Here is a 144,179-nt window from a genome sequence, read left to right as displayed (position 1 = left end):
TTCCCAGATACACATCTTGTCTTTTAGAGAGCCTCTCTCTGTCTGTTATTTAGGTTGACAGTAGTATACATCCCCTTTTGAAACCTCATGGGGATGGTGAATGAACCAAAAACTCCCCAAAAAGGAAATAAAGTGCTATGTGTTTGAACTTCCCTTGGAATTGCTTTTCCCTTAAAAATCAGGGTGTGACCGTCAAATGCAGATAATGCCACAATTGTAAAAGCTTTTTCAGTGCCATATTGAAACTGCTGAGTGTATAACTTTTAAACCCTTCTTCAAAAACTCATGCCTGACTTCTATGTAAAGATTAAAAGAAAGTCTAACTTGTTTATTGATCATTCACTTAATTACCAAGTATAACAGTTTGCATTCTCAATATGATTTATTAATGACATGAACTTAATATTAACTCATGCTCAACTTAATACCATAAGAGCCTTATACAGGAAGCTTCAAACATGTTACACTATTTTTACAGCCTTCTGGGGCTTAATTCAATCCTGTCTCTTGATTGAAAACTTCCTCATCTGATCCAGAGACTTTTCTCCCCAAGTTTTCTTATTGTGAGTCAAGATCTGTCCACGTAAAATTCTTTTTATGTTGGTATTTTAATTGAACACTAAAAAATAATAGTTCATGGAATACAAGATTTAGTGTAGCCCATAAAAAAATAAAATGACAATAATAAAAAAAAACCTAGCTCACTCACATAAATTAAGGCAAAGCCCTAAAAATTCAAACCTCTGAATATCATATATTCTGCAGTTGAGTTTCCATTTTCATCCTCAAAATGCAATAAATTACAAAGTATTATCATGTAGCAGTGCAACATGGATACAGATCAGACACATAATTCTCCCTTAAAACATCGAGGCCATTTCTTTTATTTGTCTTTCCAAATCTTTATTAACTCCACCAAAAGAGCTTATTGAAGCCCTACCTTCACTTTGACCTCAGGGGCTTTCAGCCAGTTAAAAAAAAAAAAAAAAAAAAACAAATTAGAACTCTGATATTCACATACATATGGGGGGAAATCAATAGTTTTAATTTTCACATTGAGGCCCACAATTTTCAACCGACGGCCTCAGCAGGTTTTAATGGACACAAACAATTTACTTTTACTGTTTTAATTGTTTTTAGTCAATCACTTTTTATTGCGCCTCTACATCTGACTAAACAAATTAATCGAGCTATATTCATAAATGATGACTTGGTAAAACGGCTGGTTATGTGTATTTTACTATTTGAGTCTCAATTGCAGGCGGCATTAGGAACGAGCTGGCCCAAAAGGTAGCACTGGTCATTAAAGCAGAAAGCGGAACAAGTCGGGAAGAAAATGACAGAGCAGTGGACCTCTGTGGGTTGGGGCATCCCAGGGCAGCTCCCAGCAGTTCCCTTTCTCTATCTGAATGCAAACGGCCCTCAAGTTGTTCCCTGAGGAGAAGCGCAGGGTCGTGGGTTTAGGGGATGGCAAAGGCCTTGGAAGCCAGAAGGCAGGTGAGAGCTGTTTGTATCTAGTTAATTGAAAGACTCTATTACAGCCCAGGCCAGCCGGTAGTCAGACATGCAGACTGTTGTGTACACAACCCACTTTCTTTGGAATCAAACCCTCTTCACTTTCCAAAAGCCTATAATATCCTGGAGCTGCAAGTTCTCACCTCTAAATAGGTCATTTGCAGACCCTTTACAAACATCAGGAAAACCCACTTCTCACTGAAAAAGCTTAAACACAATTTCTCCTAACTTAAAAAAAATGTTCCTAAGACTTGATCTGTAAGAGCCTCACCAAAGATAAATATCTATGCCACCAACACAATGTTACATTTTAACTCCTAGAATCTGCTTTGATCATATGATCCAGCCCTGGGCCTGATTTGAATTATTAGTGAAAGTTAATCAATTTCAGTTGTCATCATGGTTTATCGGACACAATTTCCAGACCTGCCACCAAAGTGCTTTTTAACTTTGAAAAGTCATGGTGATTTCTTGGTATCTCACTAGACAGCAGCTGTATCACAGTGGGTTTGACTTTTGCAAATTCAGTTACATGCACTGACCAAAAAAATAAATGGGGGAGGGTGAAAAAGGAAATAATTCAAATAGTGCAAATGATTGTGCCATCCATCCACTTGATGAGAACGTGTCCCGGAGAGGGCACGAGATTGGAAATATGATTCAGCTGTCCCCACTGCCGCTGTAAGCTCTGTACCAACTCACACCTACCTGCTGCTCAGCTGAAGAAACTGCAGTGAGTTCTAATTCATGAGAAGTTAACTGTGTTAGACTCACTGAGAAACAGAACCTTAACTTCCAAAAAGCAGTGCCTTCCTAAGGGAATGTCAAAGATAATTTGGGCTCCCCTAATGTGTTCCCAAACACCATCTTTTTTTTTTTTTTTTTTGGAATGGAGTCTCGCTCTGTCGCCCAGACTGGAGTGCAGTGGTGCGACCTCAGGTCACTGCAACCTCCGCCTCCCAGGTTCACGCCATTCTCCTGCCTCAGCCTCCCAAGTAGCTGGGACTACAGGCGCCCGCAACCATGCCTGGCTAATTTTTGTATTTTTAGTAGAGATGGGGTTTCACCATGTTAGACAGGATGGTGTCAATCTCCTGACCTCATGATCCACCCGCCTCAGCCTCCCAAAGTTCTGGGATTACAGGCGCAAGCCATCGCACCCAGGCACAAACACCATCTTTAGCACTAACTCCTCTGGGCACCCCAATCTGAAAGTTCTGCTGCCTCAAACCAAAATCTAGGAAGATTCCTCCCTAGCTTGATTTATTTACACGTTCCAGTCGTCAACCCCTCAAAATCCGACTTGACCCAAAGGGCAAATAATTATTCCTTTTAATTGTGATAAATCACTCTGGAGTAGGCAAATATTTGATTCTCAATTTATTCCCCCCAGCACTCCCAGCAATTATGGTGCAGCTGCTCCACGACTCCCTCCACTTCCCCATTAGGACTGAGTGTGGGTCTGATTGAAAGGACAGGTGGCTGACAGTGACTTATAGGGGACAGGCTGTGCTCTGAGAGTAGATGGCAAAAGCAAAAATTATGAAGAAATTAATATGCAGCTCTGAATTGGCATTCAGATGTAGCGGATGAATCAGAGGCCATAGTCTGATTTGACTAAACTGCTGAAGAAGATAAAATGCTGACTACAGCTAGCATATGTCCCAAGTGCCTAAAGGAGCAGTGATTTCTTTGAGAATTCAGTTACCTATTGCATCCTTCTCTCTAAAGACAGGGGTTCTTATTTATTTATTTATTTTTGAGATGGAGTCTCACTGTATCTCCCAGGCTGGAGTGCAGTGACGCTATCTTGGCTCACTGCAACCTCTGCCTCCCGGGTTCAAGCAATTCTCCTACCTTAGACTCCTGAGTAGCTGGGATTATAGGCATGCGCCACTATGCCCAATTAATTCTTTTTATTTTTAGTGGAGACGCGCTTTCACCATGTTGGTCACGCTGGTCTCCAACTCCTGACCTCATGATCCACCCGCCTCAGCCTCCCAAAGTGCTGGGATTATAGGCGTGAGTCACTGCACCCGGCCAAGACTGGGGTTCTATAGAAGAGCAGGGAGCTAGAGTATTTTTCTAGGTTCCACTCCTTACTAGCTATGAGACTGTATTCAAGTTACATAAATGTTCTGTGCCTGTTTCCTCATCTTTAAAGTGGAAATAGGCATAACACCTCCTACTCCTTAGGCTGGTTGCTGGACTCTAATAAGTTCATATACATATTTGTTGCATGAATGAATAAATAAGTATTAGTTACTATTATTACTACTCATAACAATATCATCCTCATTACTATGAAAGTTTAAAAATACACAGAATAGGCTGGGCATGGTGGCTCACACCTGTAATCCCCGCACTTTGGGAGGCCAAGGCAGGCAGATCACGAGGTCAGAAGATCGAGACCATCCTGGCTAACACGGTGAAACCCTGTCCCTACTAAAAATACAAAAAGTTAGCCAGGCGTGGTGGCAGGAGCCTATAGTCCCAGCTACTCGGGAGGCTGAGACAGGAAAATGGCGTGAACCCGGGAGGCAGAGGTTATAGTGAGCCGAGATCGCACCACCGCACTTCAGCCTGGGCAACGGAGCGAGCCTCTGTCTCGAAAAAAAAAAAAAAATACAGAATAAAACAATAATGTAAGAAACTAACACATGGCAAAATTTCCTCCCACTACATTCCCTTTCCACAGTCACAGCCACTTGGTCATTGTGTATTAGGAGGCTGTGCCTCAATTCTCTCTTCTGCCTTCTTTCTAAGAGACAGGGGTCTCACTATGTTGTCCAGGCTCAAGCAATCCTCCTGCCTCAGCCTCCCAAGTAGCTGAGACTACAGCAGTCCACCACCATCCCTAGCTCTCGTCTTTCTTCCTTCTATGCAGCTGATTGAAGAGTTGTAAAATCCAAGTCTCCAGTACTGGGGAGATTAAATATGATAAAGTCTCATAATCTTCTTTGGTCCAGGTCCAAATGACCAAAGAGAACTAGGCAACTCCACATGTACCAGTCCAGTTTACTAGACTCCTCCACATGGGGGTTCGGGGTCTGTGGTGGTCATCCTAACAAAGTCCAAGGGTTACTTGCATCTCACTCAACCACATTACATAGTAAAAATGAAAACTTAAATCTGGATCACAATCACTGCCAGGTCACGGAAGTAGAGCTAGATGGGATATTTGGCTTCAAGTCTGGGCTTAAGGAACCCCAACAAGAGACCTACTGTGAAGAAAACTGAAGCTACATCAAGTTGACTATGTATCCAAAAAGAGAAGATGGAGGTTGCAACCCAATGCTATTCAATCTAACACATTTTGCTGAATTGCCTCCCCTAAACACTAGGGTTACAGTAACTAACTGGGGAACATGGTCTTAACCCCCATGAGACTTAAATCCCACAAACGAATTATCTTTTTACCTAACCATAGGATACAAAGCTATACTATCCAGGTTCTTTGCTTATAAGCAAGAGAGATGGACTCTAAGAAAGAAAAGAGGACTTTACCAGAAGTATAACACTGTGGTTGTTTACAAAGATGGCCCTAATTTCTCACCCCCATCAACCTCTACACCCTTTGCCATGCAACTGTGCAGTACCCACCCACCCCCCCCACCCCGCTCACCATGGCTGGGCTGAGTTGTTCCTGCTTGGACATGAGGCTTACCTGTGTCACTTGCTTTGGCCACTGGGATATTAGCAGGCATGACATAAGCAGAGGCTAAAAAAAGGACTTGAGGGTAGCAAGCTGTCATAGACTCAGTTTTTCTACTCCTCCCCTCTAAATACAACTAAATACCCTGGAAATAATTCCACAGATGATGATAAAAGGTGAAGAGAGAAACTGGACTGCCTGGGAATCTCAGGATTTGAAGAATGAAACAACAGTAAATTCCCTGGGTTTTCATTTTATCTCCCACGTATCCCAGACTGGGTACCAGAGAGCCTGCAACCCAGAACTCCCAACAGGCATGGACCAAAATAAAAAGAGAAAAATTAATAAAGAAACAGAAAAGGCCCACTCTGGCCAGAGTTACCATCAGGGATTTAGAAAGGAGACCCATTCCCAGTGAGACTGGCAGCCTGATCTACCTTCAGCATCAGCACCAGCTCCAGAAAACAACCATCCTAATCTACCCACGGCATCAGCAACAAAGAAACCCGGAGAGGGGAATCATCTCCCATCCCACACCCCACACCAGGCTGCACCAGCAGACCCAGCATCTCCCAGCCCTCTGCCCAAAAGGCAACCCGGGTCTGGCATTCCCAGTCCTCCACTCAGTAGCAGAAGGTTAACCAGGCCCAGGGCCTCCTGATCCCCCACTCAGTGGCAGGGAACCACCAGACCTTGTAGCTCTTGGCTTTTCACCCAGCTACAGAAGGTGGCCCACGTAGGCACTTTTCTTCCCCAGGAGCACCAACAGAGATAGAGTGAGAAGCACACCTGTACTAGGTGGCAAAAGAAAAGGCCAGGAGAAATATTCTCTGTCCTCCAGGTCCAGCAACCCTAGATTCAACTTAGCAACACCAGATGGCACAGGAAAGCACTTTTATCCACTCCTATTCTCAAATTCTACTCCCCATTCCTGGGCAGCACCAGGAAGGACCCAGCAGAGGTTCAAGGGAGCCAGGAGAACAAAGCAAAGCAGAATAACATTGCAGGAACTTAAAACACTAAGTTGTCATTGGAACACAAGCCTACTAAAGTAGGCCAGAACCTACACACTAAACCTAAAAAGAGAGTTTTCCTGCTAAAATAAAGATGATTTAAACAGAATCAAGAACCAGGAAAATCTCAGCTTGAATAAGAAAAGACAATCAACTGGCACCAACACTGAGATGAATCAGATATTGTAACTGTCTGACAAAGATCTTCAAGCAGCTGTCATAAAATTGCTTCAACAGGTAATTATGAATTCCCTTGAACAAATTAAATTATATAAAACTTTAGCAAATCAATAAAACTTATTTTAAAAATGAAAATTATAGAATTAAAAAATACAGTAACTGAAATAAAAAATTCAACAGATAGGCTCAAGAGTAGAGTGGAGATGACATAATATAGAATCAGAAAATTTGAAGACAGATCAATAGAATTTGCTCAATCTGAACCAAAAAAAAGTGACTAAAAAAAATGAGCAGGGACTCAGGGATCTATAGGAAAATAATAAATACTTGTATCTTTGGGGTTGTTGAGGAAAGGGAGAAAGAATGTGGAGCTGAAAAATATATGTGAAGAAATAATAGGTGAAACTTCCTAAATTTGCTAAAATACCTTCCCAAATTTGATTTAAAACCTCTAGATTTAAGAAGCTGATGGAATCCCAAGTAGGACAGATCCAAAGAAACCCATGCAAAGACACACTGTAAGTAAACTCCTGAAAACCAAAGACAAAGAAAAACCTTAAAAGCAACCAGAGAGAAATGATGCATTATTATAAGAGAACATCAAGTTAAACAACAGATGAAAACACAGAGATCAGAAGGAAGAGGCACAATATTTTTCAAGTGCTGAAAGAAAATAACTGTCAACTATGAGTTCTGGATCTGGTAAATCATTGTTTAAGAATAAAGGAGAAAAAAAAACATTTCCAGGTGAAAAATAAACTATGAGAATTTCTCACTAGCAGACCTATCCTTAAAGAATGGCTAAAGGAATCTCTTCAAGCAGAATGAGAAAAGAAAAGGATTAGAACTTCATAAAGGAAAGAAGATGCTATAAATTGAATATTTATCTCCTCAAAATTCATATATTGAAATCCTAACCCACAATGTGATAGTATTAGGAAGTGGAAGGCTTTGAGAGGTACTTAGGTCATGAGGATAGAGACCTCATGAATGGGATTTATGTATATATATAAAATATATATAATATTTATGCATATATACATATAAAATCCCAGAGAGATCCCTTACCCTTTCTACCATTTGAGGACACAGCAAAAAGACAGCCAACTACGAATCAGGAAGTGGGCCCTCACCAGACGCTGACTCTGCCAGCACCTTGGTCTTAGACTTTCTAGCCTCAGAACTCCAAGGAATAAATTCTGTTGTTTATAAGCCACTTGGTTTATGGCATTTTGTTATAGGAGTCCCAACATACTAAGACAGACTACATGAAATATATAAAAATAAGAATTAAAATTATAGACTATTGGCTGGATTACAGCTCACACCTGTAATCCCAGCACTTTGGGAGGCCAAGGTGGGTGGATCACGAGGTCAGGAGTTCAAGATCAGCCTGGCCAACCTGATGAAACCCCATCTCTACTAAAAACAAAATACAAAAATTACTTGGGCAGGGTGGCGTGTGCCTGTAATCCCAGCTATTCAGGATGCTGAGGCAGGAGAATCACTTAAACCCAGGAGGTGGAGGTTGCAGTGAGCTGAGATTGTGTCACTGCACTCCAGCATGGGTAACAGAGCGAGACTCCATCTCAAAAAAAAAAGACAGAAATTAGAGACTACCCTTATCCTCCTGAGTTTTAAAAATCATATTTTATGGTTGAAGTAAAATGTATAACACCAACTGATGTGGCACTTAATGTATGTAGAGGAAATACTTGAGACAATTGTATTTAAAAAGCATGGAGGGTAAAGAGACCTAAATAGAAGTAAGACTTGAATGCTTCGTACAATGCGATAAAACATTGATATAAGTAGGCTGTGAAAAAGTGTATACATACATTGTAATATCTAGAGCAACCACTAAAAAATCTGTGAATACTATGTAAAAAATAATATGAGCAATATAAATATACTCAAAGCCAGCATAAATAAAATAATCCCTAAAAAATGTTCAAGTAATCCATAGGAAAGCAAGAAAAGAGAAACAGAGGAATGAGAAACAGAGGAACAAACAACAAATAAAGAAATGTAGACTGAAGCCTAACATATTGATAGTAGTGAATGCTAGTGATCTACATGTAACAACTGAAAGACAGGGATTGACACAGTGGATAAAGATACATAGGCCAACAGTACACTGTCTACAAGCAATGTACTTCAAACACAATGACAAAGTTTGAAAGTAAAAAACTGGAAATGAATATATCATGCTAAAATTAATAATAATTAAAAAAACAGGAGTGGCTATAATAACTTTAAATAAAGCAAAGCTGAGCGCAAATAAAACTATAAAGAAAAAATAAGGATATTACATAAAGATAAAACAATTCACCAATAAGTCACAGCAATCCTAAATGTATATGCACCAAGCAACAGAGCTTCAAATCACATTGCTATCATCTGAATATATGCCCCAAAATTGACATGTTGGTAACTCAATCCCCTGTGCAACCGTGTTGAGAGGTGGAACCTTTTTGGAGGTGTTTAAATCATGAGGGCCCCTCTCTCCTGAATGGATTAATGTCACTATAAAAAGGGCTGGCACAAGTGGGTTTGTTCTCTTTCCTTCTGCCTTCCATCATCTGAGGACACAGCAAAAAGGACTTCATCAAATGCTAGTTCCTTGATTTTGGACTTCTCAGCTTCCAGAAATGTGAGAAACAAACCTGTTCTTCATAAATTGGCAACTATCAGGTGTTATATTATAGCAGTTCAAACAGACTAAGACACGCATAAAACAAAAACTGATAGAGCTGAAGGGAGAAATATACAAGTTTACAATTACTGTTGGGGACTTCAGCACCACACTCTTAGCAATTGATAGAGTTATTAGACAAAAACTAGGCAAAAATATAGATGACTGAACAATACCTTCAACCAACTAATTGGCATTTATAGAATACCCAACAACAGCAGAATACACATTATTTTCCTCAATAAAAATTTGGAAAAGAATACCACAATAAACCATATTCTAGATCATAAGGCAACTTCCAATAAATTTTAAAAAATTAAATCATAGAGTTTTCCAGCAAGAATGAAATCAAACTAAAAATCAATAACAGAAAGAGAAAAGGAAAATCTTCAAACATTTGGAAATTAAATAACACCTATTTAAACAATCCAAAGGTCAAAGAGGAAACTTCAATGGAAATTTGAAAAAAAACATAAACAGAATGAAAATTAAAATACAACATTTAAAAATATGTGTAACATAGCTAAAGAAACATTGAGATGAAAATTTATAACACCAAGTGCTTACATTTAAAAGATGAAAGATCTCAAATCAATAATTGAAGTATTAAATCAAAAAACTAGAAAAGAAAGAAAAACTCAAAGGAAGTGTAAAGAAAGAATAATAGTAATCAGAAATCAATGAAATTTAAAATAGGAAGAAAATAGAGAAAACCAATGAAACCCAAACTGATTATTGGAAAAAAGTTAATAAAAGTAATAAACATCTAGCAAGACTAAAAAAATAAAAAGAGAGGAGACACAAATCACCAATATTAGGAATCAAACACAGGAGCTATCACTACAGATCCTGAAACCATGAAAAGGAGGCTAATCAGCGAATACTAAATACAACTTTACACTCACAAATTTAACAATTAGAAGAAATGGAGCTGGGCATGGTGGCTCAGGCCTGTAATCCCAGCACTCTGGGAGTCTGGAAAAAAAAACATACACCATAACCAAGTGGGATTTATTCCAGGCATGAAAGGCTGGTTCAACATCTGGAAGCCAATCAATGTAATCCAACATATCAACAGCCTAAAGAAGAAAAATTATATAATCATTTAAATTGATGCAGCAAAATATTTGACAAAATCCAACACTAATTTATAATCAAAACTCTTAGCAAGCTAGAAATAAAGGAGAACTACCACAACTTCATAAAGCGCATCTACAAAAACCTACAGCTAATACCATCCTTAATGATGAAAAGCTGAATGTATTCCCCCTAATGCTGGAAACAAGACAAGACGTTCTCTCTCATGATTCTGCTTTAACATTGTACTGGAAGGTGTAGCCACTGCAACAAAGCAAGGGGGTAGGGGAAGACATACAGATTGTAAAGGAAGGAATAAAACTGTCACTATTTGTAGATGATAGAACTTTCTACATTAAAAAAAAAAAAAAAAAAAAGCCCCAAGGTATCTACCAAAATAAACAAGCAAACAAAAAAACATTCCTAGGCCAGGCACGGTGGCTCACACCTGTAATCCCAGCACTTTGTGAGGCCAAGGCAGACAGATCACCTGAAGTCAGGAGCTTGAGACCAGCCTGGCCAACATGGCAAACTCTGTCTCTACTAAAAATACAAAAATTAGCTAGGTGTGGTGGCGCACACCTGTAATCCCAGCTACTCAGGAGGCTGAGACATGAGAATCACCTGAACTCAGGAAGCAGAGGTTGCAGCGAGCTAAGACACTGCACTCCAGCCTGGATGACAGAACGAGACTCCATCAAAAAAAAAAAAAAAAGAAAAAAAATTCCTAGAACTAATCAATGAATTCAGCGTGGTTGCAGAAAACAAGATTACACAAAAATAGAAAATCATTTGCTTTTTTTTTTTTTTTTGAGACAGAGTCTCACTCTGTCACCAGGCTGGAGTGCAGTGGTGTGATCTTGGCTCACTGCAACCTCCGCCTCCCAGGTTCAAGCAATTCTCCTGCCTCAGCCTCCCGAATAGCTGGGACTACAGGTGCATGCCATCACACCCAGCTAATTTTTGTTGTTGTTGTTGTATTTTTAGTAGAGACAGGGTTTCACCATGTTCACCAGGCTGGGGTCTTGATCTCTTGACCTCGTGATCTGCCCACCTCAGCCTCCCAAAGTGCTGGGATTACAGGCGTGAGCCACTGTGCCCGGCCCAGTTGCATTTTTATATGCAGTCATATGCTGAATAGCAACGTTTCAGTCAATGGTGGACCACATACATAAACGTGGTCCCATAAGATTATAATACCGTATTTTTGCTGTACCTTTTCTATGTTTAGATACACATATACCTAGCACTGTGTTATAATTGCCTACAGTATTCAGGACAGTCACATGCTGTTTAGGTTTGTAGCTTAGGAGCAATGGGCTACATGATCTAGCCTGGGTGTGTAGGAGGATAGACCATCTAGGTTTGTGTAAGTACACTCTGTGATGTTCCCACAACAATAAAATTGTGTAACACATTTCATAGAACACATCCCTGCCATTAAGTGATGTATGACCATATTAAAACTTAACACATGATAGCCAAAATTAAAAACACGATACCATTTACAATCACACCAAAGAAAATGAAATGCCTAGATACAAGTGTAACAAAATACATACAGGATCTGTGTGCTGAAAATCACAAAACTCTTAGTAAAGAAATCAAATAAGACCTAAATACATGGAGAGATACATGCCATGTCCATGAACTGACAAACTCAACATATTAAAGACATCAATTCTCCCCAAACTGATCTGTAAGTTGAATGCCATTCCTATCAAAGCATCCAAGCAAGGTTTTTGGTAGACATAGACAAGCTTATTCTGAAAGTTATATAGAAAGGCATAAGCCCTAGAACAGCCAAAATAATCTTGAAAAAAAAAGAATGAAGCAGGAGGATTCACTGTACCTGATATTAAGGCTTACTATATAGCTACATAAGACAATGTGGTATTGGTGGACGGAGAGGTACATAGAACAACAGAACAGAATAAAGAAGTCAGAAATACAGCTACACAAATATGGCCAACTGATTTTTCACAAAAGTGCAAAAGAATGGAGGAAGGATGACCTTTCTAACAAATGGTGCTGGAGCACATGGACATCTGTAGGCTAAAAAAAAACTTTGACCTAAACTTTACACATTATATGAAAATCAACTCAAAATGGGTCCTGGACATAAATGTAAAATACAAAACTAGAAAACATTCAGAACACACATAGGAGAAAATATTTGAGATCTGGGGCTAAGCAAAGAGTTCTTAGACTTAAAACCAAAGGTATGATCTGTGAAAGGAAAAGTTGGTAAATTGGACACCATAAAAATTAAAAACATCTCTTCAGAAGGCCCTGTTTAGAGGATGGTTAGACAACTCACAGACTAGGAGATGATACATCTGACAAAAGATAGAGCATTTAAAGAACTGTTGAAACCCAACAGTGAAAAAGCAAACAATCTAATTCAAAAATGGGCAAAACTGTGAACATAAGTTTCGTTGAAGAAAGTACACAGATGGCAAATAATGACATTAAAATTTTTGTTCCACATTTGGATTTTTTAATTTAAAAAGACATTAAAATATTTTCAACTTCACTAGCCATTAAGAAAAATGCAAATTAAAGCTGTAATGAGATAATACTGCACACCTATCATAATGGTTAAAATTTTTAAAAAATAGTGACAACCAAATACTGGCAAGGGTAGAGAAACTAGATTATTCATACATTGCTAGTGGGAATGTGGAATGGCACAGCCATTCTGAGTTTGGCAGGTTTTTTTTAATAAAAACCAAACATGCAACTGCTGTACAACCCAGTAATTGCACTTTTAGGCATTTATCCCAGAGAAATAACATTTATATTCACACAAAAACCTATACACAACAAGAAAACAGCTGTTCATAACAGCTTTATTTGTAACAGCTAAAAACCAGAAAAAACCCAGATATTTTTCAATCAGTGAATGGTTAAACAAACTATAGGACATCCACACCGTGGAATATTACTCAGCAATAAAGAGGAACAAACTACTGATTAGCAACTCGGATGAACATCCAGAGAATGATACTGTGAAAAAAAGGCAATCTCAAAAGGTTACAGACTGTATGATTTTATTCATATAACATTCTTGAAATAAAATTATAAAATTTGTCCAGGCACAGTAAGTTCATGCCTGTAATCCCAGCACTTTGGGAGGTCAAGGTGGGCGGATTACCTGAGGTCAGAAGTTTGAGACCAGCTTGGCAACATGGCGAACTTCATCTCTACTAAAAAATACAAAAATTAGCCGAGTGTGGTGGTGTGTGCCTATAATCTCAGCTACTTGGGAGGCTGGGGCACAAGAATCACTTGAACCCGGGAGGTGGAGGTTGCAGTGAGCCAAGATGGCACCACTGCACTCCAGCCTGTGCAATGGAGTGAGACTCTGTCTCAAAAAAAAAAAAAAAAAATATATATATATATATACACACACACACACACACACACACACACACACAAAATTAAATGCACACTCAAACATTCAAACATTCTTTTTTTTTTTTTTTTTTTTTTGAGATGGAGTCTGGCTCTGTCGCCCAGGCTGGAGTGCAGTGGCCGGATCTCAGCTCACTGCAAGCTCCGCCTCCCGGGTTCACGCCATTCTCCTGCCTCAGCCTCCCGAGTAGCTGGGACTACAGGCGCCCACCACCTCGCCCGGCTAGTTTTTTGTATTTTTTTAGTAGAGACGGGGTTTCACCGTGTTAGCCAGGATGGTCTCGATCTCCTGACCTCGTGATCCGCCCGTCTCGGCCTCCCAAAGTGCTGGGATTACAGGCTTGAGCCACCGCGCCCGGCCATCAAACATTCTTGAAATAAAATTATAAAATTAAATATATACTCATACACACACACACACACACACATAAATGTATACAAGTTAGCTGGGAAGACCGGAATAAGATCAGTGCATCGTACCAATATCAATATACTAGTTGTGATACTGTACTATAGTTTTGCAAGCTATCATCATTGAGGGAAACTGGGTAAAGGATACATGGGATCTTACTATGTTTCCCTTCCTTCCTTCCTTCCTTCCTTCCTTCCTTCCTTCCTTCTGTCCGTCCTTCCTTCCTTCCTTCCGTCCGTCCGTTCCTTCCTTCCTTCCTTCCTTCCTTCCTTCCTTCCTTCCTTCCTTCCCTTCCTTCCTTCCTTCCTTCCCCCCTCCCTCCCTCTTTCCTTCCTTCCTTCCTTTTCTTTTCTTTATTTGTTTTCTTTCTTCCTTTTCTTTCTTTCTTCTTTTGAGACAGAGTCTCACTCTGTTGCCCAGACTGGAGTGCAATGGCACGATCTCGGCTGGCTGCAACGTCCAGCTCCTGGGTTCAAGCGATTTTCCTGCCTCAGCCTCCCGAGTAGCTAGGATTACAGGCATGTGCCACCACGCCTGGCTAATTTTTATATTTTTAGTAGAGACGGGGTTTCACCATGTTGGTCAGGCTGGTCATGAACTTCTGACCTCAAGTAATCCACCCACCTCAGCCTCCCAAAGTGCTGGGATTATAGGCGTGAGCCACCGTGCCCAGTCGATCTCACTATATTTCTTACAATTTCATGTGAATCTATAATCATCTCAAATACATTTTTTTAGAAAAGGGAAAAAACAGAATTTCATTTTGTGTTTAAATGGGTTTGTGTATCAGAACCTTCTCTTTTTTGCCTTTGCCATTGCCACATAAACATGCCTGGATTAGTCAGCTTGGAGAATAAAAGATATGTGCACCAGAGCCCATCACCCTAGGTGCTCCATCTGAGGCCACCTTAGATCTGTCAACAGCAAACCCATCCCCAGTCACGTGGAAGCCCATGCAAAATCAGCAGAGCTGAGCTCCAGCTGACCCCAAACACAAAAGCAACTAATACTTACTGCTGAATGCCACTGAGGGTTTTGTGGCTGTTATACATCATTATCATGGCAATAGATAACTGATACAACAGCCCAGTCTCAGAAAATACACAGCCAAGTTAGCTTCATGGATGCAGGCGTCCATGGGGTTTCCATATAGGGATACAGCTGCTCCCACCATTTTTTTGTACTTGACTCTTGCGGCTCAAGTACAAAAATTTCAAAATCTCAGGGACTGTCTGCTTGGCTTAGCTCAGATTCTGTCCTCAATGAATATGAGACCCCCTAAGGAAAACTGGAATACAATAAAAGAAGGGATAATAGCCCCTAGCCAGGCAAAAATGAAAGATGTCCTCTGCCAAGACCAACACATAGTAATTACTCATGCCAGAGTGAGGAATTCACTTCTAAAATAGATTTTAGAATTCACCATTGCCAATTTTTGAATCATTTGTTAGGGGAGAACAGCTTTCGGAAAGTAGACCACATTGAGAGTCAGTGTAACAAAATAATTAATAATAAATATGTTGACCCTAAATCTAGACTGTGTGGGTTTGAACTCAGCTTCTCTGCAAAATTACAAACTTCTTGAGTTGAGCAATTAATTAATTTGAAAAATGACATATCCTATATCCAGATATTAAGAGATTTTTTTTAATGTCTATTACCACATTTAAAGCTCCAAAAGTCCTGAAGTGCAGAAACCTGTGTATGTGGGATTAACCCAGCACATCACTCAGGTTAGTACAACAGAATGGCTTAGGGGCAGGCTCAACTTGTATCCACGCTCTGTGTAACCTTGGATAAATCATTTAACCTCTCTGTGCCTCACTGAACTTATCCGTAAAATGGGGATAGTAACTGCACCTATCTCACAGGGTGAAGACTTAGTTATTCTGTGTGTAAAGCATTTACAACAATGTCTAAAGCGTAACAATTTCCAGTACATGCTGCCTATTATCAATTCTTTAATCCTTTGCTTGCATAAGAAATTCTTTGCTTTATCATTCCTCCTGGTGGAAGAAGACAGAATTTACAACGTTTGACCTGTGAGTTTTAACAACAGGAAAGGCCATATGTCAAATTTCATCCCTTGGCAATTGACAGGGAATAACTAAAGAGCATCGTAAATTCCTAAATCCTGATTTTAACAGCTACAGCGACTGATCCTTTGATACCTAACATCCCATTTCACGATTGTAAATGTCCAATTCCTTTCAAGGTTTCAAAAGGATGCTTTATGGCCATTCCTCCATTGATCACATGGCTTACTGACACGCCACAGCTGAGCCAACCAAGTCTTTCAGTGTGTACAGAACAGCTCTCTTCTCTGTTTGTGGGCATTGGATTAATAGTCAATGGTTGCCATGGCTGTGTGGTCATCACACATTGGGCCACACAGGATTAGATCAAGGGAAGCCTCCTGATAGAGTGGGCTAAATAAGTAATTTTTCATCTCTGAAGACCTACGTTCAAGCCTCACTGACGCCACAAGATAAACCAGGTTTTGTGGCCTCAGTCCATCCCACAATTTGTCAAAATCCAGCAGAAATGAAATCCTTCTTGAAAGCCATTAATCAAAGAACACGAAGTCATCATAGCCAAGGATTAATGGGATATAGGGAAGCTAAGAGCTACAGTGGGCATCATCAGCCTAGCTAGAAATGGCTTCTTCTTGGTAAGAACTTCTCCAGAACATAGGCTCAGAAGTAGATAAAGCTACTACCAGTCCCCATCCCCTCCTGCCTACCCCTGGCAGATAGTCATCTACTTCTGCCTCTAGAGAGTTGACCATTCTGGGCATTTCACATAAACGGAAGTAGATAATATGTAGTCTTCTGTGCCTGGTTTCTTTCACTTAGCATGTTTTTAAGGTACATTCATGTCATAGCGTGTACCAATACTGCATTTCTTTTTACGGCTACATAATATTCTAATGTAGAGGTACACCACATTTTATTTATCTGCTCACTGGTAGACGGACATTCGTTTTGTTTCTACATTTTGGCTAATATGAATAGTGCTGCATCCTTCATTTTTTTGTTTCTACATTTTAGCTCATACGAATAATGCTGCATGCACATTTTCATACACAAGCATGAAAACACATGCACAAGCTTTTGTGTGCACATATGTTTTCAATTCTCTTGAGTATATATATCTAGAAGTGGAATTGCAGGATCATATGAAATTCTGTGCTTAACTTTTTGAGAAACTGACAGTTCTCCAGTGTGCACCATTTTACATTCCCAACAGCAGAGTATGAAAATTCCAATTTCTCTGCATCCTCACCAACACTTGCAATTGTTTTTCTTTTTTATTATAGCCATTCTTATGAGTATGAAGTGGTAGCTTATTATGGTTTTGATTCATTAAATATATTTTTGTGTGCTTATTGGCCATATATTATGTATATATATGTTATATATATAAATAATCTTTAGAGACATATCTGTTCAAATCTTTTGTACATATTTAAACTGGGTTATTTGTCTTTTATTTTTGAGTTGTAAGATTTCTTTTTTTTTTTTTTTTTTTTTAAGATGGAGTTTCACACTTGTTGCCCAGGCTGGAGTGCAATGGCACCATCTCGGTTCACCGCAACCTCCACCTCCCGGGTTCAAGCAATTCCCCTGTCTCGGCCTCCCGAGTAGCTGGGATTACAGGCATATGCCACCATGCCCAGCTAATTTTGTATTTTTAGTGGAGATGGGGTTTCTACTTGTTGGTCAGGCTGGTCTCGAACTCCCAATGTCAGGTGATCCACCCACTTCGGCCTCCCAAAGTGCTGGGATTACAGGCATGAGCCACCACGCCCAGTGAGTTGTAAGATTTCTTTATATATTCCAGATACTAGTTTCTTATCAGATATATAATTTGAAAACATTTTCTTCCATTTATTTTATTTTTCTTCACTTTGAACCAACTTTTTTTTTTAATGAAGTTCAATTTATCTAATTTTTCTTTTGATACTTGTGCTTTTGGTTGGGGATTCCTTTTAAGGGGCAAAGCCATAAAGAAGATAGGAAACTTTGAATCACTCATAAATTCTATAAAGGCTGCCTACTTGATTTTACGAACAGTCACAAACCCTTCAACCCTCAGTCTGGGGTGTGTATATCTTTTAGTTGGCCCACAAAGTGGCTTTGTTTTAATGGAGCTGAGGTAGGAGGTGAGGCTCGACTCCAGAGGTGGTGCTCAGACACAGGACCAAATTGAAGACTAGCTAAAACAGGGATGAGGGTGGAAGCAGCTTCCCATAAGACACACCCACCAGTGGGCCATGTCAGTTTACCATTGCCATGGCAACACCTAGATACTACCACCCCATTCCATGGCAACAACCCAACAACCTGGAAATTGCTACACTTTTCCTAGAAATTTCTGCGTAATCCACCTCTTAGTGTGCATATAAATAAAATAGGTATAAATATGACTATAAAACTGCCTCTGAGCTGCTACCCTGGGCACACTGCCTGTGGGGTAGCTCTGCTCCACAAGAAGTAGCATCTCTGCTGCTTCGCACTGCCACTTCAATCAAAGTCACTGTTTAACACCACCAGCTCGCCCCTGGATTCTTTCCTGGGCAAAGCCAAGAACCCTCCCAGGCTAAGCCCCAGTTCTGGGGCTTGCCTATCCTGCATCAGAGCCAAGGTTTAAAAATCTGGAATTTCAGCCTCTACAGAAATATTTGAAGAACTAGCCATATAAGGCCATCTATTCCCTCACTCTACAGGAACCAAGAAGTGGCTCCCTCTTTAGCTGGGCCCTAGACAGTATTTACTATTCTCATTATTGTTAGCCTCAGAGGCCCAGTTCCTCTCTCCATATCTTTACAATAAATCTTCTCCTTGTAGTAAATTGAATGTATTGCTTATAACCTACATACTCCCAATAAAATACATAGGAGTATTTTCTTTTAGCAGGCAGACTGTAAAAGACATTAATATGAAAGGAAGAGAGAGAGCCCTCTTCCTCATTACTCTGGTATTTCCCAATAGAGCAGTACTCTCCACCTCCCCTTCCTGTCCTACTCTGGGCTGGTGCACATGAGGTGTTTGAGAGTGGATAGAAGGAGCGGGCAGGGCAGTGGGCTCAGGACCAAATCCTTGGCCCAGTCCTGCCTCAACATTTACATTAAACCCAGGAGTCTTATTTTTAAAATGGAAACACCAGTTGCCTAGGTACTCTATTAGACAGCATTCTCTTGGTTATGGATGGCAAAAAAAAAAAGAAAAAAAAAAAAAAACCTTGCTCAAAGCAGCTCAGGAGAAAGAGGGGATTTACTGGTTCACATTCCCAAATCAGGGGGTCAGCAGTGTGGGCATGGGCCCAGGAATGGCTAAGACCATGAATTGGAGCTCTCTCAACTTCCCACCCATCTCCTGCCTCTGCATTTCTCTGCAGCACTTCTGTAGTCTCTCTTTCCACAGAACTGTCTGTCAAATGCCAGAGATCACAGAGGCCTGACACATGACAACTTCCAGACTCTCATCCCTATATCCTTGGCCAGAGAAAACAGGGCATTTTTCTTCCCGGTCCAATTTGAGAAAGTCCAAGGAAAAACTCTGATTGGACCAGCTTGGGTGACCAATTGCCTTTCCTCATGGACCAATCACAGCAGCCAGGGAATGGGATATTCTGATTGGCCCACCTGGGTAAGAGACCAACCCTTCCAACCATGACTCTGGTTAGAGAGATATGGTTCTGTTATTTAGATCAAATAGCCAGGCCAGGTGCAGTGACTTACGCCTATAATCCCAGGACTTTGGGAGGCCGAGGCAGGCAATCACTTGAGGTCAGGAGTTCCAAACCAGTCTGGTCAACATGGAGAAACCTCATTTCTACTAAAAATACAAAAATTAGCAGAGCGTGGTGGTGTGTGCCTGTAATTCCAGCTACCCAGGAGGCTGAGACATGAGAATCCCTTGAACCCAGGGGGCGGAGGTTGCAGTGGGCCGAGATCGCACCATTGCCCTCCTACAGTCCAGCCTAGGTAACAGCGTGAGACTCCGTCTCAAAAAAAGCAACAAAAACCAAACCAAACCAAACCATACCAAACAAAACAAAACAAAAAGGCTAAAGTGTGGCAGGAGGAGGACAGGAAGAGACTGGCACGAGTTGATCACTGAAGGTGTGTAGACATCCCTGGGATGCATTTCTTAATATATGAGAACTATTAGGAATGAATTTTTTAAATGATGGTCAAAGGAAGAATGTGTCTGGCACTTGCATTGTTTCAAATAGCATGCCATTTACTTTTTAATGTTTCTTGTGGTCTTGTAGGGTATTCTTTCCCCTACTTTGCAAGCAAGCAAATTAAATCCAAGATAAATTAGGTAACTTACCCAAAGTTCCCAAATGGACAAGTGGCTTCACTTCTACTCAGGATAATGCTAAACTCTTCAATTGTGCCACCATTCCATGCTGTTTTGTTTTCCCCCTGGAAAGACAAAGGTTTAGAAACAGCAGGAGAATTCGTCAAGGCCTCTGCTAAGCCCCTCCACCCAGACATCCAGCCCCTCATGTAGAGGAGATCTCCATAGACCTGGATGGCAAACAGTTACCTTGCTAATCAGCTCTGACTAATTTAAATTAGCCTAAAACAATAAAGAAAGAAGACGCGTGAAGCTGCCTCTGGGTTGAAAGATTTAAAAAAAAAAAAAAAAAAAAAAGATGCTGTGATAAATTGACAATGTCTCTGTCACGGGCAAAGGAAAGATAATTTAATTTTACCCCCAAATTACTAGACAAGAGAGTATCACCCTGATTATTTTGACCTCTAGATGATTTTTTTATTTTCTATTGTTATCCAACTTTCCTTTCAACATACTTTGGAATAACATTACTTTCTTTCCTAGCATCCTTCTTCCTGTACCCCCGAGTTCCTGAAATGTTGCCATGGTTAAAACATCATTTATTAACATCCCCTGTTACTACACTTTGCTCTTCAATCTCAGGGCCTTGTGGCCACTCTGTTTCTCTTATGCAAGCGGGGATCTTACATTATTCTGTGCACATCTAGCTCCTGCATAGCTCAAAGCATGGATCTGCAGCCTGCAGCCTCTTTCTTATTTATCAAGGCTTTCCAGGAAGAGCAGGGTCTTCACCACCTTCACCAGCACAGCTTTCTCATAACCCATGCAATATATATAATCATACATAAGTAATGCATATACAAAGAGATTCTTTTGCCATTGAAAAATGCACAACTGTGCAGATCCTAGATGCACGCACACACACGGCAGGATTTCCCTCTTCCTAAACCCTACAAAGAAGTGCTATAAACTCCAACTTTTTTTAGGATGTGTGTGTATGGAGAGAAAGAGAAAGTTTCCAAATTTATAAATTTTACTCCAATCCATTAGTGAGAAATGGGTGAAAAAAACAATTATACAGCCATATAATGGGATAACACAGAGCCACAGTCATTAAACAAAGCAAGCAGTGGATCTACAAGTCCCGGTATGGAAAAGTCTCCACCATAGGTCATTAAGCAAGCAAAGCAAATCCACCTGTGGAAAATTTTCAAAAGGTAACAAGGGTGTTCAAAGATAATGGGCAGTCACAGATACCAATATCCACCAACAGGAAGCAAAGCAAAGATGTATGAACAGTCCCATTTCTGATAAGGCAATAATATATTAGCATGTACCTTACAAATAAAGCTGAAGGCCAGGTGTGGTGGCTCACACCTCTAATCCCAGCACTTTGGGAGGCCAAGGCAAGAGGATGTTTGAACTCAGGAGTTCAAGACCAGCTTGGGTAACATGGTGAAACCCTGTCTCTACAAAAAAAATAATAGTAATAATGACAATAATTTTTTTTTAGACACAGTCTCACTCTGTCACCCAGACTGGAGTACAGTGGCACAATCTCGGCTCACTGCAACCTCTGCCTCCCAGGTTCAAGCAATTCTCCTGCCTCAGCCTCCTGAGCAGCTGGGATTACAGGCGACTGCCACCCTGCCCGGCTAATTTTTGTATTTTTAGGAGAGATGGGGTTTCACCTTGTTGGCCAGGCTGGTCTCGAACTCCTGACCTCGTGATCTGCCTGCCTCAGCCTCCCAAAGTTCTGAGATTACAGGCATGAACCACTGAACCCAGCCATTACAATAATTTTTTTTAAATTAGCTGGGCATGGTGGTGCACACCTGTAGTCCCAGATACTCGGGAGGCTGAGGTTGGAGGATTATTGAACCCAGGAAGCAGAGGTTACAGTGAGCCAAGATTGTGCCACTACAGCCTGGGTGACAGAGTGAGATCCTGTCTCAATCAATCGATCAATCAATATGTGAAAGACTACACGCCACCATAAAAAGTCATAATCCATGGGAAGTGAGATCACGAGAGATGTTTACTTTTAAGGTTACACATTTCTATAATGATTGAATTTTTATTAACAGAAATGGGTTAAAAAATTTTTAATTCCGGAGGCTGAGGCAGGAGAATGGCGTAAACCCGGGAGGCGGAGCTTGCAGTGAGCTGAGATCCGGCCACTGCACTCCAGCCTGGGCGACAGAGCCAGACTCAGTCTCAAAAAAAAAAAAAAAAAAAAAAAAAAAAAAAAAAAAAATTTTTAAATCTACTTCGTAGAAATGTAGGTGTCATTTAGATTTAAAATTCCACCTGAGGCTTCCCTCAGAAAGAAAGGAGGGAAGAAGGGAAAGAAGAGAGGGAAAGAAGGAGGGGAGAGGAAAGGAGACAGGGAGGAAGAGAGAAGGACTAAACTAAGCTCCTTCTTTAATGTAGAATCGTAACCACTTTGAGCCCTAGGATTATTTTCAACTACGTGCATAAACCAAAACTATCAAAGGCTAACTTTTAAAGTTGGAGATGAAATGCAGCAATGTCCTGAAATATAAAAGGCCCTATATCCAGACACAGCCTCTCTCCCTAAGTGCCTGGGGGAATTGGATTCCTCCTACGGCCTCTCCTTCCCACCTCTCTGAGGTTCCTGAGCTCCGCCTGTGTGTCAAGACACATTTTTCAGTGTCCTGGTGCAGCCCTGTGGCCTAGCAGAGCCCACACGGCTTCAGTATTTCCATTCCCCACCTCCCCGCCAGGATGACAGCGAATTCTCTCCCTACACACCTGATATTTCCAACTGTTGTGTCTTGAAAGAGACACTCAGACTATTTGGCCCAACCATCATGGCTCAATGGAAACAGGCTTCTTTGACATCTTTTCTCTCCAGATTACTTCTCCTCTGATCACTCCTCATGCCACTGGACCCCTTCAGCCCTTGGGCAACAATCAGGCCTCACCTTGAGCCCCTCGGGGAGCCATCCTGGCGCAATCTCCTCATGGCCATTTGTCACATCTTCAGACAGGGCAGAAAGTTGTTCTTCCATCAAGCAGACTATTCATTCCCCTCCACAAATTAACTCTCCACTCCTCTCATCCAGGTTCCCGCTGTGTTATTGTTGTGACACGCTCCAGCCTTCCAGCCGAGGTGACTTTTCATGGTTTTCCTAGAAACCTTGGTTTGCTACCATGTATGCCTTGATTAAAAATGTGCTGTCGGGTGAAACATACTATTCAGGGGAGGGTTATTTGTTAATTAGTAAAACAAATCAGGTCAAATGTTTCTCATAAAGATTTTGCACATCTGCAACTCTGAAATGGCTTACATTTAGCTTCTTAAGTGATTTTTTTTATAAACAATAAACACAAAAGGAAATCTACTGTTTTTAGGCAAGTTCTAGAAGTAGTAACAGAGACCTTATTTGTTCCTGTATCAATATTTTTTCACGCAATCATGCATCAAAAAAAATCATTATTTTTAAACTATTGCTTTTGTTTTTGTTAGAATTTAAAAGTAGGGGCGGCAGGGCGTAGTGGCTCACACCTGTAATTCTAGCACTTTCGGAGGTTGAGGCGGGTGGATCACTCGAGGTCAGGAGTTCAAGAGCAGCCTGGACAACATGGTGAAACTCCAACTCTACTAAAAATGCAAAAATTAGTCAGGCATGACTCGGAGGCTAAGAATCGCTTCAACCCAGGAGGCGGAAGTTGCAGTGAGCTGAGATTGCACCACTGTACTCTAGCCTGGGTGACAGAGCAAGACACTGTCTCAAAAAAAAAAAAAAAAAAAAAAAAGGAGGGTCTACCTAGGTGAGAGAGGCCGTTTGGCCCATCCTATGATTTGGGAAGGGTTTTTGCTTTGGACCATCTACCCAACATTTCATAAAATTCACATGCTTTTTGGCTAAGAGGTCTTCAAACACAGGGATTACTCCATTTATACAACACCTCTTTACCTGTTCCTAAAATTATATGGGCAAGTTGCTCACCTCTGTCATGGGCCCTGGCTGAGAGCAGGAGCCTCCCATCTTTATTCACTGTAGCTTTCTTAGCATGGTGCCTGGCAGGCAGGAGTGGCTCAATGTGTGCTGCCTTAGTGAACTGCCATGTGTTATGTGCTATTTTTATTCTTTTTTAATTTCTTATTTTTAGAGACAGAGTCTCACTTTGTCACCCAGACTGGAGTGCAGTGATGCAATCATGGCTCACTGCAAGCTCGACCTCCTGGGATCAAATGATTCTTCTGCCTCAGTCTCCTGAGTAGCTAGGACTACAGGGGTGTGCTACCACACCTAGCTAATTTTTTTAGTTTTTATGGACACGGGGTCCCACTATGTTGCCCAGGCTGGTCTTGAACCCCTGGACTCAAGTGATCTTCCTTCCTTCGCCCCCCAAAGTACTGGGATTACAGGTATGAGCCACTTTACCCAGCCATATCTTTATTCTTGATTGGTCTTCAATCAGGCCGTGGCTCCCCCCAGCCTTGAGGAACTGGAACGGACAGACTGTGTCTCACTTATCTTTTTATTCCTAGAAACTGGCACAGAAGCCCTTAACACTTTAAAATTTTTTCCAGCCTCCAGCTATATGCCAGGCATTGTGGAAGATACAAGGAGAAGAAAGATAGGATTGCTGCTTGTGATAACCTGCCTTTTATTTATAGTAACACCGATAAAAATTACTCAAATGTGAATGTTTAATATGGAACTGTGTTAATGCCACATATACATTACTCATTTCATTCTCCCAACAGCCCCTTGATAGAGGGTTCTTCCCCACCCCCACCCTACCCCGCAATTTTACAATCAAGGAAACTGCAGCTCTGAGCAATTAAGGAATTTGCCTTCGTTCTAACTTGCTCTCAGCTAGAGAGGGCAGAGCAAGGATGCCCACCCAACACAATTAGGAATATTGAGCAAGACCAGGCAGTGTGTGGTTTCACACCCAGGATGATGGGAGGGCCAAAAAGGACACACCATAATCAAACAGCAGTGAGGGCCACTGTTCCAACAAAACTCCTGGGGTTGCAAGTGACAGAAATGGAAATCCAACTCAATGTGGCTTTAAAAAGAGAGAAAGGAAATTCATTGGCTCAGTATATGGAAAAGCCCAGGCATCTGAACGTGGCTGGATCCCAGATGCTCAAACAATGTCAGGAAGGCTCATCTCTAAGCCTGGGTTCCGCTTTCCTCTGGGTTCCTTGCCAGGCAGGCGTCTGTTCTGATGATGGCACAGATGTCACCAGCTCCGGGAGCACATCTTGCAACTTAGCATCCCCAGCCAAAAAAGAGGGCACCATTCCCGGGAACTCCAGCAAAGTCCTGAGTTTGACTCTTATCCCTAAGCAAACTGCTGTGTGTCTGACTGGCCTGGGTCATTTTCCCACCCCAGTAGGTGAGAATGAAGTTGTAGATCAATCTCCCCGAGCGGACATGGGCCTCAAGAGGAAAAGGATGAACCCCAAGGCACTGGCCACCAACAGGCAAAGACAACAGGCTTCGACTCTGGCCACCATATTTGTTTAGCTTCTCTCCCAGCCTGATACAATAAAATAACATTTTTAAATTAAATGTAAAGTTAGTAAAAATAATTGTTATAAATTAAATAGTAAAAAATTATTTACATGTAAAATATGTAAATAAAGAATATAAAGAAAAAGTTTAAATATATGAATGAAATAATTTTTTGAAACTATGAGCAGCTTTATGATAGGCTGGCTGTGTGCTGTAGACTAGAAAGGGAGAAAAAGTTACCTGTAAATTTTTCTTTGTCCACAAAAATAAAGGCAGAGGTCTGAGTGGGCACCAGCAAACGCTACAGAGGTACTTCTTATTCCAATGGCTGGGAAGTGGTGAATTCATCAAGAATCTGTCCAGATGAGATACAAAAACAAAAAATATGTATATACACAATATTTTTGAGAATAAATATTTTATTGTAGAGTGATTTTAGATTTACAGAAAACTTTCAGTGATAGGACAGAGGGTCTCCTTATACCCCTCACTTGGTTTCCCCCTTTTTTTTTTTCAATTTGGTACAGGATCTCCCTCTGTCACCCAGGCTGGAGTACAGTGGTGCAATCATAGCTCACTGCAACCTCAACCTCCTAGGCTCAAGTGATCCTCCCACCTCAGCCTCCTGAGTAACTGGGACTACAGGTGCTCACCACCATCCCGGGCTAATTTTTTTGAATCTTTTTATAGAGATGGGATTTCGCCATGTTGCCCAGGTTGGTCTCCAACTCTTGAGCTTAAGTGATCCACCCACCTTGGCCTCCCAAAATGCCAGGATTGCAAGTGTGAGCCACTGCCCCAGGCCAGTTTCCTCTTTTATTAACATCTTATCATGATTTGTCAAAACTAAACTGACATTGGTACATTTCACCAGTTTTTTCATTCATATCCTTTTGTTCATTCCAGGACCCAGTCTAGGCTACCACATTGCACTAAGTTGTCATGTCCCCACAATCTCCCATGTACTGTGAGATTTTCTCACGGTTTCTTCATTTTTTATGACCCTGACAGTCTTAAGGAGTGCTGGCCAGGTATCCTGTAGAATATCTCCCATTGTGTGTTTGACTGATGCTCTTCTCATCTTATACTGGGGCTACATACATAACATTTTGTTTTAACTTCAAATGTATAGATTATCATCACTAGCCAGTATTTTGAAGAATGATGAATACCTTTGGAGACGGGTTCCCTAATTGGAGTTGCACATCTTCCTTGCATAAACCACAGCCATAATGTACCATCTCTGAATTCTGGATTCAAGTTTGGATTACAGGCACGCACCACCACACCTGGATAATTTTTTATTTTTATTTTTAGTAGAGACGGAGTTTCACCATGTTGGCCAGGATGGTCTTGAACTCCTGATCCCAAGTGATCTGCCCTCCTCAGCCTCCCAAAGTGTTGGGATTACAGGCGTGAGCCACTGCGCCCAGCCCCAAGAAACATTTTGAGGGGAGTTAGGAAGTGAGATGGGGAAGGAAGGAGTCCGTCTAGATGGCATTATCAGGCCAGCTACCACTGTGGGCACCAGGAGCTTAACCCTGCTGGGCAGCTCTGGGAAGCAGTGCAGAGCACACCCCAGAGCCATCCCACCAAGGGCAAGGGGCTGGGGGCTTATACACTGGCTCCTGCCAGATCTGGGAGGCAGATCTGGGGGTGGAAGGGGGTGGTGCTAATTCTCCAGCATTTTGGGTCAGAGTAAGGTGTGTTGGTTTACCTGAGTCAGAAAGCCCTCAGGTAAAAGGATGCCAGTGCTGGCTGTTGCAATCAGGCCTGTGTGCACTGCAATGCAAGGCAGAGAGGATGTGGGCTGGGTATGGGCAGTGTCCACTGTAGTCTTTTCACCTGGACAGTCTGTTCTGTCCAGCACTCAGCACTCCTCTCTCCCCACCTTCTTGAATCATTCAGGCCCATCTAAGCTTACTCCCTCCTTTGTAGAGGACTACGTGCTCACAAACAGGGCGTTCCCGATAAGTCCTGCTCTTGCAAACGAAGCAAGGCGTTGGGGGCTTATGTGTAAACATCTTGAAAATCCAGAAAGTCAGGGAAAGGTCAGAAAAACAACAATGTGTCTTGTGACTTCGCAACATTCCACAAACGACTGTATAAAATAAAGCAGAGCACGCCATTCGAGGCGGCCACCATGTTTGTCTTGTCTTGTGTTGTCTTGTGTGTTCATTCCTTTGTTTAGGAAACACGCGGACCCCAACACTCCTTTACTCATATCCCTGATGAGCAGGTAGTGCTGTTAGGACAGCATAAATCTCACTTCTTATCTGTATTTCTCACAGAGCCTAGCACGGTGCTTTGATGGGTAGAAGCTCTCTCAGTTGACCCCTACCTAGCTTACTTCCTGATTAGCTGCTGATGTGGAGTCCCTCAGCAAAGCCCCTGCCTGAGGCCCCTCGCTCACCCAGTGCACAGGCACCCCCTATACTTCCCTGCTGCTGACTCGATGCTCCCCTTGAGTGTCCTGCGTTTGTGCCTAAACCTGCTTGTGTCAGCTGTGATATAATTTAGAATAAATCAACTAAATTAAGTGCATTGAATAATAAATGAATTAAATTGAACACTATGCCATCTAATTAGACACAAGTGCAAACACGGTCTCTTTTTTTGACACATGGACACGTATGTTTACTGCAGCACTATTTACAGTAACAAAGACTTGGAACCAACTCAAATGTCCATCAGTGATAGGCTGGATAAAGAAAATGTGGAACATATACACCATGGAATTACTATGCAGCCATAAAAAAGAATGAGTTCATGTCATTTGCAGGAACATGGATGAAACTGGAAGCCATCATTCTCAGCAAACCAACCCAGGAACAGAAAACCAAACACTGCATGTTCTCACTCATAAGTGGGAGTTGAATAATGAGAACACATGCACACAGGAAGGGGAACATCACACACCGGGGCCTGACAGGCGTGTGGGGAGCAAGGGTGGAGAGAGCATCAGAACAAATACCTAATGCATGCGAGGCTTAAAACCTAGATGACTGGTTGATAGATGCAGCAAACCACCATGGCACATGCATACCTATGTAACAAACCTGCACGTTCTGCACATGTGTACAGAACTTGGGGAAAAAAAAGAGGAAGAAGTTCAAGTCCAGGCTGGGCAACACTGGTGGACCCCTTTCCTCTAAAAGGTCACCACCACCTGACTGCCAAGCTGAGATCTAAGGACCTCCAAGAAACATTGAACACGGTCTCTCTGCATGGAGATACAGAAACGGGTAGTCTCATTTTGGGTCCTAGTCTTCCCAAAGCGCTGTAGTCACAGCGAAAATGGAAGTGCTGAAAAGCCCACCGTGTGTCTGCAAACCGCACATACCAGGTGTGCAAACTACTCTGCAGTGCTCTTCCCTTTTAAATTTGTAAAGACATTGTATCCCTCAAGGAAGTGCACCATTCTTGTCGATACGTGCAGTGGACAGGACAAGCTCCTATGCCATCTCCCTGCTCCAAAAACCCATCTAACTTATTTTCCTCTGATACAGAACGTATCAGACATCAAACTGATAATGATAAGAACAAATACTACACTTGATCTTAGCTAAAACGCCGAAAAACGATACTGTTGGTTTCGCACACCTCTGTTACCATCCCACTCTCATCCACATTCAAGTCGCGGTGAGAGCCCCAGCCTTGCTCCTTGCCTCATTCCCTTTGTCTCGTCCACACCACTATTGATGCCATTACACAGTCGGGCTGAGTTCTTATTCTCCACGTGTAAAAGGGAAATCTTACCCTCGTGCTTGTTCCGGCGTTCCCGGGCTTTCATTTCAATTTGCATGCCCCGCACTTTCCCAGGGGGCGTGGCCTCCAGGATTGACTCCGCCCCCGGGCCCGCCTCCTGTTGGGGAGCCGGGGCTCCACTGGGGGCGACTTCCTTGTTTGTATGAACTGAGAGAAAAGACGGAACTGAAAGAGACTGAGGGCTAAAGCGAGAGGGGTCTGTGGAAGAGACCTGGCGGTGGAGAGCAGTCCACGCAAACATGATCATTTTTAAGAAAACTAAGATAAGTGCTTTGGAAAGATAATTTGCTAACAAAATTTGCTGTTAAATGGCTTTGAAGTGCTTTTAGGTTCATTCTCCTTTGGCAGACATTGTTGACTGGGTAACTCCACACCTTTTTCCCACCCTTTTCTTCCTGATCTGCTTCTGCTATAGATGCTGGAAAGCTAAGTGCATGAATTCCCAAGCTGTCTTCGTGACTGGATATGTCTATGACCCACTTCTGACTAAAGAGTAGCTAAAAATCTGACGGGGAAGGGGGCAGTCTGATAAAAATTGCTTTCCTGATATAGTGGACAGATGTACTTCAGCTTTTTCCTGCCTTGAATATAGATGTAATACCCAGAGGTGCAGCAACCATTTTGTGATCATGAGGCTGCAAGCCAACATTGAAGAATAATAGAATGGAAAGAGAGACAATGCTTGGGTCTTTTGTGGAATCACAAAGTCACAGAATTGATGTTGGAATGTCTCCCTTTAGACTATTTGATGTCCTCGGCTCGGCGCGGTGGCTCACACCTGTAATGTTCCTAACTCCCCTAAAGATGTTTCTTGGGGCTGGGCGAAATGGCTCACGCCTGTAATCCCAACACTTTGGGAGGCTGAGGAGGGCAGATCACTTGGGATCAGGAGTTCAAGACCATCCTGGCCAACATGGCGAAACCCCATTTCTACTAAAAATACAAAAATCAGTCGGGTGTCATGGAGGGCACCTATAATCCCAGCTACTTGGGAGGCTGAGGCAGGAGAATCACTTGATACCAGAAGGCGGAGGCTGCAGTGAGCTAAGATCGTGCCTCTGCACTCCAGCCTGCATGACAGAGCACAACACTCTGTTTAAAAAAAAAAAAAAAAAAAAGGTTTATTGGGATTACCTCCCAAATAAACTGTTTAGAGGCAAATCTGCATCACAGGATCTATTTATGAGAAATACTAAGTTAAGACAAAGCATATTAACAATAGTCACTTCCATTGATTGAGGCTTTAAATATAGGCCTTGAACTTGAACTTGAGAAATGGTGTGCCAGGCAGCTCACATGCATTATCTCACTCACCTTTACAAAAATTCCACAAAGGAGCAGCTATGTTATTATCGTCAGGTAAAAAGTTTAGGTTGGCTGGGTGCAGTGGCTCATGCCTATAATTCTAGCACTTTGGGAGGATGAGGCAGATGGATCACTTGAGCTGAGGAGTTTGAGACCAGCCTGGGCAACATGGCAAAAAACCGTCTCTACAAAAAAGTATAAAAACTAGCCAGAAGTGGTGGTATATGTCTATGGTCCCAGCTACTTGGGAGGCTGAAGTAGGAAGATCACTTGAATCTGGAAAGCAGAGGTTGTAGTGAGCCATGATCACGTTACTGCGCTTCAGCCTGGGTAACAGAACAAGAACAACAACAACAAAGTTGAAGATCAGAGAGGTTAAGTAATTTGTTCAACTACACACAGCTAAAAAATGGCAGACATCAACGGATGAATGGATAGGACAAACAAATCGTTTATCCACACACACACATTCACACGCACACAGGAATATTATTAAAGTCTTAAAGGAATGAAGTACTGATACATGCTACAAAATGGCTGAACCTCAAGAACATCATGCTAAGTGAAAAACCCAACACAAGAGGCCACATGTTGTACAATTACATTTATATGAAATATCCAGACAGATGAATCGACGGACACAGAACTGAAATAGGCAGTTGCCAGGGGCTAGGGGAGGGAGGGAATGGGGAGAACGTGCTTGATGAATGAGTTCACTTTGGGGTGATGGAAATGTTTTGGAACTGAGTAGAAGTTGTGCTTACAAACCATTGTGAGTACACTCAATGCCACTGAATTGTTCACTTTAAAACGGTTAATTTTATGATATGTGAACTTCCTGCTCAATCATTTTTTTATGGCAGAGCTGGGAGTTTAAGCTAGGTGACTCTAACCAAGAAACTCTGATGTCAGTGATCCCCAAAGTACAATCCCAGACAGCAGTGCAGCATCACTTGGGAAGCTGCTAGAAATTCTCATTATTAGGCCTCACCTCAGATCTACAGAATCAGCAGCTCTGGAGGTGGGGCTTAGCCATCAGTGTTTTCACAGACCCCCCAAGCGACTCAGATGAGCTGAAGTCTGAGGAGAACCGCCCAGAAATCAACATGAGTCTTATTCTCTATCACACTCAGCCAATCTCAACCCATACATTTCATGTGGAAATAAAGTATTTGTGCTTTCCTTGATATTAGGACTTCAAGGGCTCATGTGGGTGTGAGTTTGTGTGTGTTGAACTCATCACACGCACCCAAGTTTAGCAGCCAAGGTGGGATCAGGATGCCCTTTCTTTCAAGGTGTATGGATGCCCCCCAAAGCACAGTGCAGAGAGCTGGGCTGGATCACCTTGGCAGGCGAGAGGCCTTGGCAGGCCTGATGCATCCATCTTCACCTGACTGTCAGGAGGCTTGGGTGGGGCGGGGCGCCTGTTCACTAGACCAGCTGAGCCCAAACCGGCAAATGTTTCCCCATGATAAAACAGGAGGAGATTCAGGGGCCATGCCAAAAATAAATCTCCTAAATATCCCCAGGCTCCACTGCCTTCCAAATCTGTCCCTTTTTCAGTACCCAGTGAATTTACTAACAAAAGCAGTTAGGGAATTGAAATTATGTTCATTTTTATACTGGGTTTAGAGCTTTAGTTCAATTCCAGGGACAAAACTCTTGAAAGTAGTGGCTCATTTTAAAAACAAATTCCAATGAAACAGCCAAAATACCCCAACCTAGCACATGGGATTCCCTTTTCAGTCCCTCTCAGGAACTAATGGAGCATTAGTTCCTGAGGATGTTACTAGGAATGTCTGGAAAAAGGGCGTGGCGGACAATTGAACTTGAGAAATGGTGTTTTCTCAGCCCACCTTTTGGAGAGTCACAGTGCACATTCGCATATTAAAGGCTCTGAGAGATCCTGCAGCACAAAACCCTGCTTCACTGTGTCCAACTCAGGCTGTCACAAACTCCAAACTTACTTAAGAGGCAGCAGAGCCCAGCAGTTAAATGCAAGCTCTGGAACCAGCATCTGGGTTCATAACCTGACTCAGCCACTGGCTGTGTGACTGCAGGGAAGTTAAGTCGCCCTCTCTGTACTTCAGTTTCCTCATTGATAGATGAGATGAAAACTGACCAAGTTCAGAGGGACCTTATGAGGACCAGCTGAGTTAACGCAGATACAGCAAATACAAGGCCTTACACCACTTAGCACATGTTCCATCCATGTTAGATGTGTGTTACATTTTAAAAAATCACTTAATCGGGGTGGGGCGCGGTGGCTTATGCCTGTAATCCCAGCACTTTGGCCTATAATCCCAGCACTCTGGGAGACCGAGGCAGGCGGATCATGAAGTCAGGAGTTCGAGACCAGCCTGGCCAACATAGTGAAACCCCGTCTCTACTAAAAATACAAAAGTTAGCCAGGTGTGGTGGTGGGTGCCTGTAGTCCCAGCAACTCGGGAGGCTGAGGCAGAAGAACTGCTTGAACCCGGGAGGCAGAGGTTGCAGTCAGCCGAGATTGCACCACTGCACTCCAGCTCGGGCGACAGAGTGAGACTTCACCTCAAAAAAAAAAAAAAAATTACTTATTGGTTTAATACAACATCTTGCCGAGCCTAGTCCACTGAGCACATTTTTGGAAATGTAAGAAATACGACCTTACCTTTGTCTGAAACACAAAGAAAAGAACAATGGGCTGTTCCTATTAAAAGGAAAAAGTTTAGAACCAACTGTTCCTTTTAAAGCCTAACTAGATACTGACCGAGCAGCAAGTGTGGATTCATCATTCTGCTGGGAGCCCTCTACCTATATGCCTGCTCTTCCGTTTTTCCCTAGATTTCCCCTGGATATAGATTCCTTTTGGAATGGTCTCCAAATATGTAGACAGAAACAACAGAGAGGGGGCCGGGCACAGTGGCTCACGCCTGTAATCCCAGCACTTTAGGAGGCCGAGGCGGGCACATCACTTGAGGTCAGGAGTTCGAGACTAGCTTGGTCAACATGGCAAAATCCCATCTCTACTAAAAATACAAAAATTAGCTGGGCGTGGTGGTGTGCACCTGTAATCCCAGCTATTGGGGAAGCTGAGGCAGCAGAATTGCTTAAACCTGGGAGGCAGAGGTTGCAGTGAGCCAAGATTGCACTACTGCACTCCAGCCTGGGTGACAGACCAAGACTCTGTCTCCAAAAATAAAATAAAATAGGCCAGGCATGGTGGCTCACACCTGTAATCCCAGCACTTTGAAAGGCCAAGGCAGGTGAGTCACCTGAGGTTGGGAGTTCAAGACCAGCCTGGCCAACATGGTGAAACCCCATCTCTACTAAAAATACAAAAAAATTAGCTGGGCATAGTGGCGAGGGCCTGTAATCCCAGCTACTCGGGAGGCTGAGGCAGGAGCATCACTGGAACCTGGGAGGTGGAGGTTGCAGTGAGCCAAGATCACACCAGTGCACGTCAGCCTGGGTGACAGAGCAAGACTCCATCTCAAATAAACAAATAAATAATAAAATAAAATAAACAGGGGAAAAGACGTCTTAGTGGTTTTTCTCAATTCTGCCATCTAAGAACAATGAGTAATTAGCTGGGCGTGGTGGCAGGTGCCTGTAGTCCCAGCTACTCGGGAGGCTGAGGCAGGAGAATGGCATGAACCCAGAGGCGGAGCTTTCAGTGAGCTGAGATTGCACCACTGCACTCCAGCCTGGGCTACAGAGGAAGACTCCGTCCCAAAAAAAAAGAAAAAAGAAAAAAAAGAAAAATGAGTAATGCTGACTAGGATCTTAAGAGATTCATCAATGTCTTTGAATGAATTCAAAACATACTTATTGAACTTTTATTATGTGCTAGGCACCATCCTAGGACTGGGATCATGGTAGGGAGCAAAACAGATGATGCCGCGGCTTACATGGAACTGTCAAAATGATTGACTCTGGGCTCTGCATTAGCCAGACAGAGATAGGCGGATGGTTGTGTGAATATTCATTATTAAATGCTTATTATGCACTGGTCTTGTGTTAAGCATTTTATGTGTATTATCTTATTGAGTCTTCACAATAACCCTAGGCAGGCATGACTATCTCCACCTGATATGAATTGAGATTCAGCGAGTTAAAGCCTTTTGCCCAAAGTCACACAGCTGGTGGAGAGCAGTGCTGGAACGGGATTGATTGAGATAGTTTGACTCCAGAGCCACATTCCACCACACCACAGCTTTCAAGAAAAAAGAAGATACGGAAATGTCTTGCCTTCACCTCTTTCCTTTTTCTGCTTTAGTGTCTTGATTCCAAAAAAAAAAAAAAAAAAGATATAATAGGGATAATTTAACATCCTCTGGATTATTTTACATTCTTGCAATGATCCCGCATTGCTGGAAAAAAAAAATATTTTTGGTTTTTTCCTCAAAGGAGGAATGAAGCTAGTTGTAAAAATGCAGGCCAGGCCAGGTGCAGTGGCACACGCCTATAATCCCAGCACTTTGGCGGCTGGATCACTTGAGGTCAGGAGTTCAGGACCACCCTGGCCAACATGGTGAAACCCCATCACTCCTACAGTTACAAAAATTAGCTGGGCATGGTGGCAGGCACCTGTAATCCCAGCTACTCGGGAGGCTGAAGTGGGAGGATTTGCTTGAGCTCGGGAGGCTGAGGCTGCAGTGAGCTGAGACTGTGTCATTGCACTCCAGCCTGGGCAACAGAGTGAGAGTCCATATCACACACACACACCAAAAAAAAAAAAAAAATGCAGGCCATCTAGAAAGGCATTCGTGTCATTCACTCAGTAAAGCTCTGGACTGCTGTTTGGTGGCACATAGAGCAGATACAGAGGAGGCACACTGGCATCGTCCCTGCCTTCTTGGAACTGAGAATTGAGCAGGGGAGAAGGACTGGGCATTTCCTCTCAATGGGGTCAGGGACCTCCAGGAGAGACATTTGGGGCTGGAAGAGTCTGGCCTTGGGGAGTCAGGGCAGGTTCTCTAAAGAAGTGAAGACTGAGCTGATAAAAGGAGAGGCAGCCAGGTGCGGTGGCTCACGCCTATAATCCCAGCACTATGGGAGGCTGAGGCAGGCGGATCACGAGGTCAGGAGTTCGAGACCAGCCTGGCCAACGTGGTGAAACCCCGTCTTTACTAAAAACACAAAAATTTAGCCAGGCGTGGTGGCAGATGCCCGCAGTCCCAGCTACTCAGGAGGCTGAAGCAGAAGAATCGCTTGAACCTGGGAGGAGGAGGTTGCAGTGAGCCGAGATTGTGCCACTGTACTCCAGCCTGGATGATAGAGTGAGGCTCTGTCTCAAGAAAAAAAGGAGAGGCAGCACAGGGAAAGTGGGCTGTCAGGAAAGAGGCTTCCCAGTGGAGGCAAGAGCCTGCAAAGGTCCTGAGACTGCCAGGACCGAGGCTGGAGGAAAGGAGAGATGGCTTGTGGGCCGAGAGAGAGGGAGCAGCTCAGGCTGGCAAGGCAGGCATGGGTCAGACAACATGAGGCCTCATGAGCATATCTTGTGTGGTCCATGAGGCTTCATCCTTAGAACAATGGGCCCCACTGAAGAGTTACAAGCAAGAGAATGAATCTCTTAGAATCACCCAAATGCCACCATGCAGAATAACTGTACATGCCTTGCTGTGTGTCCTTTGCAACTTGGGTCCAGGCACTCGCATTCACAAGCATAAAGCTATTGCTTTTTCGAATGCAGACCCGCACGACACCATCTTTTTTCCAAACTGCTTTTTCCTCTTAGCCATACATGGTGGACATCACTTCAGGTCAATGCATGTGGCTCTGTGTCATTACTTTAATGACTGCTTATTGTTCCGTGACATTAAGGGATCAAAATTTGGCTCTCCAGCCTCCGTCAATGGACATCGGGGTTGTCTTGTTCTCCCTCCCTTTGCGGACACCACGACAGTGCCATCCTCACGCATGCACCACTGCAGTTTTTCTTCAACCTCAGCGTGGCTGAATTCCCTTTTCCTCAACAATGTGGTCATCCCAAGGCATGGCCTGCCCTTGATCTGAAGGTTTAGATCTGAGTGCCAGTGGGGCTAAACAAGACGTATGGCTTTATTTGGCAGGGGTGAAGATGGCAGTTTCTACCCTGGTCCAAAGCAGATGGAGGGACCCGGAGAGAGATTAGAATAAAGAGGGAATTGGCAGCTGGGTCTTCCTTTGGGAGTGAGGGAGGCCAGCGAGGATGAATTAAATGTTTAAAAAAAAAAAGGTGAAATGAGCTGGAATCCAGCCATGGGCTCGTCTTGCATCTGACAGCAGCACATATGTCCGAGGAAGCTGGACTCTGTCACATACACTTTTCAGGGGAGCCTGTGTTAGAGTGGAGAGGGGCACAGAGTCTATGAGGCCCAGCCCATCTCACCCATCCTCATCCACCGCACCGCGCCCCAGCCTCAGCAGCCCTCCAATCTCTTATGCTGCCTTGCCCAGCCTGCCCCACCTCGGGACCTTTGCATGAACTGGACCCTCCACCTGGAATGTTCTTTCCACATCTTTCCATGGATGGCGACTTCTCATCCTCAGATCTCATTCATCTGTCCCATCTCCATGACGCCTTCACCAAACATCCTATTTAAAGCGGTCCTTCTGGCCAGGCATGGGGACTCACACCTGTAATCCCAACACTTTGAGAAGTGGAGGCAGATCATTTGAGGTCAGAAGTTTGAGACCAGCCCGGCAACATAGTGAAACCCCGTCTCTACTAAAAAATACAAAAATTCACCAGGTGTGGTGGCGGGTGCCTGTAATCCCAGCTACTTGGGAGGCTGAGACACAAGAATCACTTGAACCCAGGAGGCGGAGGTTGCAGTGAGCCAAGATGGCTCCTTTGCACTCCAGCCTGGGAGACAGAGCGAGACTCCATCCCAAAAAAAAAAAAAAGCCATCCTTCTTCCCAGCAGTACTCCCACACTGTCTGTCAAATCTCCCTCTTTATTCTCCTTAGGGCACCTATCAAGAGCATCTTGGTTTTTACTTTATCTGCTCTGAGTCCACCATCCCTTCCTAGGATAAAGACTCTGTGAGGACTGGGGTCTGTCTTTCTTATTTCTTATTCCCCATTGCCCAGCACACTGCCTGGGACAAGGAGCCCACAATGTATGTCTGATGAATGAAAGAATGAATGAATGGTGTCACACAGACCCGGGTTCACATTCCAGCTCTGCCATTATATGACCTTGGGTAAATATTTAATGACTTTAAGCTAGCTCCTTATTTTTAAAATGAGTGTGATCAAAGCTCCCACCTCACTAGATGGTCATGAAGATTAAGCAAGATGACGCCTGTCATGCACCAATCTCAGTGCCAGCTGCAGGAAGTATTTTGTGCAGAACAGGGAACAGAGGTCTTTCCAGAGGAAACCTGGCCTTTTCATGCACCAGTGCCACATTCAGTTCTTCCCTGGGCTTCCAAATCCATAATTCTACCCAGAACAGGTACAGCACAGGTCTCTGTATGGCTGCTGTAGACAGTTGAAGATAATTATCAAACAGGTTCTGGGGACCAAAATATTGTCACTTCTTTCCAACCCTGCTCAAAGATCAGTTTTTAACAATTAACAGGGCCTCTGAGGCAGGCTCTGACTTACTCATTAAGGTGGGAAGCCAGCCTCTCTCCACTGTCCACTTACAGATTTAAATGCCAATTATTACAGCCAACTAGGGCACACCCATGAGCTGACCAGCAGGATTAATTTGCACAGAATTTAACCATTGTTGGATGTGTCTATCCTCGAATTCTCAAATTCCCAGCGAGAAACCTTTGGACTTCTTTCATTAGCTGCTGCTGCACATGCAGAGAAGACAACTCCTACATGGATGGGGTTGGTAGCAAACAGGCTTTCCTCTTCCAGAATAGCCAGGAGCCAGGTTGTTCTCAAAGCATCGTGCTCCCTCTGCTGGACATTGTATAAACTGCAACTCCAGTATCCACATCAGCTCCCTCCTGAGTGTCTGTTACTAGGAACAATGGGGACACAAGACAGACGACCTTTTACTCCACTGAATGAAAGATAATCCTCTGTCACATATGACTTTTATTAAGTTACACATGGGAGGTGGGAGTGTAGACTCTTAAGATAATGGTAATTAAGGCTTTTGCCAAAATGAGGCCACACCTCGAAATCCTTTGCTGCAGATTTCAAAGCAAACTGGCACCTTGAGGGGACGGGGCGGTGGGGGAGTGTCTGGGCTTGTTTATGCTGAGCAAGAAAGGGCTTCCTGTTGCTAAGAAGGCCGGATCTGAAACTCCCAGAGCCTCCATGGGCTGCCAGCATTTCTTACACAACCCCCTTTGATGGCCTTGGCGCAAATTAATGAAACTGCACAGAGGTGATTTCCCTGGAGATCCACCGGGCTGAGAATTGAGGGAAGTTGAGGCTTGAGGCAGAAAGCTGGGGCTGGGGTGCCGCCAAGCCTGGGGCAGAGGGCGGCAGGGGGACGCTTCCCCAGGCTGCAGAAGTGGGTCCCCGGTCACTCGAATACAGGGGTGGGAGGGTAGGCCAATGAGGCCCAAAATCAGATCACTAGCGACACCCCATCAAGCTCACTCCTTTCAACCATACCTTTAGTTGTAGACATTTCCTACTAGAAACAGTGTCTTCTCATCATTCTTGATAAAAGCGGATTTTCTGCTGCTAAATTGAAAAGTCCCCGACTTTCCTTCTTGTCCTCTTCTGAACAGCTCTTTCCAACTCCCCTCCCTCCTTCCCTATGGAGATCACCCCTTGTTCACCATAAATGGCCACAACCCAGACACAAGGCTGAAGCCCATCCACGGGAGGACAGTTGAGAGGGTGACGGCATTCCACACCACGGAGTGGGCCCAGGATGGGAAAGAAGCTGTGTAAGCCTCGACCCTGGGCCTGGAGGGATGGCCAGGTATACTGAGAAAAAATACACACAGAACAGTTGTACAGTTCCATGCCAGACGCCCTGTAAGTGGCCAGCAAGGTTTCTAACTTGTCTGTATGAACAAGAGGACACACCCCAAATAGTCAGCACGTGCTACTTCAAGGGAGCCAGGTTGTTTGACAGGGAGGGGAGACTGGCATGTCCTTTCTACACCTGGGTGTCATGAGTCTGGTAAGAGGAGGATCCAGCTCTTGCCAGGTGGATCCCAGATGTGCCTCGGTGGAGCCTTTCCCCCGCTCCCACCTTGATTTCCACTTTGAGCTGTGTTGTCAGCTTTCACTGGAACGTGGCTCATGGCTCGCGGCGTATTTTTAGCACTCATACATCAGTCCTATTTGCCCTAGGTTTTGAACTTTGTAAGGCATGGACATGTCTTTGTAGCCCCTATATCTAGGCCAGCCTGGCCTACGATAGGTGCTCAATAAATTATTTCAAACTCTCTGGAATGAGAAGAAACATTTAGTAAATGTTTCCTAACAACTGGGAGAAGTGAATGACTTAGAAGCACACCACAAATAGAACTCCAATTGAATTAAAGAACTAAATAGAGAGAACCAAACACTCAGGGCGTCGCTGTGGTTCTTAAATTTCAGCAGGCAGCAGCATCACCAGGAGGGCTTGTTAATTTCTGAATGCATAGGTCTGTGGTGGGATCTGAGGTTTGCTCGTTCCAGTAGCTTCTCAGGTGATGGTGATGCTCCTGGGCGCCAGGGATCATCTGCTGAGAACTGCTGTCCTGCAGTCTTAGGGTAAATTACTCCATTTCAAGCAAAGGGAGAAATTACAAACAGAAAAGGGAGATTGGACCAACAGTTCTGGGACTTGGTTGCCCATCAGAATTAGGCCCACCCAGTGTGTTGAAATGTAGATTCCAAGGAGGTCACCCTCCAAAGCTGACAGTGGAGCCCAGGAATCTGTGTTTTTAAAACAAATTCCCCCAAGTGAGTCTAAGGCACAGCCAGGTTTGGGAACTACTGATTCACCTACACATATTTCAAACTTCAGAGAACGGAAGATACCACCAGAATGGAAGATAAAGAGAAAAACAAGGGTGGATTTGCATGGAATAGAGTAGAAGGCTGAGCAGCTCACTCCTTCATATCCTTCCAATCTCTGCTCAAATGTCACCCTTGGAGAGGCCTTCCCGGTCACCTCATATCTAATTGCAGCCCAACCCAGCACTTCCTGTCTTCTCTACCCTGCTCTAGTTTTTGTCTCCGTAATAGTAATTGCCACCTAACATTAGGTATTTACCCACTTTACTGCTTGTCTTCTGTCTCCCTCTAGAATGAAGACGACAGGAGGTGGAGAACTTGATCGCTTAGGCTCATTGCTATTCCTTGGGTGCTTGGACCGTACCAAACCTCAAGAACAATTTGTGGAGTGACAGAATGAACTATGATATCAGTAATTTTGGGTTCATTGAGACTTGTTTTATGGCTTGGTAATGGTCCAGTTTTATAACTGTTTCCTGAATATCAATAAGGATGTGTCTTTGCTAACTGTTGAGTACAGAATTCCACAAATGCCCCTTAAGTCAAGCTTATTGCTGATGCTATTGAAACTTCCTACATTCCTATTACATTTTTGTCTACTTGTTTGTGGCAAAATGTCCCACTATAATAGTAGATACTGTGTGACTAACAGTAGACAAATGTGTGACAATTAGGCACATTACATACATTATCTCTCTTATCATAGTAATCATTCCAGTTACTATCACTATGTAGTAAATGACCCCAAATTTCATGGCCAAAAAAAACCCCACCATTTTCTTATGCTCACAGAGTCTATGAGTCTGGAATTCTTGTCCATCAGAGTAGGGACAGCTCATCTCTGTTCCACAGTACCTGGGGCCTCAGCCTGGCAATGCCAAGGCTGGGGCAACGGAAGGCTAGGGATGAGGATTGCCTGCAGGTGTCTTCATTCACAGGTGTGATGTTGATGCTGCCTGTCAGCTGGGAACTGCGGTGGGGATGTCACTCCCTGAGGTCTCTTGACATGTGTTGGCTTGGGCTTCCTCACAACATGGCAGCTGGGGTCCAGAAGTGAGCATCCCAGGAGAAAGCGCATGGCCTTTTTATGATCTAGCCTCAGAAGTCACTTAGCATCCCTCTGCCATACCACAGCCAAGACCACATTCAAGGGGAGGGGACGTGAACCCCACCTCTTGATGGCAGAACTGTCAAGGTCACCTTACATAAAGAACATGTGGGAGGGGAGATAGTACTGCAGCCATCATTGGAAAATACAATCTGCCCCAGCACCCCTCTGAAATCGATTTTATTGTTCTCAATTTTAAATGTATTAGAACTAAGACATAGAAAGGTTAAGTAACTTGCCCAAGAGCACTCAGCGAGTTACTGGCAAAGTGAAGGCTTAATCCTAGGTCTCCCAGACTCTAAATTACATGACTGATTGATAGATAGATAATCTATATGTATATGTTGTGTGTGTGTGTGTGTGTGTGTATAATTCATTTATACTCAAGCTTATTTTTAAAAACAATTCAAAGTGGCTAAATGCAAAAAAAATCATAATGTTTCATATTCAGAAAGTAATTCCCATAACTTATTCATCCACTACTAGTATTTTTGGGTTCTCAGTAAGGGACATTCTTACTTTACGTTTCCCAAGCATAAGGCTGGTTTTTATTTCTGCGTAATGCAGTTATGAGAAACAAGGCGAACTAACAAGCAAGAATCAATCAACTTTCCAGGACCTTGGGAGGACACAAAGCTCCCCTCTGCTGTCTGCCCAGCTGAAAGAGCTTCTCTCAGACTTTCAGCATGGAGACAGCCCAGAGGTCATGGGACTTGGATCCCAGGAGGACCGGATGAGCCTGCCTTCCTCCTTCTCTTCCCCTCCACCTGAAGAGCAGAAATAATTACCTTTACCCTTCCCTACTTCACAGGAACATGCCAACCACGTGAGATCCAAGTCAGTGGAGTCCAAGCACAGAGCATTTTCTTTTTTTTTCTTCTTTTTTTTTTTTTTCGGAGCCTCACTCTGTCGCCCAGGCTGGAGTGCAGTGGTGCGATCTTGGCTCACTGCAACCTCTGCTGCCCAGGTTCAAGCAATTCTCCTGCCTCAGCCTCTTGAGTAGCTAGGATTACAGGTGCCTGTCACTGCACCAGGCTAATTTTTGTAGTTTTTAGTAGAGACAGGGTTTCACTATCTAGGCCAGGCTGGTCTTGAACTCCTGACCTTGTGATCCACCCACCTCGGCCTCCCAAAGTGCTGGGATTACAGGCGTGAGCCACCGCACCCGGCCCTGCACAGAGTATTTTCAAGACTTCCCTGAATTACCGGATAGAAAAGTGAACGGAAACCTAGAGACCTCGGGTTGTTGTGGGCCTCAGAATCCTGGGAACCCTTTTTTGAAATACAAATTCCCAGGATCCCCAACCAGAGCTTCAGAATCCTCAGGCTGGGGCCTGGCACATGTTAAAAGCTCCCCACGTGACTCTGTTCACCACCCTGAATGTAAACCAGTGATCCAGTATGAGGCCCAATATGCAGATGGTAAACAGAGAACCAGGGGTGCAAGTGGTCCCCACATAGTGACCCAGAAGGTCAGTGCCAGGCTGGGACCCCAGCCCCAGCAGCCTCCCTAAGATTTCCTTAAAGTACATTTTCTCTGCTCCAACGTGTGCCATGAGCTTGTTGATCAGGTTGAGCTGCTTATAATAAATAAATGGCAACAACAAATTTCCAGACCAAAGTCACAAAGGCCACCAGACCTTGGTGCAGGACAAGCTGTTCCAATCATATATGTTGCCTATTTTCATCCTCACTACAGGCCAAGAGGCAAAATTACAGTCATGCCCATTTCACAGATTGGGACACAGAGACCTTGAGAAGACATCTGTTTTAGCTGGGCTCAAATAGAACTAAGTCACCACAGCACTGCTGCCTTCACTTCCCTAATAGCTAAGCTCACCTCCCAGGCACCGGTTTAAGCCTTTTACAAAGTCCAGGGTACTTGGGTCAGATCTATGTCACACTAAATATACCCTTATTATTCCTATTTAACTGATGATCCACCGACACAAACATATATTGAGGCCTATTTTGCAGCAGGTGCTTTGTCAGGTGCTATTCATTCTTTGTGGTATTTAATTATTTCAGCAGAAGGCCCATTGCTCTACCCATTTCAGAGATCAGGAAACCAAGGTTTGGAGAAGTGAGTAATTTGACCAAATTTGCACAGCTGCTAAATGGCACAGGCGCCTATGCTTTGATGCTCTCGTTAAAGTATATGGACAGGCTGGGTGCAGGGTGCAGTGGCTCACACCTGTAATCCCAGAACTTTGGGAGGCTGATGTGGGTGGATCACTTGAGGCCAGGAGTTTGAGATCAGCCTGGCCAACATGGTAAAACCCCATCTCTACTAAAAAGTCCAAAAAAAAAAAATAATTAGCTGGGCATGGTGGCTTATGCCTGTAATCCCAGCCACCCGGGAGGCTGAGGCACAAGAATCAATTGAACCCAGGAGGCAGAGGTTGCCATGAGCCAAGATCACGGGCTGTGGCCTGGGTGACAGAGTGAGACTGTGTCCAAAAAAACCCAGTATATGGACAGTGTACAGACTTCATCTGGAGAATGTAAGCTCCCTATGGGCAACTTACATTCTATATGTAACTTATATACTAATAGATAACTTACAAGCTACTTATCATTAGTAACTTATAAATAATATAAGTGTGGTTTTGAACACCATTTTTCCTCAATGCCAGGCACGTGCACAGCAGCGGGCATGCTGTAGGTCTTCCAATAATCCAGTTCAATGCAATTAAATCCTTAACTCAACATGACAAAGAGTGAAACGTTCAGCCTCTCCTGGAAACAAATAGTACCTGCAATCCACACCTCACCTTTGTAGCTCCCGGCACTGGGCCCGGCACCCAACAGGGACTCGGCAGACTGCAGTGAATGGTGAATACCGCTTCCGAGGGGAGCTGTTTCCTCCTGAGCTTCCTTGGAGAGGATCTACAAAGAGGCCTTTTGGTTCGCGGCTGCGCAGCAAGCCGCCAGCAGGCCTTTGGCGAAAGCTGAGCAGAAAGCAGGCAGGTGGTTGTGCAATGGTGGAGGCGGGGGCTGCTCCCCCTGGATCACCCTCCAGCACTACCAGTTCCCTCTCCAGAGCCAGCAACCCCGGGGGCGTCCAGCAGCCCCTCACTCCTGCCAAGCCAGGCAGGAAGCATGGCTTCTGCTTACTCCCAGCCCCGTCCCCTGAAGGGACTTGGTCTAAACCAGTGAGGTGTTTTCCACAGAAACTCTTCAATCAGCTATTGTCATTTGCTGGCCTCTTCCTTGTTTGACAGTGAGGCTTTACCTTTGGAAAGGTTTTGTTCTGCCCCTCGGGGAGACCCAAGCTGGTCCTGAGATAGTGAGTGCAGCGTAGCATTTCCAAGGGTGTGCTCTGCTAAACAGGGTATCTACTAAAAATACAAAAATTAGCCGGGCGTGGTGGCGACCGCCTGTAATCCCAGCTTCCTGGGAGGCTGAGGCAGGAGAATCGCTTGAACCTGGGAGGCAGAGGTTATGCCGCATATCTGAATCGACACCCGGCGCTGCCCTCTATTCCGCTCAGAGCCTGGATGCAGCCTCAGAATCCTTCTCAACACATGTTCCGCTGTTCAGCGCCAGCCACCTGCCATTCCTGCTCGGTGCAGTTACTGAGTCTCATGGATTTAACTCTTTCTTTTCCAGCAGCTTACTCAAAAGCTATGGTAGGGCCGGGCACAGTGGCTCATGCCTGTAATTCCAGCACTTTGGGAGGCCGAGGCTGGGGGAGCACTTGGGGTCAGGAGTTCCAAACCAGTCTGGCCAACATGGCGAAACCACCTTTCTACTAAAAATACAAAAATTAGCTGGGCATGATGGTGGGTGCTGTAATCCCAGCTACTCGGGGGCTGAGGCAGGAGAATCCCCACAGGCAAGCAGAGGTTGCAGTGAGCCAAGATCTGGGTGACAGAGTGAAACACTGTCTCAAAAAAAAAGAAAAGGCAGGCATGGTGGTGGCAGGAAGCACAGGAAATGCCTCATGGGTGTCTGGGAGGAAGCAGTGCACACCTGAGTGGAGAGGAGAGGTGACCAGGAGGGGAAGACAGGGAGTGCGCCCCAGCAGCAGGGACGTTGCAGCAGGGAATGGGATTTCACCGGGAGAGAGAATGATTGCCCTGGGTCCTTGTTAATTGAAATACCGAAATTCCCCAGCAGCTGGAAAACAAAGGCTTCTGAGAGACTCACGTGCACCTCATTGGGTCGTATCTGCAAGCACACCGACAGGTGTGGCCACCATCAGCACACTCTCACCTGATAATTGCACAGCCCATTAATGGTCCACACAAGCACAAACTCAAACTCACATGGTCCATTCAGTCATAGACTAAACATCAAATATGTAAGCCTGGCCGGGCATGGTGGCTCACACCTGTAATCCCAGCACTTTGGGAGTGAGGCAGGCGGATCACTTGAGTCCAGGAGTTCGAGACCAGCTCGGCCAACATGGCAAAACACCATCTCTACTAAAACTACAAAAATTAGCTGAGCGTGGTGGTGCATGCCTTAATCCCAGCTACTTGGGAGGCTGAGGTAGGAGAATTGCTTAAACTTGGGAGACGGAGGCAGAATTGCTTGAACCTGGGAAATGGAGGTTGCAGTGAACCGAGATTATGCCACTACACTGCAGCCTGGGCAACCCAGTAGAGACTCTGTCTCAAAAAAAAAAAAAAAAAAAAAACTTAAGCCTATGCTATGGGTTCTCTCTCATCCAGTCTCAATGTCATAAAATATGGGACAAAAAAATAATATTGTAGCATAGTGAAAATTTATCATAAATGTAAACAACAGGAACTGACTAGAACTCTGTCAGAGGAGACAAACACGTATTTCCTTGACCAACAAAACAGAAAAGGTTAGCAAAGTTTTGATTAAACCAAATTATTTTCCGAATTCCAGGAATTCTTACAGAAATATAAAACTGTGAGTATAAGAGCATTTTTATTTTATTATTCTTTAATTTTAAGCCCATTTCTTTAATATTTTAGAGCAGAATTCGGAAAGCACCCCTCAATAACAAGGAAAACTTGTGCAACTGAGTTAATTCAAGTCCTGCTTTTGTGTTCATCACTGAAGAATTCTGTGGCACACTGAAAATTTTGCTTTTATAAGCTTTTTTTTTGGGGGGGGGGATGGAGTCTCGCTTTGTAGCCCAGGCTGGAGTGCAGTGGCACGATCTCAGCTGACTGCAAGCTCCGCCTCCCGGGTTCATGCCATTCTCCTGCCTCAGCCTCCTGAGTAGCTGGGACTACAGGCGCCTGCCACCATGCCCGGCTAATATTTTTTTGTATTTTTAGTAGAGACGGGGTTTCACCATGTTAGCCAGGATGGTCTCGATCTCCTGACCTCGTGATCCACCTCGTCCTCCCAAAGTGCTGGGATTACAGGTGTGAGCCACTGTGCCCGGCCTATAAGCTTTTTAAAGGAGAGAGAAAGAGAGAGAGACGGATGACTCCAGCTCCGTCACCCAGGGTGAAATGCAGTGTCATGATCATGGCTCACTGCAGCCTCCACCTCCTGGACCCAAATGATCCTCCCACCTCGACCTCCTGAATAGCTAGGACCACACACAGGCTTGCACCACCATATCTACCTAATTAAAAACAAAAATTGTAGAGATGGGGGTCTCTTGCTGTGTTGCTCAGGCTAGCCTTGAACTCCTGGCCTCAAGCAATCCTCCCTCCTTGGCCTCCCAAAGTGCTGGGATTCCATCGTGAGCCACCACGCCTGGTCTCAAAACTATGTTTTCTTCTATGTTTTTCATTTTATGATAATATCCTGGCATGTTTCCAATTCACCTAGAGAATGGCTCCCCCAAAAAATTATTAATTACTTATGTTTTATCTATTTTCTGAAGAAAGTGAGGGGTGAATATTGTTCCTGGTATAAACCTTTGGAAACATAACTTTCAGGATCCTGCAGGCCCTTTAAATTATAATCCTGTGTTCAAGGCTTGTCTTCTCCAAAAGCAGATGGAAGGCAGAGGTTGCAGTGAGCCAAGGTTATGCCATTGTACTCCAGCATATATATATATATGTAAAAATATATATAAAAAATATATAAATATATATAAAAAATATATAAATATATATAATATATATAAATATATATAATATATAAATATATATAAATATATATACAAATATATATAAAATATACAAATATATATAAAATATATACAAATATATATAAAATATACAAATATATATAAAATATATACAAATATATATAAAATATACAAATATATATAAAATATATATAAATATATATAATATATAAATATATATAAAATATATACAAATATATATAAAATATATATTTTTTTTTAAAAAAAAAGCAAGTAACATATACTCATGGAACCAGGATTCCTATTTCTAGGAACTCATCTTACATACACACTTGTCCACTTGTGAAATGATACATATACAAGATTAAAAGACTCTTTGTATTAGCAAAAAATAAAAATAAAAATTGACAAGAACCTAAAATTTCATCTGGAAGGGATAAATTAATTATGGATTAAATCTGTACTGTTAGGAGTTAAACAGGTACGTGATATGCTGAAGCTGTAAGAAAGAATAAAGAGGGTCCGTATTAACTGTTGTGTAATCGTCTTCAAAATACATTGTTAGACGTAAGGGGTAAAAAAAGGGTCCGGGCGCAGGGGCTCACACCTGTAATCCCAGCACTTCGGGAGGCCGAGGCGGGCAGATCACTTGAGGTCAGGAGTTCAAGACCAGTCCAGCCAACCTGGTGAAACCTCGTCTCTACCAAAAATACAAAAATTAGCTGGGCATGGTGGCACAAGCCTGTAATCCCAGCTACTCGAGAGGCTGAGGCAGGAGAGTTGCTTGAACCCGGGAAGTGGAGGTTGCGAGCGGAGATCGCGCCACTGCTCTCCAGCCTGATAGAGCAAGATCCCATCTCACAAAAAAAGAAAAAAAAAAGACACAGCTCAGAATAATGCTATTGGATGCTTCCACTGTGTAAACAAGAATGAGATAAGAGGTAGGTCCAGGTATTTGATTACATTTGCATACAATATATCTAGAAGGACCTGTATGAGCTGGGAACCCTGGACACCCTCACAGAGGAGAACTGGGTGGGCAAGGGATGGGATCTTTTTGGTGTCTTTAACATTTTGAATCATATGATTGCATTCGCCTTTCAATATAAACATTAAGGTCAATTTTTTTTTTTTTTTTTTTTTAGACAGAGTCTCACTCTGTTGCCCAGGCTGGAGTGCAGTGGCGCGATCTCGGCTCACTGCAAGCTCCACCTCCTGGGTTCATGCCATTCTCCTGCCTCAGCCTCCCGACTAACTGGGACTACAGGCACCTGCCACCACACCCGGCTAATTTTTTGTATTTTTAGTAAAGACAGGGTTTCACCATGTTAGCCAGGGCAGTCTCGATCTCCTGACCTTGTGATCCACCCACCTCAGCCTCCTAAAGTGCCGGGATTACAGGCGTGAGCCACCGCGCCCTGCCAAGGTCAATTTTTTTAATTGAATAGGCAAAAGAAATCCAGGATCACTCCGTGTCCGGGATTGGCCAATATTTTCCCAAGGGACTAGAGAGTAAATATTTAGGCTTTTCAGGCTAGTAAGAGCTCAACCACCACCACCCTCAGCAATGTCTTTGAAATTCAAAAGCAGCCATGGACAGTAAATAAAGCAATGGGTGTGACCACGTGCCAACAATACTGAAGATGCTGAAACTTTAATTTCATGTAAATTTCACATGTCATGAAGCATTCTTCACTTGATTTTTCCCCAATGGTTTAAAAATGCATACCCATTCTTAGCTCACAGGGTTGTAATTGGCAAACTCCTGGTCTACGGTGATGGCCTCCACATTTCTGCAATGATCTCACTATAGCTTAGGGGTGTGTCCAGCTTGGGGCACCTGTGCTAAGAGGACTATTAACCAGCGAACTGGGATGCCATCAGTCTGTTGGCAGGATGGGAGGAATGTTGAAAAACTTGGGGCCATAGATCCTGAGGAAAGAAGATTTGGGATTAGAGGGCAAGAGCAAAGTTTAATGAAAGCTGTCATCAAATAGATGATGGGCTGCAGGAGGGGGATCCGCGTCTCAGATGCAGCGTGACCGGGTAGGACAAGGTAGCTTTGGGGCCTCACCCAAAGGAGAAACATTAACCATGCCTAGAGTTTCCTTGGAGAAGGAAGCCCTGGAGCAGCAGCCGAACTGCACTTAGGGCACCAGTGGATCAACGGACGGGATGCCTTCGGTGTCCCCGCTCCATCCCTGTCCTCACCACCTCAGGGTACACGCACCCTCCACAGCCAGAACCTGCATTTGAGACTGTCTCAAAAAATAAAATAAAATAAAATAATAATTTATTTTGTGTGTGTGTGTGTGTGTGTGTGAATACAGAGATGGGGTCTCACTATTTTGCCCACGCTGGTCTGAAACTCCTGGGCTCAAGCAATTCTCCTGTCTTGGCCTCCCAAAGTCCTGGGATTACAGGCATGAGCAACTGCACCTGGCCAATAGTGTATTATATATCTCAAAATAGCTGGAAGAAATTTGGAATGTTCCCAACACAGAGAAATGACAAATGTTCAAGGTGACTGATATGCTAATTACCCTGATTTGATCATTATACATTGTGTACATGTATCAAAATATCACACTTATACCATAAGTATGTGCAAACATTATGTATACATAAAAATTAAAATTACTTGGGTGCATCTGTAGTCCCAGGTACTTGGGAGGCTGAGTCTGTAGTCCCAGGTAGAGACTGAGGCAGGAGGACTACTTGAGCCCAGGAGTTCAAGAGCAGCGGAACAACATAGACTCTGCCTCAATTTCCAAAAAAGAAAAATTGCCAGGCACGGTAACTCATGCCTGTAATCCTAGCACTTTGCAAGGCCAAGGCAGGTGGATCATTTGAGGTCAGGAGTTCGAGACCAGCCTGACCAAGATGGCGAAACCCCATCTCTACTAAAAATACAACAACAACAAAAAAATCAGCCAGAAGTAGTTGCACACACCTGTAGTGCCAGCTACTCTGGAGGGTGAGGCAAGAGAATCACTCAAATCCAGGAGGCAGAGGTTTCAGGTTCTGAGAATGCACCACTGCACTCCAGCCTGAGCAACAGAGAGCAATTCTGTCTCAAAATAAATAAATAAATAAATTTTAGAAATAATTTCTTTTAATGTAGCCATAATTGAACCACTTCTTTCATTGAGACCTTCTCTCTTTTCTCTCCCTCTCCTCTTCCTCCTCATGGCTCTTAATTTCTATCTATCGCCATCTCAGGAAATTGTTTGATTTTCTCCACCGTGCATTTTGCTTTCTGAAAGTATCTTGTTTGTTCAATTCCTTGTGTGTTGATTTTCTATCTCCCCTTCCTCTAAAATGTAAGCTCCCTGAAGACAGGGACATTGTCTGGTTCACACCTGCCTAGATGAATACAAGTGAAGGCATTGCAGAGCTTGCCTTCTTCAAACATGGGCAGCTAACAGCTTCCAGCACCAGAAATTTCCATTTTCTTTCTTTTGCCTTTTCTTTAATGCTCTGCCTCCATGTCTAAGCTGATTTTCTTCTGGGTCTCTGTTCTGATTCTCACACACCTGAGTGTGACTTACCCTGCTTCCCTTGCAGATGTCATTGTTCGTCCCTCAAAATGTTTGTGGCACATTTCACGGTAAGGCTCTGAGACAGCGCTCCAAATTGTGTCTACATATCTTCTGTTGTGGTTACTTTGAAGTTTGTTGAATTATATTGTTTTGACAGAACTGTCACGTCTCAAAACGTGTTGCTGACTAAAAACATATGCAGGACCTTTTTTCCTTCTTTTTCTTTCTCTCCTTTTTTTTTTAAAAAAAAGAAAAACTCTACCATCATCTTGCAACTAAACGTATGGCCACAGGAGGGCACCATGAGGCCGCACTTCTGCTCTACACAAAGTGGGTGGAAAATTGAGAGACCTGATGGGGACAGTACAAAACTCTGGGACTTTTATACTTAATCTCTTTCTTCATTCCAAGATCTACCGCCCAGTGGTAACACACCCTTTGGGGTGCAGGCTGAGAAAATCAAATACTGGTACAACACTAACAAATAATAATAATTAATAATAAGCTGTGAATGTCTTCCAGTTCGTAGAAACTGTAAAAGCACATTTACTCAGATATACTTTGTTCTAAGTTATTTTTATCAGGGTTGAGTAAAAGCATATGGATCAACAGTTGTGAGCAAAAATGTAAGAAATCTGAAACTCCTGTAATGACAGACTTCAGGAAAATGTCCTCTATTGAAGTTAAAAAAAAAAAAAAAAAATTAGCAAAATGACAGGATTGGGATGCAAACCCTGGCTGTGTATACCGTGTCTGTGTTCTGTGTTCTGCTGTTACACTCCATGTTCAGCACAGCCCAATATGGGAGTCACCAGTCACATGTGCACATATTTAAATTTTAAATTAACTTAATTAAAATTAAATAAAATTAGGCCAGGCAGGGTTGCTCACCCCTGTAATCACAGCACTTTGGGATGCCAAGGCAGATGGATCGCCTGAGGTCAGGAGTTCAAGACCAGCCTGATCAACCTGGTGAAACCCTGTCTCTACTAAATACAAAAAATTAGTTGGGCTTGGTGGCGTATGCCTGTAATCCCAGCTACTTGGGAGGCTGAGGCAGGAGGATCACTTGAACCTGGGAGGCGGAGGCTGCAGTGAGCCGAGATTGTGCCATTGCACTCCAGCCTGGGCAACAAGATCGGAACTCCATCTCAAATAAATTAATAAATAAAATTACAAATTCGGTTCTTCAGTTGTACTAGTCACAGGTTCAAGAGGTCAACAGCCAAATGATGCCTGTGGCTTCTATTGTACAATACAGATATAAAACATTTCCATCATCATGGAGAATTCTACTGAACGGCGGTGGCATAGATAAAGCCTTGCAGTTTGTGCTCCTAACCGTGACACTTGACTGCCTCATGGATTCTAGCAGTCTATCTACTTCGCCTATCTATTGTCATAGTTTCCCTTGAATTCAGAACAAAGTTTAAAAATACTTCATTCTTCTACTAAACAAGAAGTGTACTCAGTACCTACATTTTACCCACCTATTCAATATAACATACCAAAGGTAGCAAAGCAAATAGAAAATATTCTCCCTGCTATTAAACATTTAGAATCTAGGCTGGGCACGGTAGCCCATACCTGTAATCCCAGCACTTTAGGAGGCCAAGGTGGGTGGGTCATTTGAGGTCAGGAGTTCGAGACCAACCTGGCCAAAATGGTGAAACCCTATCTCTACTAAAAATACAACATTAGCTGGGCATGGTGGTGCACACCTATAATCCCAGCTACTTGGGAGGCTGAGGCAGGAGAATCCCTTGAACCCAGGAGGCGGAGGTTGCGGTGATCCGAGATAGCGCCACTGTACTCCAGCCTGGGTGACAAAGGAGACACCATCTCAAAAGAAAAAAAAAAATAGAATCTACTTAAATAATGTGAGTGAATTATCTGATGCCTACCACAATTGGGCAATACTGTATTCCAGTGGAACAAATGCACAAGATCATGGAAAGGTATTACATTATAGGCAAATTTAACTTATAAAACATTATTTTCCAAATATTTTCTTGCACTCTTGTGGCTTACAACATTACATTTCTTCCACAGACTCACTGACTCACATAGTGGTTCAATCTACTTCATCTGATCAAAGCCTGTGTAAGTCATCTGCAATTCACCTGAAGCAGTGTATTGTTTGCTATATTACAGGACCTTTTCACTTGATGTGAAATGAAATCAGAGAACCCAAAGAAATCTTGACTCTGACATGCTCTGTAACAGTGGCCCTTCTGGGACAATGATTTTGCATCAGAGTAAGCCCAAAATTAAACTTACGTAGGCGTCATGGTAGAGCAACATGCACAGGTGTGAGGCAGAGGGCAGAGAACTTGAGTGTGGGCGAGTCAGACCTTGAAAAAAAAGTCATTCACCGCTGTCAATTTATTTTTTTATTTTATTTTATTTTATTTTATTTTATTTTATTTTATTTTATTTATTTTTTGAGACAGAGTCTCATTCTGTTGCCCAGGCTGGAGTGCAATGGCACGATCTCGGCTCACTGCAACCTCCACCTCCCAGGTTCAAGTGATTCTCCTGCCTCAGCATCCCAAGTAGCTGGGACTACAGGCATGTGCCACCACATCCAGCTAATTTTTGTCTTTTTATTAGAGATGGGGTTTCGCCAGGTTGCCCAGGATGGTCTGGAACTCCTGGTCTCAAGTGATCTGGTCACCTCGGCCTCCCAAAGTGCTGAGATTACAGGCATGAGCCACCACCCCCAGGCTCTCCATCCATTTTATCAATGACAACCTCAAAGAGAACACTTGACCTTCAGTAATACTGTAAATAAGATGGTTTGATGGATTTGGAAGAAGTGGGGAGAGGAGAACAGAAAAAGGCTTTCAAGACCAGGTACAGTGGCTCACACCTGTAATCCCAGCACTTTGGGAGGCCAAGGCAGATGGATCACCTGAGGTCAGGAGTTCGAGAACAGTCTGGCCAACATGGCGAAAACCATCTCTACTAAAAATACAAAAAATTAGCCAGGTGTGGTGGCACGCACCTATAATCCCAGTTACTTGGGAGGCTAAGGCAGGAGAATCGCTTGAACCCAGGAGACAGAGGTTGCAGTGAACCGATATGGCACCATTGCACTCCAGCCTGGGTGACAGAGACTCTGCTTCAAAAAAAAAGGAAGAAAAAGGCTTTCAATATGCACATATTGACAGTTTTCACATAAAAGGGGATGAAAAACAGAAAGTTAAATAAATAAGTTGCACATAAACTTTGTAAATTGCCCTTACACAGGGTTGAGGCAAAGGGGAAACTGAGACTTTGGCATCAGAGAATTCTACTCAACAGTTAACTGGCTGTGTGTCAGAGAGATTAATTTCCCTCTCTGAGCCACCATCTTGTTTACCTCTACAATGGAGATAATAACAGTCCCTACTTCTGGGAGTGTAAGGATTAGGAAATTAAATCTTTTTTTTTTTTTTTTTTTTTTTGAGACAGGGTCTCACTCTGTCACCCAGGCTGGAGTGCAGTGGTGCCATCTCGGCTCACTGCAGCCTCTGGCTCCTGCCTCAGCCTCCCAAGTAGCTGGGATTACAGGTGCCCGCCATCACACCTGGCTAATTTTTGTATTTTTACTAAAGACGGGATTTCACCATGTTAGCAAGGCTGGTCTTGAACTCCTGGCCTCAAGTGATCTGCCTGCCTTGGCCTCCCAAAGTGCTGGGATTACAGGCATGAGCCACTGTGCCAGGCCAGGAAATTAAATCTAAATCGCCTGGTACATAAAATGCCAAAATCGCTACACTAATGACCATTTATTTCACATCCCCAGCTGTGTGACTTGAGAAGCCCACTCTCTGGTGTCAATTTTAAAAGAAATGTCTCTGTGATTAAGGATTACTAATTGGGTCCCCTTTGAAGTTCCTCAAAAGATACCAGGAAAGCTTTCAATAGCTTTTAACTCAAATACATTTATGAAAATGATTATAACACCTCCATCATTGCCATTTGCCTCAGACATTGCTACCATAGGGACCAAGATGTCATCAAGGACCTGCTTTTAGACTTTGTTGACATCAATGTCAGATCAATGGCTGAAATAAAAGCATCTTCAAAATACTTCACAAAGCAATTGAATGGTATGAGTTGCACAGAACATCCAAGCCTGCTTGGAGTGCCATGTTTGGTCAAGGAGAGGGTGGAAGAGGGAGACTCAAGACCCACCGCCTGCTTTCAAAAAGTCTTTCTCCATAATTAATACAGGAGTTTTAAAAAGATAACAGGCCGGGCGCGGTGGCTCAAGCCTGTAATCCCAGCACTTTGGGAGGCCGAGATGGGCGGATCACGAGGTCAGGAGATCGAGACCATCCTGGCTAACACGGTGAAACCCCGTCTCTACTAAGAAATACAAAAAATAGCCGGGTGAGGTGGCGGGCGCCTGTAGTCCCAGCTACTCGGGAGGCTGAGGCCGGAGAATGGCGTGAACCCGGGAGGCGGAGCTTGCAGTGAGCTGAGATCCGGCCACTGCACTCCAGCCTGGGCTACAGAGCGAGACTCCGTCTCAAAAAAAAAAAAGATAAACAGATACCTCAAGCATTCACTGGAAGAATCACATGCACAAATTCTAATTTTGGGTTTGTATCGACCACAAGAGTCTGTGTCCAACACGTGTAAAAGTCTTTTTGGCAAATTCATCACTTTATATACCAGTTTGATTTGGGATACCTTTTTCATTTTTTCTTTTTTCACATCAAACGGGGAATGTGCCAACATCACAACAAAGTCTGAGGGAGGCACATCTCACACACGAGCGTGAAAACCCAATCATCACGCTTATGAACTACCAAAGGATCCCAGGTTTTATTAACGAGCACATTTCTGGGTTTTGCCCTGCCAAGCTTCATGCTTTCATCCTCAGGCTAGTCTCCTCCGAGATAGAAAGCAGCTGTTCACTTCAAGACCGAAGTCTGAGTTCCGTGTAGGAAGAAGAGGTCAGGGAAGGGAGAAGGTAAAGGGGCCAAGGACACAGAACTTTCTCCCAGGAAGAAAACATCACTCCGGACTTCTGCTTTCATCTCATCAGCCAGGGCTGTATCACAGGGCTATGCCTAGGAAGCTGGGTGGCCAACAGGTCGCCTTTCCACCCTTCATAGAAAAGGTAGGCAGTGGCCGGGCGCATTGTCTCACGCCTGTAATCCCAGCACTTTGGGAGGCTGAGGCAGGCGGATCACTTGAGACCAGCCTGGCCAACATGACCAAATTGCATCTTTACCAAAAATACAAAAATTAGCTGGGCTTGGTGGTGCACGTCTGTAATCCCAGCTACCAGGAGGCTGGGGTGGGAGAATCATTTGAGCCCAGGAGGCGGAGGTTGCAGTGAGTCAAGATGGCACTGCTGCACTCCAGCCTGGGCGACAGAGTGAGACCCTGTTAGAAAAAAAAAAAAAAAACTAGGCAAGCGTAGTGACAGATAATGGCTTTGGGATATCAATCAATGGTCTATCAAGGGACCCAGCCAAGAGTTTTCAGTGTTATCTTTTGCCAATTCAAGACACTAAAACACTACCAGCAACTCTCACCTACTACCCCTATCATTTCCTAAAAGAAAGGGTATTTGAACACTGCCAAGGCCGGGCAGAGATGCCGTAATCACAACACTTCGGGAGGCCGAGGCAGGCAGATCTCTTGAGGCCAGGAGTTCAAGACCAGCCTGGCCAACATAGCAAAACCCTGTCTCTACTAAAAAAAAAAAAAAAAAAATTAGCCAGATGTGGTGGTGGGTGCCTGTGGTCCCAGCTACTCAGGAGGCTGAGGTGGGAGGATCACTCGAACCTGGGAGAAGGAGGTTGCAGTGAGCCGAGATTGCACCACTGCATTCCATCCTGGGCAACAGAGGGACCTTGTTTCAAAAAAAAAAAAAAAAACAACCTGCCAAAAGAGGAAAGACAATCACAGAATAATGATCTGCCCACACACTGCACCATCACTTTGGTTTTGTGCAAAATTCCCCCCATTGCTCCTAGTTTCTGAGACGTTTTCAGTGAAACGTCAGTCCTGGGAGTGGTGCTGAGGGATGGTGGTCCTGGGCGTAAACCACAACACTGAAAGGCCTATGGCTTTCAGAGACAGAAACTGGAAAAATAATGTTTTTCGGATTTCTTCATACAAACGACCGTGGAAGTAAGTCTTATTACAAACTTAGAGGAGTTGTCATAAATGGAATGAGAAGTAGAAGGTGGAGGGGAGGGGAAATGTCTTCAGGAAGGATACATGAGGAGCAGCTGTCAGCCACAGGAAGGCCTTCACAAAGGCAGCAGCAGGTTGGGCAGGTCTTGACAGAAAGTGCAGACAGCTGGCCCTCCCAGGACGGGAACCGCTGACTCCACTCAAGGCATCTGGTTCATGCAAACTCCAAAGCAAACCGTGGTGGGATGGTAGCTTCAAGGGGATGTGATGTCATTTCTCCTCAGTGAGTGTCACGTGGCTAGGGAGTTTGACTCTTTCCCTCCTTTTCCCAAAGAAAATTTTGTACCTCTCACAAACAAATCAGCCCATTTAAAGGAAGAATGCAAATTTTGCCTGGAAGAGCAGACTTGAAATTGGTCATTAATGGTTTAAAGGTTATTTCTCCACTGAGAACATTCTAGGCATTTTGATTATTGGCAGCAGCCCTTCAAGACAGTTTTTCTGCTAATTTTTCCTCAACCTCTTCAGTTGCGTTCTGAATTTTCAAAAGTAGGACCAAGCTAGTTATGAGTGACTGTAAATTTGGAGGACGGAAATACACATGAAAATAACCACTACTGGTCGGGCACACTGGCTCACACACACCTGTAATCCCAGCACTTTGGGAGGCTGAGGTGGGCAGATCAGGAGGTCAGGAGATCGAGACCATCCTGGCCAACATGGTGAAACCCCATCTTTACTAAAAATACAAAAATTATCTGGGCATGTAAGTAGCTGTAATCCCAGCTACTCAGGAGGCTGAGGCAGGAGAATCGCTTGAACCAGGGAGTCAGAGGTTGCAGTGAGCCGAGATCGCGCCACTGCACTCCAGCTTGGTGAAAGAGCAAGACTCTGTCTCAAAAATAATCAAACAAACAAACAAATCCACTACTTAGAACAGAGGTCACCGGGTGCGGTGGCTCACACCTGTAATCCCAGCACTTTGGAAGGCCGAGGTGGGCAGATCCCTTGAGCCCAGGAGTTCAAGACCAGTCTGGGCAACATGGCGAAACCCCATCTCTACTAAAAATATAAAAAATTAGCCAGGAGTGGTGGTGCATGCCTGTAGTCTCAGCTACTCGTGAGGCTGAGGTGGCAGGATTGCTTGAGTCCAGGAGTGGGAGGTTGCAGTGAGCTGAGACCATACCACTGCACTCCAGCCTGGGCGACAGAGATGCCATCTCAAAAAATAAAAAAGAAAAAAGAACAGAGGTCAGTAAACTTTTCCGTCAAGGCACAAATAATAAATATTCCAGGCTCTGTGGGCCACATGGTCGCAGCTCTACTGCAGTCCTAGCAAGAAAGGAGCCACAGACAATACATAAAGAAATGGCAGTGGCTGCGTTCCAGTAAAACTTCATCATGGATACTGACATTTGAATTCCAAGTAATTTTTACACAAGTCACAAAATACTACTTTTCTTTGTGTTTTTTCCAATCATTAAAATATAAAAACTATTCTTACTTCACAGGCCGTAAGAAAACAGGCAGTGGTCCCACAGGCTGTAGTTTGCTGATGATATCTGAACTAGAAAATAAAACAGATAAAGCACTCAGGAACAAATTTAACAAGAAATATGCAAAGCTCCATGAGGAAATTTAAAAGTTTTTGAAGTCACAAAAGTTAACTTGAATAAAAAGATATACCATGTTTTTGGTTAGAGAGATTCAACACCATGAAGATGCAAATTCTTCCACAACTAATTTTAAAATGTTTTACGAGGCCGGAAATGGTGGCTCACGCATGTAATCCCAGCACTTCAGGAGGCTGAGGCAGGTGGATCACCTGAGTTCAGGAGTTTGAGATCAGCCTAGCCAACAGGGCAAAATCCCATCTCTACTAAAAATATAAAAAATTAGCCAGGTATGGTGGCGGGTACCTGTAATCCCAGCTACTCAGGAGGCAGAGGCAGGAGAATTGCTGGAACCTGGGAGGCGGAGGTTGCAGTGAGCCAAGATCGCACCACTGCACTCCAGTATGGGCGACACAGTGAGACTCTGTCATAAATAAATAAATAAATAAATAAATAAATAAATAAATAAATAAAGTATTATGATCCAAATTAAAGTAGCAAGAGATCATCTTTTTCTGGAATCACACAGCTGACTCTGAAGTTGATATGAAAAGATAAATAAACAAGATTAGGTCTGGAAAACTCAGAAAAAGAAGAACAAAAAGGAAACAGTTGTACTAGAATGTAAAACACTATGCACATCAGCAACTAAGCCAGTGTGGTATCGGCGCATGAATGGACAGACAGAACACATCCAGAAATATTAATACATCCAAAATGAACCCAGGACTTACTGTGTGATGAAGGCAGCATATCAAATCAAGGTGCTAAAGATGAGTTTTTAATAAATGGTATTGGCCACGAAGACAAACAGATCCAAACCTCATACTATGCATCAGAATAAAAAGCACTCCAAGTAAACCAGATATTAAATGTAAGAAATGAAACCATATAAGTTAAAATGGGAGGAGCCAGATGGTGCACAGTGGCTCATGCCAGTAATCCCAGCACTTTAGGAGGCTGAGGTGGGAGGATCACTTGAGCACCAGAAGTCAAGGCTACAGTGAGCTGTGATCACACCATTGTCCTCCAGCCTGGGTGACAGAGTGAGACCCTGTCTCAAAATAAAATAAAACGGGGAAAGCCATTCTAAAAATAATTTAAAATCCAGAACCGTTAAAAAGAAAAAACTCACGAATTCAAATATATAAAAATAATTTGCTTAGGATTTTTTTTTGTTATGCAAAGATCAAAGGAAAAAGACAAACTGGAAAAACAACAGGATTGTAACACATCACAAAGATTAATTTCCATAACCTATAAAAGAAATGCTAAAGAAAATTCTGAAATGTTCTAGAAATTCTAGAGAAAGAAGACCAACAACCCAATTTGGAAAATGGGCAAAGGACATGAACTGAGAGGTCACGGAAAAATACCAATCGCCCTTCCACCTGGGGAAACCCACACTGATGGTGAGGCCATGAGAAACAGGCACCCCCATACACAGCTGGTGAGAGAACAGAACAGCATAAACCCCAAGGAAGGGGAACTGATGGGAACTACCCAAATTACTGAAGCCGTTACCTTTGACAGGACTCACTTCTGGGAATCCTGATTAGAAATAAGTGGAGTGTACATCCACTCTAGAGACTACAGGAAAGAAAGAACAAGAGTGATCTCTACAGGGAGTATGGTGTGAGCAGCAGGATGTATTAACTGGAAAAAGGCCGGGTGTGGTGGCTCAGGCCTGTAATCCCAGTGCTTTGGGAGGCTGAGGTGGGTGGATCACCTGAGGTCAGGAGTTCGAGACTAGCCTGGCCAACATGGTACCCTGTCTCTACTAAAAATACAAAAAAATGAGCCAGGCATGGTGGCACGCACCTGTAATCCCAGCTACTCGGGAGGCTGAGGCACAAGGATCGCTTGAACCCAGGAGGCGGAGGTTGCAGTGAGCTGAGATCGCGCCACTGCACTCCAGCCTGGGTGACAGAGTGAGACAATGTCTCACAAAAAAAAAAAAAGTGAAAAAAGCAAGGTGTATGCTACTTTTGTGTAAGGAAAAGAAATAAGACAGACAGACAGACAGACAGACAGACAGATAGATAGATAGATAGACAGACAGACAGTTATAGATGATACACAGAGATGATAGAAATATAGATGACAGAGATATAGATGATGATGATAGATAGATAGATACATAGATAGATACATAGATAGATACATAGATAGATACATAGATACATAGATAGATACATAGATAGATACATAGATAGATACATAGATAGATACATAGATAGACAGACAGACTAGACATTTTCATTTTGCTGTTTTGGGTGTTTTTGAGACCAGGATTTTTGCTGTGTCACCCAGGCGGGAGTGCAGTGGCTAGTCACAGGCAAGATTGTCACACATCACAGCTTCCAACTCCTGGGCTCCAGTGATCCTCCCACCTCAGTTTCCCGAGTAGCTGGGACTACAGGTGCACGCCACCATGCCCAGGTCATTTTTATTTTTTGTAGAGATGCGGTCTTGCTATGTTGCTCAGGCTGGCCCTCAAGTGATCCTCCTGCCCCAGCCTCCCAAAGTGCTAGGATTACAGGTATGAGCCACAAAACTCAGCTCTAAGATAATATGTTTTAATTCTTTTTTTTTTTTTTTCTTTTTTGGAGACAGGATCTTGCCCAGCCACCCAATGGCACGATCATGGCTCACTGCTACCTCAATCTCCTGGGCTCAAGCAATTCTCCTACCTTGGCCTCCCAAAGTGCTGGAATTACAGGCATGAGCCACAGCACCCAGCCACTATATATTTTAATTTGCTTATATTTGCATCAGGAAATACTAAAAGAAAAAGCAAGAAACTAATAAAAATGGTTACCTATAGATTGGGAGTAAGGGGCATAAGGACAAGGGTGGGAAGGAGAATTTTGTGTCATTTTGACATTTTAATCATTTAAAATTGTCTAATTTTCTTTTAATGACTTCACTTATTTAACAAACTTTAATTGAGCTATGCCCCAGGCGTTCATGAATACCTGGTTGTGGATGAGGAGTGGAGGCAGGCAGAGAATGTAGGCCGGGTGCAGTGGCTCACACCTATATTCCCAGCATGTTGGGAGGCCAAGACGGGCGGATTATTTGAGGGCAGGAGCTTGAAACCAGCCTGGCCAACATGGTGAAAGCCCATCTCTACTAATAATACAAAAAAAAAAAAATTAGCCGGGCCTGGTGGTGGGTGCCTGTAATCCCAGCTACTCGGAGGCTGAGGCAGAAGAATTGCTTGAGCCCAGGAGGCAGAGGTTGAAGTGAGCAGAGCTTGCACCATTGCACTCCAGCCTGGGCAACAGCAAGACTCTGTCTCCAAAAAAAAAAAAAAAAAAAGAAAAGAGAATGTGACAGTATGCTCATAAATATGTATACTTCTACATATTAAAAATATATCTCTGAATATCTGCTTTGGTGCAATGGAAAATAATTCAGTTACATGACTAAGAAACCAAATCTAGTTAGTAATTGAAAGTGCATGCGTATGAGAAAGAGAGATGGAAAAATTAGAGACCCTATTCGAGGTGCAAGTGAGTTCTCAGAGATGGCAGTCGCTGCCTTCAAGGGAACCGAGCCCCTCTGTGGGGGACAACCACTGCAGTCAACATAAAGTGTTATTTCAGAGACCCCATGTTTGAAATAGAACTACCTTCTCCCACAACCCTTCCTTCTTTCTTGCTTTATTTAGGATCATTGAACTTATCACCATCTTACATATATTTTTACTTAGCTTGTTTATCTGTCTTCATTAACTACCCCAGGGCCATACTTGTAAGAAGTCCCTTAATAAACATCTGTGGATGAACAAATGAGCAGATCGCTGCCTGGATTGATTGATGGCTCTTTCCGAGATGTTTGACTCCAGAACGCTGGTTTTGTTGTCTCAGAAATCTCGATGCGTGAATCCCTGTGGCTGCTGCTGTTGCAAGAACGTATGCGAAGTTGGTCATCGCCGTTGATCCAATCGAGCTTATGTGCGTTGCTGACATAGCATACATATTGAAATTAACCACCACTGTAAATGTCTTTAGGAGGACTAAACTGACTCCACAGTTAGACAAAAAGTTAGCATGTCCTTCCAAAAGTCAAGGAAACAGAGCTGCAAGGAGTAACTTTGACATTAGGAGAGCATGTATTTGTCATTGTGAGGATGACTGAAATTTCGCATTTTCTTGCCAAGCCAAAACCAAGAGCTTTGCAGAGCTTAAGAGGGGAAAATACCCACAAATTTCCTTGGAAGAAATGAAAATGTCAAGCCAGGAGAGGCCGTTGTCACCAGACCATGCATTGTGCAGGCACGTGTCCTGTTTCAGTGGGCGGCTTATTTCCTTACTTTACATAAAATAATGGTGTATGTTACCATCTTAGATGACTGGGAATATAGCATGTGGTTTGCCTGCCAGATAAGGTTCCATTCTCACCTCCAACCACATCCCTAGGTGCAAGGCTGTCTATTTCACATTACCTAATAATTCGACAAAGAACACTTAAAAGTTTAATGACTTGTTCAATTGTTTTTTTCTTTTGAGAGGGAGCTGATTTCAAATGTCTCCATCTCAAACTGCTTGAACCGAGCCAGTAATAGTCACAAGTCAAAATACTATGAGATCACTTAGAGGGGGACTGTATACTAGTCTGGAGTTGGCAGACTAGTATACAGGGAATTGCTGGCATTTTGGAATACTCATTACTTTTAGTTATGGGAAGAAAAACTGAAAATTTTGGTTTATCTATACACTGAAAGACTATGAAGCTGTTAAGGTGACTAGGGCACTTTCTAGGTAGTGATTTGGAATATCACAAAACTCTAGTAAATGGGGAAGGAAAAAAAGACCAGGTGCATCTACCTCAGTGGGTTCAGTGTGCACTCACTATGAAAAAGGGAGTGGGGTAGGTTGTGCACGTTGGCTCACACCTGTAATCCCAGCACTTTGGGAGGCCAAGGTGGGTGGATTACCTGAGGTCAGGAGTTCGAGACCAGCCTGACCAACATGGTGAAACCTGTCTCTACTAAAAAGACAAAAATTAGCCAGGTGTGGTAGCGGGCGTCTGTAGTCTCAGCTACTTGGGAGGCTGAGCAGGAGAATCGCTTGGACCTGGGAGGTGGAGGTTGTGATGAGCCAAGATCGTGCACTCTGGCCTGGGCAACAAGAACGAAACTCCATCTCAAAAAAAAAAAAAAAGAAAAGAAAAGGGGAGTGGGGGAGAGGGAGTGATGGCAACCTTGTGTTTGCCAGGGTACACAGTTATTTCTGGAAAGATACAGCACATTTTTTTTTTCTTTCTTTTTTTGGTGAGATGAGTCTTGCTGTCACCCAGGTTGGAGGATACAGGACATTTCTGCAAAATGCTTTTTTTTTTCTTTTGAGACAGGGTCTCACTCTGTCAGCCAGACTGAAGTACAGGGGCATGATCTCAGCTCACTGCAACCTCTGCCTCCTGGGTTCAAGCGATTCTTTGTGCCTCAGCCTCCTGATTAGCTGGGATTACAGGCACACACCACCATTCCTGGTTCATTTTTTTTGTATTTTTAGTAGAGACAGGGTTTCACCATGTTGACCAGGCTGGTCTTGAACTCCTGACCTCAAATGATCCACCCACTTTGGTCTCTCAAAGCACTGTGATTACAGGCATTAGCCACCACTCCCAGCCTGCAAAATGCTGTTTTTTGAACTCATTTGTAGGTAGGGCTTACTATCCACCAGTTAGTAATTGAAAGTGCATAAGTATGTTTCTTTCTAGTAGTTAATGGTTAATCCTTTTCTAATGGTTAATCCTCTTAACAGCCCTGTGAGGTAAGGGCCTCATCACCCTTATTCTACAGATGCACAGAGATCACACAGCCAGAAAATGGCAGAGCTGGGATTAAAACCCAAGGAATCTAGCTCCTTGTTCTGGAGCATTCTGCTCCGCTGTTAAGACTGGCCTGGGACATAGGGGAGAGGGGTGTAACCAAGGGATCTGGAAGCAAGGGTAGGAGAATGGAAATAGTATATACTATTTTGTTCTATTTGAATTTTTGTCAGGTGTAAACATTACCTTTTTTAAAAATAATTTTTAAATTAATGGAAAAACATGGGAGATCCATTTAGAAGGATCAGGTGAAAACAGATGGTGAAATACATGGAGCGTGAAACTAAGAGCTTGGGTTTGTTGTGAACGATGAGGAAGCTTTTTGGTGTTCTGAATGTGGGCAACTGGAAGCTGGAACTGGAAGTGGCTCTGAGAATCTTCAGCCACCAGGAATGGCTTCCTCTCTGCTGTCCACCTCCTCAGGGTCACCCTCCCCCTAATTCTACAAGCCCTCCAAGACTAGCCAGCACCTAAGCATAATGGATAACAACCATTGGGCTTTGGAGTCAGAGCCACTGATTCTCATTCTGACCCTCCACTTTTAAAGGGTCCCTGGGCAAGTTGCCTTTCTTCACCTTAAATATCTCATCCATAAAATGGGCCTAAGATTAAGCACCTCACAGGTTGATAGTATGGTTAAATTAGGTAATACATGATATGTGCTAAGGATAAAGTCAGGCATAAAGTAAGTGTTCAGTTAGTGCTTGCTATTATTATCCTAGCATTGACCAGGATTGAAATCTCAACTTTGATTCCAAAAAAACTGTTGTCTTCCCCAGGGACAGCCAGTATCTTCCCTCATCCCTTCATGTTTCTCCTTTCTCCCTTAAAAGAAATATCAGGTGCTGGACCAGATCTAGTTTATACCCATAGTCACTTAATGTTTCCAACAATCCTACCAGGTAGATTTAATTATACCCATTTTCCAGATGAGAAAACTAAGGGTCAAAGAAATATTGTAACTTACACAAGATGCCTCAGCTAGGAATGGTGAAGTTGTGACTTAACCCATATCATGCAACTCCCATGCCGCTCTCCTTTGCCCATTACACCATGCTACCTGATGGTCCTGCTCACCTAAGGCCAAGCAGAACCTGCCTCAGCTGAGAAGCCTTCCCAGATTGCCACAGCTGCACTAATATGACTCTTCTGTGCATCTATGCAAGTCACACACCAATTTTAGTTAAAATCTTGCATTATTTTCTTCAGGGTGACTGAATTCCTCAAATATGAAATTGGACTAAATCTACTCTCTTTAGCCCCCGAATACACAACTCATAGAAGTTGCTACCTAACAAGAGACATGCTTTTCTGCATCTGTATGTTGTGTGTACCTCTTCTTACCTCCCTTTGTTGGGATTAAGTGAAAGCTGATAGTCATCATTTCATGAAATTCCAACTGAATACTCAAACACCTGGAATTCTTTCTGTGCTCTGTTGTTTTTTAGAGGGAACTCATGAAATATACTGGAAAATTTTCCCTACCTCCTATACCTGGATACACTTCTAATATTCAATACAAAACCATTATGATAATGATCCCAAGACACTGCAAATTCTATTGCATTTTGAATCACCCAATATTGAGATACATTTATTTATGCTAAATCCCTGACTTTAAAATAACTGACATATTTGGCAAGCTGCTGGATCTTAACACACTTCCACCTTCAGAGTCTTTACTTGCACTGCCAGAGCTGTGGGACAGGCATTTTTGACAAACCCACAGTGGAAACTAACCCACGTATTTCAATAGAAATGTTACAATTGTTACATTTAACCACAGTAATACACTCACATGAAGGACTAAACAGCTTCTTACATAATAGCCTGAAAGTTAGCCACATTTTAAATAATTTAGATGAGAAATTGTATTCTGAGTTCCAATCAAGTAGCAATGTTTTCAGGTTGAGTAGGAAATTGCATGCATTCCTAAATACACATGGGAATTGTTAGTCACCAACTAAGCTTACCCTTCCATTCTGTAGCATTTCATGCAATGCAAAAAAACAAACAAACAAAAAAACCAGTATGATCCAAAATGAAGACAGAATACTGAATCTATATTTATCTCTCAAATTCTCAGCGACTATAGGCAGCATCAAAAGCCTCACAAGCCTACTCAACTGCAAACATTTCTTGCTGCAAGTATTACTGAATATCAAGTTCCATTATACCATGTCTAAAGCAGGACTTGGGTAATTTAATGATACGTCCCCCTGTGGCAGCACCTATCCCCTATTAATATGTGGGTGTGCTGTGCTTTCTATAGGTAAGGGGTAGCGGTCTCATTCACAGAAATTTGTTAAGATGCTCACTTTCTGGTGATACATCCAACTACCCACTGATTTCCTGGCAAGGGCATTCAACAGAATGTACTGCTCCCAATCCCACAAACCTAGTAGCAAAGTTGCAGGGGTGACCTTAGCACCCTTGAAGTGGGCAAAGTAGACACAGGATCGGTAAAACATAGGAATCTAAAGTAGGCTGTGGACCTACCACTTGCTTTCGATTTTGTTATCACTTGTCAAGCATGGGGCTAGCCTGTGAGGTTACAAAGATGAGTAAAACAGTGGGGTTGGCAGACTACTATACAGGGAATTGGCTGGCATTTTGGAATATTCATTACTTTTAGTTATGGTAAGAAAAACTCTGCAAATGTACATATAAAACCTAGACCACAAACTCTACTGCTAAATTTTAAACTTAAAACGTTCTGAAGAATAAAAGGGAATTGCATACTCTTCATTTTAAACAGGGAAGAGTTCACACAGCTTATTCCTAGCCAGTGGAAAAATCAGTCTTCCCATCATTAGCCCTGAACTATGTACTAGTTATACTATTCAGTAAATAAAATTGAGTTGGGGTAAGAGATCAAATATGAGAAGCTGAAAACTAAAAAATTCTTAAGGTTAGAAACACACTGACAAGTACTCTCCTTAGTTCAGAGCCACAGATCTTACCCTCTACTGAAGCTACTGCGCGATAATATGCCTAAGAGGGCCGGCCGTGGTGGCTCACGCCTGTAATCCCCGCACTGTGGGAGGCTGAGGCGGGCAGATCACCTGAGGTCAGGAGTTCAAGACCACCCTGGCCAACATGGTGACACCCCATCTGTACAAAAAAAAAAAAAAATATATATATATATATATATATATATATATATATATATACACACGAAGATGAGGCAGGCATGGTGGTGCACGCCTGTAGTCCTAGCTACTCAGGAGGCCGAGACAGAATTGTCTGAACCCGGGAGGCGGTGGTTCCAGTGAGCTGAGACCGAGATCGTGCCACTGCACTCTAGCCTGGGCAACAGAGGAAGATTCCATTCCCCCCACCCCACCCCCCTCAAAAAAACCAAAAAACAGAAAAGGAGACCCAGAGTTGAAAACAGAACCCTCCTCTCCACTTCAGGTAATTCTACACTTCTTGCCATGTAGTTGCCTGAAGGTGGGATTTCGAAAATGATTTTTTTTTCGATTTGTTGCCCAGGCTGGAGTGCAGTGGTGCAATTTCAGCTCACTGCAACCTCTGCCTCCCAGGTTCAAGCAATTCTCCTGCCTCAGCCTCCTGAGTAGCTGGGATTACAGGTGCCCACCACCACACGCAGCTAATTTTTGTATTTTTAGTAGAGACGGGGTTTCATCATGTTGGCCTGGCTGGTCTCGAACTTCTGGCCTCAAGAGATCTACCTGCCTTGGCCTAAAATGCTGGGATTACAGGCGTGAGCCACTGCTCCCAGCCTTTAAAATGCTTAGCACAAATATTGTAAATATATACGTGCAAGCTAGTGCCAAATTACGGCAATGGAGAAACTTATTTATAAAGTCTGGATTTTGTTGACAATTAGCATGACTTGCCTGGCAAAGAACAACTGTCACGTCAGATGCACCCTCTGCTGGAACACCTTGTCACCACATAAGAAACCGGGCTGTAACAAAGTCATGCATTGTTTCCTCAGTTGAGGATCTGAGGTGGGTGGTGGCACAGGGTAGGGTAGGGTGGGGTGGGGTGGGGTGCAGTGAGGTGGGTGGGGGCGGCAGCAGGGTAAATAAACCATTACGGCACATAAAATAATTACACACATAAAAATATTCTAATTTATATTTTATTGCATTATGAAAATACATTTGGCAAAGTAATCTAGGCTCCAAGTTGAAATAAAATTCTGAAGAGTGTACTGATTTTTAAAATGTGAAATAGATGTATTCTAACCAATACATACTAGCACTCTTATTAGGCCAAAACCCAGTAAACCTAATTTTTATAATTCCATATGAAATTACAAGGTGTTTTGCATTCATTCATTTTATGATTAGCACAAATCTTGAGAATTGACCCTCATTTTATCAAAACCAATGTTAAATTCCTGTTCAGAAGACAATTTGAAACACCACCGAAAATTTTCAATTCCTTTGGTTTTATAAGTTGCATTTTCATCCTTACCATGTTACATTTTTTCATAATCAAACATTGTAGCAGCTTTAGATTCTGCCCAAGTACCTTTAAGTAAACTAGTATATTACATTATTTGAAAAATCGCTGATTTTACAAATGCAAAAATGCATAAATACATGCCTATCTACACCGGCAAAACAAAATACTCGAATCTCAATGCTTTTAACAGGCCACACTTTCTGGCCGAGGATTTCTGGGATGCCTTTCCAAGCCACAAGGCCTGGCTGGCAATTTCACTGCTCCAAAACACACTTCTGAAAGATGTAGTTACAATAAACTCTAAGCAGGTTAAATTTATCTAATAATCAACATTTAAAATATGACATTTTCACTACTTTTGCTACATTTTTCAGAACTGAAAATATATATTTTTCAAAAATGTACAAGGATATTTTCACTTTTTAAAAGGGAAAAGTGCTAAAAACATAATACATCTCTCTCTCTCTCTTTCCTCATCAGAATCTTCAATTTTTTTTACATGTTGGGTTATAGTCTAGAGAACAGGTAAGTAATCTGCTCAAGGTCAGAAACAAAGTATCTTTAATCACTGAGGTCTCCATTCTTCATTTAGATCTTTTAACAGGACTTTGCTTGATGTACGTTAAGAAACATGCGTAAAATCAGACTTTTAAAAATTCGTAAGTGAATCAGTTATTATTAGAATTGACATTTTCATTAAGCAAAGTCTGTGTTAAGTGCACCTATGAATACTTGTGGAAATTTACTTCCAAATGGCCATCATTATCTAAAACCAGCTGAACAAGCTTTCCCAATTTAACTACAGAAGTATTCCACCTACCCTAAAGATATTCCATGAGCATTCTACAATTATCTGTATAAACAGCAACAAGTTTGATCTATGATCAACATATGAATATCTAATAAATATTAAAACTATAGATTAAACTGCAGATCTCTCATAGAGTTAAGTGATGTCATTTTGGTACATTCACCATTATTGTACTTTATTTAATAAAGAAATACATTTGCCCTTGCAAATACAGCAATTGCAAGTTTACAAATAAAACCACAGACCTCAAAGTCATAATGCTAAATCTTCAACTTGTAACCAACAAAAGTAAATCAATTTGTTTACAAATGGTCCATGGCACTACAATTAAAATAAAAAATATCAAAGGTCACAGGATCTTAGGTAGGTTTACTGACAATTTCATAAATATTCAAAAGAAAATCTCAAAATTTCTAAACTTAAATTTGCTTCATTGTAACATTTTTGAAAAAATTTTTTAAAATTTACATGTTTAATTTTTCTCCCCTCTTGGATATAGTAAATCAATATTCAGATTTTAACTATTAGACATAGTCATAAATATATCATCTAGCTGTTGTGAACTTGACAGTCAAGTCAGTCAGTAGTATACTATCCTACAAACATAAATGGATCCAAATAGTTTTGGTATTTATAGTCATGACGATTTAAGTAGTCAAAACGCAAAACTTGTGGTTGCCCCCCAAATCACCCAAAAGCATATGATACAGTGTCAGAAACTGTTTGCATCAGTTTTAGAAGCCCATCTGTGTATTTCAGGTATCTGAAACTTAAAAAAAGGGGATTCTTCCATATTTTGATAAAAATGTACTCAAATATTTCATAACATTAATATTTATTGCTTTATATGAATACTGTATTGAAAGCCCAAGCATTCAGTTTACACACAGAAATTATACAATTATATACCGCTTCACAAAGGCAGTGAACACATTACATTCTACAAAATCTACTTTACAGAAATTTAAAAACTCTAAATATCAAAAGGTACAGTTGAAGAAACAGGTATAAATTTGGCAGCCAGTAATTTTGACAGGGAAGTTGCAGTTTGCATGACTTTAAATATGTAAATTTGAAAATATTGAATTTAGACTAATCATTGTGCTTTGTGTTGATCTGAAAAATATAACACTGGCTGTCGAAGAAGCATGTTCAAAAATATTTAATTCACTCCAAAATGTCATACAAATTATGGTGGTTTCTATGCACCCCTAAAGCTTCAGTCATTTAGCTCAGGTACATACTAAAGTAATATATTAATTCTTCCAGTACAGTGGTGTTTCATACCATTGACATTTGCATACTCTAGAATAATTTAGAAAGACACGTGTAATATTCACAATGTTCAGAAAAGCAAGCAAAAGGTCAAGGAACCTGCTTGGTTCTTCTGAGATGGTCTCATATCAGCTTCATAAACATTCATTCTACAAAATAGTAAGCTAACATTTGAACACAATTTCCAAGATAAAGCATATTTTCTCATAAATAATGAAGTCTTTTTCTCAGGCACCTCAGAAGTATACAAAAGAATTTGAGTTTGAACAGATCTCTTGGAATGTGTTTAACCTGGTATTTCAACAGACTTAAGATTTCCAGGGTTTCACAAGGGCCAGATTTTATTTCAATTACTCAGAAGAGAAAGAAAATGTCTTCTGAAAGAGGTGAACTCAATCATTACCAATAGAAAAAGTATCCACTGTATTCATCTCTTATAGAAACAGAAAAATATAACATTTCCCCCCTTAGAATAATATATATATATGTATGTATATATGACTTAAAGTTCCATAGTACGTAGCCAAACAATAAAATCTGGAAACCAGCATGAAACCCTATAATTCACATGTTAAGATGTTGAAACTATGACCAAAATATGAACTGCTAGAGCTATCAGAAAGAGACAAGACAAAAAGCTTCTTGCATATGTATAAACTAAAAGTGATAATCTCAAAAAACTTTTCAAAATTATAATTACCTTCCAGTTTAAAAACTTTAATCCTAAATTTAAAAAAAAAAAAAAATCTATACACAAACCACTGATTTGCCCAGACCAAAAAAAAGAAAGAAAGAAAAGTCAGCGGTAAGGTAAGCAGGACCCAGAGGAGCTGATATTCACAGTTCTTACATGTACAACTCTTTCAGGAATTATCCATAAAGTACTTTATTTTACAACCTGCTTCTCTTGTAAAACTAAAGGTCCACTTTATTACATAAAAGTTTTATACAGTGTTAAAACCAGAACTGTATGTAAAATACTGCATCTAAATGTTTCTAAATAGTTAGTCTTGTTCCATTGGTTCATCGGTGACTTCTGTGGCTTCATCATCATTTTCCATGGATGATTCTGAAAGAATCTCTCCAGTTTTACTGGAATTGGATCCTACTAATTCTTCTGTTTCACGGCAGTCAGAAGAACCACTACTTACAGGGCCTTCGTTTTCACCACCTTCAGAATGTAGTAAATCTTTCTCAGCTTGAGACACATCAGATTCCTCCATTTGATTATTTTCCTCAGAAGTCTCTTCATTCACAGTTAAGGCATCATCAGATTCTTTTTCTTGATTTTTTCTTTCTGGGATCATTTCTCTTGATGTCATAAAAGACTCTAAAAATAAGCAAATGTTGTTGTAGTTAAATTTTATTTTCAAAATACCTCCACAGTTAAGTTTCATGAATTCTGATATTCTATAGTTCAAATCACATCCCCTGAAATTCAGCAGCAACTACATACAGGTGGGAGAAAAGCCCAACATCAGCATTATAAGGAGTTCCATTATGTAAAATTCTTTCACGAAAAAAATGAAGTACAAGAATTTGAGGATCTCCTTACTCCACCCTTTTACAGATGGTCTCTAAATACCTTCTTCTTCCTCTTCATCCTCTTCTTCATCCTCTTCTGTACAGTGCTGCCGGGTACAACGGCTTTCTTTGTCTTTATCCTGAGATGAAGATGATGCTTCTGTTTCTTCTACCATAACTGAAGAAATTTCACTGGAAGTTGTCTGACTGGCTGTTTCTCTGACATCACTTTCTTTGTCAAACCTGAGTCTTTTTACCTCATGCCCCTCAGCTTCCACAGCATCTTCATCTGGATGTTTATTTTTCAAAGGGCTCACTGAGGAAACTTGTGATTCAGATGTCGAAGAGTCACTGTAAATGTTTTTTTAAAGTGTCATTAATAAGATTATTTTCCCCATCTTCTACATCCCCATTTTTAAGGTTAAATAATGTTTTAAATTGTATTTTAGTGTCAAAGTTAAATTGTAACACCTGAGCAAAGAAAAACACAAGAGAATAACTTCAAGGTAACCTAAACTGTTTGATGAATAATTCCCAGGTGGACTCAGAAAAGCTGTATGACCTTTCTGTGCAATTCTCCAGTAAGTTAAATATTCTCCTACAATAAACCCACAAGTCTTCCATACACACATACTCTCTAAGTCCTCTCCCTCAATTAGTCTTCCTTCCCTTAAAATGATACAGAAAATTTGAAGATAAAAATAGAAGGTGTCCTTTTATGAACTACAGTGAGAAACGATTCACAAAACCAATTTATTTATAAAGATCTTTTCTCTTTTCAAGTAACTTTCAGAAATAACAAATAAAATGGATCATATCTACTTTACTTTTAGACCCTACATAAACAGTCTCCACAAAGTAGCAATTTTAAAGTCTTGTCTGTGTCCACCTTCAACATTTGCTACACCTGCAAAGAGAAGCCAGTGCTCCTATAAACTGCATGAAAACCTTGTTCTGTCCCTCAGAACTTATAAATAGTGATAAGTCCTGATGAAATGTTAACTTTTAATAAATATAAAACACATACAAACCTGTGATTTTTCTCTTCATTTTGCTGCAAATTTGTGTCTTTGCTGTCTGTGCTCTCAGGCAACCCATTTGTTGTCATGGGGGCTGACAAAGAAACCTTTGGTCGATTAAGTGGCCTAGGTGTCCCAGGCCCATTTATATTAGACCTATAATAAGATAAATGAACATCATTTCTTATTTTTATAAAAAGTCATCCCTCTTAAGGTATGCTGATGTGAATATATCACAGAAGTATTTGCTGCAACTTTGTTTTCAGGTCCATGCCTTACCAAATTAACTAATTCTATGTAGTTCATCCTATAGTATCCATAAAATGCCCAATTTTTAGAAAGTACACTAAGCCTGCTACTCAAAATTAGGACAATGCAAAATCTGTAGGTATCAAAAATCTAGAATCTCACCTCTCAGTATAGCTTGGTGAATTTCCAGGAAACATAACACCATTCATTCGATTTAAACTATTGGAATTGTTTTTCCTATAAGAAAAGAAAATATACTTGTGGATGACTTGTTTTTTATTTTATTTTAGATGGAGTCTGGCTTTGTCACCCAAGCTGGAGTGCAGTGGTGCAATCTCGGCTCACTGCAACCTCCACTTCCCAGATTCAAGCGTTTCTTGTGCCTCAGCCTCCCAAGTAGCTGGGATTATAGGCGTGCGCTGCCACACCCGGCTAATTTTTGTATTTTTAGCAGAGACGGGGTTTTTTGCCATGTTGGCCAGGCTAGCCTCAAACTCATGACCTCAAGTGATCAGCCCAACTCGGTCTTCCAAAGTTTTGGGATTACAGGCGTAAACAACCACACCCCCTTTTTTTAAAAAAATAACGAGAATTAGTTCATGTTAAGAGTGCAAGGATCCATGATTCCACCCAATGCTCCCCGCTCAAGATCTTATGGGGTAGATGCCATCTGAAGCAAAGGGAGTGTGATGGTTGATCCTGGTATAACATCAGGAGCTTTAAATCCCGAAAATGTGGGGTTGCTCCTCTTGGGCCAGCAGTTTGCCGTTGCTGCTAAGTTTGGAAACATTTGTGGTGATAGCTGCCTAATAATGGGGTGGCAAAGTACACCCCCAAACTAAAAATATTTCCCCAATGTCTTTTTAACCATTGTTTTTTTCTCCTCAAAGACTGGGATCTCAGACGCAATGGCAGGTAGAGCAATGGAGCCATCCATGCACTGATCTAGAAACATTCTCACAGCATAATAGGTTGTCATCTGTGCTTTCTTGGCAACTAACTTGACTTGCGTAGCTTGCGCAGAGGGGATTCAAACTCTCCAAAAAGAAATGTGAACATTAATTCTCCGACCCACGGTCTTGAGCTGATCCAGTCTATGGCTGATTCTGCACTGTAGCTCATTAGCAGATCAGCACTCTCACCATGTGAAAGTCTTCCAATAGATGCCATCATTGCCTTGAATCGTCTCTGAACTTGGAGACTGCTGGCGCAAATCTTATCACTTGATCCAGCAGCAACACCTATCAAAAGGTCACAGCAGTGGCGGAGAACTGATGACTTCTCAAGGGCAATAAAGTTAGGCATATCTTTGAATCCGCTAGCACAAGGAGTATCCATTTCCTTGTTCTTGTTCTCAACCACAATATTAGACCTCTTGCTCACACCAACACTCAGTGATGTCTCGTGTAACCCATCAAATATAAAACACAAGAATACTAAACTGGGGGTCACGAGGTGGAAATGAGATTTATGTGCCGGGTCTAGCATAGACTTGGCTGCTTTTTTAATGTCCTTAACATCCCCAATGCTGGGTTGGGGTTCCAATGCATCCAGTGGATACTGTCTGCTTTTCCCAGATAGCTCAAAACTTCCTTGACGGTCAGGGAGCCCACTCCTGTCCATTGCGTCATCTGTTGGGCTGCTGGTCTGTGAGTCCTTTCTTAGATGAGACATTGTGGGTGATTGGTTCCGACTTAATTCTTTCATTTTGGTAAGAATCATGGGTCTAAAAGATCTTTTGTAAGATCTGTCACAGACCCAAACAAAAAGACTGTGAGAATTAACACAGGCATACAATTTAAGAAAAGAATCCATTATTAGTCACTATGACTTGACTCTGCACTTCTTTACCATTTTTCCAAAATACCTCATATTCATTAGGAAAACAAAACATATTCTGTTCATAAAGGAAATTTTTATCATATATATATATTTTTTAATAGTTTTTCTGTCAAGAAATATAGTATGGGATTATTTTAGTATCTTATTTAGCAACGTAAGTATATTCTTGAGAACATTCTAAAAACAAATTGGGCTGGGTGTGGTGGTTCACACCGGTAATCTCAGCACTTTGGGAGGCTAAGGTGGGAGGATCACGTAAGCCCCCAAGAGTTTAAGGCTGCAGAGAGCTACGATCACTCATCACTGCAGTCCAGCCTGGGTAACTCAGTAGTCTATGAAAGCAGAGTCAGATTAACCTTAAACCAATGGTTCTCAGCAGGGGACAACCTCCCCTCTCTGCCTTTCACATCTCCAGGGGACATTTGGCAATGTCTAAAGATATTTGGAGGGGAACACTACTGGCATAAATGGGTAGAGGTCAAGGACACTGCTAAACCTCTTATAATCCCCAGGACACCCACTCACAATAGAATTATCTGGCACAAAATGTCCATAGTTCCAGGGTTGAGAAATTGTGTCCAAATTTAATTCTTACTTTGCCATATATAAATCTTGACAACTGGAAATATTTTCCATCATAAAGAGAAAAGCCATCAAGTAACTATTCCAAACATGGGAATTATGCCCTAGAGATACCCTGGAAAGGCATCTAGAATGGCATCTCAGGGACATGGGTGCCACCACAGTATGGAAATCCAACAATGTTAAAATTACAGTAAATCACCAATCGTTTTAATCCAAATCTCTTTACCAGAAAAAACATACAGATGATGTTATCAGTAATATTCTACTTTGGGGACTGAATGGTAGGTTCACAAGTATGTTATCACACTTAATTACATATAAAATTCAGTCTGTTTTAAGAATAATGTATTAGAAGCAATAAAATGATTAAATATAGTAAATAATATACTAGAAATAGAAAAAATATACTTACTCTGAAGAAGGATAAACACAGCTAACAACCATCACATTCTGCAATAACAAAAATCAGTGATTTAGTATGAAGAAAAGTACTACAACATAAAGTTTAATCATTTGTTTCTAAAATCACTCTGGTGGGTTAAATTTCCATTGATTCTAATTTTGCTAATGAAGGAAAATAAATGGTTAAAAATGAAAACTGGTAAAACAAAAACTAAAACAATTACAAAGGACCAAAAGAGAATATCCTACTCAGCCACTGATTTTTTTTCCTACTTATTTTTTGTCCTAGTTATTCTAGACCCCTAACATCATATACTATATGCAGTAGAGGAACTAAGCTCAGATGGAATCAACAAAGATGTTGAGAGATTGAAGTACTTAGGACACATGTAATTGATTTTCCTTACAAAGCAACACCCAATCCACAGCCTGTTATGTTGCATCATATATCCCACAGAAAGACTCAAACCTTTTTTGTAATATATTTATATGATCTTCCTGGTAAAAATAACTTTACTAATATTCAGTGTTCGCTGAAAGTTTATTATGAGTCACAGTAAGTGTTCTGCATTTAATCCCCTTCATAGCCCTATTATTAACCACATTTTACAGAGGAGAAAACTAACTGGCCCAAGGTCACACAACTATGAAGCACTGCAACCCTGATTTAAAGGCAGGGCACCTGATATGACTACTGTAACATATTGCTTCTTTATCCAAAGATCTCAAAAATGTAATTATTACAACTCCTGGAGCTGAAAAATAAGTACTGATGAGCCATCTCAGTTTCCTGGCCTTTGGGGATATTATTCAATTGAGTGTACAGAGGATCAACAAAATATATTAATCCAGTATGGCCTCAAGAACTATTGTAAATCACTATGTAATGGTTTTTGATTCCTGTTCCCAGGGTAAAATAAAGTGAATTTGAACCAGATCCTTAAACGAACACTGAAGTGTTTTTGGACCAATCATCAACTGAAAATTAGAACCCATTAGTCCAATCTTGGTTCTCACAGGGCTCCTTCATTTTTCACTCAAGACAAGTCAGTATCTTACTTTTCATTCCCTTAAATACCTTGAGTCTTTGTTCTTCACACCATTTCCTTCTTTTTTTTTTTCTCCTGAGACAAGAGTCTCGCTTTGTTGCCCAGGCTGGAGTGCAATGGTGCCATCTCAGCTCACTGCAACCTGCGCCTCCTAGGTTCAAGCAATTCTCCTACCTCAGCCTCCTGAGTAGCTAGGTTTACAAGTGTGCACCACCACGCCCGGTTAGTTTTTGTATTTTTTGCAGAGACAGGGTTTCACCATGTTGGCCAGGCTGGTCTCGAACTCCTGACCTCGTGATTCACCCACCTCAGCCTCCCAAAATGCTGGGATTACAGGCATGAGCCACCGCACCAGGCCCACACCATTTCTTTTATTCAGAATACCCTTCCCTTATTCTAACACTCCCTCAACCCCCTCCACACACAAACATTAATGTTTATCTCTAAATCTGACCTGCATGTTTCTACTCAATACCTCATTTACATGCTTGGCACCAACAAGTTTCCCAAGTTATGTACCTCTGAACTCCAGAATTGGGAAAATGAATTCCATGGGTAAGTTTATAAAACGCTCTATAAAGTTAAAATAGCAATTGTAACTTCTCAGAACCTTTAATAAGTTGATGTACACTATGAATTTCCAAGAAATAATAAGCTGCTTTCCCCCAAACTTCAATGATCAACACACAAACCTTCCTCTACCCGCTCCTATTAAATTTCTCCGTAAAACATAGAATGCAATTTGGAAAACAATTTGGGAAACTCAAGGTAGGCTAGAAAACATATTTCAAGAAGTGGTACCTGAAACGGATCTTACTCAATGTTCTTTTCTGAAATAAAAGCTATTACACCACAGCATAATATAATTCCAATAATAAAATAAATACCTTTTCTACTCCTCTGAGAAATTTGTCTGTTCCTGTATAGTTTCTCCTTGGATCCGTTAACAATTCACATAGTCGCTGAATAGTAAAAGGGATACTGCAAAAAAATATAATTTTACAGTGTGAGATCACTGATAATCAAGAGAACTAGGAACATTATTTCTTTTGCTAGGTAAAGCTGTATCTACTCACCCATGTGTTAAGCTACAAAAGAAAATGCTATAATAGGGAAATAAACGGATGAGTCTTTTAAAAGTAGACAATAAAATAAGCATACCTTTCTATTTAACAAAAAACCAACTCTCCCTTCTTTAAAAAGCAATAAAGGCAGGCGGGGAGAGGTGAATGGCTAATGGGTACAAAAATATAGTTAGGCCGGGCGCGGTGGCTCAAGCCTGTAATCCCAGCACTTTGGGAGGCCGAGACGGGGGGATCACGAGGTCAGGAGATCGAGACCATCCTGGCTAACACGGTGAAACCCTGTCTCTACTAAAAAATACAAAAAACTAGCTGGGCGAGGTGGCGGGCGTCTGTAGTCCCAGCTACTTGGGAGGCTGAGGCAGGAGAATGGCGTGAACCGGGAGGCGGAGCTTGCAGTGAGCTGAGATCCGGCCACTGGGCGACAGAGCGAGACTCCGTCTCCAAAAAATAAATAAATAAATAAATAAATATAGTTAGATAGAATGAATAAGATCTAGTATTTAATAGTACAACAGGTTGACAACAATAATTTATTGTACATTTTAAAATAACTAAGAGTATAAGTGAACTGTTTGTAACACAAAGCACACATAAATGCTTGAGGTGATGGACACCCCATTTACCCTGATGTGATTACGCATTGTATGCCTGTATCCAAATATCTCATGTACCCCATAAACATATAAACCTACTATTTACTCACGGAATTTTTTTTAAAGCAACTTAGAACACCCAAAATCAACAGAAAGCTTCAAAACTGAGGAAAAAATTTTTATGTAATATTCTAAATCCTGATAATTTGATTTGTGTTACAACAGAAGTAACACAAATAATAATCAAGCTGGGGTTTATTTAATATAGAAAATTTTCCTCAAGTATTCTTCTGCACTGAAAGGTTTCTTTAAAATGTTCACACAAAACCACAAATAAAGTATTTTAAATGCGGTTCTGCTCCATTATTACAATTTCATATATAATCTACACGTTTAATCCAACTTAAAATATACACAACAATATTTATTTAACTTTACCGAATACTTTCACTATACTTCAATTTTTGCTTGATCGTAGTAAATACAAAACTGATATAAGTTGGAACTAAAATCATTTTATAAATATTTTTAAGTTTTGAGCTCATGTAGCTATTAGCATTCATAAGTATTACAAACTGAACAGAACAGCAGTTATGAGCACGAGGTACGACAAATGCAGCTAAGAAGTACAAACATAAATCTTCAGACTTCAGTGTCTGCCATACCAATCTATTTATTCTCTTTAATGAAAAGAATTATAAAGCCTCAAATTAATAGTTAACATTCACAAAGGTCTTCACTTTTTATAGGCAGTGTGACACAGAATTTTCTTCCACCACAAGGTATATCAGCTAGTAAGTTATAATGCCAGAACTCAAACCCAGTCTAACTTCAAATCTCATGTCCTTTTCACTGTACCACACATACTTTACAAAATTATAGTTGTTTATTTTCTAACTGGATAAACTACATTTGGTTCTAATATTCTTTGTGTCAATGCTATTCTTATGTTCAAAGTATAACGTGCAAAAAATTCTGAAGATGCTTAAAGTACATGTTATTGATAGGAGAACAAATGTTTTTAGATAAATTTGAGAGTCCAAGAATCAATCTTTTGTCTCAAACCTAAAATCGAATCCAAACCTAAAAGTGAGAAAACCGTTTTACCAAAAGACAAGGCACAGAATAAAAGATTCAATGTTTGCCTGAAAACACAAACATTCAGAAGCAACTAGAAATTGCTCTGGGTTTCTGAGGAAGAATACTTTTTTGCTTTTGAAAATCTACTCAGAGTGAAGTATAATGTCAAAACGAAGAATCCCTTTAAATGGGGAAGTACAAAGCACACCAACAGCATTATTAATTATGAAACAATAAGCTTACACATCTTGTTTCATTCCTATAAAGACAACACATAATTGGAAATCTATAGCTAATACACAAAACTCCACTTTTAAAATGTTTAAGCATTTTCCGCATGTATAACAAACAGTGTCAGTTTCTCAACTGTCTGTCCATGAAACCCAGTATCATCGTGGACTTCGGAATGTTAGTGGTATAACTCACCTTAGCTCCTCTTCTAGTTCACTGCTCTTCAAACCTTACACACACACCACATCTAAGCTATTTTCCTCATTAATCACCCCATAGTGACACTGTAATTAAAAGTTTATTATTCAAAATATACAAAATCGCACCAACAGTTTGGGAATTCAACAAGTGTTTGGGTATTCAAATAGTACTTAACTGAAAAATACTGTCTAGTCGTTATGCTTTTTCTTCCAACTAAAATTCTTTCCCACATTAAAACCTAATGTTTTCTCACTAATTAAAATTACTTTTAACAGATGAGTATTTTAAAACTTCTTGTTTAACAACATTTACACTGAATGTTTTGGCTAATTTTCTTTAGAAATCTAAGTTAAATTGTAGCCAATTGTTAATATTTTATGTGTTGGTTAATATTAATACTGCTTTGGGAGGGGGGGTACGTGTTTACATAGCAATGCTAGCAATAACAGCCTATGATAAAATGAGTTTAAGTTCTTAGACAATTTCAGAAACTTTTTTCAAATGACTGTTATTTCAAAAAGTAAAAGAAGCTTTTAAAAGTCATTTTATCAAGTATCCAATAGATGGCACTGAAATGTCACACAACACTTCCTTTTCTCACATGACAGTCTAAAACCCAACCAAACACTTCCTGCAAATCAATGTATCTACTGGAAATATTAGCATGATAAATGAATGTAACAACAGCATTGAAAGGTCTTTTACATACACACTGTACTTTTAAACTTATTCCATACATATAAGAGCCTATTATAAACTAGAAATACCAACCTTGCTCAACAGCACAGTGGAAAGACATGTAAACAATTACAATTACAGTAATAAATAACAACGTTGTATAGAAAGTGCCATGGAGACAGAATAAACTGTACGCCAAGCTTAGTAGGCATGACATGGGGAAAACAATTTGAGGTAGGCCTCTAAAAGGAGGCACAAGAATAAACCAGATAAGCCAGTACAAAATGAATGCATTTGGTATGAGTATATGAAAGCTCTGCTCTCTGATACTCATCCATTAGACATAGCATACAAAATAGTTTATTCTAACTTCTGAAAATGTTAAGACTTTTTCCACACCTACTAAGAAAAGCAAATATACGGAGAGGAGTGTTAAACACACATGCCACTCATTCTCAATGAAAAGTCTGAACTGAAATCCTTAAATTTGGTGGGGAGTGGTGACCAGATGTTCATTAGCAAAGGTATACTGTAAAACAAAAAGCTTTGGGCCAGGCACAGTGAGGCAGGCGGATCCCCTGAGGTCAGGAGTTCAAAACCAGCCTGGCCTATAGTCCCAGCTACTCGAGAGGCTGAAGCAAAAGAATTGCTTGAACCCGGGCAGTGGAGGTTACAGGTTGCAGTGAGCCGAGATCGAGTCACTACACTCCAGCCTGGGTGATAGAGAGATTGTCTCAAATTAAAAAAAAAAAAAAAAAAAAAAAAAAAAAAAAAAAAAGCAGCATCTGGCTTTACTCTGCAGATATATCATCTGATTTAATCATGGTAAAATGGAAAACTAAGAAGATAGAAGGAACTGAAAAAAGGACATGACTAGATAGCAGCTCAAATTTTTAAAAACTGTGCCTACAACAGCCAGTAACATTTTTTTAAACCCTCACACACACATTAAGGATCCACCTTTGCTAAATATATACATATTTTAACACACACACACCACACACACACACACGTATGTTACCCCACTAGGAGACCTTACTCAAACCAAATTTACCTAAGTCTTCATGGGTCTTATGAGTCTTGTCTGAAAACAAGGGTTCTGAACAAGTACACTTTAAAGATTATCATGACGACTAAATATGACATAATGTATATGGCGTATTAAATCATCTAACAGTGCCTAAAATATTTTAGAAAGCTCAATAAATCTTGGTTCTTATTGTCATCATTCCGTCTACTCTCTGACAGAGATTGTGGGAAGGCACAAATGGTCCAAAGACCAACAAAACCAAAAGTACAGCTCTGTCTTTAAAAATATTCCCCTTAATTCCAAGGAAAACAACTAACCCTAATTAATAGGATCGTACATTTTACCTTATGTATCTTAATTTGAATGCAAGCTGTCCCAATTTATTTATTTATTTATTTTTAAGCAGAAGTCTTGTACACCTAAAAGCTACGGAAATTCAAATACCAAGAAAGTTGCTGAATATCAGGGAAACACATCTCAACATAAAGTAGCAATTCAATGCTATTTTTTTAAAAAATAAAATTTAAGTCGTAAGGCTAAACACTAAAGAAATAATGTCCTAAGTATGTATTTTAACCTAAATTTCTATAAAAGTACTAAGTTGAAAAGAAGGCACTCAAAAAATAAGTGCACACTTCATTCAGACTCTAAGAAAATCAGTTAACTATCTTAATTTTATATTATATAAGCAATTTTTCAACATGAAAAAGACAAAGGAAGGTAACATGTAGCACAGAGGCTATTGGAGTAAAAAGCTAAAGAAATGACCATAAAAATCCAACATCCCACTAAAAAAAAAAGTCAAAACAGTCATTCACTTTCGTTTTACCCATGTATATGTAGATTTTACTGTCTTTTCTGACTAAATGACATTAGTGATGTCTTAGTTAACATAAATACTGATTTAAACTTAACCAACTTCATGGAAACTAATATCTCTATTATCAAAGACTGAATAAGTTCATAATTTTGTTTACACCTACAAAGTCTTACAAAAGTCAGAAATACCATTAGAATAATGTGATATTAGCTTTACTTGAAGCAATATGCTCTTTCTGTACTCAGGCTTTAATATTTACATAAACATACACATTCATAAATATTTATATTTACGAATTTTGGGTTAACGAGTGCTGCAGACACTAGTTTACTTACATCATTGGGGTTGCTTATCATTATTAAAAGAGGCGAAATTAGCTGGGGGCAGTGGCTCACACCTGTAATCCCAGCACTCTGGGGGGCCAAGGCGGGTGCATCACCTGAGGTCAGAAGTTTGAGACCAGCCTGGCCAACATGGCGAAACCCCGTCTCTACTAAAAATACAAAAATTAGCCAGGCGTGGTTGATGCACACCTGTAATCCCAGCTACTCAGGTGCCTGCAGCAGGAGAATTGCTTAAACCCAGGCAACAGAGCAACACTCTGTCCCCACCAAAAAAAATTCATACACATATAATTTTAAGCCTCAAATCAAATGACAGATTTCACTTATTTTTTGAGATGGTGTCTCGCTCTGTCACCCATGCCGGAGTGCAGCGGCACAATCTCGGCTCACTGCAACCTCTGCCTCCTTGGTTTAAGCGATTCTCTTGCCTCAGCCTCCCAGAGTAGCTGGGACTACAGGCACTTGCCAGCACACCTGACTAATTTTTTGTATTTTTAGTAGAGATGGGGTTTCACCATGTTAGCAAGGATGGTCTCGATCTCCTGACCTTGTGATCTGCCTGCCTCAGCCTCCCAAAATGCTGAGATTGCAGGCATGAGCCACCGCGCCTGGCTAATTTGCCTCTTTTAATAATAATAAGGAACCCCAATGATGTAAGTAAACTAAAGTCTGCACCACTCCTTAACCCAAAATTCATCTATAGCAATTGTCAAAACTTTTAACAAAGTTAATCATCTCTTGGAGTTCCTATAGTATGAATTGTTATTTTATTTGCATTAAATATAACTAGCAAGAAAACGTTAATTAACTTCTGTTATTTTCAATTTTTAAGTTTATTAAAGAGAGTATCACATCAAGCCATGTTACCACTAGACAAGACCAGGTGGGGAACAGTAAGGAGGGGTGGTTACATAATAATGCCAATTCTCAAGTAATTATCCTAAGAGAAAGAAAGGGGGTAAAGAAAAAACAAGTAGGGGTGGGTGGGTGTGGGTTTGTGTGAGAGAGACAGAAATCTGCCACAAATAAGTACATTTTAACTAATATACTCAACAAACACTGACACAAATAATTAACAGCACAACCACCTATTTTCCCCAGTCAATTAGGGAGCACAAAAATCAGGAAGCAATAAAGTGGATCAACAGTGTCAGACAAAAAAGTAATAAATGGCTAAAGAACCATTCTCTCAGTCCCCAAATTATCTGGAGCTAACCGTAAAGCAAACCACACACAAACTGAAAATCAAATGGCGGTTATGTTTTATTCTACAATCCAGATTTTGGAGTACAAAAGTCTCATATATAACTTTAAAAGATCACGAGCAATACTTCTCAGCTGTGACTGACTGTACTTGCCTAACAGATGATATAAAGATTATTAGGTATCAAAAAGGTTTCCACTTTCCAGACCTCCTCATAAATATGTAAGAACGCTATTTTAGTCTACTGTTCACAGAGTGACGAGGTGGCCTACTTCAGAGAGGTCTTAGAGATAACAGCATTGACAAGAAAGGGTCAAGACTTGAGAGATTAATTTACTTTTATACTCATTATTCTTTCATTTTGAAAAATTCAGAGAACATAAAATGGTATCTTTTAAAACTTCCAGGAATGTAACTTACACGCTCTCTATTCCTCAAAATGCCTCTTCGTGTATATGCCATTATAGGAATGAACCATTACCTATTAGCAATTCCTAAATTATATTCATGGTCTCTGTAATAGGAAGAGGATTTTCATAAATGACCCTGGTTTGAGTAAACCCGTATACTGTTTTTTATTATAATCCCAATCAGAGGGCATAAAATGGTCTTTTAATTGACCATTTCATTAAAATTTTTAGTTTCGTTCATTTTAATTTTTGGTGTTTCTCAAACTGTAACTTCAGTTTTGGAGAGTAGCTATAATCCATATTTTATGAAATTTTAAAGTTCCAAAGTAATTTTAAAAGACAAGAAAATGACCAAAAAAAAAAAAAAAGAAAAAAAGAAATTAAGCATTCCACTGTGATTCTTCTATGCCTCAATACACAAAATACAGATATAAATACACTTTTATTCTTTTTTTCTAGTGCCCAGTTACTCAATATTTATTCTTTTCTTTACTCATTCATCCATCCATCCATGCATCTAGTCAATCCATACTTGTCTGTTTGAGAACCTACTATATTCAGGCACTCACTCTTCTAGGCCTTGTTTGGAAAAGCCTGTTACCCCAGCTCTCCAGAAGCTTATAGTTCAGGATATCAAGTAAACAAATGCATGGACAATTTCCACTTCAAATAGGGAAAAACTTGTACTCTGGCCGGGCGCAATGGCTCACGCCTGTAATCCCAGCACTTTGGGAGGCCAAGGCAGGCAGATCACAAGGTCAGGAGATCGAGACCATCCTGGCTAACACGGTGAAACCCTGTCTCTACTAAAAATACAAAAAAATCAGCCAGGCGTGGTGGCAGGCGCCTATAGTCCCAGCTACTCTGGAGGCTGAGGCAAGAGAATGGCATGAACCTGGGAGGCAGAAGTTGCAGAGAGCTGAGATTGCGCCACTGCACTCCAGCCTGGGTGACAAGAGTGTCTCAAAAAACAAACAAACAAAAAACCCCACTTGTACTGTGATAATACACTAAAATAATTTAGAAAATGGATAATCTTTCTTATAGCAAAATACTAGGAAGCATTTAATATAAAACTTTCACGAATTAAAAGCAAAAATAACAAAAACTTACCAATAAGAAAATTAGCAAAAGAAAGCCAAAAGAGGATATAAAGGGCAATTCACAGAAAGGCTGTAAGTACATAAAAAGATGTTCCATTTCACTTGCAACCAAAGAAACACAAATATAGACACATATAGAGTACTGAAGAATTACAGTATCTGCACTTACTACAAATGAAAAAAGCATCAACAACCACATTTTGCTAAGTCAATTTTGCAGTATTGATAAACTGAAAATTAAGTGTTCATAAGCTAAACTAGCAATTACATTTCTACAAATTAAAAAAAGCAACAATGTGGCCGGGTGTGGTGGCTCACGCCTGTAATCCCAGAACTTTGGGAGGCCAAGGTGGGAGGATCACCTGAGGTCAGGAATTCGAGATCAGCCTGACCAACATGGAGAAACCCCATCTCTACTAAAAACACAAAAATTAGCTGGGCATGGTGGCACATGCCTGTAATCCCAGCTACTCGGGAGGCTGAGACAGGAGAATCCCTTGAATCCAGGAGGGGGAGGTTGCGGTGAGCCAAGATCGCTCCATTGCAGCCTGGGCAACAAAAGCGAAACTCCACCTCAAAAAAAAGAGGCAACAATCTATACATATATTCAAAACATGACATTCATCAACAAAACATATGTGGAAGGATGCTCACTACAAGCACTGCTCGTTAACAGCCAAAAAAATAAATGCCTACCATCAATCAGGACAGGCAAATAAAAACTTATAATCTACTCATATAATAGAAAGCAATGCAGCCATTTCAAATAAATAAAAAGATAGCTTTAAATGTACTAATATAGACATGTTGAAGCTTCTCTAAAAGGAAATTACAACTAGCATATAGCATGATTCTACTTTCATTCTTTATGTACTTCTGTAACACTGGGGATCTTTTTAAAAGCATGAACATACACCACTTTTGTAATTTAAAGATAATCTATTACAAATTGGGGGGAGGAATGTATAAGAATGGACAAACCCTCAAACTGGTGGAAAACCAACAAAATGTTGCTTCTTAGTAAATATTTTTAAAAACTGTATATATAAAAAGCAAAAATTGAAAATTTTAGACGTTTCAACATACCCATATATTAAAATACAGACAAAAAAAGTAAATTAAAAATAGAAAAATCTTAATGTATCACTGATTAAATAAGACTTAGATTCTGCCTGCTCAGAAAAAGTGATTCATAAACTGCCATTCTGAAAAATCAGATTTAAAAAATAGAAGTTCGGGCCAAGTGCAGTGGCTCATGCTTGTAATCCCAGCACTTTGGGACACTGAGGCAGGTAGATCACTTGAGGTCAGGAGTTCCAGACCAGCCTGGCCAACATGGTAAAACCCTGTCTCTACTAAAAATACAAAAATAAATAAATAAATAAAATAAAATAAATAAAATAAAAATTAAAAAATAGCTGGGTGCTGGCCGGGCGCGGTGGCTCACGCCTGCAATCCCAGCACTTTGGGAGGCCGAGGCGGGCGGATCACAAGGTCAGGAGATCGAGACCACGGTGAAACCCCGTCTCTACTAAAAATACAAAAAATTAGCCGGGCGCGGTGGCGGGCGCCTGTAGTCCCAGCTACTCAGGAGGCTGAGGCAGGAGAATGGCGTAAACCCAGGAGGCGGAGCTTGCAGTGAGCCGAGATCGCGCCACTGCACTCCAGCCTGGGCGACAGAGTGAGACTCCGTCTCAAAAAAAAAAAAAAAAAAAAAAAAATAGCTGGGTGCAGTGGCACACACCTGTCATGCCAGCTACTTGACAGGCTGAGGCTGGAGAATAGCTTGAACTTGGGAGGCGGAAGTTGCGGTGAGCCCAGATGGCACCACTGCATTCCAGCCTGGGTGACAAAGACTCCATCTCTGACTAAAATAAAATAAAATAAAATAAAATAAAATAAAATAAAATAATAAAATAAAATAAAATAAAAACGGTTCAAAAATAAAAAGTTTTAAAAGAAGAATGCTCAAGCATTTAATGACTGTTCAAATCATTTTCTGAAGTAGGTGAATTACCTCTTTTACAGATTAAGAAATTACAAATATTTAGATTTATGTAATAAATACGTAATACACAATTACATTTATATTTTTATTATAATATGTATACATAATTATATAATACATGTATTTGTTTCTAGCCCAACTTAATGTGAAAGAACTGAAAATGGTATTTGCTATTACTAAGTCAGAATCACAAGTAAATCACTTGTAAATCACTAAGCAGCAGCATAATTTGACCTGTTTCACCTTAACTTTTATTTTTAAATGACGGCCATAATTTATTGAAATAAAAGATGAGTCACTATATCTAAGTACTATTTATATATATGTACAATTTACAAATAACCCCGAGAAGTATTCTTATCTTGAATGTATTTAGTTCAACAGTAAATCTTATGCAACATGCTTCTAAAACGTATCATGTGGCTATTTCTTGGATAAGTGCTTCTGAAATGTTTTTTTTCCTTTTTCTGAAAAATTTTAAAATTAAGATTGATATGGAAATATATACATATGGTTAAATACTTTCAACAGTCCAACAGGGTGCAAAGTGAAAACAGGTCTCTCCTTCCCATCCCAGGCCCCCGGGGGTAACTATAACTGATGAACCTCAAAGACAAAAGCTGTGATTTCTTCCCCCAAAGTATTTTTGTAACAGACCCAAAGTCAAGGCATAAGGGTTTGACATTTCAAGCAAAATTCTTAAACCTAAAAACAGTGGAATATGATGTAAAGCAAACCATTAACTGGATTACACTATCTTATTTTGAAATCCCATGCAATTAAATACCTAAAGAATCAAGCCATTTATGCCATCTAAAAATACAATTGAAATCCTTCAAATAATATCTAATTCTAACTATGAATTCATGGTTAGAAAAACTACAATTCATTATATTTAGCATTGTTGTTGTTCCACAGCCCAAATTAATGCCAAACTAAATATTGAATAATTCAACTTCACAAACACTTCTTCCCTTCAAATAAAGGAAACCGTAAAAATACAAAGTCCTGACTGGGCGCGGAGGCTCACACCTGTAATCCCAACACTTTGGAAGGCTGAGGTGGGCGGATCACGAAGTCAGGAGTTCGAGACCAGCCTGGCCAGCATAGTGAAACCCCATCTCTACTAAAAATTAAAAAAAATTAGCCGGGCTTGGTGGTGCGTGCCTGTAGTCCTAGCCTAGCTACTCGGGGGGCTGAGGTAGAATTGCCTGAACCCGGCAGGTGGAGGTTGCAGTGGGCTGAGATCATGCCACTGCACTCCACCCTGGGCGACAGCGAGACTCCGTCTCCAAACAAAACAAAACAAAACAAAAAACAAAACCAAAAAAAAGTCCTAAAAACAAAGAATTTAAAATGACAGAATATGAGACACAGTAACATTTCTTTAAAAATGAGTACTGCTGGGCTCGGTGGCTCACGCCTGTAAACCCAGCACTTTGGGAGGCCGAGGTGGGCGGAACATGAGGTCAGGAAATCGAGACCATCCTGGCTAACATGGTGAAACCCCATCTCTACTAAAAATACAAAAAATTAGCCGGGTGTGGTGGCAGTTACTCAGAAAGCTGAGGCAGGAAAACTGCTTGAACCCGGGAGACAGAGGTTGCAGTGAGCCAAGATCGCGCCACTGCATTCCAGTCTAGGCGACAGCGAGACACTTGTCTCAAAAACAAAACAAAACAAACAAAGGGAGTTTTACTTTTGTACAGAATATCTTTTTGGTGTTTTTAATGTTTTACAAGGGCCCAAAAATGGTTACTTGTAACTAACAAGCAAGAGGTTACTTGGGAGAGAAATGAGGATCCAAAAGTCTAAACAAAAACTCACTAAAATACTTTCATAAATTAGTACTTCATTTTAAAAGAAATGTGATTTCTCAATGATATAAAGGTTCTGTATAAAGTATGAAGACATAACACCAAATATAAAACAGGAAAGAAAAACCATTAAAATGTTTCCTGATAAATGAATGTTTCCATTGATACCTATAAAAAGGTGGTTCAAGTTTTTTAAAAGGCTGTAAATATTTTAAATAGTTGTAAGCTAAAACTCATCAAGTACATGTCACTAGAAACAAATAATTTATTCTAATGGATAATCAATCATCAACCAGACACATCAAAACTAAAAGAAAAATCTATAATCTTCTGCTAAAAGTTAAATCTTTAAAACAGTATTAAGTGCATACCCATTAAATCCAGTGACAATTTTCAGTATTCTTTCCTTCATTTCATCAAAGGGAATATATTCGACATTAGGGTTGGGAGGACCTCTTGGCTCAGGAGCTGAAGTTCTGAAATCATCCATCACTTTCTCCAGTTTGAAAATAAAATAGCCTTTAAATTGGGACCACTGAATCCTATAAGCAAAAAATTAAAAAATACGTAATACCATGAGTTTTACAATTCTTGAACACAAAACACAAATACAGAATATACTATGACACTAACACTAACAGAATATGTGAATAATTAGTAATGAGAATACCGTCATTCAGGAGCATGCATAAAAGATATAAAAATTACTAATTTCATTAAATCCCAACCCCTGAATACATCTTTTAAATATTCTGTGTAACAAAAATGAGAAATATACATTAAAAAATTATGCTGCATATCAAAGAGGTATGGCATTCTCAAAGAACAATACCTTTAGACTGTTACCAGCTGAACTAGCTATTTTTCATAAAACAGCATTTTTACCTGAAAGGTCTGCCACACAAATAAAGCTTATTTACATTAGCAGACTGGGTGTGATGGCTCACACCTGTAATCTCAGCAGGTGGATCACTTGAGGTCAGGAGTTCGAGATCAGCCTGGCCAACAGGGTGAAACCCTGTCTTTACTAAAAATACAAAAATCAGCCAGGTATGGTGGTGCATGCCTGTAATCCCAGCTACACAGGAGGCTGAGGCAAGGAGAATCGCTTGAACTGAGGAGGTGGAGGTTGTAGTGAGCTGAGAATCGCACTACTGCACTCCAGCCTGGGCGATGAGCAAGACTCCATTTCAGAAAAAAAAAAAAAATAGGAGAATGTGGTAGGCATTTTCTCAAAAATAAATAAAGTGAACCTGTCACTGTAAGATAAATAACTGATAATATTTGTTACTAATGATAAAAATTTGAACTTCTAAGCAAAAAACTGAAAGTCTGGAAAATTTTTATTCTTCACTGAGAGCTCGAAAACTTCCTGATATATTCCCAAAATATTCTGAAGGCAACCAGTGTCCACGTAAAAATATTATATGGGGCCAGGTGTGGTGGCTCATGCCTGTAATCCCAGCACTTTAGGAAGCTGAGACAGAAAGATCACTTGGGCCCAGGAACTTCTACAGAAGCCAGCCTGGGCAAACAGCAATATCCCATCTCTACAAAATAATTAATTACTAATTAATTTAAATTAGGCATGGTGATATGCACCTCTAGTCCCAGCTACTCAGGAGGCTGAGGCAACAGGATTGCTTGAGCCCAGGACGTGGAGGCTGCAGTAAGCCAAGATCACACCACTGCACTCCAGCCTGAGCGACAGACCAAGACCCTGTCTCTTAAATAAAGATACTGTGTGATACCAAAAGCACAAGCAACAAAATAGATAAACTGAATTATATCTGTGCATCAGCCAGGCGCAGTGGCTCACGCTTGTAATCCCAGCACTTTGGGAGGCCAAGGCGGGTGAATCACAAGGTCAGGAGATCGAGACCACCCTGGCTAACATGGTGAAACCCCGTCTCTACTAAATATACCAAAAATTAGCCAGGCGTGGTGGCGGGCACCTGTAGTCCCAGCTACTCAGGAGGCTGAGGCAGGAGAATGGCGTGAACCCGGGAGGCGGAGCTCGCAGTGAGCTGAGATCACGCAACTGCACTCCAGACTGGGTGACAGAGCGAGACTCTGTCTCAAAAAAAAAATAATAATAATTGTGCATCAAAGGATACTATCGACAGAGTAAAAAGTCAAATCGTGAAATGGGAGAAAATATTCGCAAATCTTTTATCTGATAAGGAGTTAATATCCAGAATATATAAAGAACTCCTACAACTCAACAAAAAAGAAAACCCAATTTAAAAATGGGCAAAGTACTTAAATACGTACTTCTCCAAAGAAGATATACAAATGGTCAGCAAACACACAAGATGCTGCTTAACACCATTAATCTTGGGGAAATGTAAATCCAAATCACAATGAGATACCACTTTATACCCATTAGGGTTGGCTATTATCCAAAAAACAAGTGAACAAGTATTGGCTGGCCAAGGATGTAGAGAAACTGAAACTTTTTTTTTTTTTTGAGACAAGAGTCTCACTCTGTTGCCAGGGCTGGAGTGTAGTGGTGCAATCTCGGCTCACTGCAACCTCTGCCTCCGGGGTTCAAGTAATTCTCCTGCTTCAGCCTCCCAAATAGGTAGGAATACAAGCGCCTGCCACTACGTCCAGCTAATTTTTTTGTTTGTTTTTTGTTTTTTTTTTTTTTTTGAGACGGAGTCTCGCTCTGTCGCCCAGGCTGGAGTCCAGTGGCCCAGGCTGGAGTCCAGTGGCGGGATCCCAGCTCACTGCAAGCTCCGCCTCCTAAGTTTACGCCATTCTCCTGCCGCAGCCTCCCGAGTAGCTGGGACTACAGGCGCCCGCCACCTCGTCCGGCTAGTTTCTTTGTTTTTTTGTTTTTTTGTGTTTTTTTTGTATTTTTTAGTAGAGACGGGGTTTCACTGTGTTAGCCGGGATGGTCTCAAACTTCTGACCTCGTGATCCGCCCGTCTCGGCCTCCGAAAGTGCTGGGATTACAGGCTTGAGCCACCGCGCCCGGCCATTTTTTTTTATTTTTAGTAGAGACAAGGTTTCACCATGTTGGCCACACTGGTCTCGAACTCCTGACCTCGTGATCAGCCCGCCTCGGCCTCCCGAAGGGCGTGAGTCACTGCGCCTGGCCAAGAAACTGAAACTCTTGTGCATGGCTGGTGGGAACGAGGCAGTCACTGTGGAAAGCAGTTTGGTTCCTCAAAAAAAAAAAAAATTATGAAACCACCCTATGATTCAGGAATCCCATTTCTCAGTAGATCCCCAAAACCCAACAACCCAAATGTGCTATGAGCACATGAATGGATAAGCAAAATGTGAGATACACACACACACACACACACACACACAGTCTTTAATCTGAAATAAATTCCAACGTGGTACGACATGGATGAAGCTTGATGGCATTATGCAAAGTGAAATAAGCCAGACACAAAAAGAACGACTATTGTATGATTCTACTTATACGAGGTATCAAGAATAGTCAAATTTAGAGACAGTCGTCTGACACTGTGGGGAGGAAGGTGCAGGGACTTACTCTCTAATGTGTACAATGTTTCAGTTTGGGTAGATGAAAAGTTCTGCAGATGGATGATCTTGATGGTAATGTAACATTGTGAGTGTACTTAATGCCAATAAACTGTACACTTAAAATTGTTAAAATGGTAAGGTTTACATTACATATATTTCAATAGGTATTTCACCACAAAGAAGATACACAAATGGCCAATAAGCATATGAAAAGATGCTCAACATTATTATCTATTACAGAAATGCAAATCAAAACCACAAAGAGACACCCATTTCACACCCACTAGGGTGGCTATAATCAAAAAGATGAATAATAAACAAGTGCTGGGTTGATGTGGGGAAACTGGTAATGTCATACATTACTGGTGGGAATGTAAAATGGTGTAGCTGCTTTGGAAAGTACTTGGCAGTTCCTCAGGAAGGTAAATGCAGACTTGTAATCCAACAATTCCATTCTATTAAATGAGTCAATAATGTATTTTACCGCTACTACTTTTTAAAATGGTGAGGATGAAAAGCTATTTGCATGATTACTTTTTTCCTTTCCCTATCCTATTTTAGAAAGGGGAATTTGAGGTTTAACAAGCAGATCTGCACATCACAGAATTTTTGATATGCCTAATAAGAATCCTTCTTAATGTACAATTGCTTTTGGTTCCTAAAATTTATCTTTAAACTTTATAAGACTCCCCACATGCACTTCATAAACATACCAGGGAAAGTTACACTAAAACAGGATTATACTTTTCATTTCTTTAATAATTTTTTGTACTTTTAATAATCACCCACTAATTCATAGTATTTTATGAGTTCAGATTTATATATGCATAGGGTCTTGTGGTGTGTTTTAATCTCATCCTTCCATCAACCATCTGACATGACATCTTTGAGGTCCAAAAAAAGCACATTAATGGGAACAGCCAGACAAGAGGTATGGGACCCCAGGTAATGGAAATTCTGAAGAGATTAAAAGACTCTATGGTACTAACTCATGAGACAGAAATTAAGCCCCATAAATTGACATGAATTATGAACACACTGTAGTCTTAACTTTCAAATAAATCAAGCAGTTACTCTAAATTAGATCAATACGATGCAATTCAAGTGATACTATTCCATATATATATATGGGGAGGGCATTCATAAAATGTGAAAGATACAGCTTTTTGATGGAGGACAGCTATTTGATAAAAACAAAAACAGAAAATGCTTCCCTAGGGCCGGGCGCGGTGGCTCAAGCCTGTAATCCCAGCACTTTGGGAGGCCGAGACGGGTGGATCACGAGGTCAGGAGATCGAGACTATCCTGGCTAACACGGTGAAACCCCGTCTCTACTAAAGAATACAAAAAACTAGCCGGGCGAGGTGGCGGGCGCCTGTAGTCCCAGCTACTCGGGAGGCTGAGGCAGGAGAATGGAGTGAACCCGGGAGGCGGAGCTTGCAGTGAGCTGAGATCCGGCCACTGCACTCCAGCCTGGGCGACAGAGCGAGACTCCGTTTCAAAAAAAAAAGAAGAAAATGCTTCCCTAAAAGTTATATAATTCAGGGGCCAGGCGCAGTGGCTCAAGCATGTAATCCCAGCACTTTGGGAGGCTGAGGCGGGCTTACCATGAGGTCAAGAGATCCAGACCATCCTGGCCAACATGGTGAAACCCGTCTCTACTAAAAATACAAAAATTAGCTGGGCATGGTGGCGCACACCTGTAGTCCAAGCTACTCGGGAGGCTGAGGCAGGAGAATTGCTTGAACCCGGGAGGCGGAGGTTGCAGTGAGCCAAGATTGCGCCACTGCACTCCAGCCTGGGCGACAGCGAAACTCCATCTCCAAAAACAAGAAGTTATATTCAGGCACAAAAAATAGGCCATGAGCAAATCAACTAAAAACTTGGCAACAAAAACAATTTCTTAGGAACATACATTCACTGGATGAGTAGAAATGAGAACAACAACAAAAAAAACCCTTAGTTTTCAATACGAAAATCAAATTATTCTAAAAAGATGCTCATGAAACAAACACATTTTCAACTTCAGAACAAATTTCTCCACATAAAATCCCCTCCAATACATACTCAAAATTTAAATATACTTTGCTGAAATTAACTCAATAATTTACTGAAATTAATCACCCATTAACTTTAAGTAGCTTCACCTCCCTTCACTTTCTTTTTCTGCTCCCCTTCCATTTTCCTATTTTTGCACTTTGTCCTGTAGGAAAGTACAATTCATATCTCTAATAAATACATCCTAGTGCTAGATTCTACACTGACCTTTTCTCTCCATAGGAGCTCGTAAGTTCATATTCGAACATGTTTCTCTCACAATTCTCTAAAGGTTAAACGTATTTTCCAGAGGCTTAAGGACAGAAAGTCCACCTTTTCTTTTCCCAAGTGGTGCTACAACAATTTAGTGGCCAGCGGCCAACCACCTTAAGTACTGCTTCCTACCATTCCCAATTCTATTAAGATTACTCTCTACTCAGCCTATCTGCATTGCACACAAAGTGTGAGGAACACTAAGAACACAACAAAGCACAGGAGAGTCCTACTACTATTAGCTACTCCAAAGGATAGCAAATACTGCACCATTTATAAACATCAAACAGGAATTTGAGGACAATGAATAAATAAAATCTAATGGATCTAATCATTCATTAAAGGTGACAGGCTTAAAATACACTTAATGTTTAAAAGGCAGATATTTCAATCAGAAGACTTAAAATGTCAGACAACTCAGTCTTAATTATATAACTGAGGTAAACAAAGTAAGTGTATTTCATCTGAATGCTGAATTAAATAAGTGAAAGATTTTCAAAAGTAAGAAAACACTGTTGCTTACACAAAATTATGACTTTTTAAAGACTAATTTAAAAACACAAATTACTACCTCTATAAATGGGGCACGAAACAAGAGATTCTTTTACATTATCATTCAACATCATATTACATCTTGTTGATTAACTGAACATTAAAACGGATCAGTGGAACAGAAGACAGCGAAGAAGCAGACCCACACATAAATGAAAATCTGATATATGGTAAAGGACAGATTAGTCAGTCAATTGAAAAATATTGAGACTACTCCGAAATGTTAATAGGATTTAAAAACTAAATAATGTGTTTTTTCTGATTACATCAATAGTACAGCCGTTGTAAGAAATTATAATACAGAAAGACATAAAAGTAAAATGTATCCATAATCTGCAGTCAACCATCATCACTAAAGTAACATTTGAATATATTTTTCAAATTTGACATTCTAGTTTAATATTCCTTTTTCCAGACGGGCGCGGTGGCTCAAGCCTGTAATCCCAGCACTTTGGGAGGCCGAGACGGGTGGATCACGAGGTCAGGAGATCGAGACCATCCTGGCTAACACGGTGAAACCCCGTCTCTACTAAAAAACACAAAAAACTAGCCGGGCGAGGTGGCGGGCGCCTGTAGTCCCAGCTACTCGGGAGGCTGAGGCAGGAGAATGGCGTGAACCCGGGAGGCAGAGCTTGCAGTGAGCTGAGATCGGGCCACGGCACTCCAACCTGGGCAACACAGCGAGACTCCGTCTCAAAAAAAAAAAAAAATTCCTTTTTCCCCTCTCCTTACTCACTATGGGTATTTGCATGGGACAAATAGTCTTTGAAAGCAAGATTTTTAACTGCAACACATATTTGTGCCATAATTTATTAATCACTGTTTAAAAAAAGATTTAGGGCTGGGTGCAGTGGCTCACGCCTGTAAACCAAGCACTCTCGGGGGGCTGAGGCAGGCAAATCACCTGAGATCAGGAGTTGGAGACCAGCCTGGCCAACACGGCAAAATCCCATCTCTACTGAAAATACAAAAATTAGCCAGGCGTGGTGGTGAGCGCTTGTAATTCCAGCTACTTGAGAGGCTGAGGCAGAAGAATCGCTTGAACTCATTGCAGAGGTTGCAGTGAGCCAAGGTTATGCCACTGCACTGCACTCCAGCCTGACAGAGCAAGACTGTCTCAAAAAAAAAAAAAAAAAAATTTGGTCACATCTACTTCATTACAATTAATTATGCAGTTATGTGATTAACAGCCTAATAAATTTTGTAGGCATCTATTTATCACCTGAGGATAGATTTCTGTAAGTGAAATTATTGAGTCTAAAGTATGAAGTACAAATATCAAGACTTTTGATTCAACCTTCAAAAACTCCCCAGACACAATGTACCACACTTTATAGTGTCATCAGTAATATAAACCAACATGTTTCATTTGAGTATGATAATCTTTCAAAAACTCTGTCAATATGCTAGTAGAGAAACAGTTTAATTAATATTTCCTTCATTGCTAGTGAAATTGAATATTTTTACCTCATTCTGGCCACAAGATGCTTGTTTTTTGTGTTAATAGGTCCTTTGCAATCCCTCCTCCTAGGGCTTCCTCAATTTTGGGACTACCGACATTTTCTTTTCTTTTTTCTCTTTGGAGACAGAGTTTCACTCTTGTCGCCCAGGCTGGAGTACAATGGCGTGATCTCGGCTCACTGCAACCTCCACCTCCCAGGTTCCAGCAATTCTCCTGCCTCAGCCTCCTGAGTAGCTGGGATTACAGGCACCCACCACCATGCCTGGCTAATTTTTGTATTTTTAGTAGAGACGGTATTTCGCCATGTTGGCCAGGCTGGTCTCAAACTCCTGACGACTTCAGGTGATCCACAGCCTTGGCCTCCTAAAGTGCTGGGATTATAGGTGTGAGCCACCAGGACCGGCCACTGCTGACATTTTCAAGTTGGATGTAATTCTTTGTCATAGAAGGATGTCCTTTGTATTGTAGGATATGGAGCTACATTCCTGGCCTCTACCTACTAGAAACCTATAGCACACCACCCATTCCAACTGTGACAACCGTAAATCTCTCCCAACATTATCAAATGTTCCCTGGGAGACAAAAATTGTCCCCAGTTAAGAACCATGGGCACCTTCCCCACCTCTCTAAAATTATTTGTCTTTTGCTTATTTTTGTGTTATGGAAAAAGTAAATTATGTGATACAAGTATGAACATAATTTTTGGATTCTCATTTTGCACTGACTGCTTCAAAGATAAAAAGTATTGTTTTTGGCCAGGCACAGTGGCTTACACCTGTAATCCCTGCACTTTGGGAGGCCCAGGCGGGTGGATCACCTGAGGTCAGGAGTGAGACCAGCCTGGCAAACACGGTGAAACCCCATCTCTACTAAAAACACAAAAATGAGCTGGTGTGGTGGTGCATGCCTGTAATTCCAGCTACTCAGGAGGCTGAGGCAGGAGAATGAATCACTTGAACCTGGGAGGCGGAGGTTGCAGTGAGCCAAGACGGTGCCACTGCACTCCAGCCTGGGCAACAAAAAAAAAACACCTCAGTCTCATCAAAAAAAAGTATTGTTTTTGATATAAATGAAATGACACTAAAATATTTCTCATGTTTCCTATTTTGAAATTATCTTTGAAGTGTTACATATTTTCTCACTCAGAAACTTCTGAGTGATGGCATGATCTCAAGATGGCATGATACCTGCTTCGAAGCAATAAAGTTTTGATAAAAATTCTGAAGGGAAAGTATTTGCCACTGAAAGTGAATTTTTCAAATTAGACTGCTAAATGGTTGTACACATAAAGGATCCAATCAGATGAAAAAGAAAGCTTCAGAAGGTAACACAAACTTTCAGACAATAGCTCAGTGTAAACTTGGGTTTCTTACTTGGTACCTTACATATTCATGATAAGGATTCTAAAAATGCCTAAAGATTCAAATTACTATCTACTCACTCACCTCTCCCTACCAATTAAAACAAAAAGTCTAACCAACAGTATGTTCTGGTTAGCCTGACTCGTGCTTAATTTTTAGCCTTTTGAGCCCTTATTGAGAATGTCCCTGGCTGGGCGAATCACGACGTCAGGATTTCGAAACCAACCTGGCCAGAATGGTGAAACCCTGTCTCTACTAAAAATACAAAAATTAGCCGGGCAAGGTGGCGCACGCCTGTAGTCCCAGCTACTCGGGAGGCTGAGGCAGGAGAATTGCTTGAACCTGGGAGGTGGAGATTGCTGTAAGCCGAGATCGGGCCACTGCACTCCAGCCTGGGTGACACTGCACTCCACTGGGTGAGAGAGAGAGAGACTCCATCTCAAAACAAAAAAAAGAAAAAAAAAAGAGAGAGAGAAAGAAAAAGAAAAAGAAAAATGTCCCTAGAATCTGTTACTATACCAACACGGACTCCTCCCTTCTACATAAGTGCTGTAGCAAAGATGACTCTTCTAACAGCTGGCTCACAATGACCACAGCCAACAAAGAGATGTTGACTTTTTAAACTTGTACTAGCTTAATGGCTGAAGTGGATCTACCTTCCTCCCTGCAACCAGGGAGTCACTTTTCTCACCACTTTTGCTACCACTTTTTACCACCTCCTCTAAAATCTAGTTGATACCAATCCCAATCTGCCATCAACAGGGACTGATCTATCCCTTCACCCCTACATGTGCCAGACAGGACCAGGTAGGTAGGACCTGGGCCCTTTTATTCATTCTACCAACTCAGCCCTAACATCAAGGTCAACAGCACTTAGCAAGTCCTGAAGAAATATGCGACAATCCTTGACTAACAAAATTACTTTGTTCCTGCCAGCAGGTGTGCTTAAATAGTAAAACAAAATTCATTTGGAAAACCAGACTTACAGATATTAAGCTCACGCCTGTAATTCCAGCATTTTGGGAGGCCGAGGCAGGCGGATCACGAGGTCAGGAGATCGAGACCATCCTGGCTAACACAGTGAAACCCTGTCTCTACCAAAAATACAAAAAAATTAGCCGGGTGTGGCGGCGTGCGCCTGTAGTCCCAGCTGCTGGGGAGGCTGAGGCAGGAGAATGGAGTGAACCCGCCAGGCAGAGCTTGCAGTGAGCCAGGATCGTGTCACTGCACTCCAGCCTGGGTGACAGAGCAAGACTCCGTCTCAACAGAAAAAAATAAAAAATAAAAAAAAATAAGACATCATAAACACTTAATTGCAGAGATTTCAGTGATAGTACAACAGAACCTAGAGATCACAATGTAGGTTTAGGCTCACCAAGGAAGGGCTTCAGGACAAAGTTGGAACTTTAAGCTGAACCTTACAGAAAAAGGAATTGGAAATACATTGACCAAAGTAAAGCAAGGAGCAGGTGTTTAATATAAACAATAAATGAGTTTCTCAAACTCTGCACTATGGACATCTTGAGTCAAAGGGTTTTAGCTTCCGATGAGCTGCTGTCTGTGTGCACTGTAGGATATTTGCATCCCTGACCTCTATCCAGTAGCAATCCTCACTCCAAGTGGTAAAAAAAAATATCTCTAAGCCACTGCCAAATGAACCATGGGAGGGAAGTGGTCCCTGGTGGAGGACACTACAACACACAATCCCTTTTGTTAACATCTTACTGCTTACTGCTTACCTTAAAATAAAAAGACTGGGGAAATCAGAACTGCCAAGATCAAAGTCACAAAATTTGAGGAATAAAATTTGTGGCACGTGTATACACATCTTTTTAAAGAAACAGAGATAAAGAAATCTAAATAATCTAAACCTAATATACAGATGGTTCATTTAAAAAATAAATACTCATTAGCATTAAAATCTATCTCATGAATCACTTTCAGTTGTACAAGATAACGGACTATGAAGATCTAATCTAGAATTTTTTTCTTGGGTATAGTCACCTGTGTATTAAGCGGAGGGGGAAAAAAATCCCCCTTTCATCCAACCCAAAGACCAATTCATGTGATATACAGCAAAGACAATAATCATTCCATTTTTAAATTTAGGGAGACTGAAAGGCATATGTAAGTGATTAAAGTTTAAAATCTGTTACTGAAATACAAAAATGAGTTGGCACAGCCACAAGTGGTGAGAGATTACTGTATATTTTAATACAAAGGTTTTATCCTGAAGAATCTTGAGTTTGAAAGTAAAACAAAAGTATCTTAACAATGTCTGCTATGTTGGCTTTTAATATTTTGGTATTCATTTATTTTGTGTAATTTTATATACAGATTACTTTCACTGCTATTTTAAAGTATACCCCAGAGTTATGTGCTACTTTAAAATTACCAATCAAGTAAGTAATAATTATCTGGAATGCATTTTTTCTGTATCTCATACTTTCAAAAAAAGAAGAAAAAAATCATTAAAAGCAAAGTACCTATCAAAAGAACAATTTGTACTTTGGTTTAAGGACTGAATACATGGAAAATGAACATGTCAACACTATTAAATGAATTAACCCTTCCGGGGAATCTCCATCTACATATGACAAAACTAAAAAGATAAACTGGAAATTTGTACTGATACATAATTATACATATTTATGGGATACACGTGACACTTTTGATACATGTATGCAATGTGTATTGGTCAAATCAGTATTTGGGATATCTATTTCAAACATTTATCATTTGTGTTGGGAACATTTCAGATCTTCTCTAGCTATTTTGAAATATACAATAAATTATTAACTATAGTCATCCTACTGTGCTATCAAATACTAAAACGTACTCTTTTTATCTGACTGTACTTTTGTACCTATTAACCAACTTCTATTCATCCCTGGCCCCCCACCCTTCTCAGCCTCTGATAACCCTCATTCTACTCTCTACCTCCGTTAAGTTCAACTTTTTTAGCTCCAACATAATGCATGAGAGCATGTGATATTTGTCTTTCTGTGCCTGTCTTATTTCACTTAATCTAATGATCTCCAGTTCCATCCACACTGGTGCAAAGGATGAGACTTCATTCATTCTTTTTATATCTGAATTGGATTGTATTCCATGGTGTGTGTGTGTATGTGTATATGTGTATATATATATATGTGTATTATAGATGTATATATGTGTACACATATATATACACACACCCATTTTCTTTATCCATGCATCCATTTACAGATACTTAGGTTGATTCTCTATCTTGACTACTGTAAACAGTGCTGCAATAAATATGCAAGTATCGGCCAGGCGTGGTGGCTCACGCCTGTAATCCCAGCACTTTGGGAGGCCGAGGCAGGCAGATCAGGAGTTCAAGACCAGCCTGGCCAACATGGAGAAACCCCGTCTCTACTAAAAACACAAAAATTAGCCAGGCGTGGTGGTGTGTGCCTGCAGTCCCAGCTATTTGGGGAGGCTGAGGCAGGAGAATCACTTGAACTTGAGAGGCAGAGGTTGCAGTGAGCCGAGATTGCACCACTGCACTCCAGCCTGGGAAACAAGCAAGACTCCATCTCAAAAATGGAAAAAAAAAAAAGAAAGTGCACGTATCTCTTTGACATACTGATTTCTTTTCTTGTGGACATTCATCCAGCAGTGGGGATGGCTAGGTCAGACGGCAGACCTATTTTTAGGTTTCTGAGGAACCTCTACACTGTTTCGCATAGTAGCTGTACCAATCTACATTTCCACCAGCAGTGTACTAGTGTTTCCCTTTTTCTGCACCCTTGCCAGAATCTGCTATTACTCTTTCTTTTTTAGACATGGTCTTACTCTGTCACCCAGAGTGGAGTGCAGTGGTGCAATCTCACCTCACTGCAACCTCTGCCTCCTGGGCTCAAGTGATGCTCCCACCTCAGCTTCCCAAGCAGCTGGAACTACAGGTGTGTGCCACCATGCCTGGCTTGTCTTTTTGTTAATAGTCATTTAACTGGGGTGTATATCATCTCACTGTGGTTGTGATTTACATTTTCCTGATGATTAGCCAGGTTGAAAGTATTTCATATACCTGTATATCTTCTGAAAAATGTTCAGATAATTTGCCCATTTTAACTGGATTATTTGGTGTTTTTTGCTTTTGAGTTGAGTTCCCTATATATTCTAGTTATTAATCCCTTGTCAGAAAGATAGTTTGCAAATATTTTCTCCCATTCCATTTTCTTCACTCTGCTGACTTTTCCCTTGTCGCGCCGAAGCTTTTTAGCTTGATGTAATCCCATTAGTCTATTTTTGCTTTCGTTGTCTTTGCTTTTGAGGTCTCGCCCACCTTTGCCCAGACCAATGATCTGAATTGTTGGAAATGCTTTTTTTTTTTTTTTTTTTTAAGACGGAGTCTCGCTCTGTCGCCCGGGCTGGAGTGCAGTGGCCGGATCTCAGCTCACTGCAAGCTCCGCCTCCCGGGTTTACGCCATTCTCCTGCCTCAGCCTCCCGAATAGCTGGGACTACAGGCGCCCGCCACCTCGCCCAGCTAGTTTTTTGTATTTTTTTTAGTAGAGACGGGGTTTCACCGTGTTAGCCAGGATGGTCTCGATCTCCTGACCTCGTGATCCGCCCGCCTGGGCCTCCCAGAGTGCTGGGATTACAGGCTTGAGCCACCGCGCCCGGCCTGGAAATGCTTTTTTAAGAACAAAACTAGGTCCAGGCACATTGGCCAATGCCTGTAACCCCAACACTTTGGAAGGCTGAGGCAGGAAGACTGCTTGAGCCCAGGAGTTTGAGACCAGCCAGGGCAACATAGCAAGATCCCATCCCTACAAAAAAATTTAAAAATTATCCAGGCATGGTGGCACGTACCTGTAATCCTAGCTACCCGGGAGGCTGAGGTAGGAGGATTGCTTGAACCTAGAAGTTCAAGGCTGCAGTGAGCTATGACTGTGCCACTGCATTGCAGCCTGGGCGAAAGAGGAACAGTCTCTAAAAAACAAAACAAAACTGCAGCTTGCTGTAGTCTCATCCCTCCAAAAGAAGTTATTCAAAAAGCACTACTCATAGTTATCAAATGGAGCTAGGATTCTTGAAGACTAAGAAATTGCAGGAAAATATGGGTCCACTAACTGGCAGGAATCTCCACATCCTGAGTAATAATAGTCAGCAAGTTTTCTGAGTTACCTGGAAAATTCTACACAAGAAAACTATAGATTCAGAGGGAAGAGGAGGAGTTAAAATAAAACAAAACTACTGATTTAATGATGGTACTATTTAACATTCTTTTTAAAAGGTGAATTGTTTAAAGACATTTATAAAAAGGAGAGAAGTAATCAGAAAATTATAAGAGTAGTACAAGAGGTCCAAAGTCTAAATGACCAGTTTAAAAAGAAAAAAATACACACACACAAAGTGGAGAAGAAGCCAGTAATTATTTTAAATCAAAAATATTTTTTAAAAATTGAAAATAACAAGCATTGATGAGGATATGGAGAAACTGGGACCACTGGGCACTGCTGATAGGAACGTAAAATGGCGCGGCCATAGTGGAAAACAGTTCCTCGAAAAGTTCAACACAGAACTAACGTATGATCCAGCAATTCTACTTCTAGGTGTATACCCAAAAGAAGTGAAAGCAGAGACTTAGACACTCGCACACCAACATTCACGGCAGTGTTATTCACAATGGCTAAAAGGTAAAAACAACCCTGAACCCTGAAAGCATTAACGTAAAGTAAAATAAGCCAGACACAAAATATTTTATAATGTCACTTAAGTGAGGTACCTAAAATCCACCAAACTCAAAGACACAAAAGCTAGACAGGGATTGAGAGGAAGGAAGAATGGTCATTATCATTTAATGGGTACAGAATTTATATTTGGGACAATAAAAAGGTTCTGGAAATGAGTAGTGATGATGGCTCTACAACAATGTCAATGTACTTAATGCCACCGAACTGTACATTCAGCAATGGTTAAAAAGTGGTAAATTTCATTTTTTGCATGTTTTGCCTCAACCAACCAATCCATAAATAGTTCCCAGAATTAAAAAATACTAGTTTTCGGCCGGGCGCGGTGGCTCAAGCCTGTAATCCCAGCACTTTGGGAGGCCGAGACGGGCGGATCACGAGGTCAGGAGATCGAGACCATCCTGGCTAACACAATGAAACCCCGTCTCCACTAAAAATACAAAAAAATTAGCCGGGCGTGGTGGCGGGTGCCTGTAGTCCCAGCTACTCGGGAGGCTGAGGCAGGAGAATGGCGGGAACCCGGGAGGCGGAGCTTGCAGTGAGCCGAGATCGCGCCACTGCACTCCAGCCTGGGCGACAGAGCGAGACTCCGCCTCAAAAAAAAAAAAAAAAAATACTAGTTTTCAAATTAAGAGAACTCACAAGAGTTGCTAAAGAGTGACCAACACAAAGGTTGACAAAGAGAATCACAGCAAAGCACACTGTAGTAAAAACTGTGTAATTCTGGAATCAAAGATTCTATAAAACTCCAGGGACACAAACCAGGTCACATACAAAGAGGGCTCCAGTTTTATCAACCGGTGTCAAAGAAAGCAATGAAAAAATTCCTTCAAAATTCAGAGAGACAATAATTTTCAACCTAGAATAACCAGACTATCAAATAAGTAGGTAGAATAAACACATTTTCAGACACTGAAAGTACAAAAAACAAACAAACAAAAAACAAAGTGTTATTGTGCCTTCTCTCATTCCACCAAAACAATGATGTAAACCAAGAAAGAGCATGACATGGTATCTAGAAAACTGAGACTCCAACACAGAAAGTTAATTACAGGATGATAAAAATGGGTCTCCCATCATAAGATGGTAGGATTTCCATCTTCGTCATAACATGGTAGGATTAAGGCAGGTCTAGCAAGCAACCAGTCCAGAATGGAGCAGTTAAGAAGGCTCTACAAGAGATTTTTTTTTAAACATGAAATTGATATGTAAACAACTAAAATCTGAGTTGAATTAGTCATAAGCATACAGAAAACTAAATGAAAAAAATAGCATTAACAGAGACAATGTATATATTGAATGCTAATGTGACTAAAATTTCAATGTAATTATATTGGAAAACATGAGCAGTTCAAGTGGGAAGTATGTGTCTATACTTGGAGAAGGAGCACGTAAAAGAAACTAAATCTTAACTTTCATTAGTAAGAAATCAGATATTTCTTACTGTCTGAAGTAAGTAAGGAAAAAAGGAAAAAGTAACTAGACTGTAAAATCAAGGAAAAAAGTAACTAGTAAAAAGACTGCACCTTAAAAATAGGAAGGTAGGCCAGGCACGGTGGCTCATGCCTGTAATCCTAGCACTTTAGGAGGCCAAGGTGGGCAGATCACAAGGTCAAGAAATCAACACCATCCTGGCCAAAATGGTAAAACCCCGCCTCTACTAAAAATACAAAAATTAGCTGGGCATGGTGGTGTGTGCCTGTAATCCCAGCTACTCAGGAGGCTGAGGCAGGAGAATCGCTTGAACCAGGGAGTTGGGGGTTGCAATGAGTCGAGATCGTGCTACTGCACCCCAGCCTGGCAGTAGAGCAAGACTCTTGTCTCCAGAAAAAAAAAAAAGAAAAGAAACCAAAAGAAAAGAAAAAAGAGAAGAAAAGAGAAGAAAAGAGGAAGGTAAACACCAAAAGCAACTACTAAATGATTTTAAAGCAGTTTTACTTGCAGCTCAAAAAATTAAAAAAAAAAAATTTAAACTGGTTGTCTCTCAGGAGTAAGAGATAAAAGAAAGTACACAGAGACTTTTTTGTGACCTTTGTCATATTAATGAATTCACTAAAGCATGTGCATATAACTTTAATAAAAGTAACTAAATAATAAAAAATATCAATTTAAAAAGAGTCAGGTGGAGGTCTGGAGTCTGGAAGCCTGACCAGGTATTTCAACCACTTTCTCATTTGTAGAGCCTAAGGCAGATAACCCTAGCCTCTCTGTTTCCCCCATCTGTGAAACAGGGATAATAGTATTTACTTTTGTTGCTGTAACGATTAACACTAGTGTAAGCAAAGTGCTTAGTAAAGTGGCTGACACCTCGTAAGCACCCAATGGTTGCTTTTCCTCAAGAAACTCAGGATGGGAAGAACATCTGAGTAATACAGTAGATATATGCAGACGGCTTTGGGGATGAGAGTAGTGTCCTGAGATGGCATTAGTAAGGAAGACTGGAACAGCGAGAAAGACCTGTGTTAGACCATAATAAGATGCTTGGGCTTATATTGGCATTCTCTCTGGCCTAGAAATACTTCTAAAGGCACTTTATCCTCTTTAATCAGAGAGGACAAAATCTCTACCCAACATTGCTTCTCCACCCATTCACAAAACTGCTTGTTTTAAAAAATAAATGAAATAATTCTTTCTTTCATTTTTCCTGTCTTTATTGAGACAAAGTTTCACTCTGTTGCCCAGGATGGAGTGCCATGGCACAATCTCAGCTCACTACAGTCTCCACCTCCTGGTTCAAGTGATTCTCCTGCCTCAGCCTCCCGAGTAGCTGGGATTACAGGTGAGTGCCACCACGTCCAGCTAATTTTGTTGTATTATTAGCAGAGACCATGTTGGCCAGGCTGGTCTCGAACTCCTGGCCTCAGGTGATCCACCCGTCTTGGCCTCCCAAAGTGCTGGGATTACAGGCGTGAATCACTGCACTCAGCCATAAAAATAAAGGAAACATTTCAACTAACAGAAAAGTACAGAGAAGAGTTATATCACTTAGCTTTGTCAAACCTTAGCTAGTTACATTTTTGTAGTTCTTGATGAGCTAAAAGACATTTACATATGTTAGACTTACTCCAAAAATTCTTTGACTCCACCAGGATTTCCTATCCATTGATTCTATTACCTTTTTACTGTCCCTCACCCCTCTGACAACCTCTCTCCCTTCATTACCCAGCTTCAATTGTAATAATTATAATCAGGCCCGGTGCTGTGGCTCACACATGTAACCCCAGCATTTCAGGTAGATCACCTGAGGTCAGGAGTTCGAGACCAGCCTGCTCAACACGGTGAAACCCCATCTCTACTAAAAATACAAAAATTAGCCAGGTATGGTGGCGCGTGCTTGTAATCCCAGCTACTCAGGAGACTGAGGCACGATAACTGCTTGAACCCGGGAGGCAGAGGTTGCAGTGAGCCGAGATCATACCATTGCACTTCAGCCTGGGCAACACAGCGAGACTCCGTCTAAAAACACAAAAACAAAAAAAAAAAGAAAGAAAAAGAAATTATAATCACTCCCTCATATATAGTTCGTTGTCTAGCCCTTCTCTGGATTCACTGTAAAAAAAAAAAAAAAAAAAAAATTCAACGCAATCCCCACCAAATCTTTGCCTACACAAACATAGGAAAGAAACCAAAGACAAAGAAAAATCCACAACCATGCTGGCTGATCTTGAGTACACTATAAATGCTACCAGACATTATCCCCAGTCTATTTCATTCTCTAACTCTCCCAGTAACTATTTCATATCTTCTCACCTCAACCCTACATTGAGTTTTCCCTCCCTCACACTCAATGACCTTGCTTCCTGTTGCACTTATAAAACTGAAATAAGGAATTTCCAGAGTCCCACCAGTTACCTACTGTCATGTACATGTACACACCCTGAATTCCCACCTGTTATCACAGATGGAGCTATCCATGCTCTAGTCTATTTATATACTAGATTTGCCATTTGATCACCTACTCAAGAGCACCACTTGAGCAATTCTCCCCTAGAAGTAAGCTTCTAGTTTACTTTACCTCAAATATATTTTCAGCACAGCCATTCATTGGACAATTCTTTTAACACTTAAGTCTGACAGTGTCACTCCTCTGCTCAAAACTCTGCAATCCTAGCCAGGTGCAGTGGCTCACGCATGTAATCCCAACACTTTGGGAGGACAATGTGGGAGGACTGTTTGTATCTAGGAGTTCAACCAGCCTGGGCAACAAGATCCTGTCTCTACAAAAAAATTAAAAATTTGCCAGGCATGGTGGCGCAAGCTTGTAGTCTCGGCTACTCGGGAGACTGACGGAGGAGTACTGCTTGAGCCCGGGAGTTCGAGGCTGCAGTGAGCCATGATCACATCACTGCACTCAGCCTGCATGACAGAGTGAGACTCTGCCTCAAAAACAACAACAACAACAACAACAAAAAGCTGCAACAGCTCTGGATTTCACTCAAAGCCCAAAGCCTTTACAGTGCTCCACATTGCCCTACATTATATTTCCCCCATTTCCTTTACCTCCTCCTCTCCTTGATCAGTCTACTTTAGCCACAGTAGCCTCCTTGTTAGTCTGTGAAAGGGCTAAACACACTAGTCCTACTTAAGGCTTTTGCAATGAAAGATTCTTCTACCTTGGCCAGGCGCAGTGGCTCACGCCTGTAATCCTAGCACTTTGGGAGGCCGAGGCGGGTGGATCACGAGGTCGGGAGATCGAAACCCTCCTGGCCAACATGGTGAAACTCTGTCTCTACTAAAAATACACAAATTAGCTGGGCATGATAGCGCGCATCTGTAGTCCCAGCTACTCAGGAGGCTGAGGCAGGGGAATTGTTTGAAACCAGGAGGCACAGATTGCAGTGAGCCAAGACTGCACCTCTGCACTCAAGCCTGGTGAGAGAGCGAGACTCCATCTCAAAAAAAAAAAAAGTCTTCTACCTGGATTTATCTTCTATATACTGCATGGCTGACTCCCTTACTTCTTGGGCCTCAGTCAAATGTCACCTTCTAAATGAGACCTCCTCTGACCATATTATTTAAAATTCCAACTACCTAGCCAGGCATGGTGGCTCACACCTGTAATCTCAGCCTTTGGGAGGCTGAGGTGGGAGGATCACTTGAGCCCACAAGTTTGCAATCAGCCTGGGAAACATAGTAAAATCCCGTCTCTCTCTCTTTTTTTTTTTTAGATTGAGTCTTGCTCTGACACCCCGGCTGGAGTGTGGTGGCACGATCTCAGCTCACTGCAACCTCTGCCTCCCGGGTTCAAGCTATTCTGCCTCAGCTTCCCGAGCAGCTAGGATGACAGGCGTGCGCCACCACGCCTGGCTAATTTTTGTATTTTTAATAGAGATGGGGTTTCACCGTGTTGAGCAAGCTGGTCTCGAACTCCTGACCTCAGGTGATCCACCTGCCTCAGCCTCCCAAAGTGCTGGGATTACAGGCATGACCCACTAGTGCCCAGCCCACCCCGTCTCTTTAAAAAAAAAAAAAATCCAACTACCTATTCACACTTAAAAAAAAAAAAAAAAAGTAACATGGGAATTTGAGGGGAGCGGCGGGGAGGCTTTCTGGTAAAGACCTCCCAGAAAGTCTACTAGACAAATTCTAAAACAGCTGTAACATTCTCCACTCTTAACTCTTATTTCCCTTACTCTTTTTCTTATTTTTGCATTGCCATTACTATCCAGTAACATAATATATAACTTATTTAATCATCTGTCTGCCCACATATTTATTCTCACACACACACACACACACACACACACACACACACACACACACACACATATATAAAACAAATGCAAAGTCTGTCAAGTAGTAGGCACTGAATAATTATCTGGTGATTGAATAAATGAATATCCTGAAGCCCACTCTGTGGGAATAATGTTTACAAACCATCTACAGTAGAAAAAAGAAATCAGGCAGAAAAAATGCCACCTTCCAAGCAGATCTGGGAATTATGTGTAGAATTGTTTTGGCAATCAATAAGAGAATAGCTGGGAGGAGTGACTCACGCCTGTAATCCCAGCACTTTGGGAGGCCAAGGCGGGCGGATCATGAGGTCAGGAGATCGAGATCATCCTGGCCAGCATGGTGAAACCCCATCTCTACTAAAATACAAAAAATAAGCCAGGCAACGGTGGCGCGCACCTGTGGTCCCAGCTACTCGGGAGGCTGAGGCAGGGGAATAGCTCGAACCTGGGAGACAGAGGTTCAGTGAGCTGAGATCACACCACTGCACACCAGCCTGGCAACAGAGCAAGAATCCGTCTCAAACACAAACAAAAAAATAGGGGAACAGATTCATATTTGAACTGCAATGCATAATAAAAACAGCAAGCACATATATAACCACAAATGCCAGATACTGTTCTATGCACTTTGGACATACTAACTCAATCTTCAGAAGCATATGTATGAATTAGGTGGTACTACTCTCCCCATTTTATTAACAATAAGCAACTTTGAAACAGGTTAAGTAAGGTTAAATAAGCTGCCTATAATTGCACAGTTAATAAGTAACAGGGTTAGGATTTCAATCCAGGCATTATGGCTTCAGAATCCATACTCTAAAATACATCATGACATCTAGTTATAGGAATATTATAGTAGAGGAGTGTCCAATGTTTTGGCTTCCCTGGGTCACACTGGAAGAGAAATTGTCTCGCACTACACATAAAATACACTAACACTAATGATAGTTGATGTGCTATTTTTTTAAAAATCGCAAAAGTCTCATAATGTTTCAAGAAAGTTAATGAATTTGTGTTGGGTAACATTCAAAGCTGCCCCAGGCTGCACGCAGCCTGCAGGTTGTAAAGCTCGGTATAGGCCAAACAAAAGTTAATGCAAACACGCATCCCTAAGCTATTATGTGGTAAGAAAAGATATATAAAGAATTTAGTTGTCCTAAGGGAGTTCACAATCTAAACAAAAAACATTGGCACAGCAAATTTTATATATGATGACAGAAGTGGGCTGAGTCACATCTAATTCAGGGTCAATGGAGGTTTTCTAGAAGAGATGACCCCTAGCATGTACCTTTTAAAATGAGCACAAAGTTGCCGGGCGCGGTGGCTCACGCCTGTAATCCCAGCACTTTGGGAGGCTAAGGCGGGTGGATCGCGAGGTTGGGAGATCGAAGCCATCCTGGTTAACATGGCCAAATCCTGTCTCTACTAAAAATACAAAAAATTAGCTGGGCGTGGTGGCGGGCACTTGTAGTCCCAGCTACTCGGGAGGCTGAGGCAGAATGGCGTGAACCCGGGAGGCAGAGCTTGCAGTGAGCCGAGATCATGCCACTGCACTCCAGCCTGGGTGACAGAGCGAGACTCTGTCTCAATAAATACATACATACATACATACATAAAGCACAAAGTCAAGAGCAACACAGAAGAAGAGAGAAAAAATGTGCACAAAGAAAAAGTAAGGTCTTTGTTCCAGCAAAGGGAATGAACGTTATGTACAAAGTCACTGGGATGACGCAGTATGAATTTATACCAGAGAACTGAGTAATTTAGGAGAAAAGAAAAACACAGGGAACAAATAGAAAATTACCAAATTAAGTAGAGTCACAATTATTTATGCCTTAAATCTCATAAGAAACTTAAGTTTTAACTCGAGCAAGGGAGAAGGTGCATAAAGACTTCACTTATGGGAATAACACACTTACATTGTAGCATGACTACCATTAATAGCATGTATTAGACAAGACTAGAAAGGGCAAGCAAAATCAAGTTAGAAAACCTATACAAAACCCAGGCAAGGTGAGGATGAACAGATACTATCTACAGATCCATAACCCAATGTTGTCTGTGAACCTTCATGTTCATTCCCACATAATGCTGCACCATTGCAAATTCTCATCTCCTCTAGCTTAAATATCATAATAATCTCCTGAGTGATTTTCCTAATTCCTTTGAATTAGACTCAATTTCTCCAGGGCAAAGCTCTGATTTATCTTTTCTCTGCTCAAAAGTCTTCGTTAATTTCTAATGTCTTTCTAAAGCCAAAATTCTATGCATTAGCAAGACCCTTCCTAATGTATCCTAATTCTTCCTCCACAGCTCTGAACTTTACTACTCCTTTGCTCACTGTTCCCTCTGCCCAGACTAAGTTAAAACGCCTCCTTGCACCATGATGCACTGCTAAATATTCCTTGCCAGAAATAAACTTTTTAAGTTACTGCTCCCAAAGCACTTTAACTTCCTTAAAGCAACTATTATATTCTTCCCCAGACCATAATCCCCAGTTCTATGTCTCTTTTTCCTTATAAGATCATGTTCCATGATACTAGGCTAACAGAAGCTACAGCATCAAGAAATATAAGCATTTCAACAATTCAAAGATCTTAGTAAGAACAATGAACGTCTCACAATAATAGAACAAAGGTCAGTGCTAAGTTTATCTGGACCTTTAAAGGTCAGAAGGTGATTCCCACTGACACAGTAAGTTGCCATTATAACCTTCACAACAGTTTAAAGACAATAATTTTAACACATTTTATCAGTATGATGAATTACAGGTACTGTATACACATATATGCTGATTACAGCACACACTAATGAGTTAGCTCCCCAGCTCTTGGTTCCCATTTTCTTTAAAAGGTACTGAATACACATGGATGGGCCTCCAGTAGCCAGCTCTGTTTCTCTCATCATCCCACCTGACCAGGGCTAGGCCAATCAGTTATTTTCCTCCAAAAATGTAAAATATGGAAGATACCAAGACTGGAACTCAGTCCTTCGCTAGAACCTGAAGAACAAGTCTTAACAACTTCCGCTGCTGAGGTCCCTGGGCTCCATCCTCATACCTTTTCGCTTGGTAGCATAGCTCAACCCTTGTTTCTAAGTGCTACTTCAATATCCTTCTAATAAATCTTTCTTTCCCTTCTTTTCTAGTTTTCTTTTGGGCTTACGTGAACCACAATCAGTTGTGCTGCTTGGAAGTAAACATTTTAAAATGAATTTGATGCATTCAAAAAGGCAAGTATTATTTTGGGACTAAATCTTAAATGCTTTAGCTTACAAGCAGAAATCTGAGCTGTGAAGAAAGGAAAGGAAGAAGAGGGAGAGAGGGAGGGAGGGAAGGAGGGTGGAAGGGAGGAAGGGAGAAAGGGAGGGAGGAAGGAAGAAGAAAGACTCCTTTGGGCTTTCTAATTATAATTTAGAAGTTTATTTCCTATTTAATATTTAAAGTGCTGTGAGACTACTAAATTAATTCAAATCTGGGTGGACATTCCCAAATGAACCATTTAAAACACTCAGTCCAGCAGACAACCCAATGCCTTAAGGTTCACCAAAGTATTCAGAGAATTTAGGTTTAGTGTGATTCTCTGCAGGTAATCCTACAGAATGCAAAAGATCCTCTATGTTGTTACACACATTGGCAATCTTAAGACAGATCACTACCAATAAAGTAACTTTATTGCTATTTTCCTTTCTTCCTAGAAATTTATCCCTTGATTTTAGTTTGATAAATTTTTTCTACCCTTGACTATAAATTGATGAATTTTACATTTTTCCAACGTAAGTATCCTAGATCTTCAAAATATATAAATGCTCCTGCATCAGACCCAAACACTGATTTTCCTACATAGAAATTAGATCTGAATTTACTATGTATATATTTATGAATTTGTTTCTACTCTGAAAAAGGCTGTTCATTTCAGCCAATCATATCTATAAAGACTATTTTATTTTTAATATACGCTTTTTACCTTTTAAAATTATTAAAAAGGTAAATGCTTAGTGAAAATACAAATTAAGAAAAATTAAGCGGCCGGGCGCGGTGGCTCAAGCCTGTAATCCCAGCACTTTGGGAGGCCGAGATGGGCGGATCACGAGGTCAGGAGATCGAGACCATCCTGGCTAACACGGTGAAACCCCGTCTCTACTAAAAAATACAAAAAACTAGCCGGGCGAGGTGGCGGGCGCCTGTAGTCCCAGCTACTCCAGAGGCTGAGGCAGGAGAATGGCGTGAACCCGGGAGGCGGAGCTTGCAGTGAGCTGAGATCCGGCCACTGCACTCCAGCCTGGGCGGCAGAGCGAGACTCCGTCTCAAAAAAAAAAAAAAAGAAAAATTAAGCTACTAATGATGAAACTTTGTAATTCAGAAACAAAAACATTCAAACTGAAAACCAAAAAGCAAAGGTGATCCAAATTATTCTTTTAAGTGGCTTCTGGTGTTTCTCTTCCAAGCATATTATACCTAAAAAATCTAAATCCCTTAACATACAAAGATTTGCTCAAGTGTACTTTCATTTTTCATGGTGACTTTTTAAAAAGCAACTTACTAAATGATCCACTTCCATTTTTTATTTTATTGAGTGCACACAAATATTAAGTATATTCAAATTAATATGCTGTATTACTCGGGATAGAAATGAAGGGACTGTCATGTCTTCCTTTGATGAACTACTGCACTATTTAAATTGTTTTAAACAAAGTTTCCTACTTTTGTAATAAAAAAAGTATTTTAAATATCCAGCCATGTTTTTTTTTAACAGTCTATGCCTCATCTCAATACCAAATTCAGTGATTTTTTTTTTTTTTTTGAGACGGAGTCTCGCTCTGTCACCCAGGCTGGAGTGCGGTGGCCGGATCTCAGCTCACTGCAAGCTCTGCCTCCCGGGTTCACGCCATTCTCCTGCCTCAGCCTCCCGAGTAGCTGGGACTATAGGCGCCCGCCACCTCGCCCGGCTAGTTTTTTGTATTTTTTAGTAGAGACAGGGTTTCACCATGTTAGCCAGGATGGTCTCGATCTCCTAACCTCGTGATCCGCCCGTCTCGGCCTCCCAAAGTGCTGGGATTACAGGCGTGAGCCACCGCGCCCGGCAAATTCAGTGATTTTTTAAAAGGGCACATTAAAGAAACCTTATTCCAGCTGGGCACCGTGGCTCATGCCTGTAATCCCAGCAATTCTATGAGGCCAAGGCGGGTGGATCACGTGAGGTCAGGAGTTCAAGACCAGCCTGAACAACATGGAGAAACCGTATCTCTACTAAAAATATAAAATAAAATTAGCCAGTCGTGATGGCGCATGCCTGTAATCTCAGCTACTCGGGAGGCTGAGGCAGGAGAATTGTTTGACCCCAGGAGGCAGAGGTTGCAGTGAGCCGAGATCGCGCCATTGCACTCCAGCCAGGGCAACAAGAGCGAAAACTCTGTCTCACAAAAAAAAAAGAAACCTCATTCCATAATGATTCCATAATGTAAAGTTTTTGTATTATTCCATTAACAATTTTAAAAAGGCAAAATCTCTTAAACAGTCACAAATTAAGGATGCAATTTTATCCACAAATCCTCATAATGACCTGAACTTCTGAGCAAACAATACCAACTAAATATAAAAGCAACATACTAAGATGTTTCTTAAAACTTTTTCTTACTTGAAACACATCATTATTTAAATCAGCCTACTTACACGGAATACTCATAAGTCTTTCCTTCAAGAGTGAATGTCTCTTCCAAGTTGCTTGTACTGACTATCCACTATCCTAAGCCTTCCAAGAGTTATTAATATTGCATCCTTTAAATCTAAGTCAGCATCAACTCTAAGACTGCATTGTTTTAAAAAAGAAAGAAATGCTGCAAGCTGCAATTCTAGGTCACTGTTGATGTTTCAAAGGCTTTCCAATTTCAGAGATATTAAAATGCGGAGAAAAACATGATGATAATAAATATTTATTGAAGTTCTTAAAATTGGTAGCAAAGATACTATAGGATTTAACTTCATTTTATTAAAGTTTGTAATTATGTCAAAATCTTTGGAGTTTACATATATAGCAGAAAAAATTCTGAAGGCGAAAATTTAAATTTCAATTTTACTCCCATCTAATCTAACCAAGCTCTCTCACATTGTGAACTAAGCACTTCACACATTATAAGGCTCCTATCACTTGACACTGTAACTTTCACCTCACAATCAAAACTTTCCAATGCATAACAAAAGTAATAATTGTTTGTTGACCTTCTATACCTCATCAGTCTTAGGCCCCTAACCTAAGCTTATTTAAAAATCAGCTGAAAGAAACTACTCTCTTAAAAGGCTACCATTTATAAAAGATTTCTTCCAAGGCTAATTTTTAAAATGAAGTTAATGTATTTGGTACAGGCCAATGCCGATAAAAGCAATAAACAAAATACTAAAAGAAACAGGCCGGGCGCAGTGGCTCATGCCTGTTATCCCAGCACTTTGGGAGGCCAAGGCAGGTGGATAGCCTAAGGTCAGGAGTTCAAGACCAGCCTGGCCAACATGGTGAAACTCCATCCCCACCAAAAATACAAAAATTAGCCGGGCATGGTGACAGATGCCTTTAGACCCAGCTACTTGGGAAGCTGAGGCAGGAGAAGAGAATCACTTGAACCTGGGAAGTGGAGGCTGCAGTGAGCCAAGATTGCACCACTGCACTCCAACCTGAAAAACAGAGTGAGACTGTCTCAAAATATATATATACACATATATATACAAACATAATACTTTACTGTTAAAATAACTTTTAAAATTACTACCAGATACTGTGTTTTGCTCACCACAGCATCCTCAGTACCTAGTGCAGTACCTGGAACAGAATATATACTCAATAAATATTTGTTGACTTAAGTGATACCTTAATAAACATGAGAAGGAATGTGCGCAAACAATACAAAATCAGGAATTACACAAATACTGTGATAAACAGCTTTCTCTTTGAGAAAATTCACACCAATATTTTTTTCCTAATTTATGTTGAAAGTATCTAACTTGTCGCTCGGTATACATTTAATAAATTCCAGGCTGGGCGTGATGGCTTATGCTTGCAACCCTAGCACTTTGCAGGCAGAGGCAGGAGGAAGGCTTGAGCCCAGGTATTTGAGACCAGCCTGGGCAAAAGGGCAAAACCCCATCTCCACAAAAAAATATATAAAAATTAGCCAGGCATGGTGGTGCAAATCTGTAGTCCCAGTTACTCAGAAGGCTGACGTGGGAGGATCACCTGAGCCAGAGAAATTGAGGCTACAGTGAGGAGTGATCTTGCCACTGCACCCCAGCCTGGGTGAAACAGTAAGATCCTGTTCCCAAAAAAAAAAAAAAAAAAAAAAAAAAAAAAAAGTGTAATGAAATAAAATGAAACCCAGCCCCTTCTCCTTCCCACTCTTTTCAAGTAAGCTATATGAGTTCACTTAAAACATTTACTACGCACAACTTAGTTAACAAAATTTTCAAAAACCTATCAGAATAAAGCAACCCATACCTGAATTTAACCAGTAAACATGAAGCAAGATAAGACTAATGCACAAATCTTTGACAAGTGTTATATACTGAATGTGTGCCCTTACCCGCCCTCCCTACACCACTAAAATTCATGTGTTGAAACCCTAACCCCTAATATGATAGTATTTGGAGCCCAGGCCTTTTGGAGGAGCCCTCATAATCAGATTAGCACCCTTATAAGAAGAGACCTGAGAACTTACACTCTCTCCACCAAGTGAGGACACATCAATTATGCCAGAAACACCAGGCATGGTAGCTCACACCTGTAATAACTGGCCACTTTAGGAGGCCAAAGTGGGAGGACTGTTTTCAGCACAAGAGCTCAAGACCAGCCTGGGCAACACAGCAACACCCTGTCTCTATAAAAAAGTATTTTCACTTTTCTTTTCTTTCCTTTTTTTTTTTTTTTTTTTTAAAGAGACAGGGTTGGCCAGGCGCGGTGGCTCAAGCCTGTAATCCCAGCACTTTGGGAGGCCGAGACGGGGGGATCACAAGGTCAGGAGATCGAGACCATCCTGGCTAACACGGTGAAACCCTGTCTCTACTAAAAAATACAAAAAACTAGCTAGGCGAGGTGGCAGGCGCCTGTAGTCCCAGCCACTTGGGAGGCTGAGGCAGGAGAATGGCGTGAACCTGGGAGGTGGAGCTTGCAATGAGCTGAGATCCGGCCACTGCACTCCAGCCTGGGTGACAGAGCGAGACTCCGTCTCAAAAAAAAAAAAAAAAAAAAAAAAAAAAAGACAGGGTCTCACTCTGTGGCCCAGGCTGGAGTGTAGTGGTGCCATCTTGGCTCACTGCATCCCTGACCTCCCAGGCTCAAGTGATCCTCCCACCTCAGCCTCCTGAGGAGCTGAGACTTCAGGCACATACCACCACACTCAGCTAATTTTTGCATTTCTGTGTAGTGACAGGGTTTCAGCACATTATGTTGCCCAGGCTGGTCTCAAAACTCTGGGTTCAAGCAATCTGCCTGACTCGGCCTCCCAAAGTGTTGGGATTACAGGCATGAGCCACGCACCATACCCGGCCAAAATAATTTTTTAAAAATATAAGCCAGGTGTGGGGACGTGTGCCTGTAGTCTCAGCTACTCAGGAGGCTGAGGACAGGACTGCTTGAGCCTAGGACATAGAGGCTACAGTGAGCTATGGTCCCACCACTACACTCCAACCTGGGTGATGGAATAAGACCCTGTCTCAAAAACAAACAAAACAAAAAAGCAGGGCCAGGAAGAAAGCTTTACCACATAACCTGACTATGCTGGCACACTTATTTTAGACTGCCAGCCTCCAAAACCATGAGGAAATACATTTCTATTAAGTCACTCAGTCAATGGTATTTTGTTATAGCATCCCAAGCTAAAACAGTAAATCTGTATTTTGAAGGAATAGTGACGTATGATGCAGAAGGAAATAATGATAAAACCACCAAATTATGCCCTGTAGAAGAAGCCTACACCTTGGCAAAATAATATTTATAACCAAATACCCCTAATATCGAGTGGAAAATATGACAAAATTTTAAATGGCAAGGCTATTACATTCTAGGAAAATCTGGGAAGCTCTTAGGCAAGAGCCAAGTGGACCAAGAACAGACAGAATCTGGACATATGGAAATTGGGAGAGAAGAGAGAAAGCAAGTTTACTTCACTCAGAATACCCTTTCACCCACTCACACTCATGACTCCAATCCCAATAATAATTTCTATTATTTTCTAGAGTTAGAAACAATAGCTCCTAGGGGCCGGGCATGGTGGCTCACATCTGTAATCCCAGCACTTTGGGGAAGTCAAGGGGAGCGGATCATCTGAGGTCAGGAGTTTGAGACCAGCCTAGCCAACATGGCAAAACTCCGTCTCTACTAAAAATACAAAAATTAGCCGGGTGTGGTGGCACACGCCTATAATCCCAGCTACTAGGGGGGCTGAGGCAGGAGAATCGTTTGAATCCAGGAGGGGGAGGTTGCAGTGAGCCAAGATCACACCACTGCACTCCAGCCTGGGCAACAGAGTGAGACTCTGTCCCCTCTCCCGCAAAAAAGAAATAATAGTTCCTTTGTAGATGAAGACAGGGTTTTATTTTTCATCTACAGTGATGTATCTTTTAATGACAGGGGTATGTTCTGAGAAATGTGTCATCAGGTGATTCCAATGTATGAACATCACAGAGTGCACTTATACAAATCCACATGGTATAGCCTACGATACACCTAGGCTATATGGTATATAGCTTACTGCTCCTAGGCCATAAACCTGTGATGGTAAGTATTCACACATCTGAACATATGTAAAATAGAAAAAGTACAGTAAAAATCCAGTATTATAGTATTATAGGACCACCATCATATAAGTGGTTCATCGACGACTAAAATGTCATTATATGGTACAAACCTCTATTCATTTATCTAACCCAGCTCCTACTGTGTGACACACTCTGAGTAAGGGAAGTTCGCCCCCTCAAAACTTACAGAACCACAAGTAGAAACAGATTAGTCAGCAAACAGCTGTAACAGAAAATGCAACTGATACATGTCAGAAATATGGCAGTTTCGATTGAGAAAAGGAGATCCAAGAAAACTTTTCAGTAAATAATATATATTTGAATGGAGCCATCTGAACAGTCTTAAAAGACAAGTTGAAGGTATCCATAAGGAAGAACCTATGAGGCAATTAACAACAAGGTGCTATGAGAATTTAACACCAGCACAATAGAGCACTGCATATTCAGTGAACTTCAAGTAATGTGGAAAAGTTACGAATGGTGGCAAGAGAAGACTGGAAAGGTAAAAAGAACCCAGGTGAAAAAAAAATTTTAAAGACCAAGACACTACATGGGAGGCTGGGATGGGAGAACTGCTTGAGCCCAGGAGGTTAAGGCTGCCATGAGCCATGGACACACCACTGCACTCCGGCCTGGGCAACAGAGCAAGACTGTGTTTCAGATAAATAATAAAATAAAATAAACACTACAACAGCACAGTCATCCCTTGGTATACTTCAGGAACTGGTTCCAAGACTCGTTGTGTATACCAAAATCTGCACATACTTAAATCCTGCTGTCAACCCTGTAGAACCCACGAATACAAAAACAGCAGTCCATTGTGTAGGCGGGTTTCACACATCCTACAAATACTGTACTTTCAATCTACGTTTAAGGTGACCCCCACAGTTGAAACCTGTGTTGCTTAAGAGTCAACTGTATCTGCCTGGCTAAAAGTATAAGAAAGATAGGATAAAAATATAAGAAAGATATTAACTAGCAATGATGTACAAAGGAGACATCAAAGGAAACAAAAGAGAGTGACCATACCTCCTAGTTTCCCCAAAACCATCCTAGTCTGTATCTGCACGCCCAGTGTCCCAGCCAGTTTACCACCTCTACCATACATTAACAAAATACTGTTAATAGTTGCATTAAAACATGCTGGTATGAGCCTGGCCAACACAGTGAAACCTTGTCTCTACTAAAAATACAAAAATAGCCAGGTGTGGTGGTGGTCACCTGTAATCCCAGCTACACAAGGATGAGGCAGGGAGAACTGCTAGAACCCAGGAGGCGGAGGTTACAGTAAGCCAAGATTGTGCCACTGCACTCCAGCCTGGGTGACAGAGCAAGACTCCATCTAAAAAAAAAAACAAAAAAAACCAACCAAACAAACAAAAACAACGCTGGTATGGATTTAGGAGACTTCTCCACCTTATACTTCCAGCTTCTTCCAAAGTTCTTCCAACTTTGTCAAGTTTCCAAAATGCATATATATGATGCATATATAAAGAACAGAGTCTTCACTTTAACATACACTTAATTCTGCAAGATGACAGAAATAACCAATCTCACTTTATCTCACTCTTTCTAGACTCAATGTATCTAACTATTCCCTTTCAAGGGCAGCATGCAGGGTAACCACCAGTGCCTAGGGTAGCTAGCTCCTTTGGGTGCTAAATGGGGGTGGGGGAAGTGGTCAGCACTGCTGTCACTGAAGACTGGTTGGTGTATCAGCAGTGGCCTTTGACCTGGTCTGTAAAACACACACAGCTGCCAGGCTAACAATAGGCAGAGTTTATGGGAAACTAAAGGTTAGGTTAGTTTCCTCATAGTTACCTCTATGGTTACCTGTGGTTAATGAAGCCATGAAGTTACTAACCCATCAAGAAAGTCAGGAATTAAAGGCTCTCTCCCCACAGGTATAAAGAATGACCTGGCTGGGCACAGTGGCTGCTATCTGTAATCCCAGCATTTTGTGAGGCTGAGGTGGGTAAACAGCTTGTGCCCAAGAGTTCGGGACCAACCTCAACAACACAGGCCAGACCCCATTCTCTATTAATCCCAGCACTGGGAGGCCAAGGCAAGCAGATCACTTGAGCTCAGGAGTTCAAGACCAGCCAGGGCAACATGACAAAACCCTATCTGTACTAAAAATACAAAAATTAGCTAGGTGTGGTGACACACACCTGTAATCCCAGCTACTCGGGTGGCTGAAGCATGAAAAAATCTCTTGAACCTGGGAGGTGGAGGTTTCAGTGCACCACTGTACTCCAGCCTGGGCAACAGAGTGAAACTCTGTATCTTAAAAAAAAAAAAAAAAAAAAGGAAAACAAAACAATGAACCAATGAAGCCAGTTAACAGACCCTATATTTAATTAAACACAAAAACATCTAGGACATTCATATTATTTATTTATAAAAATTATACTTAGTGTCTCAAATAGAATTCTGATAGGTAAAACTAAAAGACTTGGTTAAAGACCTTAACTGGTGGTCTTAACATTTTTTTTAAATTTCAGACATCCTAGAAGAAAACTGTAAGACATTTTTAAAATCTGAAGGTATGCTTTTTCCTATAAAGCACAGTCTCTCAACCCTGACACTACTGACATTTGGGGCCAATCCTTCATTGCTGGGGAGTATCCTGAGCAACACAGGATGTTCGGCGGCATCCCTGCCCCTGCCCCCTACCCCACTAGAGGCTGGCAGTATGCCCCCAAACTGTAACAACCAAAAAGATCTCTAGACATTGTCAGCCCTGGTTTAGAACCACTGCTATAAGGCATTGAAAAAAAAAAGTGAACAAGAATATGATAGAATTAAAGGAAAATGTGGGGGGGGAAAAATCAGATCTGATTTATTGTCAAGGGTTATTATTAGCTTAATTAGACAGCATAGGTCAAATTAAATATTTATATTTAGATTTAAATATGTCATTTAAAACTATTTTTAAGATAGTAGAGGCCAGGCACGGCAGCTCACGCCTGTATTCCCAGCACTTTGGGAGGCCGAGGCAGGCGGATCACTTGAGGTCAGGTGTTTGAGACCAGCCTGGCTAACATGGTGAAACCCTGTCTCTACTCAAAAAAAAAAAAAAAAAAAAAAAAAGGCCAGGTGCGGTGGTTCACGCCTGTAATCCCAGCACTTTGGGAGGCCAAGGCAGGTGGATCACGAGGTTAGGAGATCGAGACCATCCTGGCTAACACAGTGAAACCCCGTCTCTACTAAAAATATAAAAAAATTAGCCAGGCGTGGTGGCTGGTGCCTGTAGTCCCAGCTACTCGGGAGGCTGAGGCAGGAGAATGGTGTGATCCCAGGAGGCGGCATTTGCAGTGAGTTGAGATTGCACCACTGCACTCCAGCCTGGGCGACAGAGCGAGACTCCACCTCAAAAAAAAAAAAAAAAAAAAAAAAAAAGCTGAGCATGGTGGCACACGCCTGTAGCGCCAGCTACTTGGGAGATTGAGGCACATGAATTGCTTGAACCCGGGAGGCAGAGGTTGCAGTGAGCTGAGATCGTGCCACTGCACTCCAGCCTGGGTGACAGAGCGAGACTCTCAAAAAAAAAAAAAAAAGACAGTAGGCTGAGTGGGGTGGCTCACGCCTGTAATCCCCACTTTGGGAGGCCAACGCAGGCAAATCACTTGAGGCCAGGAGTTTAAGACCACCATGGCCAACATGGCGAAACCCTCTCTCTACTAAAAATACAAAAATTAGCTGGGCATGGTGGCGCACACCTCTAATCCCAGCTACTCAGAAGTCTGAGGCAGGAGAACTGCTTGAATCAGGGAAGCAGAGGTTGCAGTTAGCTGAGATCAAGTCACTGCACTCCAGCCTGGGCAACAGAGAGAGACTCTGTCTCAAAAAAAGATAGCAGAGGGCAATCTTAAATCTTGTGGGTACTATTTTCATTCCTTCTGTTTTATAGAACTTTATGACATTTCTGAGATCTCAGAGTGCTCTCAGTATTTATTTTCTTCCTATATCCTAAATGGCTTGCTTTGGCATGTTTATTAATAAACAGGCCAGGAGTATATTTTGCAGAAAAAAAGTTACAGCTGGGTGGGGCGGCTTACATCTGTAATTCTAGCAGTTTGGGAGGCTGAGGCAGGTGGATCACCTGAGGCCAAGGTTTCGAGGCCAGCCTGGGCAACACGGCAAGACCCCATCTCATTAAAATAAATAAATAAATAAATGAATGAATAAATAAATAAACAAGGGTTCCAACTAATACATAACAAAGTTATGCTAGATTTAGAATATTATCACTTTCAAATCTCCAATGAAAGAAATGATACAGGCAATTTTTTAAATCTAGCCAATTTTTTAATCTAGCCAAAAAATCCGAAAAAGGAAGAACAGTATCAATGAGGAATCAGAAGTTAGCACAAAATAAAACAATGCAAATTAAATAAAGCATTTTTCACGTACTAGATTTTCAGATTTAAAAGCCTAATAATGGGCTCTGCACAATGGCTCACACCTGTAATCCCAGCACTTTGGGAGGCCAAGGTGGGAGAATTGCTTGAGTTCTGCAATTCTCAATTGAGACCAGCCTGGGCAACATAGCAAGACCCCACCTCTACAAAAAATTAATAAGTTAGCTGAGTGTGGTGGTACATACCTGTGGTCCTAGCTACTGGGGAAGCTCAGGTGGGAGAACCACTTGAGCCTGGGAGTTTGAGGTTGCAGTAAGCTATGATCATGCCACTGTACTCCAGGCTGGGCCAGAGTGAGACCCTGTCTCAAAAATATATATAAAAATAAAAATAATTTTAAAAGTTGAGTAACGCTTGGTGCTGACGTGGATATAGAGATAACTTTCATACACTGCTAGTTAGCAGAAGCACATACTGAACAAGTTTTTTGGAAGGCCAGCTAGCACTATCTGTCAAACACAGTAATGTACATAATCATGAACCCATAAATCCCATTCTTACATGTGTGCCAGGATGTTAACTTAAGCACTGTTTGAATTGGTTGGTAACTGTAAACAGCCCAAAAAACCATCAAAGAAGACATTAAATAAAGAACACCCAAAACAATAAAATATTATGCAGCCCATGAAGACAATGAGGTAAATTTTTGTGTTTTGGTAAGGTATCTAAATGCAAGCCTGGGTGCAGTGGTTCACGCCTGTAATCCCAGCATTTTGGGAGGCTAAGGCAGGTAGATCACTTGTGATCAAGAGTTCGAGACCAGCCTGGCCAACATGGCAAAACCCCGTCTCTACTAAAAAAACAAAAAAATTAGCTGGGCATGGTGGCACGTGCCTGTAATCCCAGCTACTCAGGAGGCTGAGGCAAAAAAACTGCCTGAAACCGGGAGGTGGAGGTTGCAGTGAGCTGAGGTTGTGCCACTGCACTCCCGCCTAGGCAACAGAGCAAGACTCTGTCTCAAAAAAACAAAAAGAAAAGAAAAAGAAAAAGAAAAAAGGTATCTAAATAAAGAAAATAACAAAAGGTAAACTGCAGAAGTTTCATGCCATTTTTAACAAGAGGATTAACACACATACACTTATGTGTACAGAAAATTCTATTAAGAATATATAAGAAACAGTATAGTTTCATTTTTCTTTTTTCTTGTATTTTTGTAAAATGAGACAGAAACATCTAAAGCAGTATTAATTTCAATCCTCTTTACACGTGGGTTTTCCACATTTATAGGCACAAGAATTACTTAATTCGTGTGATCCATTACACTCAAAATGCAGTTATTCTCACCGAATTCCTCCTTAACCAAAGTGAAGATGTAAATAGAAAAAGCATGTATCAAGATATTCTCCATATTTTAAATCCAAGTTTTTAAAACTACTTTTAAAATCTTACCTGTTCATCTAACCATCTAATATTTTGTCAGAAATAATTTTTAAGGAACCACATGCTGGCTATGGCACTGATTTTAGCCATATCCTACCAAAAGCAACATAACAAAACCAAAGACCACACACAATATTTACAAGAAAACTGGATGACAACTTAACAAGGTATCATCCCCAAAAACTCTCCAATATGAACAAGCAGGGTAAGACTAGAGAAGTATCAATACCTACACAAGAGGAAAAGAAACACGACTAGACCCTACAAACGTGAAAATCTCAAATTCACTAGCATTCACTGGTAAGGGTGGTTAAAAAACAAACAAACAAAAAACAAGCCTACATTCTACCTACATTTAAGATTGCTCCTTACAGCAAGAAACACCGTAGTATGCAAAAGCCCTAGAAAAGGTGGACCAGTCTCCAGTTAACAAATCACTCTGAGACAAAAATGGCCACCACCTCAAAAGCCACCCTGGAAGTCACCATAGACAACAGTATCCCTAATAAAACAAAATCCCTTTGATATTTGATAAAAATACCAAATTCCCTTTAGTTGCACAATTTTAAATAGAAATATAGTGTGCCCTCTCTATCTACAAGTTCCACATTCACAAATCCAACCAACCTCAGATTGAAAATATTTGAGAAAAATTGTACTGAAATGTGGAGACATTTCTCATCATTACTTCCTAAACAACAAGGTATAAAAACTATTTACATATCATTTACATTGTATTAGGCATTATAATTAATCTAGAGATGCACCAAGGATGTGCAAAGGTTACATGCAAATATTATGCCATTTTACATCAGGCACTGATCATCCACAGATTTTATGTCCAAAGGAGGTCCTGGAACCAATCCCCCACAGATGAGACAACCGTACTTTGCTATTAGTTGACAGAAAGCTATCTCACCCTCCGCCTTCCTCCCAGATATACACAAAATTGCAAAACTTACAAATGTTCTTTAAGACCTTGCACTTTCCTTAAATTTCAAATACTTCTACAGCATATATTTTTCTCCAGTTTCATCACCTACAAATGGGAATATCAGAACTACTTCGCAATATTGATGTGGTAAGATTTTTACTTAAATGAGAATAACAAATCCAAGATGCATATATTAACTAGTAAGCTGAGAGTCACTTCAAGCTAAAATACATCTATCAGTCTCATCACCTGTATATTTCAAACTTATGTCTCTACAAAATTACAATTACTTAAAAGTTTTTTCTTCCTTGAGGTGACTGGAAAACAGTCAAAATTACAAATGTTAAGGGTACATCAGTCATCTATCTTACTGACCCTTCCACACTCAACCTTCTCATAATTGCCCCAAAATCCCCCACAGTACATGAGGTCAAGCTTAGGTAAGCCACTTGAAAATCTCAGAAATTACAGAAATAACGATTATAAGAGTCCTACCAGCCGGGCGCGGTGGCTCACGCCTGTGATCCCAGCACTTTGGGAGGCCAAGGCGGGCGGATCACAAGGTCAGGAGATCGAGACCATCCTGGCTAACTCGGTGAAACACCGTCTCTACTAAAAATATAAAAAAATTAGCCAGGCGTGCTGGCAGGCGCCTGTAGTCTCAGCTACTCGGAAGGCTGAGGCAGGAGAATGGCATGAACCCAGGAGGCGGAGCTTGCAGTGAGCTGAGATCACGCCACTGCACTTTAGCCTGGGCGACAGAGCGAGACTCTGTCTCAAAAAAAAAAAAAAGAGTCCTACCAAAAGCAAAAAGCTCCAAATTCTTTTTTTTTTTTTTTTTTTTTTTTTTTTCTGGGACAGAGTCTCACCCTTTTGCCCAAGCTGGAGTGCAGTGGTGCCATCTCAGCTCACTGCAACCTCTGCCTCCCGGGTTCCAGCAATACTCCTGCCTCAGCCTCCTGAGTAGCTGGGACTACAGGCACCTGCCACCATGCCCAGCTAATTTTTTCTATTTTCAGTAGAGGCAGGATTTCACCACGTTGGCCAGGCTAGTCTTGAACTCCTGACCTCAAATGATCCACCCACCTCGGCCTCCCAAAGTGCTGCGATTACAGACGTGAGCCACTGTGCCTGGCCTAAAAGTTCCGAATTCTAACGGTGGTTTTGAAAAGATGCTGGCACTGTTACAGTAGAGGAGGAGGATGTTAGATAACTGAAAAAGGGGCAAGTAGTATGTATTAATAAAATGCAAATTACAAGAGGATTTAAAGCCAGTTCCATTACTCATCAGCCGTATAACCTTGCACAAATTATTTAAGCCTTCTAAGACTCAACAGCCTCATTCTTAAAAAAGAGAAAAGACCTACTTCAGATAGTAGTTGTAAAGACTAAATCAGGTTATGTATATGAAATATTTGATAATGTCTGACACAAAATAAATGTTCATTAAATATTTGCATTTAGGAATAAAAGAAAGGCTGGGCACGGTAGCTCATGCTTGTAATCCCAGCACTTTGGGAGGCCGAGGCACCTGAGGTCAGGAGTTCAAGACCAGCCTGGCCAACATGGTGAAACCCCGTCTCTACTAAAAATACAAAAATTAGCCAGGTATGGTGGCGGGCACCTGTAATCCCAGCTACTTAGGAGGCTGAGGCAAGAGAATCGCTCGAAACTGGGGGGCAGAGGCTGCAGTGAGCTGAGATTGTGCCACTGCACGCCAGCCTGGGAGACAGAATGAGACTCTGTCTTTAAAAAAAAAAAAAGAGAGACAGAGACACACAAGTAAATTATAATGAAAGTAGAGTTTTAACCATGACTGTCTTCTAAGCAACGGTCAAACAGATTATAAGCATACAGACAAGAGAGATAGTATGACACATACAGCTCCAAATGGCTCTCCACTCTACAGAGCCTCTCAATAAAGCTTTTTATGTTTCTAGAAGGGCATGGTGGCGCATGCCTCTGGTCCCAGCTACTGGGGGCAGGGGCTGAGGCAGGAGGATCATTTAAGCCCAGGAGGTCGAGGCTGCAGTGGGCCATGATTGCATCACTGTACTCCAGTCTGGATGACAGAGCAAGACCTTGTCTCAAAAAAAGAAAAAAAAGCAAAACAAAAAAGTTTTTTATTTTTTTGCATTAAGTGGTAAGTGATAACAAAAAAGCCCTTCTTCCCCACCACATGTATGCCACATTTTTTTTAAAAACCACTAAGGGCATTATTACTATTATTTTATATTATTACTAATGTGAGACTTAAATTAGCTATTATTCACTTTATAGTCAATGGTGTGAATTCTCAAAAATATTTAATATTCAGGTAACAGGTTACCCAAGGTATCTGACAGGGATGGAATGTACAAGTGGTTACAAGTAGATTCTACACACATGTATTACAAGCAATGCAAAACCTGGGCAGCCTGACACATCAATAGGACTGCTACTGGGTGAAACCAGAAAGAAGACAGGCAACCGAACACATCAGAGAGCTGGCGAAAATGAAGATCTAAAATACACTTCTCAACATACAATGTTTTTCATAGGCACAAGTAATTAAACAGCAAACACTCTCCTCAATTATCTACACTGTTAACGTTTTAGTCAGTGATTCAGTTTTTTGCCATGGATCCTGAATAATAAACTTCTACATCAAAAAGGGAAAAGACCTTCAGTCTACAAGCAGAGAGAAAGCATGGTGTTCTGTGGACTATAAATTCCTTATCTTCTTACTAATGAGATCTGAAGCTTACTAATGATGTTTTGAAGCAACATGAAGTTTTTGACAGGTGTCCAGTAATGTCATATAGAGTAATAGTCCATAAACATTATGAACCCATACATTCACTGGCAGACACAAAGTGGATCTGTAGATATAGATACACATGTGCACAAAGGTAACACTAACATAGAGTTTAGTAGTAGCGGTGACTGCTGTTTCTCATGCATTATAGACAACTGCTTCTCAACTTTTTAATGTCTCCAAACCATTCACTAATTATTAATTACTCCCTAACAGTTAACATCTCGCATTATTATCAGACACTTTAACACTAAGCACTATCACCATGCCCCATTCCCCACTCCTAATCGCTACTGCTACAATACCACCCCCAAATAGTGCTGCAGCACAGAGATTCCTCTAAGCTTTCAAGCTGGAAGGAACCTTGGAGATTATCTATTACAAGCCTCTCATTTAGTATCTGAGGAAACTGTGACCAATAGTAATTTAAGTGATGAAAATCATTAAAAGTAGAATAATTAGTTACAGTAACTCCCACTTACGGGATACTCACTATGTGCCTGTCGCTGCATTAAGCACCTTTAAATATAAACTCATTTAATCCCCATAACAACACTTTAAATAGACCTACTTTATTACCTATATTTACACACCTGGAAATTAAGGGAGAGAAGTCAGCCTTGGTCATATAGTAGCTACATGATAAAATTCAAAATTCAAACCTAAATCTGTTTTGTGCTCTCCTGACTGTCCAATCACAGTTCATTCCACAAGATTAAGTACTTTAGACTTGTTTCTTGAGCCATATTCATTCTAGTTATGCCCAGCATACAGATAATTTTTACTCTCCCCCAAGTTTTCATATCTAGAGCTATGTACTTTATTATTTAAGTCCTCTCAACAGTTGAAACAACTAAAGGTACAAACCCCATTTTTTTAAGTGAGGAAACAAGCTCACAAATAATTTGTCCAAAGTCTCATCAAGAAGTAGCAAAGCTAAGTTTGGAACTCAAGCAATGCTCTCTCCAAGACATGACATTACTCCACCATCACCACACGCTAACTCACATGCAATTAGGAAAGTAGCCAACAACTAGTAAAAACTAAACTGACCATGGAAAACATGAGTTTATTTGGGCACCCAAAAGAATGAAGATAAGAAAAATTAACTCTACTCAGAAAGTTGGCGTGCTTAACTTCCAGTGTACCATTCAGGTTTACACGATGTGATGAAAAAGAAACTATAATTTTATTCATGTTCAAAGCTTAATAACTTCACTCACTGGAATATTTAGAAGCAAAAGGGCATCCATTCAACTTTTACTGAAAATATATTGTGCTTCCTCTGAGAACCACTGTGATGATAGCACATGAGAGGACTTTACGTGACACATAGACAATTCATATTTTAGTAATTTTAGTATTTATAGATTGTAAAGTGACTCAGAAAACATAACTACTACACTAAGCCAATGGCTTCAGATCTTATTTCCCACAACAACATTAAGGGTAAAAAATTAACACAGTGGTTATGGGGGAGGGGCGCGGGGGACGGTGGCTGAGGGTTTGACCTTTATCTGTAATTTTCTTTCCACTTAAAAACAAATTTGAGGGAAAAAAAACTCAGCTGACCTGAAGAAAAGCATTAAAGAAGTAAATGTACAGATGTTACAAGAATGTGGAAAAATTCATGAAGGTAGTATTTGGCTGACATTTTAGAAACAATTTTCAAAGTGTTCAAGAAATATTATGTTAGACAAAACACCACAAAATTCCCTCTAAAGAAATCCCACAGAGGCCGGGTGCAGTGGCTCACACCTGTTATCCCAGCACTTCAGGAGGCCAAGGCCGGTGGATCACTTGAGGTCAGGAGTTTGAGACCAGCCTGGTCAACATGGTGAAACCCCAACTCCACTAAAAATGTAAAAATTAACTGTGTGTGGTGGTGCGCACCTGTAGTTCCAGCTACTCAGGAGGCTGAGGCAGGAAAATCGTTTGAACTCGGGAGCCAGAGGTTCAAATGAGCCGAGATACCACTGCACTCCAGCCTGGGTGACAGAGTGAGACTGTCTCACCAAAAAAAATAAAAAAAGAAAGAAAGAAAAAAGAAACCCCACAAAAGGATCTAGCAGCCTCATGGACTTAAGGAGAACTTCTTTATAATAATGCGGGTCTTAGTTGTTGTTAACTACTTTTAAACAACCTTTCATTTTCTTACTGTTATGTCAAAATACCTGAACACAAGGAACTTCAAACTGTAGAGAGAGGGGAAAAAAGCAGCATCAAAATATGCATTATCAACAACCTAACAACGAGTATTATCTATCGAGCATTTACTCTGCGTACCAAGCACTGTGCTGAGCTTCCTATGTATTGCCTGCCCACACTTCAAGATACTATTATTATCCCATTTTATAAATGATGGAAGTGACTTAACAGGGATGTAAAAGTCTTCCTAAAAAGCAGAATTCTAAGAAGATGGCAGTGGCACTACAGTTTTTCATCTCTCTAAAACCTTATGGCCGACCAAACTAGAGAGCAGAACCAAAAACCAGTGGACCATATTTACAACAAAACTGACACAGTATTTCCACAGACCCCAAAAAGTAAGTGGATGAGGAAAAACTGACAGTCACATGACCTGAACATTACTGGGATCTGTGACACAGAGAAGTCAAGGTGTATCTCAAAGGCATAGGAACAGGACAATCATAAAATAGCCAACAGGTATTCACTAGAAATCACTGCACACCAATTTGAGAACAGCAGCTGATACTGAGATGGATTCTGCCAACTCTAGCAGTGAGTGAATAGACTGTCGTGAGTTTGAAAAGATGAAGCAGGTCTTGCTTACTTGAGCTCTTGAAAGTGACCCAACAGTGCTCCAATCTAGAGGTAAGCCCCACAATGAGAAAGGGCCAAGAGAAATGAAGACAAGGTTCAAAAAAAAAGCAGGAGTGGCAAACACCAGCCTGGAATTTCAGAATGCAAACTGCCATGTTCTTAAAAAGCAATGAGAGTGCTCCATGTAGTTAAAAAAGCTACTCTGGGCTGAGTGTGGCGGCTCACGCCTATAATCCCAGCACTTTGGGAGGCCGAGGCAGGTGGATTACGAGGTCAGGAGTCAGCATGGCCCAGGTGGTGAAACCCCGTCTCTACTAAAAATACAAAAACTACCTAGGCGTGGTGGCGTGCGCCTGTGTTCCCTGCTAGCCGGGAGGCTGAGGCAGAAGAACAGCTTGAACCTGGAGGCGGAGGGTGCAGTGAGCCGAGATCACGCCACTGCATTCCAGCCTGGGCAACAGGGCGAGACTCCATCTCAAAAAGAAAAAAAAAATTGTAGCATATTCATACGATGCATCTACTCAGAAATAAAAAGAAATGCAAACTATGTTGAATAGAAGCCAAAGAATACATACTGTATGGTTCCATTTACATAAAATTCTAGAACTCACAAACTAATCTACATTGACAAAAAGTTGCTTGGAGGGAAGGAAGCACACACAGGGAGGGAAAATTACAATGGGACATGAGGAAACTTCTGGGAGTAATGAATGAACATGTTCACAATCTTGATTGTTGCTGATGGTTTCCTGAGGGTAGATATTAAAATTTAGCAACCTGTACATTTTGAATAAATACAGTGTATTGTACGTCAATTATATCTCAATAACACTGCTTTTTTTTCTTTTTTGAAACGGAGTTTCGCTCTTGTTGCCCAGGCTGGAGTGCAATGGCAAGATCTCAGCTCACTGCAACCTCCGACTCCCAAGATCAAGCGATTCTCCCGAGTAGCTGGGATTACAAGCAAGCACCACACCCAGCTAATTTTGTATTTTTGGTAGGGATGGGGTTTCTCCATGTTGGTCAGGCTGGTCTTGAACTCCCGACCTCAGGTGATTCACTGGTCTCAGCCTCCCAAAGCGCTGAGATTACAAGTGTGAGCCACTGCACGCAGCCAATAACACTGCTTTTTTTAAAAAGGATTCTTCTTTTTTAAAAAGAATTCAAGACAAAATGACAAGTACTGAAGATATGCAAAGATGCAGCAATAGTCTCCCTTCCCTCCCCAACAAAAAAACCAAAGACAACAATTCAATCACTTTCTTGAAATACCTTAATTTTTAAAAAATTTAAAAATTCATATTGAAAGACTACACCACCAGTGTGTAGATAAGAGGATTAAAAAAAAAGACCACAACATATACCTGAGTACAATGACTCCAAAATATTCAACATTGATTTTCAAAATGTTTTTGAAGATCTAGTCTAGAAACATCACTGTATTTTGGCCTGGCGCAGTGGCTCACGCCTGTAATCCCAACACTTTGGGACGCCAAGGTGGGGAGATCACTAGGTCAAGAGTTCGAGACCAGCCTGGCCAATATGGTGAAACCCCGTCTCTACAAAAAACACAAAAATTAGCCAGGTATAGTGGTGGACACCTGTAATCCCAGCTACTCAGGAGGCTGAGGCTGGAGAATGGCTTGAACCCGGGAGGCGGAGGATGCAGTGAGCCGAGATAGCGCCACTGCACTCCAGTTTGGGCAACAGAGCGAGACTCAACTCAAAAAAAAACACAAACACACACACACAAAACCACACTGTATTTTAAAGAAAATAAATCATTTAGGAAGGTAGGCAAAAAGAGTGGGCAGTTTAATAAGGTAAAAAAAAATATCAGATGTTAACAGCTGGCCAGGCATGGTGACACCTCTGTAATCCCTGTACTTTAAAAGGCCAACAAAGTGGGCAGATCACTTCAGCTGGGGAGTTCAAGCTCAGGAGACCAGCCTAAAAGCATGGTGAAACCCCATTTCTACAGAAAACACAAAAATTAGCCAGGCGTGGTGGCATGTGCCTGTAGTCCCAGCTACTCGGAAGGCTGAGGTGGGAGACAGTTTACAGTGAACCATGATTCTGCACTCCAACCAGGACAAAAGAGCAAGACTCTGTCTCAAAAATAAATAGATTTTAACAGTTTTATTGGGGGAAACAACAGAATTAACAAACTTAAGATACTCAAGGAAAGAAAATGTGAACCAAAGATTTTATTTCCAGCCAAAGTGACATTAAAGATTAAAGGGCACAGGCCAGCCACGATGGCTCACGCCTGTTATTCCAGCTCTTAGGGAGGCAGAGGTGGGAGGACAGCTTGAGCTCAGGGGTTTTGAGACCTGCCTGGGCAATAGAGCGAGACCCCGTGCTCCACAAAAAAGAAAAAAAAAAAAGAAAAAGAAAAAAAAAAAGAATAAAAGGCACAGACAACATACAAGAAAAGAATAAAAGGCACAGACAACATACAAGACATATATGTAAGAACTCCCGGCCAGGAGCGGTGGCTCATGCCTGTAATCTCAGCACTTTGGGAGGCCGAGACGGGCAGATCACTTCAAGTCAGAAGATCGAGGCCAACCTGGCCAACATGATGAAACCCCCATCTCTACTAAAAATACAAACGTTAGGCCAGGTGCAGTGGTTCACGCCTGTAATCCCAGTACTTTGGGAGGCCAAGGCAGGCACATCACCTGAGGTCAGTAGTTCGAGACCAGCCCAGTCAACATGGTGAAACCCCGTCTCAACTGAAAATACAAAAAAATTAGCCGTGCGTGGTGGCATGCAACTGTAATCCCAGCTACTCAGGAGGCTGTGGCAGAAAAACCGCCTGAACCCAGGAGGTGGAGGTTGCAGTGAGTTGAGATTGCGCCACTGCACTCCAGTCTAGGAAACAGAGCAAGCCTCTGTCTCCAAAAAAAAAAAAAAAAAAAAAAAAGAACTCCAGAAATATTGTTTCAATTAGCCCCTTTTCAATAATCTATTAGAGAATAAGCTTCATTCAGACAACCAAACTGACTAGAGACACAGACAATACAATGACATAAGGACTGATTGTATGCATGAGATATATACCTATTGTAAAACTAAGATTGACAGTTAAAAGAGAAAGTGGGGGGGGGGGGCTGTGGCTATGCCCGTAATCCCAGCACCTGGGGGCGGGGATCACTTGACGCCAGGAGTTCCAGAATAGCCTGGTCAACATGGCAAAACCCCGTCTCTACTAAAAACACAAAAATTAGCCAGGCGATGGTGGCATGTGCCAGTAAACCCCAGCTACTCGGGAGGCTGAGGCACAAGAATCGCTTGAACCCAGGAGGCAGAGGTTGCAGTGAGCTGTAATCGCACCACTGTACTCCAGCCTGGGCAATACAGTGAGACTCTGTCTCAAAAAAAACAAAAGGGAAAGTTATATAACAGCAATATGCTCAGACAATGTAGACAGAAAAACTTTTAAATGGGGGATAGAAATAAAGAATATGTAAAAAAAAAAAAAAAAAAAAAAAACTTTAACATTCCTAGTAATTATATTCGTGGCAGTAATATTTGTATTATTATTTTAGACTTTCTGATGTGTAATGTTGGTTACAGTCAGTAATTACAAGACATCATGATTCTACCATCCCCTGCCTGCGTTCTTGAGAGAACAAGGATTTTTGGTATGCAAAAAGTTAATTAAAAACTCAGGGCTGGGCGAAGTGGTTCACACCTGTAATCCTAGCACTTTGGGAGGTTAAGGTGGACGGTCATGAGGTCAGGAGATCGAGACCATCCTGGCTAACACAGTGAAACCCCATCTCTACTAAAAATACAAAAAAATTAGCCAGGCATGGTGGCGCATGCCTGTAATCCCAGCTACTCAGGAGGCTGAGGCAGGAAAATCGCTTGAACCCAGGAGGCAGAGGTTGCAGTGAGCCAAGATTGTGCCACTGCACTCTAGCCTGGGTGACAGAGCGAGACTCCGTCACAAAAAAAAAAAAAAGAAAAAAAAAGAAAAAGCACTACGCACTCCCATGTTTACCGCAGCACTATTCACAACAGCCAAAACATGAAACCAGTTCAGTGCAATGGCTCATGCATTGTAATCTTAGCACTCTGGGAGGACTGCTTGAGGCCAGGAGTTGGAGATCAGCCTAGGCAACATGGCAAGACTTTGTCTCTACAAAGAAATTACAAATTAGCCAGGCATGGTGGCATGTACCCTATCTGTAAGTCCTAGCTATTCAGGAAGCTGATGCAAGAGGATCCCTTGAGCCTAACAGTTTGAGGTTGCAGTGAGCTATGACTGAGTTGCTGCACTAAAGCCTGGGTGACAGCAAAACCTTGCCTCAAAAATCCATTTTTTTAAAAAAACGAACCAACCTGAGTTCCCATCAACAGGTAAGAAAATATGGTATATTATTCAGCAATAAAAAAGAATTAGATCCTGTCATTTGCAGCATCATGGATACAACTGTAGGCCACTATGTTAACTGAAGTTAAGTCAAGCACAGAAAGACAAACATCACATTTTCACTTATGAGGGAGCTAAAACAGTGGATCTCAGGAAGATAAGAGTCTAAAGACTGGTGATTACTAGAGAGTGAGCAAGGAATAGGAGAGATAAAAGGAGGAAAAAAGAATATACATGTATTTACTACCACCGAACTGTACACTTAAAATGGTAAAGATGGGGCTGGGCATGGTGGCTCACACCTATAATACCAACACTTTGGGAGGCCGAGGGGGTGGATCACATGGTCAAGAGATCGAGACCATCCTGGCCAACGTGGTGAAACCCTGTCTCTACTAAGAACACAAAAATTAGCTGGGCGTGCCTGTAGTCCCAGCTACTCAGAAGGTTGAGGCAGGAGAATTGCTTGAACTCGGGAGGCGGGGGTTGAAGTGAGCTGAGATCGTGCCACTACACTCCAGTGTGGCGATAGAGTGAGACTCCATCTCAAAAAACAAAAGAAAACAAAAATGGTAAAGATGGTGAATTCTGTAAGTGTGTGAGTGTGCATGTGTGTGTTTGAGACAGGGTCTTACTGTGTTGCCCAGACTGAAGTGCAGTGGCACAATCATGGCTCACTGCAGCCTCAACCTCCCAGGCTCAGGTGATCCTCCTACCTCCTCCTCCCAAGTAGCTGGGAGTAGCTGGGACTACAGGCGCATGCCACCACATTTGGCTAATTTTTTGTAGAGACGGGTTTCACCGTGTTGCCCAGGCTGGTCTTGAACTCCTGGGCTCAAGTGACCCTGGGCCACCTGCCTTGGCCTCTCAAAGTTCTGAGACTACAGGCATGAATCACTGCACCTGGCCAGCAAATTATATATTTTACCTAAACAATAACAACAACAAAAAATCGTTTTTAAACGCTGTATTCCTGATTCTGAAATACAAGTCCTAGTATTTTATCTAGCTGAGTAATAATAAACATCTCTACCATCAGGATTGTAGTCTTGAAACACCATTTCCCACTAAAAGGCAGGTCTTCTTGAGAAATGTCTAATTCACATCTGGGGCAGGAAATGAGCCTGGAACATATTCTTATACCAGAGAATAAGGATATTATCAAAGACTACTAAAGTCATGTCAAAAGGACTCTGGAGCCAACTGGAAAAGGCTACCACTGGCCAAATGGGAGACAACTTGACCATCAAAAAGGATAGTAATTGCAACTCAAACCCATCAAATACATTTAAATCCATGACTGAAATGCATGAAATGTTTATATTCATGATTGAAACACACCATATGTTCCTGTTTATTCAGAGCATACTATACATTTAGCATGATGTCAGGAACTACGTTACCTTCAGAAAAGTGTTGCTCCAGAAAATGTCCCATTTTCAGGTGAAAGTAATCTTTGCAACATAAAAACAATTTTTTGAAGTGGCCAGAAACAATTCATTTCGGGATTAATTATTTTAGTTATATACATATATAGTTTCCTCTTCACATCAATTTAGTATGTCTTGGCATCTTTCCTAACTTCATACATCAGATGTTTACAGGTAAATTTAATAGACTAAGAAGTAAAATTGTTCAAATTTTTCCTACAACCTCCTCCATTGTAAAAACCTACACTTACAATTCTAAAACCTCTCTAAAGCTAAAAACAAGCGTCAAAACAATTGTTTTTTGAAAAGAAAAATAAATAGCCTGGGGGGTCACTGATTTTGATCCATAAACAGTTTCACATACTACTTCTGTTAATGCTTTCTTGCTATAATGCATTAATTCACTGGAAAATAAAAACAACTATGAAATTTTTTTTTGACACAGGGTCTCACTCTGTCACTCAGGCTGCAGTACAGTGGCCCCAACTATCATGGCTCACTGCAGCCTCAACTTCCCAGGTTCCAGCAATCCTCCTACCTCAGCCTCTGGAGAAGCTGGGACTACAGGCATGTACCAACACACCCAGGTAACTTTTAAATTTTTTGTCCTGAGCTCTATTGATCTTCCGTTTCCCAAAGTGCTGCGATACAGGTATGAGCCACCACATCTGGTGGAAACGCTTATCTTAAGCAATCCACCCATCCTAAAACATCAGAAAAGTCTAAATTGCTGTTCTTTAAATTTTAATTATCTTGTTACAAACTCACATACTAGACAAAGCTTAGTTTAGTCATAAATGGGTAACAGAAATTCTGCAAATGTATCAAAGATACTCCATGTTGATAAAAAGAAATCAAAGCTTAAAGCTAAATGCATAAACACTGGCTGCTATTTACATAATAAATTTAAAAATATTTTCCAAATTCCATTTAATGTAAGAATCTAAGTACACCAATCGTTTCAGTACAAAACACGCTTAGTGAGTATATAAACACCTAATATGGGGTGGGGGATTGGGAATTTTAAGTCCTTTTCTACCAGGATAAAGTAACTGTCCAAAAAAAATCAGATAACTTCCCCAGGCACTTGGTGTTCCAGTAAGACAGGATATTAAAAAGCTATCTTTTAGAAGCTTTCAACTATTTATACATTTATAGGCAATGTATTTTATCAAAAAGGGAAAGCAGTGTGTACAAACCTGATAAACTGAATAAGAGGTTTTAAGTACTCATCTCCAAATAGTTTGATATAATCTTGTATATCAAAAAACAGCCAAAAGTAAAATGCTATTTGGTTTGACATTGTTGACAGGGCTAAGTCTGTGCCAACTAGCAATTCAAGAGGAATATAGTGGCAGTCTTAAGTATTTATGTTTCAGGGATTAATTTATTTTTGAAAGATGGCATCTGGTCATTTTTAGGCTTATCTGTATAAGCATAAATTAACAGTTTTACATTGTTTTAAATCAAGATGTTCTGTATGAGACTATAATTCGGAGGTAAAAATGACTTCCGCCCCAGAAGCTCCCATTTTTTAATGTAATAAATAGAAATACAAGATTGAACACATCACAGTGACGTTCTCAAAATGACTAGTATATTTTAATAGAATACTAACGAGATTCAGCTTGCAGACATGACCATTAAATCAAGCACTGAGGCAGCAAAGGTTTTTTCCTTTCTAAAATTAGGCTAGTTGTTAAAAGGCTAGACTACAATCATAAGCAAATCTTGTGAGAAATGAACACTTGCTAATAATAACGCCAGAGAAATTATACAATACTTGCTGAAAGCTACACTCATACTAGGCAGATAACCCACATATTAACATCGAACCCACAGAAACCTACCCCTTTCCTGCTGCCCCAGCCCCCACCCAAAGACTACAAAAAGAAGTCATCAAAGATGCACTGTCCTCTACAAATAAACTTAGCCAGAGTGCGTCTACCACACAAACTGCAAAACAATGACCTGGAATGTTCCTTCTGAACACAGCCCTAACTTTTAAGTCTCAGATTCAGAACATTTGGAAACGAGCTTAATAAAATGCTGAGCATATGTAACAAATCAGCTATCCTAAAAGTCTACAGGTCAGTCAAAACTGCAGCATTTGGAATTTGTCAGATAATCAGAGTCCTCAAGACGATAAATAGAAGTGACACTTCAAACACCTACATACGCAAATACGACAAAAAAAAAACTGGACACACAATATGAGAAAATACCACCAAGACTCTGAAACAGAATCAAAGCTACAAAATTCTACAAATAAGCCTATTTGTTATGGCCAAAAAGGGTCATAATGGAATAGGCATTCTTCCTTTCTCTGGCTCCTTAAGACTAATACGTTCTCCAAGGGTGCCAAAGCCTAGCTACAAAGACAATTTTAACATATACAAGTTTTTAAAATCCGTTACAGACCAATATAGAGCAAATAAGTGTACATGTTCTTTAAATGTAAATTTATATATAAATTATTTAAATGACCAGGACTTCTACAATTTAGAATGATTTATCTATCCCAAAATACACTTTTTTCCCTTTCCTGAGAAATTCTGAATAATGCACTGGTCTATAACGACAAATGCGTGCTTTCAACTCACATTGTTTCTCCAGTCTTGGCTACATGACAAAGAAACTGATCCAGGACAGGACAAACTTCCTTTTTCCCCCTCTTCTCAAAATCTAGATAAAGGAAGAAAAAAAAAGTTATCAGTTTTCTCAAAAGCCCTCTAAAAACAAACTTTCCTCCCAGTCCTTTCCCTTAATAAGAATTAAACAAAAAATTTTTCAAAAAGCCTCTCAACCAAATAACCACCTCAACCCTCCAAGTTCTACTTCTAACATAACACCCTCTTTTACAGATAACAAGAATCCTCCTAAAGGGGGCACTCAACTTCACAAACCATTTTTAACGCAGTGCTTCTCGAAGTGTGGTCCGGGGGAACACCAGTATAATATTAAGCTGAGAATCCAGCGAAAATAAAAATCCCCAGGCCCCGATTCCCACCAATTGTTTCATAAATCTGCCTTTTTAAGAAACACCAACTACCCCAAGTAGCTGTCCCCAAATGATTCTGTATGTCAAAGAATAATTCTCAAAACGCTGAAATCTCTCTCTTCGAAGTTTGAAAGCCACTGTTCTCAAGCCTGTTGCGTGGAAGGCGTGCAATCAAGTACAGTGAAGGCAACCACCCTGAAATTAGGGCGCGGAAGGATGACTTCAAAAGCCCTGAAAAAGGCATCCTGAGACAACTTAAAAGTTGCGATGCCACCCCCCCCCCACCTCCCGCCCCCACCAACCTTTTACTTTTTCTCCCACCCCAACGCCTGGCGTGCGGGTGGCCTGGCAGAGAAAGGAGGATGCCTGGCAGGGAGGCGTCTGCGGTTCCGCGACTCGACCCTCGAACGGGTGGTAGAAAGACTGGGGCCCCCGCAAGAGATTCCCCGGCTCCCCTCCCCCAGCCCAGACGCCGGCGGCCGACACAAAGCCAGAGCGGGGCGGGAGGGAGCTGCCCACAGGGCTCCCCGCCCCTGGGGAGGTGGAGGGGGATGGGAGCCCGTGAAGCGCTCTCCCCACGCCGCGCCTGGCCCCAGCCCCGGCCCTCGGAACCATCCGCCCTGAAAGGAGAGACGAGCGAGCCGGAGAAGGCGACGGGGAATGGAGAGGGGGCAGCTACCCCCACCTTTCAGCGCCTCCTGGAGCCTCTCGACGTCCATGGCTTCCCGGAGTCCCTCACAGCCTCCGCCTCCCTCCGCGGGTCTCTCGGGGACCGGAACGCCTCCCCCCACCCCCCCGACGCCCTCCCCCTCCCTCGCACACACTCCGGCACGCAGGCGACCGGGGGGGGGAACGAAGGGAGCCGGGGGAAGCGTGCGAGAGAGCGAGACCGACAGAGCGAGCACCTCCCCAAGCCGCTACCACCAACCCTCCAACATGGCGCCCGGCACGTCACCGCGCGCACGCTCCCTGCCGCCGTCCTCGCTCCCGCCGCGCGCCCCGGCCCGGAACCCAAGAGCGCGTGCGCGGCGGAGGCGTGACGCTGGGGCCCAGCGCAGTAGTCAGTCGCGGCTGCGTCCCGGCGGCTGCCGGATGCCCGGCCCCGGCCTCGGCCCCGGCCCAGCCTCCGCGGAGCTGAAGGCTGAACGGTCGGGCGACAGGTGTGCAGGCGGACTCCTAGGCTTTGAACCCCTGCCATTTTTTGCTCTCTATGTGAACTTAAGCTATTTACTTCGTCTCTCTGAGCCTCATTTTCCCCATCTGTACAGTGAGAGCACTGGTACCGATGCCCTATGCAGTTGCTGTGAGAATTCAGTGTGTACACTTCACGTTCAGAATGCGCTTAAAAAACGTTCAGCGAGGCCAGGCAGGGGGCTCAGGTCGGTGAGCCGAACACTTAAGGAGGGAGGCCGAGGCGAGAGGATCGCTTTAGCCCAGAAGATCGAGACCAGCCTGGGCAACAAAGTGAGCCCGCCCCCGCGCCCTTCTCTATATAAAAATAAACACAGGCCGGGCGCGGTGACTCAAGCCTGTAATCACAGCACTTTGGAAGGCTGGGCCGGGCGGAGCACCTGAAGTCAGGCGTTGAAGACCAGGCAGGCCAACATTGGCGAAACCCCGTCTCTACTAAAAATACAAAATTTAGCGAGCGTGGTCGTGCGTGCCTGTAATCCCAGTTACTCGGGAGGCTGAGAGGCACGAGAATCGCTTGAACCCAGGAGGCGGAGGTAGAAGTGAGCCAACATCGCGCCACTGCACTCCAGCCTAGGCGACAATGCGAGACTCTGTTTCAAAAAATA

General features: G+C 41.5%; 1 protein-coding gene, 2 long non-coding RNA genes, 2 other non-coding genes and 1 pseudogene across 12 annotated transcripts; all 6 read right to left on the bottom strand.

Annotated features, from left to right (window-relative positions):
* Positions 1-29,166: 29,166 nt before the first annotated feature.
* LOC123572129 (U2 spliceosomal RNA) lies at positions 29,167-29,361 on the bottom strand. The gene has a single exon (XR_006696460.2). It is a non-coding gene; the product is annotated as a U2 spliceosomal RNA (small nuclear RNA).
* Positions 29,362-36,610: 7,249 nt separating this feature from the next.
* On the bottom strand, positions 36,611-44,745 carry LOC141409701 (uncharacterized). The gene is made up of 2 exons (XR_012431363.1): positions 44,627-44,745; positions 36,611-38,795 (listed from the first exon to the last, which is right to left on the bottom strand). It is a non-coding gene; the product is annotated as an uncharacterized lncRNA (long non-coding RNA).
* An 11,317-nt stretch (positions 44,746-56,062) lies between these two features.
* On the bottom strand, positions 56,063-59,625 carry LOC141409700 (uncharacterized). Its single transcript, XR_012431362.1, has 2 exons — positions 59,489-59,625; positions 56,063-59,136 (listed from the first exon to the last, which is right to left on the bottom strand). It is a non-coding gene; the product is annotated as an uncharacterized lncRNA (long non-coding RNA).
* LOC123572089 (small nucleolar RNA U13) lies at positions 56,132-56,235 on the bottom strand. Its single transcript, XR_006696425.1, has one exon. It is a non-coding gene; the product is annotated as a small nucleolar RNA U13 (small nucleolar RNA).
* An 11,467-nt stretch (positions 59,626-71,092) lies between the features above and the next one.
* On the bottom strand, positions 71,093-143,325 carry PPP4R2 (protein phosphatase 4 regulatory subunit 2). Of its 8 annotated transcripts, XM_074032739.1 has the most exons (10): positions 143,066-143,325; positions 141,983-142,064; positions 93,876-93,996; positions 91,195-91,365; positions 79,107-79,200; positions 77,181-77,218; positions 74,504-74,578; positions 74,105-74,248; positions 73,135-73,424; positions 71,093-72,879 (listed from the first exon to the last, which is right to left on the bottom strand). In XM_074032739.1, exons 3-10 carry the CDS (start codon positions 93,950-93,952, stop codon positions 72,554-72,556), a joined length of 1,215 nt encoding a protein of 404 aa, XP_073888840.1. In that variant the 5' UTR covers positions 93,953-93,996; positions 141,983-142,064; positions 143,066-143,325; the 3' UTR covers positions 71,093-72,553. The 8 variants fall into 8 exon arrangements, 6 of the variants coding, with proteins under 6 accessions (XP_073888840.1, XP_073888838.1, XP_005547680.2 ...); XM_074032737.1 differs by lacking the exon at positions 93,876-93,996 and having other exon boundaries at positions 142,683-143,325; XM_005547623.4 differs by lacking the exon at positions 93,876-93,996.
* LOC123572039 (U7 small nuclear RNA) lies at positions 111,274-111,339 on the bottom strand (annotated as a pseudogene).
* Positions 143,326-144,179: the final 854 nt, after the last annotated feature.

This window comes from Macaca fascicularis, chromosome 2 (assembly GCF_037993035.2).
Source record: "Macaca fascicularis isolate 582-1 chromosome 2, T2T-MFA8v1.1".
Lineage (NCBI taxonomy): Eukaryota > Metazoa > Chordata > Mammalia > Primates > Cercopithecidae > Macaca > Macaca fascicularis.
Note: the sequence above shows the minus strand (reverse complement) of the source record. Positions and strands in the feature narration are given on the sequence as shown.

Excerpts from the sequence above, each read along its gene's own strand:
- PPP4R2 (XM_074032737.1), bottom strand. The coding sequence starts at position 142,995 with ATGGTTCCGAGGGCCGGGGCTGGGGCCAGGCGCGGCGTGGGGAGAGCG. Across the intron at positions 91,366-141,982 it reads GCCAAGACTGGAGAAACAAT|GATTCAGTGGTCCCAATTTA; the intron begins GTGAGTTGAAAG and ends TTTTGCTTATAG. Across the intron at positions 73,425-74,104 it reads AATGAAGAGAAAAATCACAG|TGACTCTTCGACATCTGAAT; the intron begins GTTTGTATGTGT and ends AAACATTTACAG.